This window comes from Mustelus asterias, chromosome 17 (assembly GCF_964213995.1).
Source record: "Mustelus asterias chromosome 17, sMusAst1.hap1.1, whole genome shotgun sequence".
Classification (NCBI taxonomy): domain Eukaryota; kingdom Metazoa; phylum Chordata; class Chondrichthyes; order Carcharhiniformes; family Triakidae; genus Mustelus; species Mustelus asterias.
In genome coordinates, this window is record NC_135817.1 from 10,968,173 (window position 1) to 11,112,351 (window position 144,179).

Here is a 144,179-nt window from a genome sequence, read left to right on the forward strand (position 1 = left end):
GCACAACATCACTTAGAGGGAAGTGTGTCATGTGATCCAGTCTTAGTTTCACTTTTGCTTTGAGCAGAGCACATAAGCACTGCTCTGATGTCTTCAAGTTTTATGCGTATGTATAACCGTGTGCCTTGTCTTATAAATTAAGCCACAACTTGTTTACACATCCTTTATGAGTAATTGGTTCCTTGTGTCTTATACAATATATAGGTGTTGGCATATGTTGTGGGAAATTCTTTTAGGTGGTCTGATTAATTTAAAGACTGAATCTTTTCATTAAACATTTCATTTCACAAAGGCAAAAAAAAGTTTATTCAGTACAATGAAATTCTTCAATTAAACTAGTTTTTATTAAAACATTGACATGTTAGAATCAAAAACATTACAAATTAACAATATTCAGACAAATATACAATTAGGACAAGACAAATCTCATTTTGGCCAAAATGGGAGATTAATGGATTCACCTACACAGCTAATACGCTCGCAGGCTTTCACAAAAGATCCCAGATTTCATGCCAAAGAGCAGAATTGGTTCTCGTTATCAGATTAATCAGCCCAGCATTTAATTAAAAGCAATTTCACTCATTCGCTGTTCTGTCAATCTAACAATGGCATGTCCTTTAATCAATCATATTTTGACACCTTCAAATATTGATCTGTCATTTGTCGGTCCGTTTTACGGAAGTTCTCTCCCAAAAATGGCTTCTTATGATTCAGTATTTCTCGAACCAATTTAAACCGGTTCTATTGAAGGCACCTTTATCTATTGGACTTATTCCCCCAGCTTAGATATGCATTGGTAATTTACTTTGTTGCATTATTTGTGCCTGACTTGTGCTGATATCTTTCATGAATACATCTTTCATTTTAATGGCACGTTAAAAACATTTCTTAGAGACATTCTTAAGATGTTGCTTACATATTTTGTATTATTCTCAAACCACATATTAAACATTAGCTGCTAATTATCCTCATGTTGGGTATTTAGAGTTAATCAGAATTTTCAACTACAGTATATATGTATAGGTATATTGATATATTGGCCCAAGGTATTATATTATTATAAAAACACATTCCCCATGGAAATGCCTTGATAAATCAGAGTCAATCTACTTGGTTTGAATTTAAACAAAAACTTGGCGGTTAACTCTCCCCTGGTGCATGCTCCATGGCAATGCCTGCACCAATCAAAGTGCACTTGCCAATCAATCAATGCCATCTTCCCATGCAGTATTAACTGTTGTTCCCCTTTGAAATTTGGCATTCATGTGTCTGTCCTTTAAAGTGCAAGATGACAAGCTTTGATAGCATGTCTCATTTTAGGCTATACTCAACTTGTGTGCTACCAAGTTATTATAATAAAAAGAATAATAAAATCATTAATAACCCCTCACTGGCCACTGATTAGTTGAACTTATTTGATATTTGATAATACCTATGCTGGTGTAATCTATCTAATCAATCAGTGTTCAATCTCTTCATCCCTATTCATTGAACCGTTCAGGAAAATGGGATTTTTTGGAAGATAGACAAGAATATTTTTCTATAAATAAAAGCAAAATACAGTGGATACTGGAAATCTGTACTGAAAACAAAACCTATTTGAAAATCTCAGCAGGTCTGGTAACATCTGTGGAGCAAGAAACAGAGTCAATGTTTTGCGTTCGATATGACTCTTCTGTAGAACTAAAGAGAAGCAGAAATGTGAGGACTTTTAAGCTGTTAAGAAAAGGTTTATTTGGAATCACAAGCTTTCAGCCGCTAGTCCTTCATCCTTCAGCTGACGAAGGAGCAACGCTCCAAAAGCTCGTGATTCCAAATAAACCTGTTGGACTTTAACCTGGTACTGACAGACTTCTTACTGTGCCCACCCCAGTCCAACACTGGTATCTCCATGTTAATAAAACGGGAAAGGTCAGGTGGAACAAAACGTGAAGGTCAGGGATAGGCTAGAGGGCAGGGGAGTCAACTCAGAATTCAACATAGAATTCAACAACTTCAGACTATGAACTCTGACCTTAATTGTGTGTTTTTTTCCCCCAGTGCCAGCCTGCATGTGGTTCTCATACTTAGCTTTTAGACAGCCCTGACCTTTATTCTGCTATTAAAACATTCTGCTATTTTGCTTTCAGACAGCCCTGACCTTTATTCTGCTATTAAAACATTCTGCTATTTTGCTTTCAGACAGCCCTGACCTTTATTCTGCTATTAAAACATTCTGCTATTTTGCTTTCAGACAGTGCTGACATTTATTCTGTAATTAACAAATTCTACCATTTTAATTTCAGGCAGTGCTGACCTATGTTCTGCTAGTAACACATTCTGCTATTTTACTTTCAGACAGCGCTGACCTCTAGTCTGTGATTAAAAGATACTGCTATCTTGCTTTCAGGCAATGTTGATCTATATACTGCATTATCATATTCTGCTATTTTACTTTCAGGCAGTGCTGACATTTATCCTGCTTCAATACATTTTGCTGTATTGCTTTCAGACAACACTGACATTCATTCTGCTGTTAATATTATTATTGTTATTTATCAGTGTCACAAATAGGCTTACATTAAAACTGCAATGAGGGCTGTCTGAAAGTATAATAGCAGAATGTGTTAATAGCAGAATAAATGTCAGAGTTGAGGAGGAACTTCTTCTTCCAGAGGGTAGTGAATCTTTGGAATTCTCTGCCCAATGAAGCAGTAGAGGCTACCTCGTTAAATGTGTTTAAGTCACAGATAGATAGATTTTTAACCATTAAGGGAATTAAGGGTTATGGGGAGCGGGTGGGTAAGTGGAACTGAACCCACTATCAGATCAGCCATGATCTTATTGAATGGCGGAGCAGGCTTGAGGGGCCAGATGGCCTACTCCTGCTCCTATTTCTTATGTTCTTATGTTACTGTGAAAATCCCCTAATCACCACACTCTAGTGCCTGTTCAGTTACACTGAGAGAGAGTTTAGCATGGCTAATGCACCAAATTGGCATGTCTTTTGGACTGTGAAAGGAAACTGGAGCACCTGGAGAAAACCTACACAGACACGGGGAGAATGTGTAGACTCTGCACAGCCAGTGACCCAAGTCTGAAATTGAACCCAAGTTCCTGGCACTGTGAGGCAGCTGTGCTAACCACCGTGCCACGTTGCACCATATACCCACTTTGAATCAGGGCTCTGTTCCATTACCGCTACCATACACCCCTCGCTGCTTTTTGTTATATTATATCTTTGTAATTTAATCACCTCTTCTCTCTAATCTATCCTCAACATTTCTTTTTTGTTCAAGTTGACTCTTCCTCTTTTTTCCAATAGAATATTCTTCTTGTTGCATTCATACAATGACACATGAATAATATACAAAAAGTGAAAAGAGAAAATCTGTGTCGTTTCTTAACTGGTGGTACGATCAGTCAGGATGACAATATTCCCCATTAACCACAGTGACAATATTCCCAATTAACCACAGTGACTATATTCCCCATTAACCACAGTGACAATATGCCCCATTAACCACAGTGACTATATTCCCCATTAACCACAGTGACTATATTCCCAATTAACCACAGTGACTATATTCCCCATTAACCACAGTCACAATGGTCCCCATTAACCACAGTGACAATATTCCCATTAACCACGGTGATAATATTTTCCATTAATCATGGTGAAAATATTCCCCATTAACCACAGGGTCAACGATCTCCATTAACCACAGGGTCAATGATCTCCATTAACCACAGGGTCAATGATCTCCATTAACCACAGGGTCAATGATCTCCATTAACCCCTTGTAATAGCACGGATTCGTGAAGGGCAAGTCGTGCCTCACAAATTTGATTGAATTTTTTGAGGAGGTAACTAAGTGTGTTGATGAAGGTAGGGCAGTTGATGTCATATACATGGATTTTAGTAAGGCGTTTGATAAGGTCCCCCATGGTCGGCTTATGATGAAAGTGAGGAGGTGTGGGATAGAGGGAAAGTTGGCCGATTGGATAGGTAACTGGCTGTCTGATCGAAGACAGAGGGTGGTGGTGGATGGAAAATTTTCGGACTGGAGGCAGGTTGCTAGCGGAGTGCCGCAGGGATCGGTGCTTGGTCCTCTGCTCTTTGTGATTTTTATTAATGACTTAGAGGAGGGGGCTGAAGGGTGGATCAGTAAATTTGCTGATGACACCAAGATTGGTGGAGTAGTGGATGAGGTGGAGGGCTGTTGTAGGCTGCAAAGAGACATAGATAGGATGCAAAGCTGGGCTGAAAAATGGCAAATGGAGTTTAACCCTGATAAATGTGAGGTGATTCATTTTGGTAGGACAAATTTAAATGTGGATTACAGGGTCAAAGGTAGGGTTCTGAAGACTGTGGAGGAACAGAGAGATCTTGGGGTCCATATCCACAGATCTCTAAAGGTTGCCACTCAAGTGGATAGAGCTGTGAAGAAGGCCTATAGTGTGTTAGCTTTTATTAACAGGGGGTTGGAGTTTAAGAGCCGTGGGGTTATGCTGCAACTGTACAGGACCTTGGTGAGACCACATTTGGAATATTGTGTGCAGTTCTGGTCACCTCACTATAAGAAGGATGTGGAAGTGCTGGAAAGAGTGCAAAGGAGATTTACCAGGATGCTGCCTGGTTTGGAGGGTAGGTCTTATGAGGAAAGGTTGAGGGAGCTAGGGCTGTTCTCTCTGGAGCGGAGGAGGCTGAGGGGAGACTTAATAGAGGTTTATAAAATGATGAAGGGGATAGATAGAGTGAACGTTCAAAGACTATTTCCTCGGGTGGATGGAGCTATTACAAGGGGGCATAACTATAGAGTTCGTGGTGGGAGATATAGGAAGGATATCAGAGGTAGGTTCTTTACGCAGAGAGTGGTTGGGGTGTGGAATAGACTGCCTGCAGTGATAGTGGAGTCAGACACTTCAGGAACATTTAAGCGGTTATTGGATAGGCACATGGAGCACACCAGGATGATAGGGAGTGGGATAGCTTGATCTTGGTTTCAGATAAAGCTCGGCACAACATCGTGGGCCGATGGGCCTGTTCTGTGCTGTACTGTTCTATGTTCTAACCACAGTGACAATATTCCCCATTAACCACGGTGGCAATGATCCCCATTAACTGCCGTGTCAATGGTCCTCACTAATCGCAGTGGCAATATTCCCCATTAACCACGGTGGCAATGGTTCCAATTTACCACAGTGGCAATGATTTCCATTTACCACAGTGGCAATGGTCCCCATTAACTGCCGTGTCAATGGTCCTCACTAATCGCAGTGGCAATATTCCCCATTAACCACGGTGGCAATGGTTCCAATTTACCACAGTGGCAATGATTTCCATTTACCGCAGTGGCAATGGTCTCCATTAGCCACCATGCCAATGGTCCCCTTTAACCGCAGTGGCAATATTCCTCAAATAACCACGGTGGCAATGGTTCCCCATTAACCACAGTGGCAATGATCTCCATTTACCACAGTGGCAATGATCTCCATTTACCACAGTGGCAATGGTCCCCATTAACCGCAGTGGCAATATTCCCCATTAACCATGGTGGCAATGGTCCCCTTTAACCATGGTGGCACATTTCCCATCAACCATTTTTGTAAATCTCCCACATGTGTTGCCTTCACTGAGTTGTAGATGCACATCTGATGAAAATGTGGGTAGAGTTCAGGATTGATTGGCACCCAGTACTTGTTGAACAGTATCAAAACCTCACATCATAGCCGTTGGAAATCTGCCAGTAAGTCAGAAGATTCTGGAGAGGAAGAGGGGACATTGACAAATTTTAATGAAATTTGTAACCTCATTGCGACCTCTTCCTCCCTGTTCACATACGTAATTATAATAAACCTCTTTGAGAAGTTGGTTTGACTGTGACTTTATTCACTAGAGTTTAGAAAGCTGAGAGAAATCTAATTGAAATGTATAAAATTCTAACAGGGCTGGACAGATTAGATACAAGGAGGATGTTTATCCTTGTTGGGGAATCTAGAACCAAAGGACACAGTCTCAGGGTATGGGGTAGATCATTTAGGGCTGAGAGGAGGAAAAGTTTCTTCACTCAAAGCCTGATAAACCTGTGGAATTCTCTATCACAGATACTGGGCGGCACGGTGGCACAGTGGTTAGCACAGCTGCCTCGCAGCGCAAGGGACCCGCGTTCGATTCTGGCCTCGACTGCGCAGAGTATGCACATTCTCCCCATGTCTGCGTGGGTTTCCTCCAGGTGCTCCAGTTTCCTCCCACACTCCAAAGATGCGCCGGTTAGGTGGATTGGCCATGCTAAATTGCCCCTTAGGTTAGATGGATTAGCCATAGGAAAGGTGTGGGGTTATGGGGAGAGGGCCTGGGTAAGGTACTCTGTGAACAAGTCATTGCAGACTCGATAGGCTGAATGGCCTCTTTCTATACTGTAGGGATTCTATGATTCTGTGATCATATTGAATGGTGGAACAAGCTCGAATGGCCTACTCCAGCTCCTAGTTTCTGTGAATAGAAAATCAATATTAAACTTCCTACTTTTTAATTGAAAACGCACAATGCAGAATCTCTTCGAAACAATGAAATGTCGTTTGCTATATTTAAAGAATGGGATATGATTTCAAACATGCCTTTATACTTCCGAAGCCTCTCTATAATACATTCCTCAAAAGGGCCAGTTTTATTTCAGGCTTGCAGACTTTTTTTTCACCTACATCAACTGAACAAAGGTTTCAGTTCAACATATCAAGTGCAGGATCTTTTTATGCTAAAGTCCTGTCAAGGTTCAGATCACTGACATTAACTCCATGGATGCTGCCTGACCTGCTGAGATTTTTCCAACTATTTTTGCTCTTATTGTCTTGTCATCTTCCCTGGATACGGGGAGACACCAGAAGGTTGGGAACTGGCAAATGTGGCACCCTTATCTCAGAAAAGGGTGTGCAGACATTCTCATTAACAACAGGGTGGGTAAGTTTTAGAGTCAGTACACAGGGGAAAATTAGCAGACACTTAGAGAGGTTTGTGTTAGTTAAGGGGGGCCAGTAGGGATAGACAGGAAAAAACAGTTCAAGATGTTCAAATTACAGTAAACATCAGTCATACAGGCACCAGTAATCCAGGAATATTATTTTAAGGTGTCAAGGCCAGTTTCGGCAAGTTTTACTGGAACCCTGCATTTCCACGTTTTGCTGGCTTTTCCTCCTGGGATCTGGGAAAGATTGGATTGCTCTACAGAGAGCCAGAATTGATTCGACAGGCCGAATGGCCTCCTTCTGTTCAATAACTTCTCTCTGACTCTACGGCATTGCTGCATTCAGAAATGATTTAATTCCACTAAATCAGTATTACACACTCAGATTTTAATTTTCTTCCTGGTGTATGTTGGCGAATTAATTGTGTGGATTATACCAATTGAATCACCAACGATAAGTGTAATTAATCAGGGCATAGTCCAGAGTTCTGTTGGTGCTCATCACTTCTGTGGTCATCTCAGTGAGGGGTGCGAGTTTTATCAAGGAATTCATAACTCGTAAGTTGGATTGCAAAGGCCTGCATGATGAGATGGGAAGAGTTTGTCTTTCACCTCCATGGGTAACTCCCAAGCATTTCACCACCAATGGATTATCTTTTGAAACGTGGCCTCTGTCACTATGTATGCGAGTGTGGCTGTGACAGTACGTGCAGCAAGATTCCACAAACACCCGGGTTTGATTCTGGCCTTGGGTCACTGTCTGTGCGGAGTTTGCACATTCTCCCCTGCGTGGGCTTCCTCCGGGTGTTCCGGTTTCCTCCCACAGTCCGAAGATGTGTGGATCAGGTGCATTGGTCAAGCTAATTTGCCCCGTAGTGTCCCAAGATGTGCAGGTTAGATGGATTAGCCAAGGTGTGGGTTTACAGGGTTAGGGCCGGGGGGGGTTAGGGCCTGGGTAAATTACCCTATCGGAGAGTCGGTGCAGACTCAATGGGCCGAATGGCCTCTTCTATGAAACAGGAATTGAGATCTGTTGTGGTGTTGCTGGTTAGGAAAGAAATGTTGACCCGAATCGAAACGAACTTTCCTGATCATTTCCCAGGTGTGGGTTTGCTGAACGAATTCTCCGACAATGTGTCATCTTTGATCAGTAATGTCAGCCCGAATTACACTTAAGATGCTGGTAGCGCGTTTCTCCGTGGCTTCCTGCTGTGTTTCCTTACTCTGAATATATCTGATGAAAATCTATTGGTGCAGAAACAAGGGAAATGACGAAAAGGTGACAGGCAAACACACATTCAAGTTAAAGGGCCTTTAAAGAGTAGGGCCTGAAGTGTTGGGCAATGTGTTAACTCATTCAAAACCCACCTGCTTAGAGCCAAAATCATGCCCATAACTATATTTCTCTCCCGATGAGTATTTACAGCGGTGTTTTTTTTTCGGCATTTGTTTTTTTGCTTTTTGGCAAGTTAAAGGGTATTTTTGGAGGTGGGTTATTGCGAAAGGACAGCGTAAACTGGTTTATTCACCATTGTGTTTAACAGCAAACTGCATCAAGGCCTGATGGGTGTCGCTTTATAAATTAGGTAAGAAGTCTCACAACACCACAAGATCGGAGGCTGAATGCCCGTGACCGCTGAAGTGTTCCCCAACAGGAAGAGAACACTCTTGCCTGGTGATTGTCGAGCGACAATCACCAGGCAAGAGTGTTCTCTTCCTGTTGGGGAACACTTCAGCGGTCACGGGCATTCGGCCTCTGGTCTTCGGGTAAGCGTTCTCCAAGGCGGCCTTCACGACACACGACAGCGCAGAGTCGCTGAGCAGAAACTGATAGCCAAGTTCTGCACACATGAGGACGGCCTCGACCGGGATCTTGGGTTCATGTCACACTATCTGTAACCCCCAAGACTTGCCTGGGCTTGCAAAATCTCACTAACTGTCCTGGCTGGAGACATTACACCCCTCTTTGACCTGCGCTTAACCCTCTCTCCACTCACATTGTCTGTACCTTTAAGACTTGATTACCTGTGAAGACTCGCATTCTAACCATTATTTTGTAAATCGACTTTGTGTCTTTATATACCCTGTTTGTGAACAGAACTCCCACTTACCTGACGAAGGAGCAGCGCTCCGAAAGTTAGTGGCTTGTGCTACCAAATAAACCTGTTGGACTTTAACCTGGTGTTGTGAGACTTCTTACTTTGTTTACCCCAGTCCAATGCCGGCATCTCCACATCATAGCTTTATAAATTACGCAGTGAGGTTTTTGACTAAAAAGGAAATGGCCAATGTCACAATGGTGGCAAAGATGAAACATCAAAGTGGGAGCAAATGTATATATTTGTACATGTTAACTTGCAAATGATAAGGTGTATGCTGTCACAGTTCACATAGAATCATTGAGTCCCTACAGCGCAGAAGGAGGCCATTCAGCCCATCGAGTCTGCACCGACCATAATCCCACCCAGGCCCTATCCTCATAACCCCACATATTAACACTCTAATCCCCCTGACAATAAGTGACAATTTAGCATGGCCAATCCACCTAACCTCCACATCTTTGGACTGTGGGAAGAAACCGGAGGAAACCCACGCAGACACGGGGAGAATGTGCAAACTCCACACAGGCCGTGACCCAAGGCCAGAATCGAACCCTGGTCTCTGGCGCTGTGGGGCAGCAGTGCTAACCGCTGTGCCACCATGCTGCCCCACGTACAGAATAATAATGAATCCTTAATCCCTGGGACGGTCTGTCTTGACTTCTGAATAAAACTCCTGGGATGGTTTGTTTTGTTTTTCGAATTAAACTAGCAGCGCAGCAAGATCAGCTGAAATGCTTTTATTTCCAAAGCAGAAGTGAAACCCCGTGATTTCACTTCTGCCCCGGTCACGGGAGGAATTGCATGCAGGGTTTCTGGATAAAAGAGAAGGTTGGATGTTGAAGAAATCACACAGCCCAGTGAGGCGGAAAGGCTGAGGTAAGGAGGCTTAAAGAATTGTTAGCTGTAGGATCCACTGGCATATCTTTGTGAGTGAGGTACATTTTTCTTTCGGTATTTTGGGAATAATTTTCTCCACTTTGCAAAGATGTCACGCTGCCTGCGAGGTGGGGTTGTGATCAACTATCAACTCCTTGAGGGGAAACATCATTATGAAGTCCAGGATGTCCTCCACTGCAAGGGCGCCCATTCCCTTTTCCGGTAAGTCATTCATTGAACCATTAGACAGAAGCGAATGACCAGGGAGAGTTTGCAATTTGTGAAATGAAAGATAGATTATATGCTTGATTAGGTCATTCATTGGGGTGGCACGGTAGCACAGTGGTTAGCACTGCTGCCCCACAGCGCCAGGGACCAGGGCTCACCATTTGCACGTTCTCCCCGTGTCTGCATGGGTTTCCTCTGGGTGCTCCGGTCTCCTCCCATAGTCCCAAGGGTTGGATGGATTAGCCATGCCCAATTGCCCCTTAAGTGTCCCAAGATGTTCAGGTTAGGTGGATTGGGCATGGGAAATTACCCCTTAATGTCCCAAGATTTGTGGGTTAGATGTATTAGTGGGGTAAATATGTAAGGTTATGGGGTTAGGGTGGGGGAGAGGACCTGGGGGGTAAGATACTCTGTCAGAGAGTGGGTGTAGACTCAATGGACCAAATGGACTCCTTCTGCACTGTAGGGAAACTATGATCATATGATTCCTAAAAGTGAAAAAATATATTCACGAGTGTGTTTGTGATTACTCTTTCCGAGACTTGCTTTGCTGTTACATAAATGCTTTAAATTTGACCTCAACCTTTTTTGTTAAAATATACATTCCTGAAGACTGAAATGTTTATCATATAACAGCAAAGTGCATTTGCTGGAACTGTTTCAATTCCAAATTATTTGAAGTGAAAATACATTTTCCAGTATCGAATGCCTGCTGAGCTCACCTGAACCAAAAGTGACCTCACTGGCACCAAGGTAGGTCAAAGAAAAAGGATTAATTTTGTTATGAATGAACAGAATAAGATGGCACGGCTGACAGAGTATCTTACCCAGGCCCTCTCCCTCACCCTGTTCCCATAACCTCACGTATTTACCCCCACTAATACATCTAACCTATAAATCTTGGGACACTAAGGAGTAATTTAGCATGGCCAATCCACCTAACCCGCACATCAAGGTTATGACTCAACATAAAATAGATTTGCTGCCCTGAGCTCTAAAATTGGCCTCTTTGGCAGACACCAATCTCTGTGTCCACAACATCCATAACCTTGGCAGCAGTCTGATGTAACGGCTGACAGGTTTCCTGGTTCTAGCTGTTACCGTGGATCGGAACCCAGCACAAACATGGTGAGTGGCACACCGTATAGAGTGATGGGCAGACTGTGCCCTCAGCATGGAAACCAGGGGGTACATTGGGTGCCTCAAGATGGCGGCCGAGGTAGAAAGCTGGATTGTTGAAGGCAAAGGGAGGTTGATTTCTGTTCAGTTAGCAAGAATATCGGCTTCAGGACAGAAAGGGCTGTACGTGAGACAAAGGTCATTTCTGCTTCAGAGGGGTACAGTTGGTGGTGCCTGTGCAAGCCAGAAATATGGAAATAGGATGTCCTGTCAATGACCTGCCAATGACCTGTCAATGACCCTGCATGTGACAACAATTGTCATCTGCTGCAGTCCCTGCATAACCTTCATCAAATTCTTTCATGAGATATGCCAGCCAGGCCAGTATTGATTGTCCATCCCTCATTGCCCTTGAGGAGGTGGTGGTGAACTGCCTTCTTGAACCGCTGCAGTCCCTGAGGTGTAGGTACACCCACAGTGCTGTTAGGGAGGGAGTTCCAGGATTTTGACCCAGTGACAGTGAAGAAACTATGATATATTTCCAAGTCAGGATGGTGAGTAGCTTGGAGGGGAGCCTCCAGTGGTGGTGTTCTCATGTGTCTGCTGCCCTTGTTCTTCTAGGAGGTAGCAGTCATGGGTTTCGAAGGTGCTGTCTAAGGAACCTTGGTGAGCTCCTGCAGTGCATCTTGTAGATGGTACACACTGCTGCTACTGTATATCTGTGGTGGAAGGATTGAATATTTGTGAAAGGGGTAGCAATCAAGCACGTTGCTGTGTCCTGGATGGTGTTAAGTTTCTTGAGTGTAGTTGGAACTGCACTCATCCAGGCAAGGGGGAATATTCCATCACACTCCTGACTTGTGCCTTGTAGGTAGTGGACAAGCCTTGGGGAGTCAGGAGGCGAGTTACTTGCCACAGGATTCCTAGCATCTGACTTGCTGGGCAACAGCCTCAAAGGATTCTTAAAACCAATTCCTTTAGAGTATCTTACAGTTCAGAATGAGGCCATTTGGCCCTTATGTCTGTGGGCAACTCCTTGAAAAAGCCTGTCCAATTAGTCCAGCTCCCCTGCCCTTTGCTGATGACATTGATCTGAGTGCATTATTACCAGCTCTCTTTCCATTGGTAGAGGAAAAAAGGAGCAAATGTTTCTATCAAACCCTTCAGAGTTTTGAACAATTCAATTAACTATTAGAGGGAGATGGTGGTGTAGTCGTAATGTCACTGGATTAGTAATCCAGACGCCCAGGATAATACTGTAGGGACATGGGTTCAAATCACACCACAGCAGCTGTTGGATTTTAAATTCAGTTAATATATGTGGAATATAAAACTAATTTCAGTAATGGTGACCATGGCAGCTATTATCGAATTGTTGTAAAAACCCATCTGGTTCCCTAATGTCCTTTAGGAAAGGAAATCTGCCGTCCTTACCATGTGCGGTCTGCCCTCCATGTGACTCCAGACGCACAGCAATGAGGTTGACTCTCACCTGCCCTCTGAAATGGCCGAGCAAGCCATTCAGTTCAAGGGTAATTAAGAATGGGCAATAAATGTTGGCCCAGCCAGCGACGCCCACATCCTGCGAAAGAATAGAAGTAATCTCTTCCCCTTTGCCTTCTCAGTTCTGAGGAGGACAATCTCAGCTTCACCATGGCCATGTCCAGATGGCAAAAATCCCTCATCCCCGGTACCATTCTAATAAATCTCCTCCACAACCTCTCCAAGGACTTGACATCCTTCCTGAAGTGTGGGGCCCAGAATTGGTGGGGTGATGGGAGGGGCTGTCACTACCATCATCAGCACCCTTTTAACACCGGGTGCAACCCCTTAAGGTTCGGTACCAGTACCAGTGCTAACCACTGTGCCACCGTACCACCTCAGAGAAACAACTCTCTGAAATAGTGACAATGTGGCAGGGAGAGGGATTGCCAATTATACTAACATGGACTGAGGCAGAAACAATGCAAATGGGAGAGGGATTAAAGGTGTACAGGGGAACTAACTTTTTGATCAGTCTGTTTCCAGCCGATAGAAAAGGAAGCAATGCTGGTTATAGTTCTCGGAAATGAGAGTGGAACAGGAGAGCATGTTTCAGCTAAGAAGCATTTGGGAAACAGTGATCACAATATCATTCGGGTTCGAACAGTATTGGAAAAGGACAAGGGGAAATCACAATTGGAAGGGAGTTAATTTCAGTGAAATGAAAGGGGCCTCCAGTCTTATTTGGATGGGAATAAAGTTAATTAGGTTTGCCAATGGGATAGGACAGTAATAGAGAAAGAGGAAGCACTTAAGTAGCTGGTAGTGCTCAAAGGAAAAAAAGTCACCCAGACTGGACAGGATGCATCATAGATAGCCAAGGGAAGTTAAGGGTGGCAATATCAGAAGCTCTAACCACAATCTTTCTAGTTCGCCTTGGGTATGGCAGCAATGTCCCCCAGTAGTTGATAATTGGAACAGTACACTTTTTGATAGTATTAATGACCTGGATATTTGAGTTTAATTTAGAAGTTTGCAAATGTGATGAGGAAGACAGTAATAGGTTTGAAGAGAGTGTAGACAGGCCGGTGAGTTAGCAGACACGCAGCTGATGAAATTTAACATCAAAGTGTGAAGTGATTCATTTGGTTAGGAAGAACAAGAAGAGGCAATAGAAACTTATCCTGAAGGGGGTGCGCGAACAGAGAGAGCCTGAAGTGGGTGTACATAAATCTCTGAAGATGGCAGATTAACAAGTTGATATAGATCGGATGGGATCCGGTGACTATAGAAATGGCAGCACGGGGCTGACCTTTCACCTTCTAACCCAGCTGCTCCCAGTGGGGGAGGCCAACAAACATGTCGGGAATCTGAACATTTCCGCAGTGCTTTGAAGACAAAGGCGGGAATTTTACCACCCTGCCCGCTACAGGAATCGGAGTGGGTCAGCAGAAGACCTTGGAAAGGTCCGTTGACCTCGAGCCAGGATTTTACGGTTTTGGGACGAGCAAGGCCTCACTGTCTTTTCACCTGATCTCCGGGTGTCTGGAGCAGATAAAGCCAGTGGGGAGGATAACATTCCTCATTGCTCTCTCTCAGCACCTATATTTAAAGAGAACCCGTGAGGGTCAGGTGTGAAGGACAATACAGAGGAGCCAACCTCTGCAGAAATGGCAGCTCACCCATGGAAAGGCATTATGACTTGGTGCCATTCCCCTGCCTTTTCCCCGTACGCCCGCACATTGCTTCTATTCAAATAATTATCTAATGTCCTCTTGAATGCCTTGATTGAACCTGCCTCCACCACACTTCCAGGCAGTGCATTCCAGACCCAAACCACTCACAGTGTGAAAAAGATTGTTTCTCACATCGCATTTGCTTCCTTTGCAAATCAGTTTAAATCTGAGTCCTCTCGTTCTTGATCCTTTTACGAGCAGGAACAGCTTCTCTCTATCTATATTCTGTCCAGCCTCCTCATGATTTTGAACATCTCCAGCAAATCTCCTCTTTGCCTTCTTCTCTCCAAGGAGAACAGTCCCAACCTCTCCAATCTATCCTCATAACTGAAGCTTCTCATCCCTGGAACCATACTTGTAAACCTCTTCTGCACTCTCTCCAATACATTTATATCCTTTCTATAGTGTGGTGTACAGAACTGTACACAATATTCCAGCTGAGGTCTAACTAATGCCTTGTGTAAGTTGGGCGGCATGGTGGCACAGTGGTTAGCACTGATGCCTCACAACACCAAGGACCTGGGTTCGAGTCCTGGCTTGGATCACTGTCTGTGCGGATCTGCACGTCCTCCCCGTGTCTGCGTTTCTTTCCTCTGGGTGCTCCAGTTTCCTCCCACAGATGTGCGGGTTAGGTGGATTGGCCATGCTAAATTGCCCCTCAGGGAGACTAGCTAGGGTAAATGCATGGGGTTATGGGGATAGGACCTGGGTGGGATTGTGGTCAGTGCAGATTCGATGGGCCGAATGGATCCTTCTATACAGTAGGATTCTGGTTTTTGTTGTTGTTGCTCTTGTACTCTGTGCTCCTAATAATAAAGCCCAGGATATTATAAGCTTTATTAACTGTTCTCTCCAGCTGTCCTGCCACCTTCAATGATTTATGCACATATACAGCCAGGTCCCTCTGCTGCTGCATATTTTAAAGAATTGTACCCCTTATCTTATATTGTCTCCCCATGTTCTTCCTGCTAAAATGCGTCACTTCTCTGCATTGAACATTGAAACCTATCAATTTATCCAAACTCTGGTCACAGTCTGAATATCTCTGTATGAACCTCGGAGTTAAATTCATGCTTCACGACACTAACATTAACATTTCCCGTGTTAACGGTGCTCTATAAATCGAGATCTCACTGTTCAATATTGATAACCTGAGCATTCACATTTAAAATAAGAGCAATGACTAGCGTGAAATTATCTTACTGCGGCAGTGAGCCGTGAACTGGGATGAGCATTGGAACACATTCAAGAATCACTTTCAAAAGGGAGCTGCACAACTACACAAAGAGGGAAAATGTGCATGGCGCTGTGATAGATCAGAGGTGTAAGATTAGGATCATAGAATCCCTGCAGTGCAGAAGGAGACCATTCGGCCCATCGAGTCTGCACTGTCTCGCCGACAGGACATCTTACCCAGGCCCTCTCCTTCTAACCCCACATATTTATCCTGCTAATCGCCCTAACCTGCACATCTTTAGACATTAAAAGGCAATTGAGTCTGGCCATTCCACCTAACCTGTACATCTTTGGACTGTGGGAGGAAACCGGAGCACCTGGATTGGATAGCTCTTATGAAGAGCTAGCACGGGTAGCATGGGCTGAATAGCCTCATTGTGAGCTGTATATTTTCTGATTCTAGTCAGTCTTTACCTTTCAAAGCATTTGTGATTTTAGTATTTGTAAAATTATAAAGTAAATGAACAAACAGTATAGGTTGTGACCTGAGGGATTTTCACAGTAACTTCATTGCAGTGCAGGAGTACAGAGGGGCACAGAGTACAAGAGCAAGAAGGTTATGCTGAACTTACACAAGGCACTAGTTAGACCTCAGCTGGAATATTGTGTACAGTTCTGTACACCTCACTATAGGAAGAATGTGAACGCATTGGAGAGAGTGCAGAAGGGGTTTACAGGAATGGTTCCAGGGATGAGAAGTTTCAGTTATGGGGATAGATTGGAGAGGTTGGGACTGTTCTCCTTGGAGAGAAGAAGGCAAAGAGGAGATTAGCTAGAGATGTTCAAAATCATGAGGGGGCTGGACAGTGTAAATAGGGAGAAGCTGTTCCTGCTCGTAAAAGGATCAAGAACAAGAGGACACAGATTTAAACTGATTTGCAAAAGAAGCAAATGTGATTGTGAGAAACAATCTTTTTCACACTGTGAGTGGTTTGGGTCTGGAATGCACTGCCTGGAAGTGTGGTGGAGGCGGGTTCAATCAAGGCATTCGAGAGGACATTAGATAATTATTTGAATAGAAGAAATGTGCGGGCGTACGGGGAAAAGGCAGGGGAATGGCACCAAGTCATAATACCTTTCCGTGGGTGAATACGGTGGCACAGCGGTTAGCACTGTTGCCTCACAGCAGGAACCCAGATTCAATTCCCGGCTTGGGTCACTGTCTGTATGGAGTTTGCACATTCTCCCTGTGTCTGCGTGGGTTTTCTCCGGATGCTCCGGTTTCCTCCCACAGTCCAAAGATGTGCGGGTTAGGTGGATTGGCCGTGCTAAAAATTGCCCCTTAGTGTCAGGGGGACTGGCTAGGGTAAGTGCACAGGGTTATGGGGATAGAGCCTGGGTGGGATTGTGGTCAGTGCAGGCTCGATGGACTGAATGGCCTCATTCTGCATTGTAGGATTCTATTTTTCTATGTTCAGTGTCAATCTAAGCCGACTTGTGACTAATAAATAGACTTTAACTTTAAATTTGTGGACCATGACTTGACCAAGTTCCAATTCTGTGGCCATATTTTAGGAGAGGGGACCAATTGCTGCAGTTAAATGAAGGAAATGCGTCGGACGTCCCACCTGAGGTCGTGGCTGACTTACTCAGAGCCAACTCCACAGTGCTGGTGAGTAATAGAGGGAGAGGGAACTCCATACACCACTGAGTTAGAGAGAGCGGGAACTCCACACAACTGGGGAGAGAGAGCGAGAAAGAGAGAACTCTACACAACTGGTGAATTAGAGAGAGAGAGAAAGAGAGAGAGATTCCATAGTGCTGGTGAGTAACAGAGAGAGGGAGAGGGAAAGAACTCCACACACTGAGGAGTTAGAGTGAGAGGTTGGAATTTTATTGCCCTGCCTACCACGGGAATCTGAGCTGGTGAGGGGCAGAGCATGGGAAGGTCCATTGACCCAAAGCGGGATTTTACAGTTTCGGGACAAACGAGACCATAAAATCCCGCCCAGAGGGAGGGAATTCCACACAAGTGGTGAATTAGTGGTATTTTTAAAGGATAGGCTTACAGACCACAAAAAAAAAAGGAGTTTTATTGGAAAGCTGTTTACTGTACAGGCTGTTAGGATAGACTGCACGTTTGCATGCACAAACAGCCAATGACAGCATCAGTATGTCATGTGATCGGACTCTTTGTCTAGGAACTAGGAACAAACATGAATACACAACACTTTCCTCCCCCTTTACAGCAGAGGTCCCTGCAATGAACCACAATACAACATTAACAACCAAAATTTACTACATGAACAATTAATAAACACAACAGTCAATAATTTTGATGTTTTGGAGGATGTTGATTCCAGTTCGGTTGTCGGTGAACCTCAGGTACCTGCTTTCTCGTGTTGACAGTAACATCTGGTGTATTTGATTGACTTTGGACATTGTTGTTTAAACTGGAGTTGATGTAGGATTCGGAGGTTGGCTCAATGTTGAAGTATCCTCAGCTGAGGCACTGTCTTCCACAGTTACGTCTGGTGTTGTCAGGTTCTCAGGACTGTCCAGGCCTTCACTTGGACAGCTTGTTGTGGACTCTTGGTGGACTCTGTCTCTGGCAAACTAGTTCTAGTTGCTAAAAGTTGATCAGTTCTCCACACCACATCATCCCAGGTTTGAGCGGTGTAGGAGACCGGTCCTGCCCGGGCTAATACGATGGCAAGTATCCACTTCTCACTGGCGGTAAGGCTCCTTGCCAATACTCCCTGACCTTTCTGAAAAACACAGCGTTTAGCCCTGTTCTCACATCGCAAAACCCGACCTTGCTGTTTCCTCGCAACAGTCTCTCTTGTCTTGGGCGGCTTCAGGAAATCAAACGCTGGGGGTAACTGACATTTTATCAGGAGTAATGCCGGGGAACTTTGTCTTGTCGAATGTGTTGTATTCCTGCATGTTATTAGGAATTGGTTGAGTCGTTTAGGCAATGATTCTTGCTCAAGAGTTACCTTCAATAAATGCTTCAGTGCCTAGAATCATGGAATCATACAATCATAGAATCCCCACAGTGCAGAAGGAGGCCATTCAGCCCATTGAGTCTGCACCGACAATAATCCCACTTAGGCCCTATCCCCGTAACCCTGTACATTTATATTACCTTATAATCCCTCTAATCTACGCATCCCGGGACACTAAGGGTCAATTTAGCATGGTCAGTGCACCTAATCTACACATCTTTGTACTGTGAGAGGAAACCAGTGCACCTGGAGGAAACCCACGCAGACTCGGGGAGAACGTGCAGACTCCACACAAACAGTCACCCAAGCCTGGAATCGAACCCAGGTCCCTGACGCAGTGAGGCAGCAGGGTTAACCACTGTGCCACCATGCCGCCTTGACAAACCTTTCAGCCCATTTGGGGCAGGATGATGAGGAGAGGATCGGATGTGTTGGATTCCGTTCTCCTTTAGGTAATTTGTGAATTTTTGCAGTGTGAATAGTGGCCCAGTGTTGCTATCAAGTGGACTTCAGGCCTTTTTGAGTGTGTGTCGACCACAATGAAACACATTTGTCCTTCGAATGGTCCGGCATAATCTAAATCAACTCTTTGCCACGTCCCTTCTGGCTATTCCCATGGGTGGAATGGTGCTACAGGCAGCAGGTTTTGAATGTTTGCACAAACCAAACACATACCTGCCCTTTCAATTTCACTATCGAGGCCTGGCCCCCAAAACAAGCTTCTGGCCATCTCCTTCGTGCTTACTATCCCACAATGACCTTCATGAAGTTAGTTTAGGACACATTTCCTTAACAATGGCAGAATCATGACCTTCATTCCCCAGAGGAGACAGCCAGACTGTATGGATTTCAGGTAACATATGGCTTCAACTCTGGGTTTTGTTCCCATGCTCTTGCCATGAAGATGATACCATGTCTATAACCTCTGGCAGTAGTGGATCATTTCCGATATACTTAACTTGTTCTGTGGTTACAGGATTTTTTTGATTTAATAAGACCATATGACATAGGAGCAGAATTAGGCCACTCGGCCCATCGAGTCTGCTCCGCCATTCAATCATGGCTGATATTTTTCTCATCCCCATTCTCCTGCCTTTTCCCCATAACCTCTGATCCCCTTATTAATCAAGAACCTATCTATCTCTGTCTTAAAGACACTCAATGACCTGGCCTCCACAGCCTTCAGCGGCAAAGAGTTCCACAGATTCACCACTCTCTGGCTGAAGAAATTCCTCCTCATCTCTGTTTTAAAGGATCGTCCCTTTAGCCTGAGGTTGTGCCCTCTGGTTCTAGTGGAAACTTCCTGACTAGTGGAAACATCCTCTCCACTTCTTTGAAATAGAAAATTTCCACTTCTTTGAAATAGAAAATATAACCACAATTCCAGGAGAGACAAAGGATGAGAGGGGACCTAATAGAGGTGTATAAGATGTTGAGAGGCATAGATCGGGTGGACTCTCAGAGGCTTTTTCCCAGGGTGGAAATGTCTGCTACGAGAGGACACAGGTTTAAGGTGCTGGGGGGTGGGTACAGGGGAGATGTTAGGGGTAAGTTTTTCACACAGAGGGTGGTGGGCGAGTGGAATCGGCTGCCGCCAGTGGTGGTGGAGGCGAACTCAATAGGGTCTTTTAAGAGACTCCTGGATGAGTACATGGAGCTTAATAGGATGGAGGGTTATAGGTAGGTCTAGAAGGTAGGGATGTGTTCGGCACAACTTGTGGGCCAAAGGGCCTGTTTGTGCTGTAGTTTTTCTATGTTTTTCTATGTTCTAAACTATTCATTGATGATTCATTAGATAAAGATCACACTGGTGAATCCATCAGCATTCCCATTGAGATTTGACTGATGATATTTTAGTGTATGTGCGTGCTGACAACAGCAATGCCCGTCTCTGCATTTAACTCACTGCTAGCGATGGAATATCGATGCACAGCCCAAGTATTGATGTCAATGATCAATGATCTGTCAGTCAAGCACATTTCCTTCCAGATAGATATTGGTAAAAACACTTAATCCTGAAAATGATGCCTGGAGCTTCCTTCTACATGACGGCTTTGAGGATCCCATTTTAACCAGTCTCTCTAATTCTGCCTCGACCTCAGGCCTGACTGTGACTCTAGGCCTTTTTCGTGCCCTTTTGTTATCCGATGGATTCTTTCCACTCTATTCAGTTTTCCAATTGAACTCTCGAACTCTCTCTTCTCCATTCTGACAATTACTAAGACTTATCTCTTTGCCCAAGTGTTAGGTATCTGTCCTAACATAATCCTTATTTGACTCAGTGCCAAATGTGTTTAACAATGCTCATCTGCAGCATCATTAAAGGTTTAACTACAGTTAAAGAAGTCACATAAATCCAAGTTATTTTTATGTTGAGTAATTTATTGTAGCGAATCATAAAAATAGAATCCTTACAGTGCAGAAGAAGGCCATTCGGCCCATCGGGTCTGCACCAACAACAATCCTACCCAGGCCCTATCCCCTTAACCCGATGTATTTACCCTGCTAGTCCCCCGGACACTAAGGGGCAATTTATCATAGCCAATCCACCTAACCCGCACATCTTTGGACTGTGGGAGGAAACCGGAGCACCCGAAGGAAATCCACGCAGACAAGGGGAGAATGTGCAAACTCTACACAGACAGTGACCCGAGGCTGGAATTGAACCCGGGTCCCTGGCACTGTGAGGCAGCAGTGCTAACCACTGTGCTGCCCATTGAATGATCTTTTCATCAAGACAAATGGATTCAATCCCAGTTTCCTGGCTTCTTCTAATGCACATGGAAATGGTTGTTAGGGAGTGTCCCTTCTTGCTAGTTTTCTGTCCCACAATTTTTCTATGTTCCATCTCAGAGCAGCACAGAATTACTATTAGTTTAAATACAAGCAAGATAAGATATAATCCCCATAGTCCCTGATGGTCATAGGCTTCTTCTTTTGAGGGAGGGAGCTGACTGGTGGTGATTTAACCTGAGGATCGCCACACTTCAGGTAAGGGGCAAGGTTGAGAAGGCGGGGCCTTCATGAATAATCTCAGCCGGTTCAGGAATTGAACCCACGCTGTTGGCATCACTAACCAGCTGTGGTAAACCACTGTTAGCTTATTACCTGTATATGTGACATGCCTGGACACATCCCTGGTGGCCCTACCCAAGACACCTCCCCCCCTGGTCCAGGTATAAAGGCGACTGCTCCCCACCCCGCTGCCTCAGTCTGGACCAGTTCATCGGCATGGGTGTGCTCCAAGTCTTTTGCTAATAAAAGCCTATTTGTTCTTGCATACAAACTAGTCTTTGCTTGATTGATGGTGCATCACCAGCTATCCAGCCAACTGAGCTAAACCAACTCCAAGTTTTATTCACTGCTTTAAAAATGTCTGCTCATGCTTCTAGCTCAAGCTTCCAGAGCTTTATGCAGTTTGTTTATTTTTTCCCTGAGTTCACAACTAGGCTGGTCTAATCAAGCACAGTGAGCATCAACAGCAAACAGATGCACATAATCAAAGACAGAATGAGTAAACACTGCACCCAGAACAATCTTTCTCGGACGCCATTACACTGAATGTAGCATAGACTGAATAGAGAATCGATACTTGCCCTCCGTGGCACTGGCACTCTATCACACGATGCTATCCGTCTCACTCTTTAAACTCTTATTACAAGCAACTAATATGTAACAATGACAACTTGTCTTTATATCACACCTTTAAAGTAATCAAATGTCCCAAGTCACTTTACACATGAACACTATGGATGAGATTTTATGGCCTTGCTTGTCCCAAAACTGTTCAATGGGGCTTCCCATTGTCCGCCCCTCGCCCGCTCTGATTCCCATGGTGGGAGGGGGCAGTAGAATTCGGGCGGATGAAACAAAATTTGACACTGAACCATTTAAAGTGCTATTGGGCAAATGGCCAGAAACCTACCCTAAGAGAGAGCCTGCAGGAGTATCTGAAAGGACTTGTGTAAGGTGTAGAAACTTGGGGAGAGAATTCCAGAGTTTAGGGCCCACACAACTGATGGCATGGCAACCAAACTGGAGCAATTAAAATCAGGGACACTCAAGAGGCCACAATTAGATAAGTACGGATTTCAGTGGGTTGTGGGATCAGAAGTGATTACAGAGATAGGCAGGGGATTGTGAGGCTGAGGGTGATTACAGAGATAGGGAGGGGATTGTGAGACTGAGGAAGATTACAGAGATAGGCAGGGGATTGTGAGGCTGAGGGTGATTACAGAGATAGGGAGGGGATTGTGAGACTGAGGGAGATTACAGAGATAGGGAGGGGATTGTGAGTCTGAGGGTGATTACAGAGATAGGGAGGGGATTGTGAGTCTGAGGGTGATTACAGAGATAGGGAGGGGATTGTGAGGCTGATTACAGAGATAGGGAGGGGATTGTGAGTCTGAGGGTGATTACAGAGATAGGGAGGGGATTGTGAGGCTGAGGAAGATTACAGAGATAGGGAGGGGATTGTGAGGCTGAGGCTGAGGGTGATTACAGAGATAGGGAGGGGATTGTGAGTCTGAGGGTGATTACAGAGATAGGGAGGGGATTGTGAGGCTGAGGAAGATTACAGAGATAGGGAGGGGATTGTGAGGCTGAGGGTGATTACAGAGATAGGGAGGGGATTGTGAGTCTGTGGGTGATTACAGAGATAGGGAGGGGATTGTGAGTCTGAGGGTGATTACAGAGATAGGGAGGGGATTGTGAGGCTGAGGGTGATTACAGAGATAGGGAGGGGATTGTGAGGCTGAGGAAGATTACAGAGATAGGCAGGGGATTGTGAGGCTGGAGGTGATTACAGAGATAGGGAGGGGATTGTGAGGCTGAGGGTGATTACAGAGATAGGGAGGGGATTGTGAGTCTGTGGGTGATTACAGAGATAGGGAGGGGATTGTGAGGCTGAGGAAGATTACAGAGATAGGGAGGGGATTGTGAGGCTGGAGGTGATTACAGAGATAGGGAGGGGATTGTGAGGCTGAGGAAGATTACAGAGATAGGAAGGGGATTTGGGGCTGAGGGGGATTACAGAGATAGGGAGGGGATTGTGAGTCTGAGGGTGATTACAGAGATAGGGAGGGGATTGTGAGACTGAGGGAGATTACAGAGATAGGAAGGGGATTGTGAGTCTGAGGGAGATTACAGAGATAGGGAGGGGATTGTGAGACTGAGGGAGATTACAGGGATGGGAGGGGATTGTGAAGCTGAGAGTGATTACAGAGATAGGGAGGGGATTGTGAGGATCTGGACAATGATTGGGTAATTGAGCTGCTTGTGGATTGAAACAGATTTCCTAACTCTTTCCTCCTCACAAGGAGCTGAGGAAGGTGGCTAGACTTTGATGAGATGGCTTCATGGCCGTATTTAAATAGACATTGCAATGGCCCAACACATCCTGTATTGCCATTATACCTTCAACAACTCATGTCATGAATTCAAAGCAAGGCTTCAGGGAATAGAATTGGGAAATGAAACTCGGGCAGTGGAGGTGGTGAGGGGGAGGAGGTGAGGGGGGAGGAGGTGAGGGGGAGGAGGTGAGGGGGGAGGAGGAGAGGAGGGGAGGGGGGAGGAGGGGAGGGGGAGGAGGGGAGGGGGGAGGAGGGGAGGGGGAGGAGGGGAGGAGGGGAGGGGAGGAGGTGAGGGAGAGGTGAGGGGAGGCAGTGAGGGGGAAGAAGTGAGAGAGAGCGTGGTGAGGGGAGAAAGTGAGGGGAGGAGGTGAGGGAGAGGGAGGTAAGGGGAGGAGGTGAGGGAGAGGGAGGTGAGGGGAGGAGGTGAGGGGAGGAGGTGAGGGGAGGAGGTGAGGGGAGAAGGTAAGGGGGAGGTGAGGGAGAGGGAGGTGAGGGAGAGGGAGGTGAGGGAGAGGGAGGTGAGGGAGAGGGAGATGAGGGGAAGAGCTGAGGGAGAGGGAGGTGAGGGGAGGAGGTGAGGGAGAGGGAGGTGAGGGGAGGAGGTGAGGGAGAGGGAGGTGAGGGGAGGAGGTGGGGGGAGGAGGTGGGGGAGGAGGTGAGGGAGAGGGAGGTGAGGGGAGGAGGTGAGGGGAGGAGGTGAGGGAGTGGGAGGTGGGGGGAGGAGGTGGGGGAGGAGGTGAGGGAGAGGGAGGTGAGGGGAGGAGGTGAGGGGAGGAGGTGGGGGGAGGAGGTGAGGCAGTGGGAGGTGGGGGGAGGATGTGGTGGGGGGGTGTGGTGAGTGGTGTGGGGGTTGGGGTGGAGGGTGTTGGTTTAGAGGGTGGCTAATTGCTCTCGATGGGGTCGATGAGAGAGAGAACGTGACTGTGATACAAGCTGCGCTGATTGGATTTGTTTTCAAATGTTATGCTTGAGGTGTGAGGGGTATTTACTTACGATGATTGGAAAAGAGGAGACACAGAGACACATGATGAAAGGCATCAGGATTAGCTGAACACACTGAGCCCTGGCAGGGTGCTGCGTGTGAGGAGTGAGTGGGTCAGTAACAGAGCAATTAGGGCTCTTCAGACACAAACTGCTGAGAGTGTGCTGGTTACTGAAGGTATCCAACAAGCAGAGGGAGAGACTGGAGAAAGGAGCAGGCATGATTTAGGCTACCTGCACATATTTAGTAAAAAAAATCTGGATTAAACAGTGATCTTTGTTTTGGTAAATACAGAAGCTTCATCGTCCCGAAGCCAGCGCTGATTGCCACGACCCAGAGGAGCTCAGTCAGGCTGTCTATCGGCCGTTTGACAAGCAAAAGATGAAGCTGCACTTCAGCCTGGAGATGGTGCAGACACACCAGGGCGCTGAGGGTTTGGACAGGCCAGCCACACCCAGCAGCAAGGGCACACCACAGCCAGAGGAAATCAGCAGGAAGGACCGGAAGTACGCCGGCCCAGGAACATTCAGCAAGCCTTCAAAAAGCCATGCCACCGCTCCCCATGCGCCAGGGGAAAATGGAACGGCCACATGTGGGTTCTTGGTGGCACTGAATCACGTTTCAGTCTCTGTTATACGAGGAAGAGGCCCCAACTGCCCCCCTGGAACAGTATGCAGTGTGTGTAAAAAGAAGGATTGCGATGTCCACACCATTAACGTGAGCTCAGAGCCCAAATCAGGGCTGTATCATTTGGAAGGTTAGTGACTTCTTCACAACACATCGGTTTTAGAGTTTGACTTTTGACAATGCCTGACGAAATTCACAATCATCAGTGGGACTGGGTGAACCGCTAAGATAAAAGCTAAAATACTGCAGAATCTGAAACCAAAATCAGAAAATGCTGGAAAATCTCAGCAGGTCTGACAGCATCCGTAGAGAGAGAATAGAGAGAACAGAGCTCTGACAAAGGCTCAACTAGACTCGAAACATTGGCTCTATTCTCTCCTGATAGATGCTGTCAGACCTGCTGAGATTTCCAGCATTCCCTGTGTTTGTGACTGGGTGTGCCATTGTGACTTGTGTTCCCATGCTAATTCATGACTGATTGAAAATCCACTGCAGATTTTAATAATTAATGTTGATAATTAATCATTCACAATAGTGAGAATACACTCTTTTTGATTTAAAACTGATTGATTTTGCAACACTGGAAAAGGTCAATTTTATTTATTTTTTCATGGGATGTTGGCTGGGCCAGCATTTCTCCCCTCTCCCTAATTGCCTAATTGCTAGGCTGTTTCAGAGGGGCAGTTAAGAATCAATCACGTTGCTGTGGGTCTGGAGTCACATGTAGGTCAGAGAGGGTAAAGATCACAGAATTGTTGCACGGCAGAATTCAGCACCATTCGCCCATCGTGTGGGCAACATCGCTCAGCTCCCCGAATGAGTGATTCACCTGGTGTCATTCTCCCCTGCCTTCTCCCCGTAACCCTGCACATTCTTCCTTTTCAGATAAAAATGTAATCCCCGTTTGAAAGCTTCCATTGAACCTGCCTCCAACACACTCTCAGGAAGCTCATTCCAGAGCTTAACCACTCGCTGTATCAATAAACCTTTTCCTTGTATCACTTTGCCTTCCTTTTCCAATTACTTTACATCAGTCCCCTCTCGTCCCTGATCCTTTCACAAGTGGGAACAGTTTCTCCCTGTCCATAGAGGGATGTACAATTTTCTTAAGGGTGGCAGAACTTCTTTCCCTAGTGAACCGGATGGGTTTCTACGCCAATCAATGATAGTTTCATGGTCACCGTGACTGAAACTAGCTTTCAATTCCAGGTTTTATTAATTGAATTTTAAATCCTGCCATGGCAGGATTTGAACCCATGTCTGACAGAACATCAGCCTGGGCCTTTGGATCATTAGTCTGGTGACATTGCCTCTTGGTAGCCGTCTCCATATCACTCATCAGTGCATCGCCCCAGTTAGAGTTCACCACCTCCACCCTCCAATTGGTTTTCTCACCGAATGCTTGGCCATGTCACAGAGAGTTCTGACTGAATGGAAAATGTAAAGAGGATGCAACTAGCAACTAGAACTTTAAGAAAGCCACCCACCAAGAAAATCCAAATGGGAATTCAAAAGAAAAGTGTCTATCTACCCAGATAGCGTTGGGAATGTGGAACTCGCTCCCACTGGGAGTGGTTGAGGTGAATCATATAGATACATTTAAGGGGTAACTGGACAAACATATGAGGGGTAAGGGAATCGAAGGTTAAGATGATAGATTAAGATGGGACGATACTCGATGGAGCATAAAACACTGACATGGAGTGGTTAGGCCTAAGACCTGTGTCTGTACTGTGCATCCTATGTAGCACTTTAGACAAATGATAGAAAGGTTGCCAGTATAAAATTTCAAACTGGATGTCTGCAAATCGCTGTGGAAATTTGTAAGTGTGAAAATGGGGGAAGTGTGGGACAGGCCTGGAACACTGCTGGTACATTTGAGAATGAGCTCAGGAACGGGCAAACTATGTCATTTAGCCGAATAGCTGGAATGGGACAGGCAGTGACCCCAATAAGTGGCTGATTTGAAAGCAGAAGGTGTAGGAAGCATTAGATGAGGGAGTAACGATTGTTGTTGAGAGGAGGGAGCTGTGACTACTGAACAAGGTCAGAACCAGCCAGCATCAATCACATCATGGGGAGTCGCAACAAGTTTACACCAGTCTGTTGCCAAATGGATGGAATTTACTGAAGTTCGCTAAAGTGGGATTCATAGTGAGAGGGGCCAGAGACGCATTCGATTCCACTGTGGGATGGCAAGGGGGCTGAGTGAGAGGGCACACAGGTTCCCAGACTGCACATGGACTGCCTCAGTATCTGAGGAGTCACAAACAGTGCTGAACATTGTGTAGTCATCAGAGGACATCCCCACTTCTGACCTTATGATGGAGGAGAGGTCACTGAAGCAGCTGAAGACGGTTGGGCCTCGGACACTCCCAGAGATGCCCTGGCTCTGAGATGATTGACCTCCAACCATCATAACCATTTCCTAGTCTCATGCCAGCTGCCAAGTTGCAATGAGGCCTATTTATTGAGCAGTAGCTGGAATCGTCAGTGACAATCAGCTCCTTAACCATCCTCTGGGCTACTGTTCCACAAGCAAGCTTCAACTTCTTAGCACGATTATGTCTTTGGCGAAACCGGTGTTTCAGCTCAGAGCTGCACCTCAGGCAACTTGGAGGCTCTTCAAAATATCCAATGATAAACAACGCAATATAAAATCCTCAGTCAGTCTACAAGTAATGGAGACAGGTGGTGTAGTGGGAGCGTCACTGGACTGGTAATCCAAAGGCCCAAACTAATGCTCTGGGGACATGAGTTCAAATCCCACCAGGCAGCTGGAATATAGATCTGGAATATAAAACCAGCCTCATGAAACCATTGCCGATTGGTGTAAAAACCCATCTGGTTCACTAATGTCCTTTAGGGAAGGAAATCTGCCGCCCTGACCCGGTCTGGCCTACATGTGACTCCAGACCCACAGCAATGTGTTGACTCCAAATTCCCCTCCGCAATGGCCGAACCTTCAGTTCAGGGGCAATTAGAGATGGGAAGCAAATGCTAGCCTTACCAAGATGAATACCATCACTGCTGAGGGGCACGGTGGCACAGTGGTTAGCACTGCTGCCTCACAGCGCCAGGGACCCGGATTCGATTCCTGGCTCGGGTCACTGTCTGTGTGGAGTTTGCATATTCTCCTCGTGTCTGCGTGGGTTTCCTCCGGGTGCTCCGGTTTCCTCCCACAGTCCAAAGATGTGCGGGTTAAGTGGATTGGCCATGCTAAATTGCCGCTTGGTGTCAGGAGGATCAGCTAGGGTTAATGTATGTGGGTTATGGGGATAGGGCCTGGGTGGGATTGTGGTTGGTGCAGACTCGATGGGCCGAATGGCTTCCTCCTGCACTGTAGCGATTCTATGATTCTATGAATGGAAAGGGCAAGTTACATTTACCAGCTGCCCTACCTCAGCATTACCATTCAGAGTTGCAGAGTTAGCATTGATTGAGTTAGTTAAACATGCACAGTGTCTGTGAAGAACAGTGACATTTTTATTGTAATGTGGTGATTCCTAAACATGAACCCAATTCTTTAGTTATTTTGGCCACAAAATATTCTGGACCTCTCACTAACAATGGCTGACTTGCTCCTTCCTCCAGAGGGGGTGCCTCCCAGTGATTGCTGTGGGATGATAATGAAAGTAATGAACAGCGATTGTCCATTCTTAATTCACAATGAGCGGGATCAGTATCTACGCCCTGGCAACGGATACCAGAGGATCGTTCTGAGTCACCAGGACCCGGAGTCTGGTGAGTGAGATGCGTGAATGGACATTGTCGGGTGCCGATCCTTCCTTCTCCAACATAGCCTCTGGACTCTTCCCAGATTTGATTTATTGCCTCACCTCCTACTCCATGTGATCCCCCACTCCCAGACGTGATCGAGAGAGAGGACAAGGTCCCTCCTCAGGGTGTGGTCTTGCTCTGCTGCCCCTGCACAGGTTCCCTGAGAGGAATGTGACCAATGCTGTCTCTGGCAGTAGCCTCCTGCTGTGGAGATGCCGGTATTGGACTGGGGTAAAAACACAGTAAGAAGTCTCACAACACCAGGTTAAAGTCCAACAGGTTTATTTGGTAGCAAACGCCACTAGCTTTCGGAGCGCTGCTCCTTCGTCAGGTGAGTGGGAAATCTCCCACTCACCTGACGAAGGAGCAGCGCTCCGAAAGCTAGTGGCGTTTGCTACCAAATAAACCTGTTGGACTTTAACCTGGTGTTGTGAGACTTCTTGCTATATCCTCCTGCACCACTGGATGGCGCAGTGTGCCAGGAAGCAATGTGGACAGAGAATCACTCTGTTCCCCTGGCTAGTGTCCTAGGAGTTTCTGTACACTCAGTATCAGTCCACCCTTAAACTCTCTGTAAGTTTATGGATTCAGGGGAGGCGTCAGGCACTCTGCCTGCCCTTGGGCTATTTGAAGTGGCAAATTAATGGTCTCTTACGGGCCTTACCCTGCATCGACCAGGAGTTTACCTGTGCTGGGGGAGGCCCATAACATGCAGGAATTAGCTGTACAGATTGCTTGGAGGGGGTAGGGGGAGGAGTGGGCGGTGGTCCTTTGAGGGCTTCTTAGCCTATCGGAGGCATCGCTCCCCCAGGGTATTCCCCCTCCTTTAAATCTTCCCCCGACGTCTTGAACCTCTCGCCCCTTCACCAGAGCCAGATTCACAGACCCCGGTGAGATACCTGACCCCAGGGCGGCATGGTGGCACAGTGGTTAGCACTGCTACCTCACAGCGCCAGTGACCCGGGTTCAATTCCAGCTTGGGGTCACTATCTGTGCAGAGTTTGCACGTTCTTCCCGTGTCTGTGTGGGTTTCCTCCGGGTGCTCCGGTTTCCTCCCACAATCCAAAGATGTGCGGGTTACGTGAATTGGCCATGCTAAAATTGCCCCTTGGTGCCCAAAGATGTGTAGGTTAGATGGATAGGCATTACAGAGATAGGTGAGATGATCTGTTGAAGAGTCGGTGCAGACTCAACGACCGAATTCCCTACAGTGTAGAAGGAGGCCATTCAGCCCATCGCCCTGCACCAACCACAATCCCACCGAGGCCCTTTCCCCCTAACTCCACATATTTACCCGTGACACTCAGGGTCACCTTAGCATGGCCAATCAACCTAACCCAAACATTTTTGCGATCTAGGACTTCCTGAGTTTCCTGGTGTGGTGGGACAATCTGTAGCCCCAAAGTGGGCATTGCCTCCACTAGTGTTGCTGGGACTACAGTGTTGCCAATCACCTGCCCGCCGTGCGGTCAAAGTAAGCAGGAACCCGGAGGGAAGGCCGTTTCTTCAATTTCACATCCCTCCTCCCCACACCTAAAAGGGCAGGAAGCATGAAACCCTGGCTCTGGTATGAGGGGATAATTGGAAGAAAGGTTGGGCCAATATCCATTGCAATTGAGAAGAATAAGAAGTGACCTGAGTGAATCAAATGCAGATGATGGGCCAAATGGCCTCCTTCTGCACTGGGGATTCTATGATATACAATTCTGAGGAGATTTCCCAGGATGGATACCTGGGAGGATGTTGCCCCTTGTAGTAGAGACAGGAACCAGTTTAAGTGCAAGGGGTCTACTGTTTAAGTTTAAAGTTTATTTATTAGTGTCATAAGTAGGCTTATATTAACACTGCAATGAAAATCCCCGAGTTGATACATTCTGGCACCTGTTTGGGTATACTGAGGGAGAATGTAGTATGGCCAATGAACCTAACCAGCCTTTGGACTGTGGGAGGAAACCAGGGCACCCAGAGGAAACCCACGCAGACACGGGAAGAACGTGCAAACTCCACACAGTCACCCAAGCCGGGAATTGAACCCGGGTCCCTGGTGCTGTGAGGCAGGAGTGCTAACCACTGTGCCACCATGCCGCCCTTTAAGTCACAGAGAAAGAGATTTTTTTTCCCTCAGGGGGTGTTTACTCTGGAATTCTCTTCCTCAGAAAGAAGTCAAGGCTGAATTTTAACTTACATTGGGGAGGGCAAGGTTTCGGACGGGAAGCCCAGCCTTGCCCCATTTGAGGCCCTTAAATGGTCAATTCAGGACCTTTTCCCACACAGCCTCGAGTTATAGGTTGGCGGAAGGATTAGCCTGGCCTGGGGGAAGGCCGAGAAAGGTGGTGGGTGGGAAGGGCTGGGGTATTGAATTGAATCAAGGCTGAGTTAGACAGATATATGATGGACAAGAGAGTCCCGTTATGGGAACGCACAGGAAAGTGGACCAGATCAGCCATGACCTTATTGAATCACAAAGTAGGTTCAAAAGGCTGAATGGCCTAATCCTTCTCCTAAATCCTATACCGGTGTAATGTCCTGTTATTTACTAAGGACAGAAGAGCGATCTTACAGATGAATTGGATCAGTGGACGTGGAGAGGATGTTTCCACTAGCGGGAAAAACGAGAACCAGAGGGCACAACCTCAGACTAAAGGGACGATCCTTTTAAACAGAGATGAGGAGGAATTTCTTCAGCCAGAGAATCTGTGGAACTCTTTGCCGCAGAAGGCTGTGGAGGCCAGGTCATTGAGTGTCTTTAAGACAGAGATAGATAGGTTCTTGATTAATAAGGGGATCAGGGGTTATGGGCAAAAGGCAGGAGAATGGGAATGAGAAAAATATCAGCCATGATGGCGGAGTAGACTCGATGGGCCGAGTGGCCTAATTCTGCTCCTATGTCTTATGGTCTTATAGTAGATCAAAGCAGGAATTGAAGGATTCATCGTGATCACTTGTGTTTCCTTCACAGCTCAGGTGACGATCTTTTATTACAAATCCAACAAGATTCCAAAACCATATCGTGGGATGCCTGTGGTGCTCAACTTTTCCAAAACAAACTATTTCCTTGTGTGTCACAGTGAAGGGAACAATGTGCTGCTCAGGATAGAGGTACGTGAGTGAACACTGTGCTTTATTCATGGCACGGGGAGAATCTAATCACCATGTTTAATAGTCTCCAAACCTCCAAACATACCATACCGACACAGAAGAAAAGACCATTAAAGCTGCCCCACACTGTCAGATAACTAGACACTTCCTCCCCGCAGACCGCAGCAGACCAACAATTCCAATGTTAATTCGTCCAAGAGTACCCACTGAGTCAAAGTACAGAGCCAGGGCTGTCATATCCCCATCACATTTAGCACTGCTGCCTCACAGCGCCAGGGACCCAGCATCAAGTCCAGCCTCAGGTGATGGTAGGCAAACAAGAAACCACATCAAGAGCATATTCTGTTACTGTAGCCTGTTAAAAGTTTTAATTGTTCTTGGATCAATAGACCGCCTGCTGAGCTAAAGCTATTGTAGCTTTTGAAACTCAGCCAAGTATCCATAATGGGCACAGCTGTCATAACCAAAGCTTCCAGCTACATTGCTGCAACTGAAGAACAGAATGGTGTCCCATTTCCATTTCAAAGCATTGTCTGTCAGTCACTAGAGGGGAGCAGGTGTAGAACTTTTTCAGCTTTCAAAAGCACGGTAATTATAACCGCCAGAGCTGTAAGTCAACAATCACAGCACAAAACATGACAGCAGAGGCTGACAAGACTCTTTTTTTAGCTTTTTAATGCATTATGCAACTTCTGACAATTGAGAAAGTATTGTAACACATGACAATTCCAATGCTAGTCAATATAAGGATCATCTTACCTCCGTAGGACAGATCCCTAGGATGAAAATGGTGTGTGAAAGGTCATACAATTTACCTTCAGGTTCTTGCAATGGGGGGAGTTGGGGGGAAGTGGAGGTGGGGGGGGAGAGGTTGGGGAAGGGCGTGGGAGTAACCTAAGAAGAGGCGAAACATGTATATCTTGCCCCCAAGGCTTTACCAAGCAGCTGAAAGAATGCACAAAATGGTGTGGGTTCAGGAAGGCAGAAGAAAATTGCTCTTCCAGCAAATAAAACACTAATGTCAATATTCGGCTACCAAACTTCCACGGCACAGTGTCGCTGCTGTGTCACAGAGCCAGGGACACAGGTTCAATTCTGGCCTCGGGTGACTGTCTGTGTGGAGTATGTACGTTCTCCCCGTGTCTGCGTGGGTTTCCTCTGGGTGTTGCTGTTTCCTCCCACAGTCTGAAGGACGTGCTGATTAGGTGCATTGGTCATGCTAAATTCTCCCTCAGTGTACCCAACAGGCGCCGGAGTGTGGCAACCAGGGGGTTTTCACAGTAACTTCATTGCAGTGTTAATGTAAGCCGACTTGTGACACTAAGACATCAACTTAAAAGAATTAAGAGCTGAAAATCCCACTCCAGTCCCTCCGCTTTTCAATTCAATGGCTCCAAAAATGGACCTGAGTGCTTTGTTTGCCTTCTTTATGGATTTGTTAACCTGTGTAATTTGTGTAACTTTTGTGTAACTTTTTGTGAATGTGTTCCCTCAGCTACTTTTATTCCTCCATGCCAATCAGGAATTTGAGATGGTGGGTGTGGGGTGGGGGGGGGGGGGGGGGGGGGGGGTGCGGTGGTAGGAAGGTGCAGCACAGATCCAGCAAGAAACCTGGCCAAGTTAAAAAGGGGAAAAATGTCTGAGAAATATTTGCACAGAGGAGGTTCATATTTACGTGTCTACTGATTAACTTTAACAGGACTAAAGAATTTGAGTAGATGAAGAGAAAGTGGCTCCTGTGGTAGGGAAGTCTGGAACGGGAGGAGGGGCTGGGGCTGGGGCGGGTGTTACAAGGTTTAAAATTAGACTTAGACCATTCAGGGGGTGATGGCAGGAAGCACTTCTACACACCAAGCATCGTGGAAATCTGAAAAACTCTCCCCTTGTGAAAATCACTGTTGTCACTGGCGATAAATGGAAAGTTTCGACTTTGAGTTAGACCCCTGTTTGGCGAGGGTGTTTAAAGGTTATGGAACTAAATTGGGTAGCTAGAGGTAAGATACAGATGAGCCGTGATTGAAATGAATAGTAGAACGGACTCAATGGACCAAATAGCCACCTCCTGTTCCTATGTTCCTAAATCGGAGACCTGGAAGCACAAATGTTTCGGAGTATGTGTACACAAATACGTTGCATTGCTTTACGAGCATGTGGATGTAACATTTAAATGTACAAATCACATGAAACAGGACCCCCCTCTTTGTCACAGATTATTTTATTATTTAAGTTTATGCTCATTTATTATGTTGAACATTTGAAGTCACGAGTTTGGCCTCATCTGGAGTATTGGGCCCAGACCTGGACACCATACTTTAGGAAAGATGTGAAGACATTGTAATGAGCGCAGAAAAGTTTCACGAGAATGATCGTAAGGATGAGAAACTTCAATTCGAGAGATAGATTGGAGAAATCAGAACTGTTTTCCTTAAAGTAGGCTGAGAGGAGATTTGATAGGGGTGTTCAAAATCACGAGGTCTCTGGACAGAGTAGATAGGGAGAACCTGTTCCTAATGATGGAAGCATCGAGAACTGGGGGCGCAGTCAACATCTTTTCCCAAAGGTTGGGGAGTCTAAAACTAGAGGGCATAGGTTTAAGGTGAGAGGGGAGAGATACAGAAGTGTCCAGAGGGGCAATTTTTTCACTCAAAGGGTGGTGAGTGTCTGGAATGAGTTGCCAGAGGCAGTAGTAGAGGCGGGTACAATTTCGTCTTTTAAAAAGCATTTAGACCGTTACATGGGTAAAATGGGCATAGAGAGGTATGGGCCAAATGTGGACAATTGGGATTAGCTTAGTGGTAAAACCTGGGAGGCATGGACAAATTGGGCCGAAGGGCCTGTTTCCATGCTGTAAACCTCTGTGACTTTATGACATTATTTAAAGTGATTGGCAAAGGAAGCAATGGAGATAGGAGGGAAAACCTTTTTCACACAGTGAGTGGTTAGGATCTGGAATGCACTGTCTGAGAGTGTGGTGGAGACAGATTCACACAGCGAGTGGTTAGGATCTGGAATGTGCTGTCTGAGAGTGTGGTGGAGATAGATTCACACAGCGAGTGGTTAGGATCTGGAATGCACTGTCTGAGAGTGTGGTGGAGACAGATTCACACAGCGAGTGGTTAGGATCTGGAATGTGCTGTCTGAGAGTGTGGTGGAGACAGATTCACACAGCGAGTGGTTAGGATCTGGAATGTGCTGTCTGAGAGTGTGGTGGAGATAGATTCACACAGCGAGTGGTTAGGATCTGGAATGTGGTGTCTGAGAGTGTGGTGGAGACAGATTCACACAGCGAGTGGTTAGGATCTGGAATGTGCTGTCTGAGAGTGTGGTGGAGATAGATTCACACAGCGAGTGGTTAGGATCTGGAATGTGCTGTCTGAGAGTGTGGTGGGGACAGATTCAATGAAGGCATCGGAGAGAGAATTGGATTATTATTTAATGTGCAGGTTTAAGGAGGGAAAGAGGAGAATGGCATGAGGTGAATTGCTCATTTGGAGAGCTGGTACATTCTCAGTGGGCCAAATGGCCTCTTCCTGCACCGTAACAATTCTGTGATTGATTGATTTTGTTACTGTTCATTGCTCCAACTTTATTTCAAACATATACTTATTAGAGTTTGGGTGCTATTTCAGAACATTTCCTTCCCAACTGGGTTATCACAATGCTTTGGTACCAGTCTATAGCCCATTGGCCATCTGATGGTTTGATTAATTAATAATTAGTCCAAAGGTATGCGGATTAGGTTGATTGGCCATGTTAAATTGACCCTAGTGTCATGGGGATTAGCAGGATAAATAAATGGGGCGACGGGAATAGGTCCTGGGTGGGATTGTGGTGGGTACAGGCTCGATGGACCGAATGGTCTCTTTCTGCACTGTAGAAGTTCTATGATTCTATGAATTAACTAAAGTTAGAGTGCTCAAGAGGCCAGAGTACTCTGAGGGTTTGTCGGCAGAAGGATATTGCAGAGATTGCAGAAGGGGGTGATGTCGCGATAGGATTTGATGCTCAGGATGAAGCTGACCAAATGGAGGTGTTGCTGGAGGAGGAGCCAGTGTAGACCAGTGAGGAAAGGGAACGTTCTGGGTGTGAATCGAGATGTGGTTGCTGAGGTTGACAGGGAGAGAGAGAGGGGCCAGCCACCGATGATAGCGACTGCTGTAATGAATGGGGTCAAAGGTTATGGGGAGAAAGCAGGATTAGGCTATTGAGTCGAACAATCAGCCATAGAATCATAGAATCCCTACAGTGCAGAAGGAGGCCGTTCGGCCCATCGAGCCTGCACCGACCACAATCCCACCCAAGCCCTATCTCCATAACCCCGTGTAATTACCCTGCTAGTCCCCCTGACACTAAGGGGCAATTTAGCATGGCCAATCCACTCAACCTGCTTATCTTTGGAGTGTGGGAGGAAACCGGAGCACCCGGAGGAAGCCCACACAGACACGGGGAGAATGTGCAAACTCCACACAGACAGTGACCCAAGCCGGGAATCGAACCCGGGTCCCTGGCGCTGGGAGGCGTGTGCCACCGTGCTGCCCCCATGATCATGGTGAATGGCGGAGCAGGCTTGAAGGGCCCCCTCCCACTCCTATTGTCTACGTTTCTATGTAACCTTCGCAATTCGCCGGACAGACTGACAGGGAGAATGTTTTCCACCCTCAGGAATGTAGCTCCGAGTCCTTGAAGAAGATCACCGAAGATAGTCCAAAATGGCGGTTCATCTTCTACATGAAGGAGCGGCAAGATGGGACACTGAGCTTCGAGTCCGCCCAGTACCCGGGATGGTTCATCAATAACCAATGGAATGAACAGATTGCGGGAATGAAAAGAACAGTGGGAGAAAGTTTAAATGCAGATTTTATTTTCATTCTGGTAAAACTCTGAGATTCAGCGTTGTGGGATTCAGATGAGAATGTAACTAAAGCATATGAATTATTTATGTTCTGTTGTACTCACATTTCTCCACAGAGATTTGTTTATAAATGATTCTTTTTCAACGTTCATTCCAGTTTACATTCCTGCTGCGTATTCCATATTTCCCACGGTCCGAAAGAGACAGAAATCAGCAGCAAGGTGACAGTAACTGGAAACTCGACCGCAAACACAAACAGGAAATGCTGGAAAATCTCAGCAGGTCTGACAGCATCTGTGGAGAGCCAACGTTTTCGAGTCAGGATCCAGACTCAACGCTGGCTCTGTTTTCTCTCTCCACAGATGCAGTCAGACCTGCTGAGATTTTCCAGCATTTTCTGTTTTTGTTTCACATTCCGGCATCCACCTTTACCTGTAAACTCGACTGTCCCTCAGGGAATCCCTCAGGATGGAGGGCGACTTGTTTCCACTCTGGTGAGATAGGTCCAATCTGTGATCTACAGCCTCTGCCACATGTGGGGTGGGGGTTGGGGTGGTGTTTGAAGGGTTGGGTAAGTGGGTTGATTGGAGGTTTGTGAGTTCCCCCTGTTGCCTCAATTCCACCTCTGCCTGTTCCCAATGAAGCAATTCGACATGTCCCTTCCTGGATGAGTCTTCTCCATTTTGATTGGTCACTAGCCATGGACTCTTGTGAATGGATGGGTGGGCTTGACCTCTTCAGGGACGCTTTGAGGACATCCCTAAAGCATTTCCACTGCCCCACTGGGTCTCTCCTGTCACAATCGGGTTCTGAGTGGAGCAGTTGCTTTGGGATTCTGGATCATGAGTGACATGGACTGCCCAGCAGATCCTCCAGGTTCTGGGGATTGGTGCCTTGATGCTGGGCAGGTTGCTTTGGGAGAGGATGCTGCTGTTGGATCATCTTTCTTGCCACAAGTTTTGGAGAAACTTGTGATGCTGGGATTTCTCTAGGAAATGGCGGCAAGGTGATGGCAATGGATAACCATGAACCATCACGTGACCAGACAATTCTCCTTAAAAGCAGCAACAGCACAGGATCTTCATTAACACCAGGATCACGGAGGAATCCGGTTAACACCAGGATCACTGGGGAATCCGGTTAACACCAGGATCACTGGGGAATCCGGTCAACACCAGGATCACTGGGGAATCCAGTTAACACCAGGATCACTGGGGAATCTGGCTAACACCAGGATCACTGGGGGATCCAGTTTACACCAGGATCACTGGGGAATCTGGCTAACACCAGGATCACTGGGGGATCCAGTTTACACCAGGATCACTGGGGATTCTGGCTAACACCAGGATCACTGGGGGATCCAGTTCACACCAGGATCACTGAGGGATCCGGTTAACACCAGGATCACTGGGGGATCCAAGTTAACACTAGCATCACTGGGGATCAGGTTAACACCAGGTTCTCCACTGAGATTGTAGCTATGAAACTTTCTGCTCCTGATCGCACCATGCTTTGCTGATTTGGGAATGGTCGTCACCATAATATTGCGTTTTGAGTTAAAATCGTAACTTTTGTCCAAGTCACAACAAGGGTCGATAGTTTAGATTGTTTCCTTAGTCTGCCTCGTCAGTACGTCACATAGGGTGACATAGGAATATGATCACAGAAATAGGCTATTCAGCCCATCCACTCCATGCTAGTGTTTTTCTTCCACTCGAGCCTCCTCCATCTTTCCTCATCTAAATCTATCATTGTAACCCTCACTTCTCCCTCATGTGTTTGTCTACTTTAACCTGAATTTCTCCTGAATTCCCTTTTGGATTCCTCAGTGACTATCTGATATTGACAGCCGCTAGTTATGCTCTTCCCCGTAGAACATAGAACAGCTACAACACAAACAGGCCCTTCGGCCCACAAGTTGCGCCGAACAATTTCCTTACCTTCTAGGCTCATCTATAACCCTCTATCTTACTAACCTCCATGAACCTATCCAAAAGTCTCTTAAAAGACTCAATCGAATCCACTTCCCCACCACTACCGGCAGCCGATTCCACGCACCCACCACCCTCTGAGCGAAAAACTTACCCCTAACATCTCCTTTATACCTACTCCCCTGCACCCTAAACCTGTGGCCTCTCGTGACAACCATTTCAGCCCTGGGTAAAAGCCTCTGAGAATCCACTCTATCAATACCTCTCAACATCTTATACACCTCTATCAGGTCACCTGTCATCCTTCGTCTCTCCAAGGAGAATAGACCTAGCTCTCTCAACCTATCCTCATAAGGCATACCACTTAATCTCGGCAACATCCTCGTAAATCTCCATGAGAGAAAGCATTCTCTCTGTGTCCACTCTGTCAAAACCTATCAAAATTGGTTCCTTTTGCGTCCAGGCCTTGATCTGCCAGCAAGGTGTCCAAAATATTAAGGGTTATCGTGACCTCTTCCACAGCTGGTGGTGACAACCCCCCACAGCCATTGAAACATACACAGATCATTAAAACATCAACAGGTTTAGAAAATAATCAGAAAGGAGAATGGGAAGGTACCATTTGATCTAAAGGAAAGGATTAGGGGAGGTACCTCAACTGTATCAAACCTCCATTGTGTTTATATTCTTGGGAGTTTAGAAGATTTCATTGAAGCCTGCCCAATTGTGAGGAGACTCGATGTGGTGGCTGTTGAGAGATTGTTTTCTCTAATTGGGGAATTGAAAAACACGGGGATACAGTCTCAGGATAAGGGGTCCAATCATGCAGGGCTGAGATGAGGAGAAATTACTTCACTCAAGATGTGCGGGGAAAGATTTTTATGATGTGGAGATGCCGGCGTTGGACTGGGGTAAACACAGTAAGAGTTTTAACAACACCAGGTTAAAGTCCAACAGGTTTATTTGGTAGCAAATGCCAATAGCTTTCGGAGCGCTGCTCCTTCGTCAGATGGAGTGGATATCTGCTCTCAAACAAGGCACAGAGACACAAAATCAAGTTACAGAATACTGATTAGAATGCGAATCTTTACAGCTATTCAAGTCTTAAAGATACAGACAATGTGAGTGGAGAGAGCATTAGGCACAGGTTAAAGAAATGTGTATTGTCTCCAGACAGGACAGCCAGTGAGATTCTGCAGGTCCAGGCAAGCTGTGGGGGTTACCGATAGTGTGACATGAACCCAATATCCCGGTTGAGGCCGTCCTCATGTGTGCGGAACTTGGCAATCAGTTTCTGCTCAGCGACTCTGCATTGTCGTGTGTCGTGAAGGCCACCTTGGAGAACGCTTACCCGAAGATCAGAGGCCGAATGCCCGTGACCGCTGAAGTGCTCCCCAACAGGAAGAGAACAGTCTTGCCTGGTGATTGTCGAGCGGTATTCATTCATCCGTTGTCACAGCATCTGCATGGTCTCCCCAATGTACCATGCCTCGGGACATCCTTTCCTGCAGCGTATCAGGTAGACAACGTTGGTCGAGTTGCAAGAGTAGGTACCGTGTACCTGGTAGATGGTGTTCTCACGTGAGATGATGGCATCCGTGTCGATGATCCGGCACGTCTTGCAGAGGTTGCTGTGGCAAGGTTGTGTGGTGTCGTGGTCACTGTTCTCCTGAAGGCTGGGTAGTTTGCTGCGGACAATGGTCTGTTTGAGGTTGTGCGGTTGTTTGAAGGCAAGAAGTGGGGGTGTGGGGATGGTCTTGGCGAGATGTTCGTCTTCATCAATGACACGTTGAAGGCTCCGGAGGAGATGCCGTAGCTTCTCCGCTCCGGGGAAGTACTGGACGACGAAGGGTACTCTGTCCACCGTGTCCCGTGTTTGTCTTCTGAGGAGGTCGGTGCGGTTTTTCACTGTGGCACATCAGAACTGTCGATCGATGAGTCGAGCGCCATATCCTGTTCTTATGAGGGCATCTTTCAGCGTCTGGAGGTGTCTGTTGCGATCCTCCTCATCCGAGCAGATCCTGTGTATACGGAGGGCTTGTCCGTAGGGGATGGCTTCTTTAATGTGTTTAGGGTGGAAGCTGGAGAAGTGGAGCCTCGTGAGGTTATCCGTGGGCTTGCGGTACAGTGAAGTGCTGAGGTGACCGTCCTTAATGGAGATGCGTGTGTCCAAGAATGCAACTGATTCCGGAGAGTAGTCCATGGTGAGTCTGATGGTGGGATGGAACTTGTTGATGTCATCATATAGTTGTTTCAGTGATTGTTCACCATGAGTCCAAAGGAAGAAAATGTCATCGATGTATCTAGTGTATAGCTTCGGTTGAAGGTCCTGTGCGGTGAAGAAGTCTTGTTCGAACCTGTGCATGAAGATGTTGGCATATTGAGGTGCGAATTTGGTCCCCATGGCTGTTCCGTGTGTCTGGATGAAGAACTGGTTGTTGAAGGTGAAGATATTGTGGTCCAGGATGAAGTGGATGAGTTGTAAAATTGCATCTGGAAACTGGCAGTTGTCAGCGTTGATGTAATTTTACAACTCATCCGCTTCATCCTGGACCACAATGTCTCCACCTTAGCTGTAAAGATTCGCATTCTACTCAGTATTCTGTAACTTGAGTTTGTGTCTCTGTGTGCCTTGTTTGTGAGCAGATCTCCACTCCACCTGATGAAGGAGCAGCGCTCCGAAAGCTAATGGCATTTGCTACCAAATAAACCTGTTGGACTTTAACCTGGTGTTAAAACTCTTACTGTGAAAGATTTTTACACAGAGGGTGCTGGGGGCCTGGAATGCACTGCCAAGTGAGGTGATTGAGGCAGACACGTTAGCGACATTTAAGACTTGTCTGGATAGACACATGAACAGACATGCAATAGAGGGATACAGGCGGTTGGTCTAGACAGGTCAATGTGATCAGCACAGGCTTGGCGGGCCGAAGGGCATGTTCCTGTGCTGTACTGTCCTTTGTGTCCTTGGGTGTCCTTGTGCATCAGTCGCTGAAGGTAAGCATGCAGGTACAGCAGGTGATAAGGCAAATGGCATGTTGGCCTTCATTGCGAGAGGTTTCGAGTACAGGAGCAGGGATGTGTCGTGGCAATTATACAGGGCCTTGGTGAGGCCACGCCTAGAGTATTGTGTGCAGTTTTGGTCTCCTTTTCTGAGGAAGGATGTTCTTGCTCTTGAGGGAGTGCAGCGAAGGTTTACCAGGCTGATTCCAGGGATGGCGGGACTGGTGTATGAGGAAAGATTGGCTAGATTAGGATTGTTTTGGCTGAAGTTCAGACGAATGAGGGGGGATCTCATAGAGACTTATAAAATTCTAAGAGGGCTAGACAGGGTAGATGCAGGGAGGATATTCCCGATGGTGGGGGAGTCCAGAACCAGGGGTCACAGTCTGAGGATTCAGGGAGGAAACATTTCTTCACCCAAAGAGTGGTGAGCCTGTTCAATTCATTACCACAGGAAGTAGTTGATGCCAAAATATTGAATGTATTCAAGAGGCGACTGGATATAGCACTTGGGGCGAATGGGGAAAAAGCAGGATTAGGCTATTGAGTTGCACAATCAGCCATGATCATAATGAATGGCGGAGCAGGCTCGAAGGGCCAAATGGCCTCCTCCTGCGCCCATCCTCATTTTTCTATTTTCTTTCAAAGGATTGTGAATCTCTGGAATTCTCTAGCCCAAAGGGTTGTGGATGTTCCATCGCTGTATACATATAAGGCTGGAATAGAGAGATGTTTGGTCTCAGGGAATTAAGGGACATGGGGAGCAGGTGGGAAAATGGAGTTCAAGCTCAAGATTAGCCAGGATCTTACTGAATGTCAGAGTGGTCTTCTTCTCCGATTTCTTCCATTCTTGGTTAGATTACCCCTGCCGTGTTGTGAGAATTCTGGGCAATCACATCTTAAAAAGGACATTGACCTTGGAAAAAGTGCAGCATACATTTACCCAGAAAGGTACCTAGACTCCAAAGATTAAGTGATGAGGAGAGATTACAGGTTGTATTTCCTGGAATTTAAAAGATTGCGGGATGATTTGATTGAAGTTTTCGAGATAGTAAGGGGAACTGTTAGGGTCGACACAGGAAGTACTGCTGCTGGTTAGAGAATCAGACCTTTCAGGAATAAAATCTAAGAAATGCTTCCACACACAAAGAACAGTAGAAATTTCAATCTCTCTTCCACAAATGGTCATTGATCAATTACTACATTTAAACCTGAGATTGCTGGGATTTTTTATTGAGAAGTAATGGGGCAAAGCCGGATTTATGGAGTTAGGTCACAGATTAGTCATGATCTCATTGAATGGTGGAATAGAATTGAAGGGCTGAATGGCCTCCACTTGTTCCTATATTCCTCTGTGGATATGGCTTCCCGCTGAGTCCTTCTCCCCCATCTCCTCCCTCTTTAAAACATCTGTCCTATTCTGCGTGGCCTCTTTATCATTATTTCAGTGGTGGTCAATGCCCAGAACAAGGCCAACCAGGCCAGTCATGTCTGGATGCAACTTCTTTCAGCACACACTGATAAATGAACAGAAAAGCACCTCATCGTTAGAAAACTATTTCCTGCAGATTGTTTATACCTTAGCCAAGCTCCAAAAATATTTACAATTGGACTGTCAGCCTGAAGAAATAATCCAGTGGCTAAGCCGTGGGTAGTTCATGGTCACATTTATGGCATTACCATCTCTGAATACCTCACTATCAACACCCTGGGGGTTACCATTGACTAGAAACTGAACTGGGCTAGTCATATAAATACCGTGGCTACAAGAGTAGATCAGAGGCTGCGAATTCTGCAGCAAGTAACTCGCCTCCTGACTCCCAAAAGCCTGTCTACCACCTACAAGGCACAAGTCTGGAGTGTGATGGAATACTCCCCACTTGCCTGATAAGTGCAGCTCCAACAACACTCAAGAAGCTCAACACCATCCACAAATGTTCAATCCCTCTGCCATTGGCGCACAGTGGCAGCTGTGTACCAAGCTGCACTGCAGGAACTCACCAAGGCTCCTTAGGCAGCACCCTCCAAACCCACAACCACTACCATCTAGAAGGACAAGGGCAGCAGATACCTGGGAACACCACCACCTGGAGGTTTCCCTTCAAGTCACCCGGCATTCAGACTTGGAAATATATCGCCGTTCCTTCACTGACGTTGGGTCAAAATCCTGGAACTCCCTCCCTAACAGCACTGTGGGTGTACCTACATCTCAGGGACTGCAGCGGTTCATGAAGGGGCTCACCACCACCTTCTCAAAGGGAAATTAGGGATGGACAATAAATACTGACCTAGCCAGCGATGCCCACATCCTGTAAATGATACAATAAAAAATCTCTTTCATTAGCGAGGGTGGTGGAGTGTGGATTGAGGGAGGGAGGGATCCCTACTTGCCGTTTAATTGTGATAGGAAATTGGCTGGAATGTGGCCGTGACAGATAACAGCATGGCTTGAAAATCAGCATTGCACCGACTGGTTTGTGGTTTCATCCCACTGCTTTCCATACTGCTACCGATAGCAAGGCCAACATGCTCACAAACCTCCTTATCTTGGTGGTGCCGTACTTCCCTTTATTGAGCTGTATGTGGGATTGCACGACACACAGGAAACACATGGGGCGAGATTTTCTGCCTGCCCTCGCCCCAACACCGGGAAATCCTGCCCGAGGTCAACGGACGTTTGCATAGTCCTGTCCCTCCCGCTACGATTCCCGTGGCAGGGGCGGGAAAATTCCGCCCATGGTGTACATTCCAATTTAGCCTCAACAACCTGCAAAAACCACGAGACAATGGAGTGGGTGTCCACACACAGAGTGAAAAATGAACCAAGCTAAACCAACGAATGGGGTCCTGTTACATCTTTATTTGTCGGGAACATTTTTGTAGAACATGGCTAAATGCAGAGTCCACATTGTAAATAAATTGCGATGAACGCTCTGTGGTATTCCATGGTTGGGAAGATGCCTTGACCCTTGTTTCAACTCCAGCATTGACCATTTTAAGGATCTTTTGCTGGTGTCACCTCACTAATCCTTACTGCATTAAAGAGAATGGGGGAGTTGTGTGTACATCGGTATCGGCACTTTATGGGTACGACATGATCCCAATTTCCAGTCAGCAGTGTGGAGAATCATAGAATCATCGTATCCCTACTGTGCAGAGGGAGGCCATTCGGCCCAACGAGTCTGCACAGACCACAATCCCACCCAGGCCCTATCCCCGTAACGCTACTTATTTACCCTATTAACCTCCTGGCACTTAGGGGCAATTTAGCATGGCCAATCAACCTAACCTGCACATCTTTGGAGAGAGTCCCTTATCCAATAATGGATTAGCTTCAGTGTCTGTAGGAGAAGGAACTGATCCTGATACAAATATGGCCTTTGAAACAGGCTGAGGAGAGCAATGAGTTACCCTGTGTGTCTGGAGCTGGCCTCATATTCATTCCCAGTGACTCAGCCATAACATATAGTTCTCTTTCAGGGATTGCGCTTCCCCAGGCTTAGGCTCAATATGACAAGATTTCCAGGTGACATTTAGTGCATCTCATCTTGCCACCTCTGTCAGGATAAATAGACAGCAGTTGAACATACAGCACAAATTAGGCATATGGGAAAGCTATCCACAGCAACACCTAAAGCTGTCTGATTAGGATCTTGATGCGCTGGAGCACAAAATACTGTCTCAGTCTCTCAAGGTGAATACTTATTCTAAAGGGAATTTGTGACTAATGCTCTCAACCAAACACTGAGGAATTTACACTGCTTCTGAAGCGACCATAGCAAAAGTTGCTTGTTCCTAGATTTCCCAGGACCCTGTTTCATAGAGGCACTGTTCTCTATGCTGAGATCTGATGGGTAAGGCCAGCTGGATGCATAAAGTCCAGATTAAACAGACCTTTGCAAAATTTCATCTAATTGGGTCAGAAATAACATATTAAAGTGTGATAATTAAGCATGACTAACTCGGTATCCTTTCCATGACCTCAGTTAGCTGAGGGTTAAGTCTGGGAGTAAGAGCAAAATGGTTCACATCTCGGTGTTCAATGGTTCTTCCACAGTGAAAGCTTCGTTCTTTATCCCTTTATCAGTTGCAATCTCCTCATTATCTGTCCCAGATGTTTCACTGGTTTTGTGAAGTTCGTTGTTATCTCCCTCTGTCGCTTGTGCCTGTGCCCTCCTGTTATTGTGGAATAAATAATAACATTACTTTCTATTTCAGAATGAACAAGTACATAACGCCAAACATTGACTTTACCAATTATGAATTTGACAATTTGCCAATAGCAGATCAATAATGCAGTATTTAACAATATACTGTTTCAGAGTAAATTTTGCATAAATTCGATAATCAGGCAGTTGCCTTCTCTTTAATATGTTTTTAAATTCATTCATGAGATGTGGGCGTCGCTGGCTGGCCAGCATTTATTGCCCATCCCGAGTTGTCCAAGGGCAATTGAGAGTCAACCACTTTGCTGTGGCTCTGTAGTCACATGTAGGCCAGATCAGGTAAAGATGGCAGACTTCCTTCCCTTAAAGGACATGAGCGAACCAGGTGGGTTTTTATGACAATCGACAATGGTTTCATGGTCATCAGTCGATTCTTAATCCCAGATATTTTTGTTGAATTCAAATTCTACCATCTGCCGTGGCGGGATTCGAACCCGGGTCCCCAGAACATTAGCTGAGTTTCTGGATTAATCGTCTAGTGATAATACCACTAGGCCATCACCTCTTTCACATTTCCCTCTCTGTTTAGCTCTGAAGATATCTTATCAACTCGATATGTGTCGCTAGGTAACTTACAGTGACAGCACAGTTCCCCAGCAGGAATGGAAAATGAATTCTCCCTCCCAGCAACGCACGCATGGATAATGCATGGCTGTAAAGTGACTTGCATTGATTTTATGCACCTTGAATTACGTTGCTATTCCCCACTGACTCTATTTTGCTGGGAAACCCACCCTGCTTTGCTGCAGCTTCAGTCTTGAGCTTTGTTAGCTGCAGTTCATAAGACTCTTTGTACAAATAGACCGTTAAATAAACTGTTGCTGCTGTAAGTCCCAGCTCCCCCCACCCCCGCACTCATTGTCTCAGCGTTACCACCCTGCTTACTCCACTTTTTTTCACTGAGGCATCTTCTTCGTTATTACTCACAATTACTTTTCTTGCTCTGCCGAAGGGAAGGAAGATGGAAAGTTCTTACCTGAATCCCCAGGCAGCTGGTTCCTGCTGCTCAGTGCTCACTCTTTGGCCTGAAAGCCCCCTATGGGGGGCACGGTAGCACAGTGGTTAGCACTGCTGCTTCACAGCACCAGGGTCCCAGGTTCAATTCCCGGCCTCAGGTCACTGTCTGTGTGGGGTTTGCACATTCTCCCCGTATCTGCGTGGGTTTCCTCCGGGTGCTCCGGTTTGCTTCCAAAGATGTGCGGGTTAGGTTGATTGGCCATGCTAAATTGCCCCTAGTGCCAGGGGGGTTAGCAGGGTAAATGTGTGGGGTTACGGGAATAGGGCCTGGGTGGTGTTGTGGTCAGTATGGGCCAAATGACCTTTTACACTGTAGGGATTCTATCTCTAATCTCCTCCAGCCCCACAACCCTCGGATATCCATGTTCCTCTACTTCCGTCCTCTTCAGGAACTCCCGATTTTAACTATTCACCACTGGCAGCCATGCCTTCAGCCGCTTGGGCCCTAAACTTTGAAATCCCCTCCCTAAAACTCTTCACCTCTCCAATGGGAATCAGTGGAAAAACTCTCCACTGGTTGGAGCCATACCCGGCACAAAGGAAGATGGTTGTGGTGATTGGAGGCCAATCATCTCAGCTCCAGGACATCACTGCAGGAGTCCCTCAGGGTGGTGTCCGAGATCCAACCATCTTCAGCTGTTTCATCAATGACTTTCGCTCCATCAAAAGGTCAGAGTGTGATTGTTCACTGATGATTGCACTATGTTCAGCACCATGTGTGACTCCTCAGATACTGAAGCAGTCCATGTCCAAATGCAGAAAGACCTGGATAATATCCAGGCTTGGGCTGACAAGTGGCAAGTAACATTTATGCCACACAGATGCCGGGTAATGACCATCTCCAAAAAGAGAGAGGATCTGACAATCACCCCTTGACAATCAATGGCTTCCCTCCCCGATCACCCATTGTCTGCAGAGTTTCCCCCTTCCCTCCCCGATCACCACTCCATCAGAGTTCATTCCCCCCTTCCCTCCCACCCCTGTCAAGCTTTCACAGAGCTCTGAGCCTTGTTCTGTAATTAACACAATCAGCTATCTTACCACTATCAGCCCCTTCTTTAGTCTTTAACACTACCATTAACACTCGCTTGGTCTTGTGACCAGGACAACTCTGTCATATCTCTCCTGAGTTAACACCTATTCCTGACCTTGTATTTTCCTCCACATGCCCCCCCCCCCCCCCACCCCACCTCCCCTGGGCCTAAACAGTATGTAATCGATCACATTTCTCCCTCTGTTTAGCTCTGAAGAAGTCACATTGACTCGAAATGTTAACTCAGTTCCTCTCTCTACAGATGCTGCCAGGCGTGCTGGGTTTTTCCAGTATTTTCTGGTTTTATTTGAGATTTCCAGCATCCGCAGTATTTTGCTTCTATTTCACTGGGAATGTGCGAAGCAGGTTCTGAAAGAGCCTGCAATCCGTTCCACATCATCTGCTGGGAGACTAATTTAATCAACTTCTCCGTACAGCATCCATCTCTTCCGTAAATCAGCCAGTTTCAAACAAGCTGTAGGTAAACCCACACAGCTTTTGCTCACCACCTGTGCAAATAAATATGTTTCGCTATCTGCCCAACGCAGCAAATATCAGAAATATTTCTTGTTTAAATTCCCAATTCCCTTATTTGACTCAATGAGCTTCCCTCTGCAAAGTCTCTTTTCAATGTTGAAGTCATTTAGAACACCCATATGGCCCTCATCATTCTTCCCTTCAGAACTAGCGATCAGTGTAACCTTTCCTCTGCATTGCTTCAAAGAGTTTTATGTGATTAATGTTCTCCACAGTTTTATTAATTCCAGAAATCCTTACTGATGCCCAGATTCTTTACTGGTCCCCACAGTCTTTACCGAATCATAAAATAATAGAATCCCTGCAGGATAGAAGGAAGCTATTCACCCTATCGAATCTACACCAATGCTCCGACAGAGCATCTTTCCAAGATCCATCCTTCTATCCCTGTAACCGCATGCATTTACCCCATTAATCCCCCTAACCTACACATCTTTGGACACTACGGAACAATTTAGCATGGCCAATCCTCCTAATGTACACATCTTTGGACATTAAGGGACAGTTTAGCATGGCCAATCCTCCTAATGTACACATCTTTGGACATTAAGGGACAGTTTAGCATGGCCAATCCTCCTAACCGACACATGTTTGGACACTAAGGGGCAATTTAGCACGGCCAATCCACCTAACCTGCACATCTTTGGATTATGGGAGGAAACTGGAGTACCTGGAGGAAACCCACGAAGACACGGGGAGAAAGTGCACAGACAGTTACCCAAGGTCAGAATCGAACCTGGGTCCTTGGCGCTGCACTGTGCCACTGTGCTGCCCAGATTCCTGACCCTCAGATCCTTTACTGATGCCCACAATCATTTTTACTAACACTCGATTTCATCCACTTACCGTCTTTGAGCTCTTATTCCGCCAACAATCAGGATGGTTAGTCCGATGCAAACCAGACCGATGATAACTCCAAACACAACCAGCCAGACAGTCACTGCGGGTTTACTCCTCGGTGCCAGAGTGGGCAGGACACCAACAAACTCTAGTGTCTCATCGGTCAACAGGAATGCTTTGTTGAAACGGTCTCTGTTCTTCCTGTGTCAGGAAACAACATTGCGTTAGGTTGGTGCCTGGGAATCTCAAACAAGGTGTTCGGAAATTTCTCATCGTCATGGTTATCAGATGTGAGGGAGATAATTCAATGTTAGCTGGCAATACCGCAAGCCGATCAAATTCTAAAGGCTGTGTAATCAGTTGCTCTTGCTGCTAGTTTAACAGAGGCATTATCCCTTTTAACTTGAAACGGTGAGGATTTGATGTGGACATGTTGAGCATTGTCCGAAAATATCACCAATTTCCAACTCGATTGTTAAACCGGACACAGAAATAACTTTTACATTTTTTTCCCATTTTCTATGTTTCTTTGGCTGACATCTCCAACAAGAGAGAATCTAACAATCTCCATCTGACATTACCATCGCTGAATTCCCCATTGTCAACAACCTGGGGGTTATCATTGACCACGGCACGGTAGCACAGTGGTTAGCACTGCTGCTTCACAGCTCCAGGGTCCCGGGTTCAATTCCCGGCTCGGGTCACTGTCTGTGTGGAGTTTGCACATTCTCCTCGTGTCTGCGTGGGTTTCCTCCGGGTGTTCCGGTTTCCTCCCACAGTCCAAAGATGTGCGGGTTAGGTTGATTGGCCAGGTTAAAAATTGCCCCTTAGAGTCCTGAGATGTGTAGGTTAGAGGGATTAGCGGGTAAATATGTGGGGATAGGGCCTGGGTGGGATTGTGGTCGGTGCAGACTCGATGGGCCGAATGGTCTCCTTCTGCACTGTAGGGTTTCTATATTCTATATTCTACCAGAAACTGAACTGGTCTAGCCATATAAATACTGGGCTACCAGAGAAGGTCAGAGACTGGGAATCCTGCGGCAAGTAACTCACCCCCTGACTCTGTAGAATTTACTACCACAGAAAGTAGTTGAGGCCAAAATGTTGTTTGATATCAAAAAGAAATTAGATATAGCTCTTTGGGGCTAAAGGGATCAAGGGATATGGGAGGGAAGGCGAGATCAGGATATTGAATTTGTTAATCAGCCATGATCATAATGAATGGCGGAGCAGGCTCGAAGGGCCGAATGGCCTACTTCTGCTTCTATGTTTCTAAGAATGAGATAACATGAATTCTCTTCCAATAGCAGGCTCTAGACCATGGACTGACCTTCATGAGGTCGTACATTCTGTGTATGTTTCCAAGTATGTTTGCCTGGATGAGTGCAGCTCCGACAACACTCAAGAATGTTGACACCATCCTTGACAAAGCAGCCCATATAATTGGCACCACATCTACCACCAAAAACACCCACTCCCTCCACCACCAACACACAATGGCAGCTGTGTGTACCATCTACACTGCAGCAACTCACCAAGGCTCCTTCAACAGCACCTCCCAAACCCCTGACCTTCACCACCGAAAAGGATAAGGGCAGCAGACACCTGGGAACACACCATCTCCAAATCACACACTATCCTGACTTGGAAATATATCGCCGCTCCTTCCCTGTCACTGGGTCAAAATCCTGAAACTCCTTCCCTAACTACACCACACGGACTGCAGCAGTTCAAGAGCAGTAAGTAGTTTCGCAACACCAGGTTAAAGGCCAACAGGTTTATTTAGTAGTACGAGCTTTCGGAGCGTTGCCTCTTCATCCTGGTGTTGTGAGACTACTTACTGTGCCTACCCCAGTCCAACTCCAGCAACTCCACATCATGGTTCAAGAAGGCAGCTCACCACCACCTTCTGAAGGGCAATGAGAGATGGACAACAAATGCCGCTCTCGCCAGCGAGTTCAATTCTTTGAACAAACAAAAGACATTAATTATAAATAAGGAAGCTTGCAGTGAACACAGTGCTCAGTATCTGCTTGGCAGGACGGGTTTGAGAGGGAGTGTGTCTCCCACTTTGCTGGAGTGTTGAGTGATGAGGCGAGAGTGGAGAAGCTGGGAGAATATAGAGTGGAGAACCAATCAAACTGTGGAGGAGGAACCGGAAAATCTACCCACTCGCTTGGTGAGATGTTCATCCTTGAAAGAACAAAACTTGAGGCTGAGAGAACTCTTTTTGCTAGATGGGGCTGGTAAGGAATACTTCACAGAAAATAGAATGCAAAAAAATCTAACATCATTTTGAAAAGTTTCGTGGAAAAAAGCAAAATTCTAAAGAATGCACGGGAAGAGGAGTGGAATCAGACTCAACTGATTGCTCTTTCAGAAGTGGGTAGGTACACCATGGCTTCACTCAGTTCCTTTTTGTGTCTAAGACTCTAAAGGTGGGATTTTCTATCCCTGACACTGGGCTGCCTGCGCCAATGTCCACCAGTGACAATGCCCGCCAGTGACGATGCCCCCCAGCGATGATGCCCACCAATGACGATGCCCCCCAATGATGATGCCCCCCAACAACGATGCCCCCCAACGACAATGCCCCCCAGCGACAATGCCCGAGCGATAATACCCCCCAGCGACAATGCCCGAGCGATAATACCCCCGAGCGACAATGCCCCCCAGCGACAATGTCCCCAAGCGACGATGCCCCCCAGCGACGATGCCCCCCAGTGACAATGCCCCCCAGCGACGATGCCCCCCAGTGACGATGCCCCCCAGTGACGATGCCCCCAGTGAAAATTCCCCCCCAGCGACAATGCCCCTCCAGCGACAATGCCCCCAGCTGACGATACCTCCCAGTGACGATGCCCTCAAGTGATGATACCCTCCAGTGACGATGCCCCCCCAGTGACGTTTCCCCCCCCAGTAGCGATGCCCCCCCAGTGGCGATACCCCCCCAGTGGCGATGCCGCTCAGTGGCGATGCCCCCCAGCGACAATGCCCCCCAGCGACAATGCCCCCCAGCGACAATGCCCCCCAGTGACGATGCCCTCAAGTGATGATACCCTCCAGTGACGATGCCCCCCAGTGACGTTTCCCCCCCCCCAGTAGCAATGCCCCCCCAGTGGCGATGCCCCCCCCAGTGGCGATGCCCCCCCCAGTGGCGATGCCCCCCCAGTGGCGATGCCCCCCAGTGGCGATGCCGCTCAGTGGCGATGTCCCCCAGCGACAATGCCCCCCAGCGACAATGCCCCCCAGCGACAATGCCCCCCAGCGACGATGCCCCCCAGCGACGATGCCCCCCAGCGACGATGCCCCCCAGCGACGATGCCCCCCAGCGACGATGCCCCCCAGCAATGATGCCCCCCAGCAACCATGCCCCCCAGCGACGATGCCCCCCAGCAATGATGACCCCCAGCAACCATGCCCCCCAGCGACGATGCCCCCCAGGAACGATGCCCCCAGTGATCAGGTGGAAAATCCCACCCATGATTCTAAACTGCAATCCAAGAACATGGTAAGCTCAGTTCCAGAGGGATACTTCGACCAGAGAGCTATGAGATTGGCATCTACCAATCAGGCAATCGGGTCCACCACATCATTGCACCCCCATGGGAAAAGTGACAGGAAGTTGTAGCTTATACACGGACTCCATTTTTCCTTGTATATGCGGAGGTCCAATAATGTTCAACTTGTATACCATTGTGGCAAATGCAACTCAGCAACCTATTTCCATCATCAATTCACATTCGCATGCGGTGCCCAGGGACATGGCCAACCACAATCCAGATGTGAAGTTGTTAGCTCTGAACCCCTCAATTCCAGTGAGTTCCAGATGTTACCTGATGGCTCGTTCCACTTCTGCCTTTGGAATAATATTGGAGGTGTTCACTGGCTTCACCACAAGGAAGTAAAAAGAGATCCTTTTGGTTTCCTTGAATATATGAACGTTGTCCGCTCTGTGTGGAAGACAATAATGCAGCTGATTAATATTAAGGCACTCCAGCCCAAGTAGACTTCTGTTAACATTTGCACAAAGTTTGCTTTTTACCTGAAAGATTCAGTGTCATCAATCTCAATCATTCCCACGTGTTTACGCAGCTAGAGGTACACATTGTTAGGACTAAGAAACAATTTCATACAATCCCTACAGTGCAGAAGGAAGCCATTTGGCCTATCGAGTCTGCACCGACTCTCCGACAATAATTCCACCCAGGGCCTATCCCTGTAACCCCATGTATTTAATCCCCCTAGCCTACACATCTTTGGACACTAAGGGGCAATTTACCTTGGCCAATCCACCGAACCTGCACATCTTTGGACTGTGGGAGGAAACCCACAAAGACACAGGGAGAATGTGCAGACTCCACACAGACAATGACCCGAGGCCGGAATTGAACCCAGGTCCCACTTGCTGCGAGGCAGCAGTGCTAACCATTGTGCCACCATACTTGTTGGAACATTCCGTACCCTGCAACAGGGAACACCTCTGGATTCAAACTCCCAAAGCCATCACGTGGTGTTAGCTGCGCTCTATCAGTTCCACGTCCATCCCAGAGTAAGAAGGTCGTGGAGTCAAGCCAAAATGTGCACAAAATGAGCATGACCATTCCATCTGCACTGTCACAGTGAGGCAGTGATCTGGGACCTCATTCCTGACGATGTAAAAGACCCTGTGTCCCTTCAGGAAGAGGAGACTATTCTTCTCAAAGATAGGACACCAAGACACTTGTCCAGATTATAGACAACAGGAGAGATCTTCTCATGGTGAATCTCTGGGGGAAGGTATACAGGAGCTAGGACAGGGGAGCCAGATTCCACACTCACTCGAGGATGGGATCACATACTTGCACTGCTGCAGAGGAGTTAGAAGTTGACTTTGAGGTGCAGACTAAAGAAGGCGGCTTGGGAATTTCCCAAGTAAACATATCAAGCTGTAAAAAAAAGCTGGATAAAAACAAATTACTGCGGATGCTGGAATCTGAAACCAAAAGAAAAAACGCTGGAAAATCTCAGCAGGTCTGGCAGCATCTGTAAGGAGAGAAAAGAGCTGACGTTTCAAGTCCAGGTGACCCTTTGTCAAGTCATGTCATGCTGTAATTTCACTCTCTTGCCAGTGGTGGTGCTGCAGCGCCCCAGTTGTGCACCATTCAACTCCTCGGCCTGCAGTGCTTCAGCCAACCCTACACTGTCACTTCTCAAACTGCCCGCGTTTCGGAGGGTTCTGGGGAGCAGGGAATAGGAAACTTCCTGCTCACTTCCCACATAGTCAGTGCGCGGGTCTTACATGGGGGTCCCGAAGTGCATCTTGGGTCATATGTCCAGTCACTGATAATCCAGAGACCAGAAGATCTAGGCCCTTGACACGAAAGTGCAAAACGTAACAATGGGAAGTAAAATTATTGAAACAAAGAATACAGAGAAATGTAATCCTTTTATAGACGGGTGCAATACACCAACCGCATACCACTTGCAGTTGGGAAAGGTGATAGTCCTTTTAGGTATATCCCACTTTGGCAGTTGAATGGATTGTCAGCTCATTCTATTGTCAGGTTTATTCAAACCTAAACCTATTTTAACCGATTGTTAAGACCCACACTTACCATGGCAACCATCACACAGAAGAGCTTATATTTCACTTGAACCTCTGAGGCTGAGGGGGTGACCTAATAGAAGTTTACAAAATTATGAGAGGCATGGATTGAATGGGTAGTCAGTCTTTTTCCCAGGGTGGAAATGTCAATTACTGGGGGACATAGGTTTAAGGTAAAAGGGGGAAAATTGAAAGGAGATGTGAGAGGCAAGTTTTTTTTACACAGAGGGTGGTAAGTGCCTGGAACGCGCTGTTAGAGGAGGTGGTAGAAACAGATTAAGGCAGGGAATAGAGGGATACAGACCGCATAGAAGGAAAAGGTCTTTAGTTTAGAAAGGCGTTGTGTGTCGGTGCAGGCTTGGTGGGCCGAAAGGCCTGTTCCTAGAAATCATAGAAACCCTACAGTGCAGAAGGAGGCCATTCGGCCCATCGAGTCTGCACCGACCACAATCCCACCCAGGCCCCACCCCCACATATTTACCCGCTAATCCCTCTAACCTACGCATCTCAGGACTCTAAGGGGCAATTTTTAACCTGGCCAATCAACCTAACCCGCACATCTTTGGACTGTGGGAGGAAACCGGAGCACCCGGAGGAAACCCACGCAGACACGAGGAGAATGTGCAAACTCCACACAGACAGTGACCCAAGCCGGGAAGCGAACCCAGGTCCCTGGAGCTGTGAAGCAGCAGTGCTAACCACTGTGCTACCGTGCCGCCCCTGTGCTGTACTGTTCTTTGTTCCATTCCATGTACATCTTGGCAAAGTCTACAGTGCATCTAAGAGTAATGTAAAGAAACAAAATAACTCACACAAAGTTGATGAGCTGATTTTTCGATTCCTCCCAGTATTTCCTCATGGAGAAAGCGACTGTTGATTTAAAATAATATTTCTCACTTGCATCCCAGGTGTACTGAAGTCAAACAAAGTATCCACCAGGTTAGTATTCATCCTCACAGGAGATCTTTGCAAAACACACAAATCCCTATTGAACACTGATTTGTCACGTACAGCCCAATTACATGAAGTTTTTTTACACAACAAAGTTGCTGATCACCAATTTTATTACTTTTCACACCTTGGTGCCTGAATTGACATCTGTGCTAGCGCAATAATGCTGCCATAAAATCATAAACTGAACCAGTACAATGCAGTATTGTATGAGGGGAGAAATCTCCGGCCATTCACACTAGCGGGGTTTTCCAGACCCACTGCAGTGAACGGAGATTTGGCTGAGTGCCAAATTCTCCATCCTCGCTTGCAGCGGCAGCAGGATGTGAAAGGCTGGAAAATCCCGGCCCCTGTGTTCAGCAACAGGATTTCCCGTGCCCCCCCCCCCCCCCCCCCCCCCCACCCCCCGACGTGTTTTGCCATGATGTGGAGTTGCCGGCGTTGGATTGGAATGGGAGTAAGAAGTCTCACAACACCAGGTTAAAGTCCAACAGGATTATGTGGAATCACAAGCTTTCAGAGCGCTGCTCCTTCATCAGGTGAGAGAAGCGCTCCAAAAGCTCGTGATACCAAATAAACCTGTTGGAATTGAACCTGGTGATATGTTTTACAACAGTGGAGGCAGCCCGCCATTGTCGGTGGGAGCAGACAGTCCCGCTGGCAGGAAAACTGGAAAATACTACCCAGAGTTTGTGACCAGAATTATTTCTATTCACGCGTATTCAGCGGTAACAGTGCTGATTTTAGTCTTCAGATTAGAGATAAGAATGTAACAGACTATCACATGTACCATTGGGTGCCAGCTGTGGCTCAAATGCAGAGCACATCTGGGTCACTGCCATAGGCTGAAGCCCCATTGAGCGAATGATCCAGGTTGATACGGCCGGTGCAGTACTGAGGGAGAGCTACACTGTCAGAGGTGCTGCCTTTCAGATGAGGGATTAACCCGTCTGCCCTCTGAGGTGGCCCAATTTGGAAAACAGCAGCTGAATTCTTTCTGGCAGCCAGCCTCAGTCACTCAGAAGACAGATTATCTGGCATTGTCACACTGCTGTTTGTGTGAGTTCACTTCGTCCACATTGATTGTCACCTTCCCTATGTGACAAAACCTGACCATTCTGTGAAAGTACATTCGCTGTGAAACATTGTGGCCGGGATTCTCTGGCCCCTCTGCGGCGTGTTTCTCGGGGGGGCAGCGGGAGGTGGCGTGCTGTTGGCCGGCAATGGGATCTTCCAGTCCCGCTGCTAACTACGGGATTTCCCATTGATTCTGCACCACGCCGCCGGGAAACACGCAGTGGGGGTGAACCGTCGACGGGGCCAGAAGATCTCACTGGCGTGAAGAGCCGGATGATTTTGGATTCCCTGTGGTCAAGAAAGCCACGACACAAACACATTTCTTGTGCATTATTCCATTGTTTCTAATCAATATTAATCATATAAATTCAAACACCCATTGTCAACTGGCAAATTCGGAAGATTTTAACGAAACTGGAAGGTTGGCTGTGATAGTGAAGAAACTAGCCCGTGGTCTACGAACAAATCTCCAAACAGGTGAAGCAGTATCAGGTGAAGATTGGTACAGACTGGTGTAAAACATAGCGAGGTGGTGGTGTTGTGGTATTGTCACTGGATGAGTAATCCAGAGAGCCAGGGATATGCCCTGAGGACCTGGGTTCGAATCCCACCACAGCAGATGGCGAGCTTTGAATTCAATTTTTTTTAAAATGTGGAATTAAAATTCTAACGATGAGCATGAAATCATTTTTGTAAAAATCCATCTGGAAGGAAATCTGCCATCCTTACCTGGTCTGGCCTACATATGGTTGACTCTAAAACGCCAATTGAAGATAGGTAATAAATACACAATGTTAGAGCTTTAACAGAGGAACTAAAAAGGGAGGAAAACATCCTGGGTGAGATTTTCCATGCATCCACACATCGGATTTTGGGCGGTGGGAATGGCCCACCATTGGCCGGGCAGTGGGATGTTCTGGTCCCGCTATAGAATCATAGAATCCCTACTGTGCAGAAGAAGGCCATTCGGCCCTTCGAGTCTGCACTGACCACAATCCCACCCAGGCCCTATCCCCGTAACCCCTGACACTAAGGGGCAATTTATCATGGCCAATCAACCAGCAGGAATGGCCAGAAAATATCAGGCCTGATTTCCCATCAGAATGGCAGGTGAGTGGCACTTGCCCAGGAAAGGCAGTCGGAGGTAGCTGAATATCATGATGGCAGCTCTACGATGGTGCGAAGAGGAACTTGTCTGAGGCAAAGATATTGAGAAAGCTCACACATTTTGGACAAGTGAAGCGAACAGAAGGGAAGTGTTTCGGAAAAGAGGCAATGCAAGGAAAAACATGTAGAAGGAAGACCCAAGTTGGCATGAATGAATAATATCAGAACATGGACTGGCCTCTCTTAGCGACAGGCAGTGAGGGCAATGATTTGATTTGATTTATTGTCACATGTATTAGTATGCAGTGAAAAATATTGTTTCTTGTGTGCCAATGCATTCTGTCCATAGAGTACCTAGGGGAGAAGGAAAGGAGAGAGTGCAGGATGTAGTGTTACAGTCATAGTTAGGATGGAGAGAAAGTTCAATTTAATATAAGGTAGGTCCATTCAAAGGTTTTGATGGCAGCAGGGAAGAAGCGGTTGGTACATGACCTCAGACTTTTGTATCTTTTTCCCAACAGAAGAAGGTGGAAGAGAAAATGTCCAGGGTAGAAATCAGTGGAGAAAGATTGTTCACAGTGCGGCTAACCCATGGAATGAAGATAGATGAAAGATCGACAATACTCAGAAGATCATCCCAGTTTCACATGTGAGGAAGTTATTCCTTGCCTCATACCTAAAATGGGTTTTCACTGAATCTCAATCTGTATTCGCTTGTTTTAATACCTTGACTTGCCTTGGGGTTGTGCTCTACATTTACCCCATTCTAAAATGCCTTTTACAATGCCAAAGAATCGCAGTTTTCCAGTCTTCACTTTACCATCTATGGTAGTGTTATGAAGCGGAGGTTGATCCCCCCTCTGAGAACTAACACTTAACCATGCAAACAGGAGTACCTCGCCTCATAATCTGTTAAAGTGAAATAGTACAATCTGCGCTTCAGCAACTTTTAGTGGTTAAATCAAAATAACTCCCTGACACTTTCTCTAAAGTCAACAAGTAACAATTTATTTATCTATCTAACAGTGAACAAGTTAACTAAACTATTAACAAACAGAATAAAACACGATTCTAATGGAATGCTGTTCAGATAAATACAATTCCCACTTATTAACAGAAAAATCCAATTTTAGTCACTCTCCAAATTACAACCAGGTTTGTCGTCTTCCAGAATATTCTGTCTTCTTTCTTCTTTGCTATCTAGATGAGGCTTTGAGCTAAAAGCTATGAGCTGTGGCAGTTGCTATCTCTGCTTTTTGTCCCACTGCCTGTTCTTTTACACCTGTGATGACATATCCACATCCCCTACAATATGATTGGTTCTCAGGTTACCAAAACATCAATTTCAAATCTAATAGGCTGCTGGTAACTAAGTGCCTGATTCAAATTTGATTGGCTAAATTCAAAACATCCAAATGGCTGAAGTCTGTTACCAAGACAATCCTGTTGTTTGGCCTTTGATGCAATGTTTCAGTCTGTGTACTGCATATGCAACTGCATTTTTTGTTTACTTTCTGAGCAAAAAACCCCCATCATTTTTAAAAAAGACCATGCAATAGTTTCACCTCTTAGCATTTTATAATTGTTTTATAATTTTACAAACACCAAATTCTAACATTCTACTCAGCTTCACAACAGTAGTGAGGCCTAGATTTTCTCCCAGACCTAACAAATGCTAATCTTTTCCTTCTGAGGAAAGTAAATTAATAAATAAGATTATTCTTTCCTTTTCTCTTGCCCCTCTGAATTCCCACCACCCATTTTGAAAGTGGAAGCAAACTTTAATTTTGGCTTAAAACCCTAATGATAGGTGGGGTTTTTTCAGGGAATCAGAAAAAAGTTCAAGTTTATTTATTGGTCACAAGTAGGCTTAGATTAACACTGCAATGAAGTTACAGTGAAATTCCCCTAGTTGCCCACACTCTGGTGCCTGTTCGGGTCAATGCACCTAACCAGCACGTCTTTCAGACTGTGGGAGGAAACCAGAGCAACCGGAGGAAACCCACACAGACACGGGGAGAACGTGCAAACTCCACATTGACAGTGACCCAAGCCGGGAATCGAACCCAGGTCCCTGCCGCCGTGAGGCAGCAGTGTTAACCACTGTGCTACCGTGCCGCCCAAGTCTGGATATTAAAGAAATATCCATCCCACGATATCACCATAGCAACATGTGATCCAGGTTATGCAGCATGGTATGAAATATGTCATTTCTATGTGGCATATAACACACAGATTGACTCCTAGATGAGTAAACTCAGCCAGAATGCTGCAAGGGTTAATTCCGATATGATTTTGTGCTGACTAAAACTAAGATTTTAATGAGCAGTGACAAAATAAACCTGCATCTGCTACTACACTATAATAGAGGCTCACAAAGCAATAAAACTTGGCAGCAAAACGCCCAGCAGATAAGACCGAGTCAACAGCATCCAGTAAATAAGAGCAATGTTCCTCTAGCTATAATTACCTCTGACCCATTATCGAAACAGGTAAAGCAAAACTGCTTTCACACGACAGCGTGTTTATTGAGTAGTCAGTGATTCGGTCTTGTAATCACCCTGAGTCACTGTACGACAGAGTGACGGAACAAGGTACGAGTAACTGGGGTGGTGTCAAGATGAAGAGAGACTTTTCTCCCGAGAGAGGGCGGGATAAGGGAGGGAGAGAATTTTTAGCTTCTCTTCATTGCTTAGAGTTCAGGATTAGCAGATTGGATTATTCTTTCTCCCACTGTTTCTTAGTAAGTGCTTTTTGACAAACTCTTAAAAGCAAAACTGCAGACAAGGAGCATTCAATGAATTTTAAAATCACAGTTCACCACCCTGTCTCCCCACTGTTTGCCCTGTTCATTCACCCACTGTTATACCCACTGCTTAACCTGTTCATTCACCCACTGTTATACCCACTGCTTAACCTGTTCATTCACCCACTGTTATACCCCCTGCTTAACCCGTTCATTCACCCACTGTTATACCCACTGCTTAACCTGTTCATTCACCCACTGTTATACCCACTGCTTAACCTGTTCATTCACCCACTGTTATACCCCCTGCTTAACCTGTTCATTCACCCACTGTTATACCCACTACTTAACCTGTTCATTCACCCACTGTTATACTCACTGTTTACCCTGTTCATTCACCCACTGTTATACCCACTGCTTAACCTGTTCATTCACCCACTGTTATACCCCCTGCTTAACCTGTTCATTCACCCACTGTTATACCCACTGCTTAACCTGTTCATTCACCCACTGTTATACCCACTGCTTAACCTGTTCATTCACCCACTGTTATACCCACTGCTTAACCTGTTCATTCACCCACTGTTATACCCACTGCTTAACCTGTTCATTCACCCACTGTTATACCCACTGATTACCCTGTTCATTCACCCACTGTTTTACTCACTGCTTACCCTGTTCATTCACCCACTGTTATACCCACTGCTTAACCTGTTCATTCACCCACTGTTATACCCACTGCTTAACCTGTTCATTCACCCACTGTTATACTCACTGTTTACCCTGTTCATTCACCCACTGTTATACTCACTGTTTACCCTGTTCATTCACCCACTGTTATACCCACTGCTTAACCTGTTCATTCACCCACTGTTATACCCACTGCTTAACCTGTTCATTCACCCACTGTTATACCCACTGATTACCCTGTTCATTCACCCACTGTTATACCCACTGATTACCCTGTTCATTCACCCACTGTTATACCCACTGCTTAACCTGTTCATTCACCCACTGTTATACTCACCGTTTACCCTGTTCATTCACCCACTGTTATACCCACTGCTTAACCTGTTCATTCACCCACTGTTATACTCACTGATTACCCTGTTCATTCACCCACTGTTATACCCACTGATTACCCTGTTCATTCACCCACTGTTATACCCCCTGTTTACCCTGTTCATTCACCCACTGTTATACTCACTGTTTACCCTGTTCATTCACCCACTGTTATACCCACTGATTACCCTGTTCATTCACCCACTGTTATACTCACTGTTTACCCTGTTCATTCACCCACTGTTATACTCACTGATTACCCTGTTCATTCACCCACTGTTATACCCACTGTTTACCCTGTTCATTCACCCACTGTTATACCCACTGCTTAACCTGTTCATTCACCCACTGTTATATCCACTGCTTAACCTGTTCATTCACCCACTGTTATACTCACTGTTTACCCTGTTCATTCACCCACTGTTATACCCACTGCTTAACCTGTTTATTCACCCACTGCTATACCCACTGCTTAACCTGTTCATTCACCCACTGTTATACCCACTGCTTAACCTGTTCATTCACCCACTATTATACCCACTGCTTAACCTGTTCATTCACCCACTGTTATACCCACTGCTTAACCTGTTCATTCACCCACTGTTATACCCACTGCTTAACCTGTTCATTCACAACCTGTTATACCCACTGCTTAACCTGTTCATTCACCCACTGTTGTACCCACTGCTTAACCTGTTCATTCACCCACTGTTATACCCACTGCTTAACCTGTTCATTCACCCACTGTTATACCCACTGCTGAACCTGTTCATTCACCCACTGTTGTACCCACTGCTTAACCTGTTCATTCACCCACTGTTATACCCACTGATTACCCTGTTCATTCACCCACTGTTATACTCACTGTTTACCCTGTTCATTCACCCACTGTTATACTCACTGCTTACCCTGTTCATTCACCCACTGTTATACCCACTGCTTAACCTGTTCATTCACCCACTGTTGTACCCACTGCTTAACCTGTTCATTCACCCACTGTTATACCCACTGCTTAACCTGTTCATTCACCCACTGTTATACCCACTGCTTAACCTGTTCATTCACCCACTGTTGTACCCATTGCTTAACCTGTTCATTCACCCACTGTTATACTCACTGATTACCCTGTTCATTCACCCACTGTTATACCCCCTGCTTAACCTGTTCATTCACCCACTGTTATACTCACTGTTTACCCTGTTCATTCACCCACTGTTATACCCACTGCTTAACCTGTTCATTCACCCACTGTTATACCCACTGCTTAACCTGTTCATTCACCCACTGTTGTACCCACTGCTTAACCTGTTCATTCACCCACTGTTATACCCACTGATTACCCTGTTCATTCACCCACTGTTATACCCCCTGCTTAACCTGTTCATTCACCCACTGTTATACTCACTGTTTACCCTGTTCATTCACCCACTGTTATACCCACTGCTTAACCTGTTCATTCACCCACTGTTATACCCACTGCTTAACCTGTTCATTCACCCACTGTTGTACCCACTGCTTAACCTGTTCATTCACCCACTGTTATACCCACTGATTACCCTGTTCATTCACCCACTGTTATACTCACTGTTTACCCTGTTCATTCACCCACTGTTATACTCACTGCTTACCCTGTTCATTCACCCACTGTTATACCCACTGCTTAACCTGTTCATTCACCCACTGTTGTACCCACTGCTTAACCTGTTCATTCACCCACTGTTATACCCACTGCTTAACCTGTTCATTCACCCACTGTTGTACCCACTGCTTAACCTGTTCATTCACCCACTGTTATACCCACTGATTACCCTGTTCATTCACCCACTGTTATACTCACTGTTTACCCTGTTCATTCACCCACTGTTATACTCACTGATTACCCTGTTCATTCACCCACTGTTATACCCCCTGCTTAACCTGTTCATTCACCCACTGTTATACTCACTGTTTACCCTGTTCATTCACCCACTGTTATACCCACTGCTTAACCTGTTCATTCACCCACTGTTATACCCACTGCTTAACCTGTTCATTCACCCACTGTTGTACCCACTGCTTAACCTGTTCATTCACCCACTGTTATACCCACTGATTACCCTGTTCATTCACCCACTGTTATACCCCCTGCTTAACCTGTTCATTCACCCACTGTTATACTCACTGTTTACCCTGTTCATTCACCCACTGTTATACCCACTGCTTAACCTGTTCATTCACCCACTGTTATACCCACTGCTTAACCTGTTCATTCACCCACTGTTGTACCCACTGCTTAACCTGTTCATTCACCCACTGTTATACCCACTGATTACCCTGTTCATTCACCCACTGTTATACTCACTGTTTACCCTGTTCATTCACCCACTGTTATACCCCCTGCTTAACCTGTTCATTCACCCACTGTTATGCCCACTGCTTAACCTGTTCATTCACCCACTGTTGTACCCACTGCTTAACCTGTTCATTCACCCACTGTTATACCCACTGCTTAACCTGTTCATTCACCCACTGTTGTACCCACTGCTTAACCTGTTCATTCACCCACTGTTATACCCACTGATTACCCTGTTCATTCACCCACTGTTATACTCACTGTTTACCCTGTTCATTCACCCACTATTATACCCACTGTTTACCCTGTTCATTCACCCACTGTTATACCCACTGCTTAACCTGTTCATTCACCCACTGTTATATCCACTGATTACCCTGTTCATTCACCCACTGTTATACTCACTGTTTACCCTGTTCATTCACCCACTGTTATACTCACTGCTTAACCTGTTCATTCACCCACTGTTATACTCACTGTTTACCCTGTTCATTCACCCACTGTTATACTCACTGTTTACCCTGTTCATTCACCCACTGTTATACTCACTGATTACCCTGTTCATTCACCCACTGTTATACTCACTGATTACCCTGTTCATTCACCCACTGTTATACTCACTGATTACCCTGTTCATTCACCCACTGTTATACTCACTGATTACCCTGTTCATTCACCCACTGTTATACTCACTGATTACCCTGTTCATTCACCCACTGTTATACTCACTGATTACCCTGTTCATTCACCCACTGTTATACTCACTGATTACCCTGTTCATTCACCCACTGTTATACCCCCTGTTTACCATGCTGGTTCATCCACTGCACTCTGTAGTTTACCAAAATTTTCACATTTTAGTCTACAAATATAATTTCATTGCTTTTGTGAAATGAGAATGGCAGGAGAACATCTGAACCTTACTGATCATTATCGTCTAGTCAGTTTAACTAACCATTCAGCAGGGCCAGTGACTGTACTACACAGGAATATAACTAAACACTGAAGTTCACAGAGTGTCACTGAATGTTTAGAGTGTAAATTAAAAATGATAGGACTCTGTATAGTTACAATGGGTGGGATTTTCCAGCCACGATCGCCCTGAAACCGGAAAATCTCAGTCAACGGGTCTTTCCTGGTCCACACCTTGCCCGCTACGATTCCTGTGGTGGGCGGAATGGGCAAATTCACCCAATATATATAATGATCATAATACGATAAAACTTCATCATCTGTTTGAGGGTGGGAAATGCAGGTCTAAATGGTCTGTGTGAGTTTCCTCCCACAGTCCAAAGAGGTGCGGGTTAGGTGGATTGGCCATGCTAAATTGCCCCTTAGTGTCAGGGGGATTAGCAGGGTAAATAGTTGGGGTTATGGGGATAGGGCCTGGGTGGGACTGTTGTCGGTGCAGGCTCGATGGGCTGAATGGCCTCCTTCTGCACTGCAGGGATTCTATGATATCTATGAAATCTAGTGTCCTAAACTTAAATAAAGGCAATTACAAAGGTATCAGACAAAGTTAGCTAAAGCGGACTGGGACGATAGATTACAAGGCAAACCTGTAGAAATTCAACGGCAGACATTTAAGGAGACACTTCAGAACTCTCAACAAAGATATATTCCATTGAGAAAGCAGGAATCAATGAGAAGGATTCACTGTCCTTGACTAACTAAGGAAGTGAAGCATGTTATTTTTAAGTTTATTTGTTTGCGTCACAAGCAGGCTTACATTAACACTGCAATGAAGTTACTGTGAAAATCCCCGAGTCGCCACTCTCCGGCGCTTGTTCAAGTACACTGAGGGAGAATTTAGCACGGCCAATGCAGTTAACCAACATGCCTTTCGGACTGTGGGAGGAAACTGGAGGAAAGCCACGCAGACAGGGGGAGAACATGCAAATTCCGCACAGACAGTGACCCAAGCCAGGAATTGAACCCGGGTCCCTGGTGCTGTGAGGCAGCAGTGCTAACCACTGCACCACCGTGCCGCCTATATGGTATCAAATTGAGAGAAAAGATGTATAACTCTGCAAAATGGTAGGCGAGGAGGTGAGGAATATTTTAGAAACAAACACAAGACAACTATAGGCCAGTTAGCTTAACTTCTGTCATGTTAAGAGTCCATTATAACAGATGCAATAGCAGGGCATTTATAAATGCATAAAGTAATCAGTCAGCATGGCTTCATGAAGGGGAAATCATGCCCGACAAATTTATTAGAATTTTTTAAGGTGTTAATGAGCAGGATAGGTAAAGGGGAACCAGTGGATGTAATATACTTGGATTTCCAAAAAGAGTTTGATAAGGTACTGCACAAAAGTCTACCTAATAAGGTAAAAGCCTAAGGTGTTGTGAGTATTATATTGGCATGGATAGAGGATTGGCTAACTGATGTAAGACAGAGAGCTGGGATAAGAGGGACATTTTCAGGATGGCAACCTGTATCGAGTGAAGTGCCACAGGAATCAGTCCTAGTGCCATTATTTATAATATATATTAATGACTTGGACGAGGGAAGCGAATATGCTATTGCCAATCTTATAGATGACAGAATAATAGACGGGAATGCAAGTGATGAGGATGACACAAAGAGGCTACAGATGGATTTAGATAGATTAGGTGAGTGAGCAAAATCTTGGCAGATGGAATATAATGCAGGTAAATGTGAAGTTATGCATTTTGGTAGGAAGAATAAAGGAGCTGAATATTATCTAAATGAAGAAAGAATGCAGAAAGCCGCAGCATAGAGGATTTGCAAGTCCAGCAGGTAATCAGGAAGGCAAATGGAATGCTGGCCTTTATTTCAAAGGGAACAGATTACAAAAAAATAGGGAAATCTTGCTAAAACCATACAAGGCACTAATTAGACCACACCTGGAATACCTTGAACAGTTTTGGTCCCTCATTTATGGAAAGATATACTGGCATTGGAGGCAGTTCAGGGAAGGTTCACTAGGTTGATCCTGGGTGGGGAGGATTTTCTTATGAGGAGAGGTTAAGTAGGTTGGGCCTCTACTTATTGGAGTTTAGAAGAATGATAAGCGACCTTATTGAGACATATAGAATTCTCAGGGGGCTTAACAGAGTAGATGCTGAAAGGTTGTTTCTCCTTGTGGGAAAGTCTAGATCCAGAGGGCATAATCTCAGAGTGAGGAGGGCCCATTTAAGACAGAGCTGAGGAGGAATTTCTTCTCTCAGAGGGTAGTGAATCTGTGAAATTCTTTACCACAGAGAGCTGTGGAGGTTGGGTCGTTCAGTATGTTCAAGGCTGAGATAGACAGATATTTAATCAGTAAGGGAATAAGGGTTATGGGGATAAGGCAGGAAAGTGGAACTAAGATTAATTAGCCATGATCTCTTTGAATGATGTAGCAGACGCAATGGCCCAAATGGCCAACCTCTGCTCCTACATCTTATGGACCAAAACATAATAGAGGAAAAAATTAGTGATGGAGAGAAAATTAGCAAGAAACATAAAACCAGACAGAAAAATCTTCTCCAATCTTACAAAAAGGAAAGGAATAGCTTAAGTGGGTGTTGTTTCATATGGGATGAGATTGGGGAAGTAATAATGGGAAATAAACACATGTAGAGACTTTGAACAGGTAGTTTGTATCTTGCCTTCACAGTAGAAGACACAAAGAATCTCAAGAAAAATATAAAACCAATTAGTAAAAGATGGGAAGGAATGTTAAATAATCACAATCGCTAGAGAAAAGATAATTGAAAAAATAATGGGATTAAAGGCTGATGAGCCCCTTGAGCCTGAATCCCAGGGTGCTTAAAGAGTTGACTGCAGAAATAGTGAATGTATTGGTTGCAATCTTCCAAAATTCCCTAGATAATGGAAAGATCCCAGTGGTTTAGACACCCTCAATTATAACAGCTGTTAGCCTAACATCTGTCATTGGGAAAATGCTAGAATCCACCACTGAGGAAGTAGTATCAGCACATTTAGAAAATCATAATACAACCAGGCAGAGTCAACATGGTTTTGTGAAAGGGAAATCATGTTTGACAAATTTATTAGAGTTCATTGAGGAAGGTTGGATAAAGGAGAACCAGTAGATGTAGAATATATGGATTTCCAAAAAGCGTTCATTAAGGCACCACATAAAAAGGTTACGGCACAAGATAAGAGCTCGTGATGTTAGGGGTAATACATTAACACATAGTGAATTGGCTAAATAACAGGAAATAGAGTGCCGGAATAAATTAGTAATTTACAGGCTTGCAAACTGTAATTAGTGGTGTGTCACAGGGATCAATGCTGGGGCCTCAACTATTTACAATCTATATTAATGACTTAGATGAAAGGACCAACTATATTGCAGCCATATTTGCTGATGATGCAAAGATACGCAGGAAAGCTAGTTGTGAGGAGGAGTCTGCAATTGGATTTGGACAGGTTAAGTGAACAAGCAAAAATTTGACTGATGGAGTACAACTTGGGAAAATGTGAGATTGTCCAGTCTGTTTGGAAGAATAGAACATCAGAATATTATTAAAATGGAGAGAGGCTGCAGAATGCTACGGTACAGAGGGTGTCCTTACACAGGAATCACAAAAAATTAGCATGCAAGCACAACAAGTAATCAGGGAAGCAAATGGAGTGTTGGCCTTTATTGCAAAGGGGATGGAATATAAAATATATTCAGCCTTGGATCTTCAGGTAAGCGTTCTCCAAGGCGGCCTTCACGACACACGACAGCGCAGAGTCGCTGAGCAGAAACTGATAGCCAAGTTTCGCACACATGAGGACGGCCTAAACCGGGATGTTGGATTTATGTCACATTATCAGTAACCCCCACAGCTTGACTCCTGGACTTGCACAATTTCACAAGCTGTACTGTCTGGAGACAATACACATCTCTTTAACCTGTGTTGAATGCTCCCTCCACCCACATTGTCTGTGCATTTAAGACCTGGCTGGCTGTAGAGATTTGCATTCTAATCAGTATTCTGTAATTTGATTTCTGTGTCTGTGCCCTGTTTGAGAACAGAGACCACTCCATCTGACGAAGGAGCAGCAAGCTCCGAAAGCTTATGGTATTTGCTACCAAATAAACCTGTTGGACTTTAACCTGGTGTTGTGAGACTTCTTACATGGAATATAAAAGCAGGGAAGTCTTGCTACATTTGTACAGGGCACACTAGTTAGACAGTACCTAGAGTACTGTGTACAAATTTGGTGTCCTTACTTAAGAAGGGATATTCTCACATTGGAGGCAGCTCAGACAGGGTTCACTAAGCTGATTCCTGGGATGAAGGAGTTGTCTTATGAGGAGAGGTTGAGCAGGTTGGGCCTGTACTTAATGGAGTTTAGAAGAATGAGAGGGGATCTCATTGAAACACAAAATGTCCTGAAGGGCCTTGACAGGGGGATGCTGAGAACATGTTTACTCTGGAGTAATCTCGATCTACAGGATACAATTAGATCAGCCATGATCTTACAGAAAGGTGGAGGAAGCTGAAGGGGCTGAATGGTCTACACCATTACTCCAGGTTACTACTCCAGGTTAGTCATGGCACAAATCAATTCCTGTCTGCCAGATTGCCTGGATCCACTACAGTTTGCCTATCGCTGCAACAGCTCCACAGCAGACGCCATCTCCCTGGCCCAACACTCAATCCTGGTGCACATAGATAACAAAGACACTTATGTCAGACTCCTATTCATAGACTACAGCTCAGCCTTTAACACCATTATTCCTATGAGACTCATCTCCAAACTCCATGGCCTGGGACTTGGCACCTCCCTCTGTGACTGGATCCTGAACTTCCTAACCCACAGACCACAATCAGTAAGGATAGGCAACAACACCTCCTCCACGATCATCCTCGACACCGGTGCCCCACAAGGCTGTGTTCTCAGCCCCTTACTATTCTCCTTATACACCTTTGACTGTGTGGCCAAATTCCCCTCCAACTCGATTCTCAAGTTTGCTGATGACACCACCGCTGTGGGTCGGATCTCAAACAATGACGAGACAGAGTACAGGAAAGAGATAGAGAATCTGGTGAACTGGTGCGACAACAATAATCTCTCCCTCGATGTCAACAAAACAAAGGAGATAGTCATCAACGTCAGAAAGCGTTGTGGAGGGCATGTCTCTGTCTACATCAATGAGGATGAAGTAGAAATGGTCGAGAGTTTCAAGTTTTTAGGTGTCCAGATCACCAACAACCTGTCCTGGTCCCTCCATGCAGACGTTATAGTTAAGAAAGCCTCTACTTTCTCAAGAGACTAAGGAAATTTGGCATGTCAGCTACAACTCTCACCAACATCTACAGATGCACCATAGAAATCATTCTTGCTGCTTGTATCACAGCTTGGTATGGCTCCTGCTCTGTCCAAGACAGCAAGAAACTACAAAAGGTTGTGAACGAAGCCCAGTCCATCACTCAAACCAGCCTCCCATCCATTGACACTGTCTACATTTTCTACTGCCTCGGCAAAGCAGCCAGCATAATAAAGAACCCCATGCACCCTGGACATACTTTCTTCCACCTTTTCTCGTTGGGAAAAAGATATAAAAGTCTGAGATCATGTATTAACCAACTCAAGAACAGCTTCTTCCCTGCTGCCATCAGAATTTTGAATGGACCTACCTTGCACTAAGTTGATCTTTCTCTACGCCCTAGCTATAACTGTAACACTACATTTCACACTCTCTCTTTTCCTTCTCTATGAACGGTATGCTTTGTCTGTATAGCGTGCAAGAAACAATATTTTTCACTGTATGCTAATACATGTGACAATAATAAATCAAATCAAATCAAATTAAATCCCGTTCCCAATTCTCACGATCTTTTGATAAGAAAATTAATCTTACGGCATTTTTTCCAAGGGCAGTGTTCAAACTAATCCGCACTTTAATTGCATCTTTTATATCTGAAAATAGAAAGATGGAAGAAAATGTGAACCAGTTTGATTGAGAATCTAAAACAAGAGCATGAATGATGATGGTAAAAGTCTGAAATATATGATTCTATATGTGGTTATATTTAAATATATAGAATGCTGAACTCTTCTTTGCCTCTGTGTCCACTTCAAGGTCAGGAATCGCCCTCTGGCACCTTTGACCTATCTTCAGTATTCGCTGCATCTGGCCTCTTAGCCCCTATCAATCTTTTCATTGGGAGCTGCTGGTGTGACATTGATCCTCACTCATTCGGAACATATTCTCCATTTTCTCAAGTCCAACACCAACATTCACATTAAGGCTGGAGTTTTCCGGCTGTCCACGCCGGCAGGATCTTCCGGTCCCGTCGATGGTGCACCCACCGCCACAGGTTAGCCGGGGGTTGTGGGGTGCAATGAGTGGGAAATCCCATTGACAGCAGTGGGACCAGAACATCCCACAGCCGGAGAATGGCACACCACTTCCCGCCACGAGAAACATGCCGCAGGGTGGCCAGAGAATGCATCCCCCATAAACTGCTGGCAAAGTATGGGGACGGGATAGGGGTGAGGGATGGGGGGTGGTGGAGGGCCTTGTTGTTTGGCAACCCAATCTCCACCTAGCTGACTCAATGCCAACTCTTGCTGGTTCTTCTTCCTACCCTCACTGGCTCATGGCCAGCACTGTACATCAAGCCAAGACAGTCAGTGACTTCATTTCCTTGATGGCCTACAACCCCAATCCCAAATCATCTGATTCTATCTCCTTCCCAACATCCACAAACAGCACTAGCCCAAGTAGACCCATTATTTTAACCTGTTCATGCCCCATGGAATTTATTTCTTCCTATCTCCAGCTTAGATATATTTTCCTTTCCCCTTTGTTGCGAATATGTAGTTGATAGTTGATGTTAACATTTAGAGATAGTTTTTAATCCTGGGAAGATTAAAGTAAGGTCATTAAAATGCTGGGCTTTAGAACATCTCAGGAAATGGCAGTTAAAAGGGTGACTTGTGTTCCTTCGAAGGAATAGAAAAGATGAAGCTATAGAACAGCAGGGTTAGGCTTAACTAAGGAGCTGGGGACATGACATCTACAATATTTGCAAGAAGCACATTCTCAGAGTTGTTTTCGTTTAGTGGGGTTGAAGCTAAATTAGTTTAAACGCATTCGTGAACCCTGGAAGGCTGTAAAATCCATTTACTTCAGATTAAAGAAGACACTGTAAATGCGGGATAATTAACATGAAGATCTGCTCAAGGACATCCCAGAGCAGGCTATGTCATCCCGGTGATGGGTGGAGGCTCTCTGGTTTCAATTTATCTGGATGGTTGCTGGGAGGTTTCGCTTCAGTTTGGACCTAGTGTGGTTTGCAGCTCATTGAGAAGATAGTTAAAGTAAATGATAGCTAGCCTAGACCTGCACTGGAAGCAGAGGAAAAAACTCACTTTATTATTCACCATGTGGAATATGGGTGAGCCCTAACCTCAGTTTGAATACTGTGAGTGAGCTGGGAGGTTGCCTCGTGTGAAATTAATTGAAGTATGTACAGTGGGCCTCATCGAGTCTTGTGCAAAGAAATCAATCAATTAAGATTAGCTTGGAAGCAACTTGTACAAGAAACTGCAGCATCCACATGTAGGAGCGGGTACATGAAAGTTCTACCTTTGAGAATAGCTGAAGATGAGCAGATTTAAAGATAGTTTCCAGAGGATTATGGCATAATCATGGCTGTTCCTTACAGAAGTAAATAATAGTGAGTAAGAAGAACAAAGAACAGTACAGCACAGTAACGGGCCCTTCCACCCTCCAAGCCTGCGCCGATCATGATGCCGGCCTAAATTAAAACCATATGCACTTACGGAGTCCGTATCCTTCCATTCCCATCCTATTCATGTATTTGAAAAAACTAACATTTGTGTTTTCTTGAGAAAAGTTGTGAAAGCTTGGTGGTATTGTTCTTCTGGTTAAAAGAAGGCATTTTGGTTTCTCTGTAACTGTGGATGGTCCCTGACAGGGTCATAAACCTTATTGAGTCTCTCCTAACCTACATCTGTGACATTCCACCACTGTAACAGTTCCCAGTTTCCTGGACAGTAACAGTTCGCAGTCCACCACCTGCCGTGGCAGGATTCAAACCCAGGTCCCCCAGAACATTAGCTGAGTTTCTGGATTAATAGTCTAACAATAGTACCACGAGGCTATCATCTCCCCATCGCACATCGTCCTTCATGGCATTTAATAAGTATAAAATCACCAGTCAAACATGTGAAGGGATTGCTGGATTATCCGGCCCTTTACTTACATGGGCTCCAGTTGGTGTCCCAACCGACCTTTCGGCCGTTCTTTGCATTATTTTCCTTCAGCCAGGCATACAAGGGACTGAAATATGTCAGTAGAGGTAAAGCGTTCATTCGAGTTTCTCCAGTTACTTGCTCGAGTGCTCTGGTCCAGGATTGAGACTTCCCGAGTTTAAGCATATCACTGCATGAGAGAGAAACAGGTAGGAACAGGTAAGTGCCTATGGAGATGCTTCTTCATTCCTTCTATCTATCTATAACAAAAGGACAGAGTGGCTCCTGTGTCCAGATTGCATTAAATCTGACAATCGATGTACTGGATGTGGTAAGGAATAAAAATTATCACACAACTGATTATGCATTATGGAGATAACAACAGCAACTCACATTTATATAAAACTTTTAACTCCAAATCAAACACAGCCAACATTGAGCCAATCAAGTGCTGGGTGACTCACTGCCCAATCAGGGTTAGAGTTTAATCAGGGTGCTAAGTAGGAGGGTGTCAGTCCCATAGGAGCACCTTGATCTCTGAGTCACACCTTTGTGGATTCAAGCCCTTCTCATAGTCCAGAGGGCAGAGTTCAGGGACTGGCAGCGCCAGGGCATTACCCAGAGACAGCTGCATTGTTGAGAGTGCCGTTTTCGGGTAAGACGTCAAACTGGACCCAGTGTGCCCCCCTCAGGTGCTTGTACAGATCCCGTGGCACTATATGGTGAAGAGGAGAAGGGCAAACTCTTCCTGGGCAATATTTATCACTAAATCAACGATCGCAGGATCAGATGATCTGCTCATGACCAGCCGGTGGCGCACCTCTGAGGTGGAGTCACTGGCATGATGTAGGAAACGTGGCAGACAATTTGCACACAGCAAGATCCCACAAACCGCAATGCGATAAATGACTGGACGATCCCACTCTGTGACAACGAGTGAGCAGTAAACATTGTTAATCAAACAAATGAAGTTGAAGTGTATACAGGCGGGAGTGACACTCACTCACATGTGTGGAAAGACACTCCTCCCACAGCTGGAGAATGCTGCAGGGTCCCAGGAAGGTTATTTTAATTCAATCCGATACATTTCTGTTCAGGTTTTTCATAGTTGTCACAGAGCCCCTTTAAGGAGCTGTTAAGTAGCTCATTTGTTTATTTGATTCTTACTCTGGAGAGTATAAAGGGACACTCTTCCCACAGTTGCTGGGCAGTGCAGGGGTTGGAGTGCAGCCCCCAAAAAGAACAGGTGGGATTTTCCGACCACATGCGCTGCAAGATGCAAATTCCCCACCCAAAGTCAACGGAACCTTTCAATGACCCGCCGAACGTTCTGTCTCACCCATTATGATTATGATTCCCGTGGTGAGCAGGGGAGGACCAGAAAATCTCGCCCAACATTTTCATTTAACTCTGCTCAGTTTCCTTTTAGTTACATTGCAATGCCATGGCGGTGGGTTCATAGAGTTAGGAATTACATGTGTCTGTGATATATCGTTTCAAACTGAGTAAAAAGCTGACGCCTAGGCCAGGAAATTTCAGATGACGGAGTTTCCCTTTCCGCCTTGTGAGGAACTACAAAAGGTCGTGAATGTAGCCCAATCCATCACGCAAACCAGCCTCCCATCCATTGACTCTGTCTACACTTCCTGCTGCCTCGGCAAAGCAGCCAGCATAACTAAGGACCCCACACACCCCGGACATTCTCTCTTCCACCTTCTTCCTTCGGGAAAAAGATACAAAAGTCTGAGGTCACGTACCAACCGATTCAAGAACAGCTTCTTCCCTGCTGCTGTCAGACTTTTGAATGGACTTATCTTGCACTAAGTTGATCTTTCTGTACATCCAAGCTATGACTGTAACACTACATTCTGCACGCTCTCATTTCTTTCTCTATGAACGGTATGCTTTGTCTGTTTTGCATGCGAGAAACAATACTTTTCACCGTATGCTAATACGTGTGACAATAATAAATCAAATCAAGGAGGAGCCATCAGCAAATGCATCCCTGTCCATAGTGGGTGGTTAGATTGTTGGTGGAGAGACGGGGGACACAGGAGGGAGCTCCCGTGGGGGTCAGACAGTTTTGAGGGGGTGGGTGGGGACCTGAGGTTAAAAGGAGGCTGCTGATGGAGGCCCGAAGTCTCAGGTTAGCCAGGAAGCGGTCCTTAAATGTTAATTAATTGGCCGTGGGTGAGCAGAGCAACCGAGGCCTCGTCTGACCCAGGGTGAGATTGTGAGGAGATCCTGGTGGGCAGGAGCCTGAAGGGAAGGCTGTCTGAAAAATGTTACAGTCGCTCTCCCCCACCTCTAAATCCACTGGGAGGAGATGGGGGAGATGGGGGGTTTGGGGGGGATGGGGTGGGGTGGGGGGGCGAGTGTGAAGTTCTGTTCCTGGTCTTTTCCTTCACCAACTGGCTTTTTGAAGTTTAACAAACATTGGCCAGGAAACTCACCTGGGTCTTCTTCAAAACAGTGTCTTACAGCATCTTTTATATCTATATGAGAGGCAGATGGGACATCAGCTTAATGCCTCATTCGGAAACAAAAGCACCTCCAATTATGCAGCAGTCCCTTAGCACTGCAGCAGGAGCGTTAATCTTGATTTTTGTACCCAAGCCCTGAAGTTGGGCATGAACACAAAATTTTGTGACCCAGAGGTGAACACACTTTTTAAAATGATTCTTTCAGTGGCATAGGGGGGTCGCTAGCCAGGCCAGCATTTATTGCCCATACCAATGGTTCAACACCATTCACTACTCCTCAGATACTGAAGCAAATCCGTGTCCAAATTCAGCAAGACTTGGACAACATTGAGGTTTTGACTGATAAGTGGCAAAAAAACATTTATGCCACACAAATGTCAGACAATGACCATCTCCAACAAGAGAAAGAATCTAACCAACTACCTTTAACATTTAATGACATTCTAGTCACTGAATCCTGTGGTGAACCATCGTTGGTTCCCACCAGGTAGTGCTGAGCCAGGGTCTGGCCAGTACTATGAGTCTGTATATATGTTACTGTTGGGGTTAGGGTTGGGCTGTTCTACATGTTACTGTTGGGGTTAGGGTTGGGCTGTTCTACCTGTAATATAGTTATTATGGTACATCCCAGTCGGGCTCCGCCTCCTGGGAGAGGTATAAAGGTCACTGCTCTGTCTGGGACCCTTTAGTCTGGGATCGTGTATTATATATGGTAGCTCTATTGTAGTAGTCAATAAAAGCCTTTATTTCCTTGAGCATCTCTAGCCTCGTGAGTTATATCGCACATCAAATCCCACACTATCTGGGGGTTACCATTGACCAGAAACTGAACTGGGCTAGCCATATAAATACTGTGGCTACAGGAGCAGGTCAGAGGCTGTGAATTCTGTGGAGAGGAAATCCCTACTTGACTCTCCAAAGTCTGTCCGCCATCGACAAGGCACAAGTCAGCAGTGTGATGGAATACTCCCCAATTGCCTGGAACACAAAGCCTTGAATATACAATGGACCTTTATTAACACTGTGAGCAAATAGTTGGACTAAGGTGCAAAGCATGCACTGTTACCATGTCTGTTTGCTTTAAGAAGTAACTCAGAGAGACTACTGGGAATTTCCTGTGAATTGAGTGCACTTACGTTAGATCCACACGAGGATGCAAGGGATTGAAACTTGCCTGAGTGCCTTGCCTGCTACCGTGGAGTTGGTGATGGCACATTTGTGCAGTTCACCGCGATGGCCAGCCTTTTCACACAGCGCTTTATGGAACTGGAACTGGTAGAATGTCCTTGTGTAGTACCTGAAGAGAATGGCGAGGTAAGCTTTTATTTTAAACGGTAGCTAAATAGCACAGTAACTAACACACACCATTTCTACTCTCTACAGCAGCTGTAGATCGCACAGTCGAAACAATCCAATCGACACATTCATAACCCAACATGAATCAGAATTTCTCAGTTGTTATATTTGATCAGAATGACCCATCACAAGGACAAAATCTTCTTCAATATTCCAAGAGGACTATTCCCCAGGAAGCTGGTCTATCATTACTTTGACTAACTGAGTAAGGCCATTGGGAAGAGGCTATCACTTTATGGTGATATAACGACATTAATCACTCATTAGGGACTGAGTAAAGGTTGTGGGTTCATTTATTTAGACGTGAGGACATATATACATGGATAGAAAGCTGAACAACATCAGCATTCCTACTGGGGACGTGGTGACCTAGTGATTTTATACTAAACTAGTAATCCAAAGACCCAGGGTAATGGTCTGAGGACCTGTGTTTGAATCCCACCATGACAGATGTTTAAAATTTAATTCAATAAAAATCTGGAATATAAAGTCTAATGATGACCATGAAACTGTTGTTGTAAAAGCCCATCTGGTTCACTAACGTCCTTCAGGGAAGGAAATCTGCTGTCCTTACCCCATCTGACCTACATGTGACTCCAGACCCATAAGGGTGACTCTTCAAAGCCCTCAGGGATGGGCAATAAATGCTGGTCCATCCAGTGATGCCCACATCACATGAACGAATAATAAAAAACTGAGCTGTGTGTGTTGTTCATGAGCCAAAATGAAACCATGGCTCGATGACATGACACACTTGCTTCCTAATGAAGGCATGCTGCTACCGCTTAAAGATATATTATAACAGAGGCGAGGGAGGTAGAGAGCAGTTTTTACCTCAGATCCGCTAGGCTTTAGAAGCAGTCAAGCTATATGTTTGCATTTGTTGCCTTATTAAACTGACCAGAGGAAGTTAAAAATATCAAATCAGCCGGAGTGCAGCTGGAATCCTCCAATATCGTTTGTGGCTGTGATTCTCTGGTGACATTGAGAGTTAATAGAGTTTTGGCTGGAATGCCAAATTTTCCATTTTTGCCATGGATTAGACAGAATCCCAGAGAGTCACAGGATCCCTCAGTGCAAAAGGTGCCTGTTCGGCTACACTGAGGGGCAATTTAGCATGACCAATCCACCTAACCCGCACGTCTTTCAGACTGTGGGTGCAAACCGGAGCACCCGGAGGAAACCCACGCAGACACGGGTAGAACGTGCAGACTCCACACAGACAGTGACCCAAGTTGGGAATTGAACCCGGGTCCCTGGCGCTGTGAGGCAGCAGTTCTAACCACTACTAACCAGTGCTACCGTGCTGCCCAAAAAGTATTTGTGAAAAAGTGAATTTTAATAGTCACATCTACATTGGTGCAGACAAGCAATGATGAGAAAATTGGACACAATATAGCTAAGCATACTTTGGACTGACATTACTGTAAATGTTGCCAACACCAGGAAAACCTGGATTTAACACTGTTGTACAAGTACTGAATATTGGTACATGTACCTTATGAAGGAATAGTCATTGGAAACATGGTACAGAGCAGCTGGGTCACAGTAGGTTTCATCGTGTGGAAGAGGTTCGACAACTCCGACAATCTCCCGTCTAAGGAAAAGTACAAATAATGACAGTTCCCATTGAAAGAGCTTTCCAGTTTGTCCCACTCCCTTGCTTTTTTCCCCATATCCTTGCAATTCTCCCCCTTCAAGTATTTATCCTAGTTTTTTGGAAGCTGTTATTGAATCTTCCACCACCCCTTAGGGCCAGATCGTAGCAACTTGTATGAAACATTACAATTCTGCTCACCTTTATGTTTTTTTGGCTAATTCACTTAAATGGCTGTCCTTTGGTTAACCACCTTCCTGTCAGTAAAGCAATTCTCTTTATTTCCTCTGTCAAAACTCCTCATGATCTGGAACAGTTCTATTAAATTTCCCCGTAACCTCTTGCACTCTAAGGGGAACAATCCCAACTTCTCCAGTCTCTCCATGGAACTGAAGAGCCTTGTCCCTTGTGCCGTTCAAATAAATCTCCCCCCGCACCCTCTCCAATGCCTTGGCATCCTTCCTAATAGTGTGATGACCACAATTTGACACCATACCCCTAGCTGGGAGCTTTATATCGGTTCAGTATTGATGCGCGATATAACTCACGAGGCTAGAGATGCTCAAGGAAATAAAGGCTTATTTACTATTACAAAATAAAGGCTTTTATTTACTATTACAATGAAGCTACCATATATAGTACACGATCCCAGACTGAGGGGTCCCAGACAGAGCAGTGACCTTTATACCTCTCCCAGGAGGCGGAGCCCGACTGGGATGTACCATAATAACTATAATACAGGTAGAACAGCCCAACCCTAACCCCAACAGTAACAAGTAGAACAACCCAACCCTAACCCCAACAGCAACATATATACAGACTCATAGTACTGGCCAGACCCTGGCTCAGTACTACCTGGTGGGAACCAACGATGGTTCACCACAAGTATAATTTGCCTTGCTTGCCCAGAGTGCCGTAGACTTTTTTGATGACATCTCCACTTGTCTTGCCATCTTTGAAGATTTATGTACATACTATACACCTCTTTCTGCTCCTACACCTCCTTTTAAAATTGCACAATTTAGTTCAGGAACTTAAGAAGGAACATAGGACTAGGAGCGGGCCATTTACTCTCTCCATCGGTTTTGCCACTCAGTGAGATCATGGCAAATCTATAAACATACTTCATTGTCCTGTCTTTTCCCCCCCGATCCCTTCATACATTTGGATAACAAAAATCTATCAGTCTCAGATTTAAATTAATAATTGATCCGGCATCAATTACCACTTGTGGAAACCAACCCGAGCCTGTCCAATCTCTCCTCATAGCTGCAATTTTCAAGCCCTGGCAACATTCTTGCAAATCCATTTTTTCAATGAGAAGGTTAATCAGGCTGCTGGAGCAGGGCGTTGAATTGGACGCATACTTACTTCATTTCCCAATACTTTTTCATCCACTGATCTTTGGGTATTTCTCCACGGAACATTTTCCAGCGCCATTCTTCCATCATGAATGTGAAAGGTAAAGTTCCAACAATTGTCAGTGCTTGCTTCAACAGGAAGTTGATGTCAGTCTCTAGGGTAGGAGGAATCGCACTGTTATATCACCCTGCTAATTGTTAGTGCTACCCACCAACACTAATGGGAGATGGTGGCATAGTGATAATATCACTGGACTAAAAAGGCAAAAACATGATGGGTTCAAATCGTACCATGGCAGCTGGTAGAATTTAAATTCAATTAATAAACCTAGAATTAAAGAGGAGTCTCAGTTTTGATGACTATAAAACTATCTTTAATTGTTATAAAAACCCATTTGGTTCATTATTGTCCTTTAGGGAAGGGAATTTGCTGTCCTTACCCAGTCTGGCCTACATGTGACTCCAGAGCCACAGCAATGTGGTTGACTCTTAACTGCCTTCAGAAATGGCGAAGCGAGTTATTTGGTTGAGGGGCAATTAAGGATGGGCAACAAATGCTGGCCTTGCCAGTGACACCCACATGAAAGAATAAGAAAAACTTATTCTTTGCTATTACTTAATGCGACTGATGTGAACAATGAGATTCAGTAAATTAGCCTCATTTGGTGACTGGTTTTGCTCCAATTATAATTACAAGGGTTTAACACTCTCATTATAAAGAGGATTTGACTGTCTCAAAACAAGCATGGAAATTGCTTGCAAATCCAAACAAACTATTCGAAAACATACCTCCCATTATTCCAAGTAGGCCAGTCGATACGTGAGGCGATGGTAAGATTACAGAGGTCAATGTTCCATGAGGTCTTCCCCTGAAGACAATGAATCCTCGTGGGTATGGTTCCTCAGATTCTACAAGCGGATATCTGAAGTGGGATGTTTTGGTGTTGACAGAACACTCGCCTGTCCTTACCTGGCAGGGGAACTTTGCAGTCGGACTCACTACATGGCAATGCGATTGGTGTCACTATCCTTGGAGGTCCTGGTGATCGCAAATGGAAATATAATTCCTCTTGCATCTTCCAGGAATGAAAAGTTTGACATATGAGGTGTGTTTGAGGACTCTGGGTCGGTACTCAATGAAGTTTAGAAAGATGAGGGGGGGAGATATCATTGAAACTTACAGAATACTGAAAGGCCTGGATAGAGTGGACCTGGGGAAGATGCTTCCATTAGTAGGGGAGACTAAGACCCGAGGACACAGACTGAGATGTCTTCAGAGGGTGATGAATCTAAGGAATTCGTTTCACAGAAGGCTGTGGAAGCCAGGTCATTGAGTGTATTTAAGACAGAGATAATTAAGATAGGTTCTTGATTGGTAAAGGGATCAAAGGTTATGGGGAAAGGGGGGTTGAGAAACTTATCAGCCATGATTGAATGGTGGAGCAGACTCATAGATCATAGAACCTACAATGCAGAAGGAGGTCATTTGGCCCATCGACCCTGCACTGACCACAATCCCACCAGATCCTGTCCTATCCCGTAACCCCACATTTCTACCCTTCTAATCCCCCTGACATTAAGGGTCAATTTAGCATGGCCAATCAACCTAACCTGCACATATTTGGACTGTGGGAGGAACCCGGAAGAAACACACGCAGACAAGGGGAGAACGTGCAAACTCCACATAGACAGTCACCCAAGGCCGGAATTGAACCCGGGTCCCTAGTGCTGTGAGGCAGTAGTGTTAACCACTGTGCCACCGTGCTGCCCGATGGACTGAATGGCCTAATTCTGCTCCTATATCTTATGGTCTTAGGAACATTGAAGCCACTTGCAAAGCTCAGCTCTAGTGTTATTCAGCAAGATCAAAGATTCAATCTGGCATATTTTTGATGTGTGTGACTTTGACTTTGAGTGGTTGAAACATTATGATCCACTTCACGCGATCACCCAAAATTTCCCCAGAGTGCACAGTTCGAGGGGAGGTTGGGGCAGTCAAATCAATCTCATCACCCCTTTGTTGGGCAGGGGAGGAATCCCCTCCTACTCACTGTGCACAAATTCCATCTGCAAAGTGGACGGATGTGAGGGCCTTCTGGAGTGAGTGTCCCATTGGGAGGGCACAGCCTAGGTTTATACATCAAGCAGAGATGGACACGGAAAAGCTCCGATCTGGTCCGCGGCTGGGATTCCCTGGTGCTGCTGCAGTGAGTGGACTTTTGGCTGGATCGCCAAATTCTCCATTCTTGCTGGCAGCGGGATGGGCACAGACGAGATGGGAGAATCCCACCCGGAGTAACAGAGAGTAATGGGAGGATTGTTGGAGCAGTATGAGGACTTTTGGAATAATGGTGGGTAAATGGAGTCTCAATCTGTCAGAGAAATGGAGGGCCAGTAAAGTAATAGTGGGCCGTTAGAGACATTGCACATTAGAAACAATAATAATGGGGAAGTATTTTCTGAAGGTTATTCACTTCACACCTTATATTACTGAAATAATAATTCATTAATAAGTTTTCCTAAATAGTTTACTATAATATTATCACCACATTCCAATATATTTATTCATAATCTTAATAACAATTTACCTTCTCGACCTACCCTCCCTTTTCCACATAATCTCCCTCCTATCCCCTTCCTTAGAATCTCAGCTTTACATTAATATAATTTCCAACATGTTCATAATTTTAAATACGATTTCTATTTATTTAAAACTGTTCAATTCCTCTCCGAGCTTGCCAGATCAAGCTAAGACTCACATTAGAAGAGATCTTAAAAATTTAGAACACTCAGAAGGTCCTGTGCTCGATGTAAGAGAAAGATCGATGGTGTGTGAAACCAGGGATAAAGGCTTCATGATAAGTCACTTCATTTACCCAGGGGGTGGCAGGGTGGCACCGTGGTTAGCACTGCTGCCTCACAGTGCTAGGGACCTGGGTTCGATTTCTGGCTTGGGTCACTGTCTGTGTGGAGTCTGCATGGTTTTCCTCTGGGTGCTTCAGTTTCCTCCCACGATCCGAAAGACGTGCTGGTTAGGTGCATTGGCCATGGTAAATCCGCCCTCAGTGTACCTGAACAGGTGCCGGAGTGTATCGACTAGGGGATTTTCACAGCAAGTTCATTAAAGTGTTAATGTAAGCCTAATTATGACTAATATAAAACTTTACCCATGATCTGGTACAATGACAGTGCGTAGCAATTGAATCCCTCACTTTGTGTTGTTTTCTGCTTCAAATTTTACTAATAATTGCTATGAAGGGGACACAGCGGTAGTGGACATTCACAAGATTGATCATACGCTGCAGGAAAAGATGTCCCGAGGCATGGTACATCGGTGACACCATGCAGATGCTACAACAATGGATGAATGAACACCGCTCGACAATCACCAAGCAGGAGTGTTCTCTTCCTGTTGGGGAACACTTCAGCAGTCACGGGCATTCAGCCTCTGATCTTTGGGTAAGCGTTCTCCAAGGCGGCCTTCACGACACACGACAGCGCAGAGTCGCCGAGCAGAAACTGATAGCCAAGTTCCGCACACATGAAGACGGCCTCAACCGGGATCTTGGGGTCCTGGGCTTGCAAAATCTCACTAACTGTCCTGGCTTGAGACAAATCATACCTCTTTAACCTGTGCTTAACCCTCTCTCCACTCGCACTGTCTGTACCTGTAAAGACTTGATTACCTGTAAAGACTCACATTCCAACCATTATCTTGCAATTGTGTCGGTGACTCTATGTGCCATGTTTGTGAACCCAACTCTCCACTCACCTGTTAAAGGAGCAGCACTCTGAAAGATCGTGATTCCAAATAAATCTGTTGGACTTTAACTTGGTGTTGTGAGACTTCTTACTGTGTACACCCTTATCCAATGCCAGCATCTCCACATCAAATATAGAGTGACATTAATCATTACGAATACTCTCCCCGCACTAATGCTTACTTTAACTATGACAATAGCATGGCTGGAAGTCTGGTCAAATAACTAGACGTTAAGTACCTACCATTTTTTTCAATAAAAGAGGCTGGAAGAAGACCCAGTGACTTCAGATACTCGGGGGTAGCTGCTGAGAGTGACATGATTTCCCCGACACCCTCATGGAAGCCTTCATTTGCCCCACCTCGTAACAAGTAGGGTTGGTGTGCGTACTCCATGTCGTACTGTATATGGCCCATTTCATGGTGGACAGTTAAGAAGTCTTCCATCGTCACTTTAGTGCACATTTTAATCCTGGAGTTAAAAAAACATATATTTCTTCTGTAGCGCAAGTTGAATTTATCTCCTTTTCATTGTCATGGAATCTCCTCCAAAATGCAGATTTTGGTCTCAACCTTTTTCTTAATCACAGTCCTTTCTTCATTAGGTTGTAAATGGATCATTTTTGGTCATGGTTGATTGATAATCGGTTATTTCACAGAAAAAGCCAGAGCTCACTTTCATATCCAAGGTAGAAAGGAACTCATCCCAGTGATGTAAGCAAATTGAGTGACTGAATTGAAACATACAGGGCCCCACAGTCTCAAAGGACACTGTAAGAATTCCTGTTCACCATTTGGGTAAATAACAACTGCAATGTTTATTTAAATATCACTATAACACACAGGCTTACAGCCTCATGGCTCTCTGTCTGCTTCCAGGATCAAATTGGCCATGCAAGCCCCTGCTTGATAGGGTGATCCCTCACCCTGATTGGTTACCTGGGTCGTGTGACCCCCGCCCCAAGTTTGACCCTAGTCCCTGATTGGCTACCCGGGTCACATGATGCTCTCTGCAGCTCAACCTTTAAAGGCACATGTTTAAGGTAGAAACTGTCCCTACTCATGAAAGGATCGAGGCTACAGAGTTAAAGAAATTAGTAAAACAAGCAATAGCGCTATGAGGAAAAACGTTTTCATGTTAGGGTCTAGAATGTTCTGTCTGAAAATTTGGTGGAGGCGGAAGCATTCAAAGGGTTATCTGAAAAAGGAGAATATGCAGGGTTACAAGGGGAGGGCAGGTGAATGGAACTAGGTGAGTTTCTCATTTGGAGAGCTGGTACAGACACAATGGGCCAAATGGCCTCCATCTACACTGTAATAATTCCATGCTTCTGAATGTTGCAGGATGTAGAGACATGATGCCAAGTGTGGGTTTCTTCACTGTAATCTCTCATTTCAGCTGGATAACTAGTGCTGAAGGGATAAAAATCAACCTTGCAGGAGAGGCCCAGGATTTGGAGCAGTGCAGAGACCTTGGGGCTGGAGGAGGTTTCAGGTGAACAGAAAGACATTTGCCAGAATTTTCCGGCCATTCACGTCGGCAGGATTCTCTGGTCCCGCTGCAGGGAATGGAGGTCTGGTTGAGCACCAAATTTTCCGTCCTTGTTTTTTCAGCGCTGGCAGGATGTGAACAGCCAGAACATTCCGGCAATGCCATTGAAGGCCTTTGAAAAGAAAGACGAACGTGTTGAAAATGAGGGAATGCCAGGCTGGGACCCAGCGAGCACAGGGCTGATGTATAAATGGGACATGATGTGAGTCGGGGAATGGGCAGCGGATTTTGGGATGACCTCCAGAGGGTGGAACATGATTGGGTAGCAAGGTGAGTACTGGGATAGTTGTGTCTTGAGGCAGATAAAGCACGGATGAAGATTTTTTCAGAAGATGGGCTGTGGCAGGGCAGAGATGAGCAAATGTTACAGAGGCAAAGGTCGGCAGTCTTGGTGGCATAGAGGTTACAGGTTCAAACATAACATTAAGGTTGTGATGTGTTTTATTCAAGCTGAGGCAGTGACTAGGTTGGAGGTTGTAGGGGGGGAATCAAAGACAATTGCTCTTCCCAATATTTATCCCACTTAAGTAGAAATTTATACTTCATACCCTACAAACAGGAGGGGAAATATTTATTTTGATGGATTATACAATGCAAAGTGAAGAAATTTAATGGAAAGTTATTAAATATTTTGCATGTTAATATTTAAAAAAAGCTGAAGAGCTCAGTATTTTTTCCAGTTCCCAGCAGTTGTTAATAGTTTGTAAATTATATTGTTAAGACAGACAGGAGAAGGATGTTGTTTAACTAAGTATATTGAGTACATATAAATCGGGTTCCTGGGATGCATCATCAGCCCTGGAAATGACATTTTAGTTTAGTCAGGCTTCCTTTGAAGTTATGATTGTTTTGTTATAATGCCCCACCGGGGGCTATCACCCCTCTTTAAGTTAATTATTTTATTGATTAATTTTCTGTTCAGAACAGCATATAAAATGTTGGAGTACATCACCAGCCCAGCAATAATAGTTTGGTTTGATTACCTCAGTTTCCTTTGAAAGTTTCATTTCTGTGACAGTGTCCTGTCATGTGCTGTCACCCCCATTCATTTATTTTATTGATCTACCATTTTATTTTAAAACTGCATTTAAAATGGGGACATCTGGGACACTGTGTGCGTGTGTGCACGTGTGTGTGTGCACGTGTGTGTATGTGCACATGTGTGTGTGCGCACGCGCGTGTGTGCGTGTGTGCACACGCGTGTGTATGTGTGTGTGCATGTGTGTGTGTGTGTGCGTGTGTGTACGCATGTATGTGTGCGTGCATGCGTGCGTGTGTGGAGAGCTGTGAGACTGAACAAGGTCACTACATTCTCTCAATAAAGTAAAACACTGGGCGGAATTTTCCCATCCTGCCCGTCACAGGAATTTTCCCATCCTGCCCGTCACAGGAATCAGAGAGAGGTGGACCATGCACAGGTCCATTGACCTCGGGCAGGAATCTCCTGCCTTGGAGCGAGCACAGCTGGAAAATCCTGCCCTGTGTGTCTGTTTTGTCTTCATCGCCTGGCTTGGATTCCATTAACGGCCGTTCTATATAAGCTGTACCTGAAGTCCACTCCATTGCCCATGTCCCACGCTGTTGGATGGCAGACAACCTTTCGACCATCAGCGGGTTTCTCGATCATGGAATTATTCCAGAAATGATCATTCATCGGTTTAAGGCCCAAAGATTGAAAGAATGCATCTGCCTTCTGGAACATTTTCTTCGGATTCCACCTCTGAAATGACAAGGAGAGAAGTCACACATTAGCAATAAGACAGTAAGGAATCTGCCTCTGCTCCACACTCAAACAATCGTGGGATTTAGAGAAACCTTAACATGAAAGAGAACAAGATAATAGAATAATTCTACATCGATACCTTGTATTGGCAAAATTAATTTTTTTTAAATGTTCTGCCTATCATACAATGAATAATGCGGTCAACAAATGTCCATGCCAGTGTTCTGCTGGGCAATGAATCCCCAAAGATTAGCAGATTGTATCAAGCAGCATGTTCCTACAGCTGCTCACAACAGGCAATGTACTGACCTTACAAAACCAACCTCAAAACACAGTGTCCAACATTAGGTGTGATTCCACAATTGGACAGCATTTGCTAAATAATCCTGAGTGTGCTAAGAATTACTCACAACCAATTTAAGACTATCAGTGGGGCTCGCAGTGCAATGCATGCTAGAAGCTACATATATTAATACACAGGGCCCTGTCCTCTGCAGACAGAAAGAACAAGTACACATATTGCGCTTGTTTCATCTAAACAAAATAGGCGACAACCATTCTTTGGTTCATTCACAACGGCCTGGACCAGTCAGAGCCAACCTGGTTTGAATTTAAACAGAGCTTGTCAGTGAACTGTCAGTCATCTGTTAACTGGTACTTTCTCCATGGCAACACCTCTACCAATCAGATTCCACATGCTAACCAATCAGCACTCTTTTCTCACACCCCAATCACTCTCTGCGTAAAGAACCTACCTCTGATATCCTTCCTGTATCTCCCACCACGAACCCTATAGTTATGCCCCCTTGTAATAGCTCCATCCACCCGAGGAAATAGTCTTTGAACGTTCACTCTATCTATCCCCTTCATCATTTTATAAACCTCTATTAAGTCTCCCCTCAGCCTCCTCCGCTCCAGAGAGAACAGCCCTAGCTCCCTCAACCTTTCCTCATAAGACCTACCCTCCAAACCAGGCAGCATCCTGGTAAATCTCCTCTGCACTCTTTCCAGCGCTTCCACATCCTTCTTATAGTGAGGTGACCAGAACTGCACACAATATTCCAAATGTGGTCTCACCAAGGTCCTGTACAGTTGCAGCATAACCCCACGGCTCTTAAACTCCAACCCCCTGTTAATAAAAGCTAACACACTATAGGCCTTCTTCACAGCTCTATCCACTTGAGTGGCAACCTTTAGAGATCTGTGGATATGGACCCCAAGATCTCTCTGTTCCTCCACAGTCTTCAGAACCCTACCTTTGACCCTGTAATCCACATTTAAATTCGTCCTACCAAAATGAATCACCTCACATTTATCAGGGTTAAACTCCTTTTGCCATTTTTCAGCCCAGCTTTGCATCCTATCTATGTCTCTTTGCAGCCTACAACAGCCCTCCACCTCATCCACTACTCCACCAATCTTGGTGTCATCAGCAAATTTACTGATCCACCCTTCAGCCCCCTCCTCTAAGTCATTAATAAAAATCATAAAGAGCAGAGGACCAAGCACTGATCCCTGTGGCACTCCGCTAGCAACCTGCCTCCAATCCGAAAATTTTCCATCCACCACCACCCTCTGTCTTCGATCAGACAGAGGGACTGAACCATGTGACATCTGTGGCACATACAGTATATCAGGGATGATTGGCCGGTCAGTCTGCCCCAGCATAGAGGACTTCTCGCTAAATACTTGAGACCAGATAACCCTGCCAGCCACCGTAAGCAGGGTAGCCCTATTGGAGAAGCAGTGGGAACCTCATCATGGCTTTCTCTGTCTGTTGGTGCATAGTCTCGGCTGGTTAAACTCTAACAGCATCATCTGTACCCCACCAACACCATGGTAAATGTGTAACTTCACCCTCTGGCTATGTGAACACACAAACATATTAAATTTGGTACTTTTTTCTTCCAACCAGTCCAATTGAAGTAATTGTATTTGATATAGTTTAATTAAATGTTGTGACATGCTTAGTTGGAGTGGGTTAGATTAGTTGGCAAGACAGTTCGCGTGTGGGTCAGAATAAAGCTAATAGCATTGAATTCAACCTCCATTCAGACTGAGGTAGGCCTCGGGCCTAGTTCCTCACAATGTTCTGTTGTACCATCACAGCGTAAGTCATGGTTCAACGACATCAAATTGGAGAATTTATTTCAAAGAGTAACAACACCCTTAGTATAGGAGGGGCTATGTCTATTTTAATTCTTTGATGGGGAGGTGGGCAGACACTGGCTGACCCAGCATTTATCACCCATCTCCAATTGCCCTGGAGAAGGAGGTGGAGGCTTGGCAGTCAACATACCTGTTTGACCATTTCGGATGTCACATCGATGTCTTCTTCTGATGGATATGGAATTGACCAAGGATACAGATTTCCCCAAAATCTTCCCCACATGTCACCTGGAGATGAATGAGAATTGAGATTGGAATGTCCCTCAGGTACCAGTGCATTAAACTGTCCACTGCATATTATGGCTGATAAATGGCTGATGCCATTTAGCATCAGCAGCAATGTGGCACTCCCTCAGCGCTACGCTCAAGCCACTGGAGTTGGGCTCAAGCCAAAAGCCTTTGGACTCAGAGGCCAGCACACAACCATAGAGCAAGGGTCCACACTCCAACAGCTGGACATTTTGTTGTATCTGCATCTGCCAAGCACTTTACACATCAAACTACAGCAACTCTGCTATCGAGGTCCACCCTGATTATCAGGCAGCTATTGTGGTCCTTTGCCCTTTGGGAAATAAAGCAGTGTGTTGATGTTGAATGAGTGGAGAATGAGAGAACAGCCCATGCTGACCACTGCAGCACAGATATCCCAGAGCAACACAATCCCAGTGATGCAATTCACTGGCAAGTTTGCTTGCTGCTATTCTCTCTCTCTCCAGTGTCTCTCTGACAGACAGTGTGACATTGATTCTTCATGACTTGTTAATGTTCCTTTTTTCTGACTTACTAATATCATGATGTGGAGATGCCGGCGTTGGACTGGGGTAAACACAGTAGGAAGTCTAACAACACCAGGTTAAAGTCCAACAGGTTTATTTGGTAACAAAAGCCACACAAGCTTTCGGAACAGGCTGTCCCTTCATCCCTTCGTCCCTGACGAAGGGACAGCCTGTTCCGAAAGCTAGTGGCTTTTGCTACCAAATAAATCTGTTGGACTTTAACCTGGTGTTGTTAGACTTCCTACTGTGTTTACTAATATCAACCAGGCAATGCTTGATTCTACCTGGGAATAAATAAGATTGGGAAATGAAGACTTTTGCTCCAATATTGTTCCAGCTTTTATTGTTGTTGCTGTTTTTCAGTTAATATCCTGGGGCTTTCACACTCTGGGGCATCCTGGGCAAATACCAATCAGCACAAACACAAGGAGGACACGTCCCAATTATTTAAAAAAAATGCCCTTTCTAATTTAAAAAGGGCAGCTGTCAATGTAAATGGTCGTTTGCAAGTTGAAACAGTCTGTAGTGCTCACATGTGGCTAAAGATCTCATGTTCACTATTGGACACCTCATGGTTTGTCTGAATGTGTGCAGGCAGTTCAGCAGACAAACCCCTCCCCCCCCCCCCATGCCACCACCTCCCACCACCCTGCCCCCTGCCCCCCATTTGATCTTAGACATCCTGTACAAAGAATCAGGCCAGAGCTGCGAACAGATGGACCAAAAAATACCCTGAGACACCCTGCTCAACGTAAATCCAGCAGTGTGCAAGGAAAAGTGCTGTAATATGCTTGGAAGCGATCGGAGCATGACATCACTAGAAAGGAAGTGTGTCATGCCATCCAGTTTTAGTTTCACTTCCACTTTCAGCAGAACACACACGCACAGTTCTGCAACTCACATGTCTTCAAACTTTCTATCTGTGTGTATCTGTTCACATGTGACTAGCATTAACAGATGAACCCACAGCATGTTTACCCAATCCCTCATGAGTGAGTGGTGCCTTTCTATCATAATAAAAATGCAACAATCAGAAGCTGAGGATCTGTCTCTTCACATAGTGGTATTCAGTTAGTGTCTGAATTTCACATTGACTCTGTCTGCACCATCTCATATGGACTGGCCATGGGGTGGATACAGACAGTGGAGATAATCGAACAGACCGTTCTGTATAACGTTGTTTTAAATCTAATAATTTCTTGCCAATCTTGGATTACTAGCAATTCTAACCCGAATTCGGACAGTGTCCTCACACAGGGGTCTGTGGTAGGGTTGTAAATGGGTGAAGTATATACAAGAACATCGGTTATTCTGCCAAACGCTACTGATACAGGAAGCAGGAACTTGCCAGAGTGTGGAGAGCACCTTGGAACAAGCTTACCCAATAAATGAGCGGGGAGACATCCTGTCGGGCTGATACGTTCTGCTCCAAAGGTATCTCTGAGTTTTGCTCTCACATACGCATGGAGTTCCTTGTAAAGCGGCATTATCTAATGGTGCCATGGGAACACATTATTGGTAATGTTAGATTAATCAATTACCAGAAGGCTCACGCAGTAAAATATATAACATGATTCAGCATTGCATCAATACTTTCAATCCAGACCGTGGTTAGTTTGGAAACCAACATGACACACCCGCAGAACTCCTGTAACATTCCCATTCTCTGATAGAGTATTGGCGACCATATGGACACGTGATGCAGGGGTTGATTTTCCCACCCCTTGGTCAATTGGCACCCTTGGGTGGCTAAGTAGGGACCACCTAAGGACCCATTACAAAACCATGGGTCTGGAGGTGTTGGGGATGGGGGGGTGTGCCCATACTGCGTGGGCACACTGCCAGGAATACCCTGGTGGGTGAGCTTCCTGTGGGCTGGGGAGATGTGACCTCCATGGCGCACAAAATAAATCCACCATGTCTTCATTATTTGGACTTTATTTGGCCCTTAATGAGGGCCCTGATCAGCTACACACTCCATGCAGGTGGATAGACCTACAAACTTCTGCTGAGATGTTGGGGGTTGGGAAAGCAGGAAATGTCTCCCCCCTCCCCGCCATCGCCGGTTACAATTTTCTGTTTAAAGTAAGACAAAAAGCTGGTGAACCTGGCATCACCCAGAAACAAAGACCTTCTTCCAGAATCCAGCCAGATTTCCGCTCCGCCGGGATAACCATAGTATTCACTTGTTCAATTGTTCCGTGTCTGATACGGGCGGGACTTTCCTCCCCCTCTGTGGTGTGTTTTGGGCAGGAGATGGAGCCACTCACTGGCAGGAGGTGGTGCCATTCGCTGGCGAGAGATGGAGCCACTCACTGGCAGGAGGTGGAGCCACTCGCTGGTGGGAGGTGGAGCCACTCACTGGTGGGAGGTGGAGCCACTCACTGGTGGGAGGTGGAGCCACTCACTGGTGAGAGGTGGAGCCACTCGCTGGTGGGAGGTGGAGCCACTCACTGGTGGGAGGTGGAGCCACTCGCTGGTGGGAGGTGGAGCCACTCACTGGTGGGAGGTGGAGCCACTCGCTGGTGGGAGGTGGAGCCACTCACTGGTGGGAGGTGGAGCCACTCGCTGGTGGGAGGTGGAGCCACTCGCTGGTGGGAGGTGGAGCCACTCACTGGTGGGAGGTGGAGCCACTCGCTGGCGGGAGGTGGAGCCATTCGCTGGCGAGAAGTGGAGCCACTCACTGGTGAGAGGTGGAGCCACTCGCTGGTGGGAGGTGGAGCCACTCGCTGGTGGGAGGTGGAGCCACTCGCTGGTGGGAGGTGGAGCCACTCGCTGGCGAGAGATGGAGCCACTCACTGGTGGGAGATGGAACCACTCGCTGGCGGGAGATGGAGCCACTGGGAGGTGGTTGTCACTCACTGGCGGGAGGTGGTGCCACTCACTGGCGGGAGGCGGAGCTACTCGCTGACGGGAGGTGGTGCCACTGGGAGGTGGTGTCACTCACTGGCGGGAGGTGGTGCCACTCACTGGTGGTGGGATCTTATGGTGCCCGCTGTTGTCAATGGGGATTCCTGTTGAACACCTTCTTGGCACCAGGAAACCCGTGGCGGGAGTGCGCCATTGGTGGGACTGTAAGATCCCGCCGGCATGAATGGCAGCAAGATTTCAGCTTGTATGTGTCTTTTGACTCTTCCCTGTTCTGGGTGTTGTTTGTAAAGCCAGGGCGTGCTTAGCGGGAGCGGGAAATAAAAACAATAAGCTAGAAACTGGTGCAGTAAACATTTGTAAACACAGTTCCATTCACATATAGTAACTGGTGTGTCATCTCTGCATCTCTCCCAGGCCTAAAACACAAAGCTTCCACATACTCAATACAGTCAGTATATTTGTTTGTTTAGAGATGTTTGTAGCTTCAGTGAACGCTGGTGTCAGGTGAATCAAAGCTTTTCAGAATCACACGCGTGAATAAGTATTGGCAGAGAAAGTGTTAAAGATAAGTAATGGATTTAACCTCGTGAAGCAGACTTTCCACATCCCTCAGAAGATCTTCTCGACTGTACGCATATTTCCCAACATCATCAGCTTCATAATTTCCCCTCCAGTAATCACCATAATCATTATAGCCTTCGGAGCAAACAAACCAGCCAATGTTAAATCTCGGATTCCTCACACAAATGCCTAAAGACTCAAATAAGTGTTTGTCTCTGTTACCATTCATTTTTGCTGCCTTGTTCTTCAACTCTGTATATCCTTCATAGAGTGGCCGCAGCTTTTTGCCCACATTTACTCGCCAGCCTTCCCAGGCCCAGAGTCGCTCGTTGTAGTCCTTGCTATCCGCCATTATCACGGTCAACCCTGAATAAAAGCAACAGCGATGCAGAGTCTTGTAAAGGCATCAAAGGACAGGCGAGCTGACAAATTATTCTTCACAATCAAAACCATGCTCCAGTCTACGATCATTAGTAGCTTCTGGAGACGGATCATTGACGATTGTCTTAGAATCACTGGATCATCGAATCAGAGAATCCCTACAGTGCAGATGAGGCCATTTGAGTTCGCACCTACTCCCTGACAGACTATCTTACCCAGGCCCTCACCCCCCCACCCAAACCCCGTAACCCCACACATTTCCCATGGCATGTCCGCCTAACCTACACATCTTGGGACACTAAGGGGCAATTTAGCATGGCCAATCCACCTAACCTGCATATCTTTGGACTGTGGGAGGAAACCAGAGCACCCGGAGGAAACCCACGCAGACACAGGGGGAACGTGCAGACTGTGCGCAGACAGTGACCCAAGTCGGGAATCGAACCTGGGTCCATGGCGCTGTGAGGCAGCAGTGCTAACTACTGTGCCACCGTGCCGCCCCTTCCTAAAGTCTGGTGTCCAGACTGGCAGCAATACCCCTGATCCAGCTGAACCAGTGTTTTATAGAGTTTAACATAATTTACTCACTTTAGTACAATATTCCTCAATTGCCAAAGACCAGGATGTGCTATACTTTATGAACCACTCCCTCAGCCAGCCCTTCTATGATTTGTCCAGATACAGGCAGGTCACTCTATTCCTGACAGCCGCTTTAGAATTGTACTGTTTATTTTATATTGCCCCTTCTCATTCCCCCTACCAAAATGAATCAGTTCACACTCTTCCGCATTATCTATGACTTGTCCACCCGATCCTCCAGCCTGTCTATGTCCTTTTGAAGTTTAACACTATCCTCACAGTTCACAAGACCCCCAAGTTTTGCGCGAATTGCAAATATTGAAATTGTTCCCTGTACAACCAAGACGGGGACATTTATACAAATAAAAACAGAGGTTACCGACCATGGGGAACCCCACTACAAAACTTCCACTCAGAGTCTGACAAACTATTATTCACCACCACTCTGTATCCTATCACCCAACCCACTTTATATCCAATCATGCTCCCTTATGTAGTGATGCTGAGGGCCCATATTCTGCTGTTATGTAATGACTATCAAGCCAGCATGATTTAATGTCAACACATGTGCCTCTGAAGGTTTTGCAGTCAAATCATTCTACAAATCACCGACTGTGACTAAGCACTTAATCCAGAGTGACACTGCAACGGGAGAACACTGAACTGTCAGAGGGTCAGTACTGAGGGAGTGCTGCACTGTCAGAGGGTCAGTACTGAGAGAGTGTCACACTGTCAGAGGGTCAGTGCTGAGGGAGAGCTGCACTGTCAGAGGGTCAGCACTGAGGGAGAGCTGCACTATCAGAGGGTCAGCATTGAGGGAGTGCTGCACTGTCAGAGGGTCAGCACTGAGGGAGTGCTGCACTGTCAGAGGGTCAGTACTGAGGGAGTGCTGCACTGTCAGAGGGTCAGTGCTGAGGGAGTGCTGCACTGTCAGAGGGTCAGTACTGAGGGAGTGCGGCACTGTCAGAGAGTCAGTACTGAGGGAGTGCTGCACTGTCAGAGGGTCAGTACTGAGGGAGTGCTGCACTGTCAGAGAGTCAGTACTGAGGGAGTGCTGCACTGTCAGAAGGTCAGTACTGAGGGAGTGCGGCACTGTCAGAGGGTCAGTACTGAGGGAGTGCTGCACTGTCAGAGAGTCAGTACTGAGGGAGTGCTGCACTGTCAGAGGGTCAGTACTGAGGGAGTGCTGCACTGTCAGAGAGTCAGTACTGAGGGAGTGCTGCACTGTCAGAAGGTCAGTACTGAGGGAGTGCTGCACTGTCAGAGAGTCAGTACTGAGGGAGCGCTGCACTGTCAGAGGGTCAGTACTGAGGGAGCGCTGCACTGTCAGAGGGTCAGTACTGAGGGAGTGCTGCACTGTCAGAGGGTGAGTACTGAGGGAGTGCTGCACTGTCAGAGAGTCAGCACTGAGGGAGTGTCAGTGTGTGTGTGTGTGTCAGTGAATGTGTGCCAATGTGTCAGTGTGTGTCAGTGAGTGCTTGTTGTGAGTGTGTGTGAGTGTGTATGTGAGTGTGTGTGTATCAGTGAGTGCATGTGTGTGTGTCAGTGAGTGTGTGTGTACATGAGTGTGTGTGTCAGTGAGTGTGTGTGTACATGAGTGTGTCAGTGAGTGTGTGTCAGTGAGTGTGTGTCAGTGAGTGCGTGTGTGTCAGTGAGTGCGGGTCAGTGAGGGTTTGTATGTGTGTCAGTGGGTGTGTGTATGTCAGTGTGTTTGCGTGTATGTGTGTGTTTCAGTGAGTGTGTGCTAGTGTGTGAGTGTCAGTGAGTGCATGACGTGAGTCTGTGTGTGTGTGTGTCTATGTCAGTGAGTGTGTGTGTCAGTGTGTGAGTGTCTGTGTCAGTGTGCATGTGTGACTGTTTGTGTGTGTGTGTCAGTGAGTGTGTGTGCACGCGTATGTTGTGTGTGTGCACGTATGTCTATGTGTCAGTGTGCCCTTGGTGGGCAGTCGAGTGTCACAGGAGTCGGGGTGGGTGTGGTTTAAAAGTGGATAAGTGTGAGTCCATTAGTAACAAACTAGGTATAGCTGCTTCCATGGGTGTGTGTGTGTCAGTGAGTGTGTGTGTGTCAGTGAGTGTGTGTGTGTGTCAGTGAGTGTGTGTGTGTCAGTGAGTGTGTGTGTGTGTGAGTGTGTGTGTGTGTGTGTGTGTGTCAGTGAGTGTGTGTGTGTCAGTGAGTGTGTGTGTGTGTGTGTGTGTGTCAGTGAGTGTGTGTGTGTCAGTGAGTGTGTGTGTGTGTGTGTCAGTGAGTGTGTGTGTGTCAGTGAGTGTGTGTGTGTCAGTGAGTGTGCGTGTGTGTGTGTCATTGAGTGTGTGTGTGTGTGTGTGCCAGTGTGTATGTGTGTGTGCGTGTGTCAGTGAGTGTGTGTGTTTGTGTGTGCGTGTGTGTGTCAGTGAGTGTGTGTGTGTGTGCGTGTGTGTGTCAGTGAGTGTGTGTGTGTGTGTGTGCGTGTGTGTGTCAGTGAGTGTGTGTGTGTGTGTGCGTGTGTGTGTCAGTGAGTGTGTGTGTGTCAGTGAGTGTGTGTGTGTCAGTGAGTGTGCGTGTGTGTGTGTCATTGAGTGTGTGTGTGTGTGTGTGCCAGTGTGTATGTGTGTGTGCGTGTGTCAGTGAGTGTGTGTGTTTGTGTGTGCGTGTGTGTGTCAGTGAGTGTGTGTGTGTGTGTGCGTGTGTGTGTCAGTGAGTGTGTGTGTGCGTGTGTGTGTCAGTGAGTGCGGGTCAGTGAGGGTTTGTATGTGTGTCAGTGGGTGTGTGTATGTCAGTGTGTTTGCGTGTATGTGTGTGTTTCAGTGAGTGTGTGCTAGTGTGTGAGTGTCAGTGAGTGCATGACGTGAGTCTGTGTGTGTGTGTGTCTATGTCAGTGAGTGTGTGTGTCAGTGTGTGAGTGTCTGTGTCAGTGTGCATGTGTGACTGTTTGTGTGTGTGTGTCAGTGAGTGTGTGTGCACGCGTATGTTGTGTGTGTGCACGTATGTCTATGTGTCAGTGTGCCCTTGGTGGGCAGTCGAGTGTCACAGGAGTCGGGGTGGGTGTGGTTTAAAAGTGGATAAGTGTGAGTCCATTAGTAACAAACTAGGTATAGCTGCTTCCATGTGTGTGTGTGTGTCAGTGAGTGTGTGTGTGTGTGTCAGTGAGTGTGTGTGTGTCAGTGAGTGTGTGTGTGTGAGTGTGTGTGTGTGTGTGTGTGTCAGTGAGTGTGTGTGTGTCAGTGAGTGTGTGTGTGTCAGTGAGTGTGTGTGTGTGTCAGTGAGTGTGTGTGTGTCAGTGAGTGTGTGTGTGTGTGTGTGTGTGTGTGTCAGTGAGTGTGTGTGTGTCAGTGAGTGTGTGTGTGTGTGTGTCAGTGAGTGTGTGTGTGTCAGTGAGTGTGTGTGTGTCAGTGAGTGTGCGTGTGTGTGTGTCATTGAGTGTGTGTGTGTGTGTGTGTGCCAGTGTGTATGTGTGTGTGCGTGTGTCAGTGAGTGTGTGTGTTTGTGTGTGCGTGTGAGTGTGTGTGTGTGTGTGCGTGTGTGTGTCAGTGAGTGTGTGTGTGTGTGTGTGCGTGTGTGTGTCAGTGAGTGTGTGTGTTTGTGTGTGTCAGTGAGTGTGTGTGTGTGAGTGATATGTGAGCAGTGTATCTGGGAGTGTAGTGAGAAGTGAGCTTTGTATGCGGTACCTGGCTCCAGTTCCATACAGTGCGAGGGTTCCGCTGGATCGCAGACTATCCCAGTGCTGTAGATAGAGACCATTTCATTCTGAATTTGGTTCAGCTGTAATCAGAGCAATGAGAAGACAATGAGTATTCTCCCATTCCCCAGGGACATGCCAGATTAACCAGAAAGCTGCCGTTTCCTCAGGCACTCCCTCCTCCAAATAAGCTCGACATTATCCCCACTCCCAGCCCTGGTGGGCAGTCAAGTGTCGCAGGAGTCGGGGTGGGTGTGGTTTAAAAGTGGACAAGTGTGGGTCCATTAGCAACACATTATGTATAGCTGCTTCCATTTCGTGGCATGGGGTGTCTCAGCATGGAGAGGCAGACACGTTAGAAACGCAGGGCGGTCACAGGGTGAGTCACAGTGTGGCTTCCCCAGGGTCAGGAAACCCATCAGTGAGAGGGAGCCGGGGGCAAGAGGCTCAGAAAGACCTTTCTCCGCGGTCCGTGTGGGCTGGGAGGAACAGCTTTCAACTTCATCCTTATCCATTCTGTCCCCAAACACCCCGAACCTGTTCCGCACCCATCCCAGCACCCACCCCACACCCAGCACCCTCCGCCCATCCAGCCCCCAACCCAGCACCCACACAAACCCAGCACCCTCCGCCCACCCAGCACCCTCCGCCCACCCAGCATCCTCCGCCCACCCAGCACCCTCCGCCCATCCCGCCCCCAACCCAGCACCCACCCCACACCCAGCACCCTCCGCCCATCCAGCCCCCAACCCAGCACCCACCCCCCCACCCAGCACCCTCCGCCCACCCAGCACCCTCCGCCCGCCCAGCACCCTCCGCCCATCCCGCCCCCAACCCAGTACCCACACAAACCCAGCACCCTCCGCCCACCCAGCACCCTCCGCCCATCCCGCCCCCAACCCAGCACCCACACAAACCCAGCACCCGCTGCCCACCCAGCACGCACCACCCACCGAGCACCCACCGAGCACTCACCGTCCACCCAGCACCCACACACACCCAGCACCCACCGAGCACCCGCTACCTATCCCAACACCCACACAGACCCAGCACCCACCCACCACCCACACACACCCCACTCCCACCCCACACCCATCACCACCGAGCACCCACCGCCCACCCAGCACCACTGCCCACCCAGCACCCACACACACACCCAGCACCCACCCAGCACCCATCGCACACCCACCCCATACCCACCACCCACCCAGCACCCACACACATGCAGCACCCACCCAGCACCCACTCCCCATTCAGCACCCACCTAGCACCCACACATGCCCAGCACCCACTGCCCACCCAGCACCCACTCAGCACCCACACACACCCAGCACCCTCCCAGCATCCACTGCCCATCCAGCACCCTCACACACGTAGGACCCACTGCCCACCCAGCACCCACCCTCCACCCCCCCCACCCAGCACCCATTGCCCACCCAGCACCCACTGCCCACGCAGCACCAACCCAGCCCCACTGCCCACCCAACACCCACCCCACACCCAGCACCCTCTCCCCACCCAGCACCCTCTCCCCAACCAGCACCCACTCGCCAGCCAGCATCCACTCGCCACCCAGCACCCACTACCCACCCAGCACCCTCTCCACACCCAGCACCAACTCCCCACCCAGCACCATCTCCCCACCCAGCACCCAACCCCCCCACCCAGCACCCTCTCCCCACCCAGCACCCGTCCCCCACCCAGCACCCACTGCCCACCCAGCACCCACTACCATGTATTGAATTGATAAATGGTCTTGCTGTCGATGTTACTTGACCAGGGAAAGGGATCAGTGTTTAATCTTTATTGTAACTATTTGACCTCTTAAGCAGCATCTAAAAGGAGATTGTGCTTTTATCTGAAGTAGTTGAAGGTGATTTAAAGTTTGGTGCTCGGCCATATCTCTGAGTATTTCCACTAATCCTGAAACTGGTTCAAAGTTCCCTGTGGCAGATCAGTGAGTCAATATTTGGCTTGTCACTTACACGTCTCGATTCCTGAGGGGATAAAACCCCAGATCCTTTGTCCTGAAGCATCTGAAGCTGCAGTTTGATTTTTTTGTCCTTTATCTTAGCGATGTTGAACTTGCTGGATTGCTCCGAGATATTTTGGTAATAGGCAGACCATTCGCCACCCACTCGGTTCTAGTTAAACAGAACGCAGAGACACCTGTATCAGATACCGGGCCAGTGAGAGACATGCAGGTTCAATCAGATTCACACTCCGCAACGACACTCTCTGGGTGCATTCCATTAGCCCCCTCGCTTATGGTTCAAAGTTTATTTATTATTGTCACAAGAGGCTTACATTAACACGACAATTAAGCTACTGTGAAAATCTCCTTGTCGCCACACTCCGCCGCCAGTTCGGGTACACTGAGGGAGAATTTAGCAAGGCCAATGCATCTAACCAGCACGTCTTTCAGACTGTGGGAGGAAACTGGAGCACCTGGCGGAGACCCATGCAGGCACGGGGAGAACATGCAGACTCTGCACAGACAGTGACCCAAGGCCGGAATCAAATCCGGGTCCCTGGCGCTGTGAGGCAGCAGTGCTAACCACTGTGCCACCGTGCCACCCATAGGGTCATGTGGAGAGCTGGTACTGCTGGACAACAACACGCTGCATTTATGTGGAATTAAGGTGGAAGAGAGAATGTCCGGGGCGTGTGAGGTCCTTAATTATGCTGGCTGCTTTGTCGAGGAAAGTCAATGTATGGGGAGCTGGTTTGCATGATGGACTGGGCTACGTTCACAAACCTTTGTAGTTTGTGTGCGGTGCAGAGCTCGAGGGGATTACAGTGACAGGGAGGGATGAGGCCATGGAGGGACTTAATATGAGGGATGAGAGTTTTGAAAATGGAGGCGTGGCTGGGTTAAGAACTGATGTAAGTCAGCCAGCACAGGGGGTGATGGATGAATGGAGCTTGCTACAGGTTAGGAAATTGGCAGCAAAGCTCTAAGTGCATTCAGCTTTACAAAGAGTGGGAGACTGGCCAGGAGTGATTTGAAATAGTCAAATCCCACAGTAAGAAAGGAAAGCATGAGGTTCTCAGCAGCAGACAAGCTGAGACAGGATCAGGGTTGGCAAGGTCACAGAGGTGGATGTAGGCTGTCTGGGTGATAGAACTAACATGGGGTCAACTTCGGGTCAAATAGAATGAGGATTTGCAAACTGTCAAGTTCGACGTCAGACAGTGGCCAGGCAGAAGGATGAAATCAGCGATAATAAAAAGAAAGTGCTGGAAAAACTTAGCAGTGTCTGTGGACGGAGCAATAGAGCAAATGTTTCAAGTCCAGTGTGACACCTCTTCAGAACTGAAGAAAAGTAGAAAGGTGGTTGGTTTGATACTGTTGATAAGGGGAGAGGGAGGGTCAGGTGGAGCAAAAAGGAAGGACGGTCAGACATAGGCTAGAGGGCAGTGGGAAATTAAATGACAAGATATCATGGAACAAAAGGCCAAGAAAGTGGCAATGGTAGTGGCAAATGGACAAAGCATTGGTCCAGAGCAGGTGTTAATAGCAGGTATTAACTATCGTAGGCAAAATAGGAGAATAAAGTTCAGTGCTGCCTGAAAGCAAAATAGCAGAATGTATTAATAGCAGAATAAAGGTCAGCACCGCCTGAAAGTAAAATAGCAGAATGTGCTAATGGCAGAATAAAGGTCAGCACTATCTGAAAGTAAAATAGCAGAATGTGTTAATGGCAGAATAAAGGTCAGCACTGGCTGAAAGTAAAATAGCAGAATGTGTTAATAGCAGAATAAAAAGTCACTGCTGTCTGAAAGCAAAACATGAGAACAAGATACAGGCTGGCACTGGGAGAAAAATACAAAACGGAAGACAGCATTCATGGGCTGAAGTTGTTGAACTCAATATTCAGCTCAGAAGGCAGTAAAGTGCCCAGTCGGAGGGAATCAGTGGCTAGGAAATCGAAGTCAATGCATTCACTCATCCCAATATTTAGAAGGAAATTTCTCCTCATCCAGTATTGGAAGTTGCTTCAACATCTGATAACTTAGCAACCATGGAGGTGTCGAGCAAGGTAGTGGGGAGGTAGGGCTGAGCGTCTGTGCGATAATGTACAACCTGAAACAGTGGCTGTATCTTGTGGACATCATATGATTTCACCTCAGGAAGTGGGCAGGAAAATTGCCTCTTGGATTTGTATGTTTTAAGATGCAGGAAACCTTATTTCCAGCGTTTTCTACCAGCACATGACTGAAAACGTTATGGTGAGCAAAGTATAATCCTGACGTGCAGTGTCTGAATGATAGCACAGAACGCATAAGAACATAAGAACATAAGAGCTAGGAGCAGGAGTAGGCCATTTGGCCTCTCGAGCGTGCTCCGCCGTTCAATAAGATCATGGCTTGATCTTTCTGTGGACTCAGCTCACTCACCATAACCCTTAAATCCTTTTCTGTTCAAAAATGTATCTATCCTTGCCTTAAAACATGTGACATGCGTGATGAATATTTACTTCATGAGTCATGTTAATATTTTAGAGGTCGTGTTCTGTTCTGGCAAGTTTGTTGTGTTGAAGGCAAGATAACTAAAATGCTGGCCATTAGAGATTGTCAGAATGCCTAAAAGAAAATGGCAGTTCAGAGAGTTACCTATGTTTGCTTAATGGAGTCAGAATAGAAGAGATGGAGCCATAAAATAGCAGGCAGGCTAACATACCTGGAGAAATAGAGACATATGTTTACCCTGCTTGCAAGAAGTTCAGTCCAGAGAGATGTTTTGTTTAGCAAGTTAGAGCTATATTAGATCAAAAGCATTCAGTGGATCTCGAAAGGCTATGTCATCATGGAGTTGGGTATATTTTAAGAAGGTTCTTTGGTTTCAATTTAGCTGCGTGTTTGCTGGGAAAGGGGGTTAGTTGCAGTTTGGACCTTGTGAGGTTTGCAGCTCACAAAGAAGACCTGAGAACTATTTGGTGCTGTTGGAGCTTAGGAGATGTCCTGGGGAACTGAGAAGGTGGTGGAAGGTTGCTGGTTCTGTACTTGGAGAGGGATGGGGCTCAGAAGTATCCTAGGGAGCCCTTTATACCTCAGTGAATCCAGGATTATAGTTTGGAGAAACCCAAATCTAGCCACCTGTGATTGAGCTAGAATTATGCCAGTAATTAGAGGTATGAGAGCAGCTTTGTGAATCCCATGGAACGCAGTCTCAGAAGAGATCGAACCATCGGGAAGTGAGCAGCCATTGAAGCAGTTCAAGTCAGAGTGACTTTTGAGGAGGAGTTTTAATAAGTTATTGTGACTCACAATGGTCATCTTTGCTGAGAAATCTGAGGGTTTAGTCGTGGTTGCATCTGTCATTTAATGTGCAGTGTGAGGTGTTCCACTACAGTTAGCCTGTTAATTCACATTTACCTCATATTACCTTAATTCTGAAGGTTGGAGTATAAAATAGATATTGTAAATGATTTTATTTTTCTGACTTTGTACAGTAAAGTTGATTTTGTTTGTTTAAAACAATGGAATCTTGTGACTTTATTATTCTAGTGAGTAGCTGGGATTTCAAATGATGCCTACGTTAAACCGTATCTTACTGATCGCTACCAGATCGTCAAACATGGGGCATTTGACTGGATGGTTTGATAGCCTCTATTAACATGTCATTTTTTAACATATTAATCTAGATAGAGACAGGAAGCTCTCAACTCTGATAGAATGGTTGATAAATGTTCTGAAATGTGTGGTATTGAATCATCTGGGCCAGGAGTTAAGAAGTTTAAAATGTGTTTTATGATGGTCAATTCAACTCAGGGGGGAGCTTAACCAGGGATATGGCAACCCTCAACCCCTCCAGATAATAGACTTCCATAGAATCCCTACAGTGCAGGAGGAGGACATTCGGCCCATTGAGCCTGCACCAACCACAATCCCACCCAGGCTCTATCCCCACGTAACCCCACATGTTTACCCTGCTAATCCACCTACACAGAGGGTTAATTTAACATGGTCAATCAATCTAACTCACACATCCTGTGACTGCATGGGTTTCCTCCGGGTGCTCCGGTTTCCTCCCACAGTCCAAAGATGTGCGGATTAGGTGGATTGGCCAGGTTAAATTGTCCCTTAGTGTCAGGGGGACTAGCTAAATGCAAGGGGTTACGGGGATAAGGCCTGGGTGGGATTGTGGTCGGTGCAGACTCACTGGGCTGAATGGCCTCCTTCTGCGCTGTAAGATTCTATGATTCTACATCTTTGGACTGCGGGAGGAAACCGGAGCGCCCGGAGGAAACCCACGCAGGCACGGGAAGAACGTGCAGACTCCGCACAGACAGTGACCCGAGGCTGGAATTGAACCTGGCTTCCTGGTGCTATGGGGCAGCAGTGCTAACCACTGTGCCACCGTGAAACCATAAGGGCCATGCTCAGGATATTATCCAGAGGTCCATGCTAAAGCCCAAATAATCCTCGTCATTTTAGTTGCTGCACAGATGGATTTGGCTAAAGCAGAACAGAATTTAATTTATAAATGTGAATTGCTGGATTCTGAGGAACTAAGTTGACAGGGGGAGGGGGTAGATTATTGATCATCTTTTGTTGCTACATAGGCTCTTGGAGTTTGCTCCTCCGTTTAGTTAGATCATGGTTGGTACATACCTAAACCCCAGTTATCTGCCATGTTTCCATATTCCTCAATAATACAAGACAAATGTCACCCTTGGCATTTCCACATGACCCCCCCAACAGCACCCCCCCACCCCCCAACCCCCACCCCCCACCCCCCAAGCCTCCACAGCTTTTTTGAGGAGTGAGAGAGAGAGAAAGTGGCAGATTTCCACTGCTCTGTATGGGGGAATTTATTCCTTAATTTCACCCGAGTGATCTGACTCTATGATTTAGACAATGCCCTCAGTCCTGTATTCCCCCAAGCAGCTGAACTAATTCCTCCCAATCTACCCAACCTATTCCCCTGAATATTTAATCAAATCACCTTTTATCTTACTAAATAATTTCCTAATTTTGCAGTTGGAATCCCGGTGTCATTCTGTGTGCCCTCCAGAACTGCTCACAGCCCTCTTGCTCCTGCTCTGACAGAGGTTCTGTATATGATTTCTATTAGTATTCGAGTCCTCTGGATGTAAAGAGCAGCTATTTTTAAAATGATTTTTCTGAACCTTCTCATGACATTTTAATGACCTATGACCCTGGGACACTCAAATCTCCTCAATCACCTGCAAAGTTTCTGGATTTTTCGCCCTTTAGAAAGCACCTGTTCTCTTCTTTTAGCTCCAAAATGATTGACTTCATTTATCTTTCATTTTTCCATGGGCTGTGGGTGTCGCTGGCTCGGCCAGGACTTATTGCCCATCCCTTATTGCCCCTTGAGAGAAAACCTGACCTGGACACAAGGCCCTGAAATACCATAAGACCATAAACACCAGGGACCTGGGTTCGATTCCTAGCCTGGTTTACCTTCTGTGTGGAGTCTGCACGCTCTCCCCGTGTCTGCATGGGTTTCCTCCGGGTGCTCCAGTTTCCTCCAACCGTTCAAAAGATATGCTGGGTTCGGTGCATTGGCCGTGCTAAATTCTCCCTCAGTGTGCCCGAACAGACGCAGGAGTGTGGCGACTCGGGGATTTTCACAGTAACTTCATTGCAGTGATAATGTAAGCCTACTTGTGACACTAATAAATAAACTTTAAACTTTAAATATAGGAGCTGAATTAGGCCATTTGGCCCATCAAGTCTGCTCCGCCATTCAATCATGGCTGATAAGTTTCTCAACCCCTTTGTCCCACTTTTTCCCCATATTGCTTAATCCCTTTACCAATCAAGAACCTCCCTATCTCTGTCTTAAATATACTCAATGACCTGGCCTCCACAGCCCTCTGTGGCAATGAATAGTTGCAGCCAGTCCCCACAGCACAGGGAGTGGAGAGAGAATGGGGATGTGGTACTGCTCTCACTGTGGATTGGACACATCCATGTTTCAAGATGGCGTCGGAGCGTGGCGACTCTTTGCAAGCTGTGTGTGGTATGATTTGTATTGGTAACACGCAAAACATACTTTTCACTGTGTGGTGAACCATCGTTGGTTCCCACCAGGTAGTGCTGAGCCAGGGTCTGGCCAGTACTATGAGTCTGTATATATGTTACTGTTGGGGTTAGGGTTGGGCTGTTCTACATGTTACTGTTGGGGTTAGGGTTGGGCTGTTCTACCTGTAATATAGTTCTTATGGTACATCCCAGTCGGGCTCCGCCTCCTGGGAGAGGTATAAAGGTCACTGCTCTGTCTGGGACCCTTTAGTCTGGGATCGTGCATTATATATGGTAGCTCTATTGTTGTAGTCAATAAAAGCCTTTATTTCCCCGAGTACCTCTAGCCTCGTGAGTTATATCGCGCATCACACTGTATCTCGGGACACGTGACAGTAATAAATCCATTTACAGAAAGTGGTGGTGAGCTGCCTTTTTGAATTGCTGCAGTCCGTGTGGTGTAGGTACACCCACAGTGCTGTTAGGGAAGGCTTTTCGAGGTCAACTGAGGAAGGACATGCTGTTGTTGTTTCCAGTACCTAGGGTGACCGGGTGGTCCTTCCGATTTTATTCCTTTTTGACGTTTCAGCCGTGGTTTGGTAAAACGGAGTGCTTTGCCAGGCCACTGAGAGCACAGTGAAGAGTCAGCCACACTTACCGACATTGAGGTTCATTGTTAAAAGTTAAAGTTCATTTATTAGTCACAAGTAGGCTTACATTAACACTGCAATGAAGTTACTGTGAAAATCCCCCAGTCGCCACACTTCAGCACCTGTTCGGGTACACTGAGGGAGAATTTAGCATGGCCAATGCACCTAACCCAGCACGTCTCTTGGACTGTGGGAGGAAATCAGAGCACCCGGAGGAAACCCATGCAGACACGGGGAGAATGTGCAAACTCCACACAGACAGTGACCCAAGGCTGAAATTGAACCCGGGTCCCTGGTGCTGTGAGGCAGCAGTGCTAACCATTGTGCCACCATGCCGCTCCACAGTTTGGTCACAGTTGGTCATAGTTTCTCTCATTCACTCAATCTATTAATAGCTTTTTGCAATTTTGTGCTATCATCTACACTGCTCACACCATCTGTCTTTGTGTCATCAGCAAACACCAATATGTGACTTTCTGTTCCATTATCTAAGTCATTATTGAATACAGTGGAGCTCCAACACAATCTATACTCAAACTCAAACTCAGGGCGACACGGTAGCATAGTGGTTAGCACTGCTGCTTCACAGCTCCAAGGACCTGTGTTCGATTCCCGGCTTGGGTCACTGTCTGTGCGGAGTTTGCACAGTCTCCCCGTGTCTGCATGGGTTTCCTCCGAGTGCTCCGGTTTCCTCCCACAGTCCAAAGATGTGCGGGTTAGGTTGATTGGCCATGATAAATTGCCCCTTAGTGTCCCGGGATGCGTAGGTTAGAGGGATTAGCGGGGAAATATGAGGATTCGAGGGATTAGCAGGTAAATATGTAGGGATACGGGGATAGGGTCTGGGTGAGATTGTTGTTGGTGCAGACTCGATGGGCCGAATGGCCTCTTTCTGCACTGTAGGGTTTCTATGGAATACAAGCCTAACCTATGAAATCTGTCTTCAAAAGCCCTTAACCCCAGTATCATTCAGCAAGTGTTCCATTACATAGTATACAGGGCACAGAAACAGGCCATTCGGCCTAACCACTAATGCTTCACTCCAGCCTCCTCCCATGTTTCCTCATCTAAATCTAGGACTATAAGCCTCAATTCCCTTTATCCTTATATGCTTCCCCTTAAATATATCCATCCCATTCAGTTCATCCATTCCCTGTGGTAGTGTGTTCCACACTCTGGGTAAAGAGTTTCTCCTGAATTCCCTATTGGATTTCTCAGTGACTATCTAATATTGACGGCCTCTAGTTCTCCTGTTCCCCACAAGAGGAAACATTTTCTCTGTATCCACTATGTCAAAACCTTTCAGAATTTAAAAACACCTCTATTAAGCCACCCCCTCAGCCTACTTCATTCAAGAGAAGCGGCATGGTGGCACAGTAATTAGCACTGCGGCCTCACAGCGCCAAGGACCTGGGTTCAATTCCCGGCTTGGGTCACTGTCTGTGTGGAATTTGCACATTCTCCCGTGTCTGCGTGGGTTTCCTCCGGGTGCTCCGGTTTCCTCCCACAAACCAAAGATGTGCGGGATAGGTGGATTGGCCGTGCTAAATTGCCACTTAGTGCCAGGGGGACTAGCTAGGGTCAATGCATGGGGTTATGGGGCTAGAATGGCCTCCTTCTGCACTGTAGGATTCGATGATATGATCCTATGAAAAGTGACCCGGCCTGTCAATACGTTCCTGATGTGTATAGCCACATATTTCTGATAAACTTCCTCTGCACCCTCTCCAATGATCTATATCCTGTTTATAATACGATTACCAGAACTTTACACAGAACTCTAAATGTGGTCTTACCAAGATTCAATCCAGGTTTAACATAACTTCCCTTTTCGAATCTATCTCTTTAGAAATAAAGCCCAGTGCTTTGTCTGGTCTGTTTACTTTTCATGGAATCCTACAGTGCAGAAAGAGATCATTCGAGTCTGCACCAACCACAATCCCACCCAGGCCCTATCCACATATCCCTACATATTTACCCACCAACCCCTCTAATCTATGCATCCCGGAACACTAAGGGGCAATTTAGAATGGCCAATCAACCTAACCCGCACATCTTTGGACTGTGGGAGGAAACCGGAGCACCCGGAGGAAACCCACGCAGACACAGGGAGAATGTGCAAACTCCACACAGACAGTGACCCGAGCCGGGAATCGAACCCAAGTCTCTAGAGCTGTGAAGCAGTAGTGCTAACCCCACTGTGCTACCATGCCACAACATTGCAACATTTCTAAAAACAAAATCCGGAACCGTGGTGCAACTTTTAGTGATTGGTGTATTTGTGCTCTGAGATCCCTCTGTTCCCCTCATTCATCTTTACTGGCAGCTTCCTGATTCTTCCTATCAAAATGTCCCAACTCCCATTTATCGGGAGTGAACTTCATTTACCAATTATTTGCTCGTTCTGCGAGTTTATTAATGTCATCCTGTAAGTTATTGCAGTCCTCCTCAGTATTGACTATCCCCGCCACCCCAACGTCGTGTCATCCACAAATTTAGAAACTGTATTTTGATTCCAAAGTCCAACTCGTGAATATAAGGCGGCACGGTAGCAAAGTCGTTTTGACAAAGGGTAATTTGGACTCGAAACGTCAGCTCTTTTCTCTCCTTACAGATGCTGCCAGACCTGCTGAGATTTTCCAGCATTCTCTCTCAGATTCCAGCAGCTGCAGTAATTTACTTTTATCCCTGTCCTCTCTGATGGCAAGGTGTGAATGGTCGGAGAACTCCGGCCTCCATCTCTCTTTTTAAACATAGGAATTACATTGACTATCCTCCAGCCTTTAGGCGGTGACCAAATTCTAAAAAAACTGTGTAGCAATGTTTCTGCCACCTGAGGTGTCGTTGCCCTCCAATCTTGCCATGTTTATTCCCGATTGCTATTGATTGCGGAAATGTATTGCAACATTCATTTAAAGGACATTTTATGATGCATTTCACCACACCATAAAGATTTGACTTTGCTGAGTACGGTTCAATGTTTTGCTGACTGCAGCTTCTTCCCCTCTGGCAGAGAGGATGCTGGGACAGTGGTCATGTCTGCCTCGCAGTCCAACAGCTATGGGACTTCCAACTGTTCTCACCGAGAGTGCAATTAATATGGGGGGTGGGTTGCGGGGGAGGTTCTTGGGAGGAATTACCATTGTTCTGTCAGAGTAACAACTAGCCACTGAGGGTCAAAGTTTACCTCCATGTGTTTGCAAAGCTAGCAAAGTAGTATGGGGAGTGCTTGATGTTAAAGATGGTGGAATTGTAAATATGGAGCTGGTGCAAAGGGAAATGATAGCTTAATGAAACAGGTAACAGTACTGAATGCTCAGGCAAAGATGCATAGAGGTACACAGACATTACAGCTCAGGTACAGATCTTTCAGCTGGTGGGGCCGGACACCCTGTCAGTGTCTTTAGAATAGAGATGGCGAATATATTACAGTGAAGCAGATACACAGCAATCCATTATCAGAAAACTGCACTTTTACCTTTTGCATCTGCCGCATTGACTTCAATGAATAAATCTGACGTTCCTGAGGGTTACTCAAGTCCCCAAACTAAGGTGGCATGGTGGCACAGTGGTTAACACTGCTGCCTCACAGCACCAGGGACCCGGGTTCGATTCCGGCCTCGGGTGACCGTCTGTGCAGAGTTTGCACATTCTCCCCATGTCTGCGTAGGTTTCCTCCAGGTGCTCCGGTTTCCTCCCACACTCAAAAGACATGCAGGTTAGGTGGATTGGCCATGCTAAATTGCCCCTTAGTGTCCCAAGATGTGTAGGTTAGCTGGATTAGCCATGGCAAATGCATAAGATTACAGGGATAGGGCGGAGGAGAGTGCCTGGGTAAGATACTCTCAGAGAGTCTGTGCAGACTCAATGGGCCGAATGGCCTCCTCTGCACTGTAGGGATTCTATGATTGTATGAAATAAGGCCACAGTTGTCACCGTACTCACCATTTCCAGGGCATTTTCGTTGGTGATGTTGGTGTTATACTTCCATGATGCCAGTGAGGACTTGTAGACCAGCTTGACGGCCTCTTTGCTAAAATTGTTCAAAAAGTTTTGGGCTTCTTGGTCTGGCGTCAGGGAGAATGCAGCTGTCGTCAGGCCCAGGACACACAGCCCGTACACAAACATTCTTCTCCCCACTCGGAGAGTCCTCAACTGAAGCTTATCTTTCCTAGAACGCTTGTTTAAATCAGCTCCTATCGCAGTGGCCTTTGAACAAGAAATTAAGTCAAAGAAGATAATCACTTTGGATATGCCCTCGGAAGGTAAATGGTAACTATGCGCTGAAGTGATAAGTTGAATGGTATTAACTCTTTATTCAATGAAGCACATTTTCACGTGCAAGGTCTGAAAGTAACCATTAATTCGGGAATATTTTGCAAACATTCAATTCACTAAATCATAAAATGGTATGTCCTTGCAAGATCACGGAAGGTGGACTTCATTGGCCAAGCCTAGCATTTATTGCCCATTCCTAATTACTCTTGTGAAGGTGGTGGTGAGCTGCCTTCTTGAACCGCTGCAGCCCGTGTGGTGCAGGTACACCCACACTGCTGTTAAGGTGGGAGCTCCAGCTCCCAGAGGGAAAAAAACAGTTCAGACTATTATTCTGATTTCCCCGTTTTACTGTTTTTTTTCCTTCTGGAAGGATTTTGACCCAGCGACTGTGAAGGAACGGAGATATATTTCCAAGTCAGAATGGTGAATCATAGATCATAGAATCCCTACAGTGCAGGAGGAGGCCATTTGGCCCATCGAGTCTGCACTGGCCACAATCTCATCCAGGCTTTATCCCCAGAACCCCATGCATTTACGCTAGCTAGTGCCCCTGAGGCTGAGGGGCAATTTAGCATGGCTAATCCACCTAACACGCACATCTTTGGCTGTGGGAGGAAACCGGAGCACCCGGAGGAAACCCACGCGGACACAGGGAGAACGTGCAAACTCCACACAGACAGTGACCCAAGGCCGGGAATCTGAGTCCCTGGCACTGTGAGGCAGCCGTGCTAACCACTGTGCCACCGTGCTGCCCATGAGTGGCTTTGAGGGGAACCTCCAGATGGTGGTGTTCCCAGATGTCTGCTATCCTTGTCCTGTCAAAGCATGGGTTTGGAAGGTGTTGTCTAAGAAGAAGGTGAATTGCTGCAGTGTGTCGGTTTTGGGGGACTGAATGTTTAAGGTACACACTGCTGCCACTGTGCGTTGGTGAGGGAGGGAGTACTGAGGGAGGTGGTGGATGTGGTGCCAATCAAATGGCCTGCTTTGTCAGGGATGGTGTCGAGCTTCTTGAGTGTTGCTGGAGCTGCACCCATCCAGACAAGTGGAGAGTACTCCATCACACCCCTGACTTTTTCACATCCATGCCCGCTTGTTCTGACTGTCACAGTATGGAATGATAGTGCAGTGGGTGAGACATGAGCAAGCAGATTTTTAAAATTCATTTATGGGACATGGGCGTCGCTGGCCAGCATTTATTGCCCATTCCTAGTTGCCCGAGGGCAGTTGAGAGTCAACCACATTGCTGTGGCTCTGGAGTCACATGGAGGCCGGACCAGGTAAGGATGGCAGATTTCCTTCCCTAAAGGACATTAGTGAACCTGATGGGTTCCTAAAACTCTCTGATTTGCTACCTCACTTACCTCATTTAAGATGTTCCTTAAAACCCACCTGTTTGACTTTTCCTTATCAAGCCTCTGTGGAAAGGTATCTTAGGATGTTTGACAGCACCAAAGAGACCTTCTGGCCCATCGTGCTTATGCTGGCCCTTTGAAAGAGCTATCCAACTAGTCCAACTTCCCCCACCCCGTCCTTTCCCAGAACCCTGCACGTTTCTCTCATTCAGGGTCATAAGAATGTAAGAAATAGGGGCAGGAGTAGGCCATTCAGCCCCTCGAGCCTCCTCCAGCATTCAATAAGATCATCCAATCTCAACTCCATTTTCCCACTCCATCCTTTGGATCCCTGAACTGAAGAAGACAGGGAAACAACATGGGGAAGTGTTGCATCCTTTTTTTTATTGATTCGTGGGACATGGGCATCGCTGGCTGGCTGGCACTTATTGCCCATCCCTCATCGCCCTTGAACTGAGTGGCAGTGGAGAGTCAACCGCATTGCTATGACCCTGGAATCACACGTAGGTCAAACCGTGTAAGGAAGGCAGATTTCCTTCCCTCAATGACATTAGTGAATCAGATGGGTTTTTCCAATAATTGACAATGGTTTCATGGTCATCAGTAGATTCTTAATTCCAGACATTTTTTATTGAATTCAAAATCCACCATCTGCCGTGGCTGGATTCGAACCCGGGTCCCCAGAACGTTAGCTGAGTCTCTGGATTAATAGTCTAATGATCATACCACTCAGCCATTCCCTCCTTGTGATTGATGGAGGGACTGGATTGCGAAGAGTGATTGAGTAAATTAAACATGTTTTCACTGGGAAAGAGAGGATGGGGGTGGTATGATTGCTGCTTTTGGGAATTGTAAAGGAACTGGATAACTGAGAGCTTAACAAGATCCTTCACATTGTTTAGCACAGCAGAGCAGGAGAGGTAAGCTGCAACTGAAAGGGTCAAATTCTAAACCAACTGAAGAAATATTATTTCACCATGTAAATGGTTAATCCATGCAATGGGTTTTCCTGGGGAGAGGGTGAAGGCAGACAGAATGGATTCATTCACATCTAAATAAGATTATAGTCAGGATTATGGGCATCACGGTGGCACAGTGGTGAGCACTGCTGCCTCTCAGTGCCAGGGACCCTGGTTCACTTCCAGCCTCAGGTCACTGTCTGTGTGGAGTTTGCACATTCTCCCCGTATCTGCGTGGGTTTCCTCTGGGTGCTCCGGTTTCCTCCCATAGTCCAAAGATGTGCAGGTTAGGTTGATTGGCCGTGCTAAATTGACCCTCAGAGTCAGGGGTTTAACAGGGTAAGTATGTGGGGTTATGGGGGATAGGGCCTGGGTGGGATTGTGGTTGGTGCAGACCCGATGGGCCCAATGGCCTCCTCCTGCACTGTAGGGATTCTATGATTCTATGAAACAGTCATCCACCTTCATTAGAAGCTTGGCCCTGTGAGGTCCCATCTGACCTGGGAAAATGGCACCCATGATGGCCCTTCCATCCTAAAGTGATGCTGCCCCTCCTGTACACAATGTGACTGTCTGAGAATCCCTCGTCTAATCCTCGCCTCGAACTTATGCACAGTGTTGCTGTTGGAGATGGTGCCTGCGACTGTGCTACTGACTGACACATACATCCTCCTTCACTCCCCTCCTCCAGCGAGCCGGGGGGGTGGGGGAGGGGGTAGTCTTGTTCCTGGTATCGTGTTGCGGTAAAGATGGAAGGGTTAGGGTGCAGTAAGCGTGGCCACTAATGGAGGACGCATGCGTGTGAAGGAGGAAATTTTCCAGAAAACCATATTTGTATCATCAAACATATTTACATATTGGACTAATTGGCACCACTCATAACGGGCCAACAATGCAGAGGGGCAGCCCCGGATGGATATTCGATCGGGTCCCCCCCTGCACAGCTGAGAGACTCACGAATTTCAGAAACTACGGAAGATCCCTAATCTGCCTAGCAACAGCGCGCAGCTGCATTTTAAACTGGCCAAGGACGATCAAGATCCCTATGAAACGAGACATAGAGTGGGTTATCAAAACCAAGCTATCACTGAAATATTACCAATTCGGCCAAGGCAGACATAAAAATCTGATAAACTAAGAGATAAGGATAAAAGGTTAAGAATGAAATACTCCAGACACCCAACAGGACAGGATGACATTAACACTCAATCTCACAAGCAGGAAACACAGACACGGAACAATAGGATCAATTCAGATAAGAGGACACATAGAGATGATAATGGGAAACGCATTTAGACACCGGGGCAGGACCAAGTAATCCCATTAACACGAACACACACCATACAAATGCTAATCGATGAAACTTCCTAGGGACTTTTGAAACTGACAGACCACTTTATACATTGTGTAAAAAAGCATACATTGTGTAAAAAAGCATAATCAAATGTTCCCGCGCGAATTTGGATCCCTATAAAGATCCAGAGCTGATGTGATTTAATTGAGATCAACGTGGCCAAGCCACTGTTTCTGAGCTGGCTACGGGGGTCTCCCTGGGATCCCAGTAATTGTACAATAAAGACACGCTTTGAACCTTGATTTGCGACTCAACTTCTATTCTGCACTGGTAAGGGATATTTCCCTACAACAAAATGGCGTAGTCACGGCAGGATTTGATATCTGACTTCTGACTGATGGCCACAGTTTGAAAGTCGGGATCAAATTTAAACGAATCTGATACAAATCCAGAGCAGTCAAAGGCGAGTGCAGGTCTCCGTTCAAAGTGAGGTACCTTTAAGGGTTAGGGTTTGTCTGTTTTAAGTATTGTTGTCTTGTAGAACTGTATAATCTTGCCTAAGTTTTTAAATTGAAACAGAAGTCCGCACTAAAGAGGTACAGGTCAGAACGACCGCGTGGAAGAAGGTAAGTAACTTTTAACTTTAATAGGAGTAAAGGACCAGAGGTAAAGATAACAGGTTTTGGGCTATTTGATAACAGGAATTAAGACTAATATAAAGATAAGTACCGCATGCAGAACTAATTGGTGTAACTAACCCAGGATTGTAAATGAAACCGCTGTCTGTGCCAAGGCAATAGGACAAGGGAGTGCTTGACTCAAGGTGCCCTACCCTAAACTGGACGTTAAGAGGAGAAATCTCCCACGCTAAGGTTGGGTTTTGAAGCGGGCGCTAAGAGGCACAGGCACTCAGGGTGCAAGGCACGGACAGTGTAAATCGGGTAACAACACTGACTCTGAAGGGACGAACAACCTCAGAGTCGATACAGTTACTAACTATAACAGGGGCTTTGATAACAGAATACATGTGTGTAAGTGTTGAGGAAAAGGGGACCCGATCCATCCTGACCAAGAGACACGACGACGGAGGATCCATTAGGGACCCGGGCGGAGTTTGATAACCTTGTTCGTCTGTAGGGAACACCACAGCCCATAGCAGGATACCCGGTTTTGGGGTAACGGATCAACCCTGCTAGTGGGGGTGGTGGCCGAGCGGGAGGCGTTGTACTTAGAGGGGCTGGGAACAGGGGCGGACAAACCCACTAAACAACCAGCACACATCCCAATAAGACAACACAAAATAGTCCAAGCGTGAGGTGTCAGGAATAGTTGGGGGAGCCCAGGGGAAAGAGACCCACTGGAACCTCACTACGAGGCCCTACAGCAATACAGACGGTGCTGGGGCAGTATCAGTGACAGGAGATAAGGGAGAGAGTTGAGGCACTTTTACTGTAGCAGCCAGCATACGGGGGTTGCAGGACTGCTAGACAGAAAAATGGCAGACCACGTTGTTAAGGGAGAAACTGCAGTAGCTCTCATTTTGAAGTATCTGTTAGCCAGAGAAGCGATTGTTGCAAAGATGAAACGGAACGGGTGGAACGCATCACAAACTTTAGAAGATCAAAGAAAGTGGGTAGACGGAGTTAAACGGGACAAAACAAAAGTAATGGGAGTAATATTAGTGACCCAGTTAGCTGGACTAATTGAGGAAGTAAATGCCTCAATGGAGGAGAGACACAAAGAGACAGAACAAATTAAAGTATTACAGGAGAGAGTGAGGGAATTAGAACACAGAAGACACACTGCGGAGATAACGCAGAGATCAGAGGAAACGGACCCTCGGCGCCCATACGAGTCAGTGCAGAAACATACAGCCACTCCAGCATCAGAAGAAAACGTAGAAAATTATAATCTAGCGCCAGTCACGAGAGGAGGGACGTTAGCACAACCAAAGGCAACCTATAAGCCTTTTACGCCAGGGGAAAGGCAGCAGATGGATAGGAGAGATCTTAGTTTTTGTATTTCAGTGTGTTTGTGAGATCTGGTAGCTTGTCGAATGTAGGTGGTTGTTGTTGTAATTAGATTGAGAGCAGGGAGCTCTTTGTTCCTGTGGAATGTTTGCTACAGGCAGTGGGTGCAGTGTATTGCACCTTGGTTTAGCCTCAGGGGGCTGGGAGAGTGTTAAAACTGTTAAAGATTAAAGTGATAGGATTTCTTGAATTTACTTCTGCTTTGAGTTAATTACAGTTTGGAAGAAAGAAGAATAAAAGCGATTGTCTTAATCAATGTTCTGTATTCTCTTTGAATGTTTTACACTCATCCCAGTCTGAAATGATAAGTTTGAATGAAAAAGGATGTACTGTGGAATGACTTTTGGAAGCTTCCATGTGTATGTGTGTGTGTGTTTAAACAAAGTGGTTGCGTGGATGCTTTGTTGTTGTTTGTTTTAATGTTAAGAAAGGATTTAAACCTTGGAAGGAAGCATGTGCTCTTTCCTTTGTCTTGAAGTAGAAATTATAAGAGTTAGTTGAGGAGTTAAGAGAAGAAAATAAGTTATTTTGTGGAAAGGTAGAAAAGCAGGAACAAAAGACTGAGGTCTATGAATTAGTTTAAAGTATATCAAGTCAGTGAAATACAGTATTAATCGCAGAATATCGCGATTTGCGAACGTCAGATAGTTTAGTATTCTGAACTAGTTAAAATTATGTACTGCCGTCGGAATTTCATGAGCCATCAAGGTTCAAGGTTTGCCAAATATAAAAGCACTGCAAAGCTTAAAACCTAGCCAGTTAAGAAACCAAAATGTTCCTAATCAAATAACTGGTATGTATTGTACCTGCTTTGATTTTAATTCGGCGCCTGTTACTTTTCCTAGAGTGCGGGGGTTTCGATCTGGAGCTCAGTTTAAAAAAAAGAAACGGCTTAAATTAAAAGGGTTTGGATATCACGGGTACGATGTGTAAAGTGGTATGATACAACTGCCGCTTGATTATTTTTATTATACAGTATAGCACTGCCATATAGACACAAGAATAACATCAAATCATGAAAAGCCTTAACCAACTTTGTATGATATATTCATATACTATATTGGGCATTGATAAAGACATAATTATTTTGTGAAGTACTGTGGTGTAGCGCTTGCACGCAAACAAATGATCAAATTAGAGATAGTGTAAGAGTACTCATATAAAGATCGGAACTGTATGGCATGTGATTTTAATGGGGAAAGCGATGTCTTTTGATAAGACTACATACAAATGAATGGATGTATCCGACAATACATCCGAGACCTTAGCACCCAATTGAAGGGGATGCGCCGGTCCGTAATTTCTAATCAGGCACAGGTCGATGCAGAGGGGGACTCAGAAATATTACCAGAAGTCCCAAAAGCCGGGAGCCGGGTATTAACAAAAGTGCTTCCTGCAAAACCAGGATTTGCCCCAAGATGGCACGGACCTTACGAGGTCATTGTTAGCGGAGATACCTGTGCCTGTATAGATATAAGGGGACAGGGGGTCTGGAAACACTGGACCCAATTAAAACTATATGAGGACAAATGAACTAAAAAATACCGTTTTGCTCATTCAACTTCCACAGGAACCAGGACCAGATCTACTATCAAGACGTCGGAACCAACTACTTTTAATTTAATTGCCTGTTTATTTTCTGTATATACTGTAATTGTAAAATACTGTTGAAAAAAAAAAGAGCGATATGGGAACAGGGACATATCTGATAATAACCCTGACCATTGTAAATACACTCCAACACATGGGGGTTAGGGGAGCAGAACCACCAATCATGGAAGGAAACCTATTCCTGAAAACACACATCCAGATCTATGGGAATAGGACCGCTTGTTACCCCTCAGCGCGATCAGTAAACTCCCTATTCATCGCAACACCAGGGTGGCTCCCACAAGAGTTATTCACTATTGACACATCGGGGGCACCCTGCAAAGAACATATTGGGTACTTTAAGTAAGGGATACAAGGAAGGTGTGTAGAGCTCACTGAGCCGGGAATTCTAAGGGGGATGGGACCCCAACCGGAGGAGACACATGGGAACTACCCACAATGTTTTAAGGGAGAGGGATGGGGGTGCGTGCATGCCTTTGTCCCTAAAAATGATTCGTGAGCTGAGGCACATTGTGCTCTCCAGGAGTGCCGGGTCCGGGAAGGACACTTCACTTGTGACTGCAAGCAACAAAAATGCATTGCAGTCACCGCGGGTAGGCAGCTTATGTGTGGCAAGTGCAACAGCACCCACGTAAGCTCAGCCTCAGGGACATATCCATTTGATTCTCACCAAGAGGTACAATCAAGTGGACAGTCCAGGGGGAGGGAAGGTTCCACAAGATGGGGCCATGTGGTCAAACGACCCCGGGGTAATGCATGTTATCGGGTTAAAGACGGGTACGTGTTTTATTTAAAAATGTATATATGACGGCCACAGACAGGCCTCCAAGGTTCTTTTCCGTAGGGACAATCAGACCTCTCACGGTTCCATGCCCAAGCGAAGGGCATGTCCAGAAACGCATAGTGACCAGGGCCATCAGCGCAGAATTTTGCTCCGACTGGCAGGCCCCTGTCACACTAGGGTCTTCTTTAGGATATGGATTTCTGGGGACACTATCCCTGGGAGGCGCCGCAGGGGTGATCAGTGCCAGTAATAGGAACTTCTTCATATGTGGACTGACCATTTTAGGAAACAACACCCTACAAGCATTAGGCGCAATTGACCAAGAACTCGCAGAACTCAGACTATACACACAACAAACGAGATATGCGGTGGACTATCAGCTAGCCAGACAAGGGGGGGTATGCACCATCATCAAGGAAAAATGCATCACATACGTACACGACGAGACACTAAACATAACAGCAGCCATGTCCGGGATACAAAAGCAATTGGATAACTTTAAACAGGGGTTAACGGGGACTGATGGGTGGTTAGGATGGCTGTTTAACACAGTTTGGGGAGCATATATTATGAAGGGATTAATCCTAGTGGTAGCCATCCTGTTCACACTCTGCCTTGGCCTAACCTGTATTAAAGTGATATGTGCAAATATTACATCAAGAATGCTACCCACTGCCAGTATCCAGATGCAAGAACTTAACAACGACACAGAAGAAGAGGAACAACGGCAAGGACAACAGCTGTACAAATCACTGTTCCTCTGAAGGTCGTCCATGGGGGGTCAGCCATGAATGGCACCCCCTGGACGAGAGGAGGGACTGAAGGAGGAAATTTTCCAGAAAACCATATTTGTATCATCAAACATATTTACTTATTGGACTAATTGGCACCACTCATAACGGGCCAACAATGCAGAGGGGCACCCCCGGATGGATATTCGATCGGGTCCCCCCCTGCACAGCTGAGAGACTCACGAATTTCAGAAACTACAGAAGATCCCTAATCTGCCTAGCAACAGCGCGCAGCTGCATTTTAAACTGGCCAAGGACGATCAAGATCCCTATGAAACGAGACATAGAGTGGGTTATCAAAACCAAGCTATCACTGAAATATTACCAATTCGGCCAAGGCAGACATAAAAATCTGATAAACTAAGAGATAAGGATAAAAGGTTAAGAATGAAATACTCCAGACACCCAACAGGACAGGATGACATTAACACTCAATCTCACAAGCAGGAAACACAGACACGGAACAATAGGATCAATTCAAATAAGAGGACACATAGAGATGATAATGGGAAACGCATTTAGACACCGGGGCAGGACCAAGTAATCCCATTAACACGAACACACACCATACAAATGCTAATCGATGAAACTTCCTAGGGACTTTTGAAACTGACAGACCACTTTATACATTGTGTAAAAAAGCATACATTGTGTAAAAAAGCATAATCAAATGTTCCCGCGCGAATTTGGATCCCTATAAAGATCCAGAGCTGATGTGATTTAATTGAGATCAACGTGGCCAAGCCACTGTTTCTGAGCTGGCTACGGGGGTCTCCCTGGGATCCCAGTAATTGTACAATAAAGACACGCTTTGAACCTTGATTTGCGACTCAACTTCTATTCTGCACTGGTAAGGGATATTTCCCTACAACACGTGAGATTGTCCAGAGCTTGGCAGTGAGGGTTAGGCATCAGAAGCCAGAATGGCCACATACCTCTGGGCAAGATGCCTCCTGCTCTTGTTATGATGTCTCTCACTTTCCTCCTGATCACAGCCATCATCACCTCCTCAAGGAGAGTGAGGTCTTGCAGGGGGTACATTCCATCCCCCAGTCATATCCTGCTGCTGCCTGTTATGTGTTATCTTGTCCTGAAAGAGAAACTATGAATGTACTGACATGTACATTTGTGTGTGCGTGTGCATGTGTTTATATATGTATGTGTGTCTGTGTGTGTGTCTGTGTGTGTGTGTGTATGTTGTCTCTGTACTCAGTGTGCGTATGTGAGTGTGTATGTGTATGTGACAGTGTGTGCATCAGTGCCTGTGTGTCTGAGTGTGTGTGTACTTGTGCATGTGCCTCTGTATGTCAGTATATGTGTGCCTGTGTTGTCTGTGTGCGTGTGTGTGTGTGTACTCATATATGTGTGTGCATGTGTCAGTGTATGTCAGTGTATATGTGCCTGTGTTGTCTGTGTGTGTGCGTCAGTGTCTGAGTGTGTGTATGTATGTATATGTGTGTGTCTGTGTGTGTGTGTATGTGTGTGTGCGTCAGTGTCTGAGTGTGTGTATGTATGTATATGTGTGTGTGTGTATGTCTGTGTGTGTGCGTCAGTGTCTGAGTGTGTGTATGTATGTATATGTGTGTGTGTGTGTGTATGTGTGTGTGCGTCAGTGTCTGAGTGTGTGTATGTATGTATATGTGTGTGTGTGTATGTCTGTGTGTGTGCGTCAGTGTCTGAGTGTGTGTATGTATGTATATGTGTGTGTGTGTATGTCTGTGTGTGTGCGTCAGTGTCTGAGTGTGTGTATGTATGTATATGTGTGTGTGTGTGTGTATGTGTGTGTGCGTCAGTGTCTGAGTGTGTGTATGTATGTATATGTGTGTGTGTGTATGTCTGTGTGTGTGCGTCAGTGTCTGAGTGTGTGTATGTATGTATATGTGTGTATGTGTATGTCTGTGTGTGTGCGTCAGTGTCTGAGTGTGTGTATGTATGTATATGTGTGTGTGTATGTCTGTGTGTGTGCGTCAGTGTCTGAGTGTGTGTATGTATGTATATGTGTGTGTGTGTGTGTATGTGTGTGTGCGTCAGTGTCTGAGTGTGTGTATGTATGTATATGTGTGTGTATGTCTGTGTGTGTGCGTCAGTGTCTGAGTGTGTGTATGTATGTATATGTGTGTATGTGTATGTCTGTGTGTGTGCGTCAGTGTCTGAGTGTGTGTATGTATGTATATGTGTGTGTGTGTATGTCTGTGTGTGTGCGTCAGTGTCTGAGTGTGTGTATGTATGTATATGTGTGTGTATGTCTGTTTGTGTGTGCGTCAGTGTCTGAGTGTGTGTGTGCATGTGTGTGTGTGTCTGTGTGTGCGTCAGTGTCTGAGTGTGTGTATGTGTATGTCTGTGTGTGTGCGTCAGTATCTGAGTGTGTGTATGTGTGTCTGTGTGTGTGCGTCTGTGTGTGTGCGTCTGTGTGTGTGTGTATGTCTGTTTGTGTGTGCGTCAGTGTCTGTGTGTGTGTGTGTGCATCAGTGTCTGAGTGTGTGTGTGTGTGTGTGCATCAGTGTCTGAATGTGTGTATGTGTGTGTGTGTGTCTGTGTGTGTGCGTCAGTGTCTGAGTGTGTGTATGTGTGTGTGTGTGCGTCAGTGTCTGAGTGTGTGTATGTGTGTGTGTGTGTCAGTGTCTGAGTGTGTGTATGTGTGTGTGTGTGTGTGTGTGTGTGTGCGTCAGTGTCTGAGTGTGTGTATGTGTGTGTCAGTGTCTGAGTGTATGTATGTGTATGTGTGTGTGTGTGTGCGTCAGTGTCTGAGTGTATGTGTGTGTGTGTGTGTGTGTGTGTGTGTGTGTGCGTCAGTGTCTGAGTGTGTGTGTGTGTGTGTGTGTGCGTCAGTGTCTGAGTGTGTGTGTATGTGTGTGTGTGTGTGTGTGTGTGTGTGTGTCTGTGTGTGTTGCGAAGTTGGGAGAGTAATTGTAGATTGGTGTTGGTAAAATTGTAAAATGCTGGGGAAAGCATTGCATGGTCCCTTTAAAAAGTGGTGCATTTTCTGTGCTTAGAGTAAAAAAACGCAAATACACAGAGAGCCCAAAATGAAGCATTTGTATCGGAAGGCCAAGCAGCAGGGTTACCAAGGCAACAGGCTTTCAGGCTTTTTGAATTTTGTTTTAATTCAGCCAATGAATTTGAATCGAGCACTTAGATACCAAGAAGCTATTAAATTTAAATCCGATGGTTTTGGCAACCTCGGAGCAATCCTATTGTGGGGATATTGATATGTCATCACAGGTATACGAGGAAGGGGGCAGTGCGACAGAGGGGGAGAACATCTGTCACCCGCCACAGCTCTTAGCTTTTGGCTCAAAGCTTCATCTCAACAGCAAAGAAGAAAGAAGAATCAACAGACAAAGCCCAGAATATTCTGGAAGACATAAAACCTGGTTGTAATTTAGAATGATTAAAATTTTATTTCTTAAGTTAATAAGTGGGAATTGTATTTATCTAAACAGCATTCCTTTAGAATCATGTTTTATTCGGTTTGTTAATAGTTTAGTAAACTTGTTCACTGTTAGTTAGATAAATAAAGTGTTACCTGTTGATTTTAGAGAGCGTCTCAGGGAGTTATTTTGATTTAACCACAGAAGTTGCTGAAGAGCAGATCGTACTACTTCACACTCACTTTAACAGATTATGAGGCGAGGTACTCCGCTTTGAGTGGTTAGGTGTTCGTTCTCAGAGGGGGGATCCCTCTCCGCTTCATAACAGATTGGGGGCTCGGGTCCAGGATTTGAACAGTCTTTGATCTTTAAATAAACCTTAAGTTAGAAGTGGAAAATCTGTTTAATTTTGGTGGCTTGTTGTCGGTTAAATCAAAGTGGGGAAATGGTTCTTAGCATTGCTAAAGAGGTTCTGGGGTCGAAGATGCTTCCCACATTTATCAAGAAAGTTTAGAAAGACAGAAAAAGATGACGCTTGTAGATTTAGCAAACAGACTAAAATTGGGCTGAACCAGGGATAACAGGAAAGCTGAAATTATAACGGAGATAGCCAAGCATTTAGGTATATCAGAGAAACAGTCAAGTGCAGTGGAGTTAGAAAAAATAAATTGCAAATGAGACAGTTGGAATTAGAAAGTGAACTTAAAAGGCTGGAGTTAGAAAGAAAGAGGGAAAGAGAGAGAGAGAGGAAGGCGAAAGAGAGAGGAAGGCCCGAGCAGAAGAGAAAGAAAGGGAAAGATTGTTCGAATTGGAAAAGATGAAGTTGGAACTTGAAGCAAAAAGACTTCAAATGACAGAAGTAAAAGTGCAAGATAGAAGTGATGGTGAGCAAATTTATTGTAGCCAACTGTCTGGTCGGGATATATACAAATATGTCCAAACATTACCAAAATTTGATGAAAAAGACGTAGAAGCCTTTTTCATTTCCTTTGAGAAATTGGCTACACAGATGAATTGGCCAGAGAAGGTATGGGGAATGTTAATTCAGACAACATTGGTATGTAGGGTTACTGAGGTGTTTGCAGCGTTGTCAAAGGAAGTATCAGGAAAATATGAAGAAGTAAAGAAGGCTGTTTTGAGTGCCTACGAATTGGAACCAGAAGCATAAAGTCATAGAGTCATAGAGGTTTACAGCATGGAAACAGGCCCTTCGGCCCAACTTGTCCATGCCGCCCTTATTTAAAACCCCTAAGCTAATCCCAATTGCCTGCATTTGGCCCTTCGTATATACCCATCCCTCTATACCCATCGTACCCATGTAACTATCTAAATGCTTTTTAAAAGATAAAATTGTACCCGCCTCCACTACTACATCTGGCAGCTTGTTCCAGACACTCACCACCCTCTGTGTGAAAAAATTGCCCCTCTGGACACTTTTGTATCTCTCCCCTCTCACCTTAAACCTATGCCCTCTAGTTTTAGACTCCCCTACCTTTGGGAAAAGATATTGACTATTTACCTTGTCTATGCCCCTCATTATTTTATAGACCTCTATAAGGTCACCCCTAAGCCTCCTACGCTCCAGAGAAAAAAGTCCCAGTCTATTCAGCCTCTCCTTATAACTCAATCCATCAAGTCCCTGTAGCATCCTAGTAAATCTTTTCTGCACTCTTTCCAGTTTAATAATATCCTTTCTATAATAGGGAGACCAGAACTGTACACAGTATTCCAAGTGTGGCCTTACCAATGTCTTGTACAACGTCAACAAGACATCCCAACTCCTGTATTCAATGTTCTGACCGATGAAACCAAGCATGCCGAATGCCTTCTTCACCACTCTGTCCATCTGTGACTCCACTTTCAAGGAGCTATGAACATGTACCCCTAGATCTCTTTGTTCTGTAACTCTCCCCAATGCCCTACCATTAACTGAGTAAGTCCTGCCCTGGTTCAATCTACCAAAATGCATCACCTCGCATTTGTCTAAATTAAACTTCATCTGCCATTCGTCAGCCCACTGGCCCAATTGATCAAGATCCCGTTGCAATTGGAGATAACTTTCTTCACTGTCCACTATACCACTAATCTTGGTGTCGTCTGCAAACTTACTAACTATACCCCCTATATTCTCATCTAAATCATTAATATAAATGACAAATAACAGTGGGCCCAACACCGATCCCTGAGGCACACCGCTGGTCACAGGCCTCCAGTTTGAAAAACAACTCTCTACAACCAATTTTGTATCCATTTAGATACCTCACCCTGGATCCCGTGAGATTTAACTTTATGCAACAACCTACCATGCGGTACCTTGTCAAAGGCCTTGCTAAAGTCCATGTAGACAACATCAACTGCACTGCCCTCATCTACCTTCTTGGTTACCCCTTCAAAAAACTCAATCAAATTTGTGAGACATGATTTTCCACTCACAAAGCCATGCTGACTGTCTCTAATCAGTCCTTGCATCTCTAAATGCCTGTAGATCCTGTCTCTCAAAATACCTTCCAACAATTTACCCACCACAGATGTGAGGCTCACTGGCCTGTAGTTCCCAGGCTTTTCCCTGCAGCCCTTTTTAAACAAAGGCACACCATTTGCCACTCTCCAATCTTCAGGCACCTCACCCGTGACTATCGATGATTCAAATATCTCGGCTAGGGGACCTGCAATTTCCTCCCTAGCCTCCCACAACGTCCTGGGATATACTTCAGCAGGTCCCGGGGATTTATCTACCTTGATGCGCTTTAAGACTTCCAGCACCTTCTTCTCTGTAATACGTACACTCCTCAAGACATCACTATTTATTTCCCCAAGTCCCCTAACATCCATGCTTTTCTCAACAGTAAATACTGATGAGAAATATTCATTTAGGATCTCACCCATCTCTTGTGGATCCGCACATGGATGACCTTGTTGATCCTTAAGGGGCCCTACACTCTCCGTTGTTACTCTTTTGCCCTTTATGTATTTGTAGAAGCTCTTTGGATTCTCCTTTGCCTTATCTGCCAAAACAATTTTGTGTCCCCTTTTTGCCCTCCTACACTCCCTAAACTCTTCAAGAGATTCAGTTGATCCCAGCTGCCTATGCATGTCATGTGCCTCTTTCTTCTTCTTGACCAGGGCCTCAATATCCCGAGTCATCCAGGGTTCCCGACTTCTGCCAGCCTTGCCCTTCACTCTAAGAGGAATGTGTTTACCCTGAAACCTGGTTAACACACTTTTGAAAGCATGTCACTTACCAGATGTCCCTTTGCCTTCCCACAGACTCCCCAATTAACTTTTGAAAGTTCCTGCTTGATACCATCAAAATTGGCCTTGCCCCAATTTAGAATTTTAACTTTTGGGACAGACCTATCATTCTCCATAGCTATCTTAAAACTAATAGAATTATGGTCACTGGTCCCAAAGTGATCACTCACTAAACTTCTGTCACCTGCCCTTCCTTATTTCCCAAGAGGAGGTCAAGTTTTGCCCCCTCTCTAGTCGGACCATCCACATGCTGAATGAGAAATTCCTCCTGAATACACTCAACAAATTTCTCTCCATCCAACCCTCTAATACTATGGCTGTCCCAGTCAATGTTGGGAAAATTAAAATCTCTGACTATTACCACCCTATTTTTCTTGGAGCTATCTGTAATCTCCTTACATATTTGCTCCTTAATTTCCCGCCGACTATTTGGGGGCCTATAGTACAACCCTATCAAAGTGATTTCCCCCTTCTTATTTCTCAGTTCTACCCATATAGACTCAGTGGCCGAACCCTCGGATATATCCCCTCTCAGTACGGCCGTGATGCTTTCCCTAATCAAAAGTGCAACTCCCCCTCCTCTCTTACCTCCTGTTCTATCTTTCCTATAGCATCTGTACCCTGGAACATTGAGCTGCCAGTCCTGTCCCTCCCTTAGCCATGTTCCAGTAATTGCTATAATATCCCAGTCCCACGTACCCATCCATGCTCTGAGTTCATTTGCCTTGCCCGTCAGGCCTCTTGCATTCAAATAAATGCAGTTTAATCTGGATGTGAGGACTTGACAGGGTGGATGCTGAAAATATATTTTCCCCTGTGGACGAGACTAGAATTCGGGGCCACAGTTTAAACATAAGGGATCTCCCATTTAAGAGTTTAATTTCTTTCAGAGGGCCATGAGTCTCTGGAACTCTCTTCCCCAGAGAGCGGTGGAGACAGGGTTGATGAGGCAGAGGTAGATAAATTGTTGACTAGTCAGGGGAGTCAAAGGTTATCAGGTGTAGCGGGGGGGAAATTGGATTTGAGGCCACAAACAGGTCTGCCCTGATCTTATTGAATGGGAGAGCAGGCCCAAGGGGCCGAGTGGCCTACCCCCGCTCTTAGTTTGTACATAAGCCGTGCATGTTCTTTGATGACCACACCTTACCCTGACCTGATCTTTACTGTTATACTTTGTCTTCAGGGCCATGTTATTGGTACCAGATTCAAACCCCCAGACCTTTCCCCCACTCCTTTATTGCTATAACACCCCATCAACAGCCCAGTTTCTCCTGTCTGTTGGGGCAGTGGTTGCACTCTGGTTCAGGTCAGGGTTGTCCAAGCAAGACAGATCCTTCCTATCCCAGCAATACTGTCAAAGACCCATCAAATGGAACCCTCTTTCCCACCCTCACACATTCAGTCACACAGTCATCCTCCTAATCAATCTGTCCCTATGCCAGCCCAAGTAGCCCATAATTCGGGAGGCGGAGGTGGAAGTTGATAGGAGTTATAGAGAAATAGTAACTCCTAGAAATGAGGCTTGGGTCAATGCCAGGAGGAGGGGTAAGAAGCAATCGGGAAGACAATCCCCTGGGGCGGTTCCCCTCCATAATAGGTTTTCGGTGCTGGAGGCTACAGTTGAGGAGGAATCAACTGAGCATAGAGAGCAGATCTCTGGGGGTGAGCCGAGTGAGAAAGCTCAGGTGGTTAGGGGCTGTAAAAGACTGGGCCTTGTGATTGGGGACTCCACAATTAAGGGGACAGATAGGAGGGTCGGAACTAAAGGTAGGGACTCAGGGTTGGTGTGTTGCCTACCAGGGGCTGGGGTCCGGGATGTGTCTGACAGGGTATTCAGGACTCTTAGGGGGGAGGGAGATAAACCACAAGTTATTGTACATGTGGGGACACACGACATAGGGAGGATAGGGGAAGGGGATATTAGGCAGGGATTTATGGAGTTGGGGTGGAAACTAAAGGCCAAGACTGACAGAGTGGTTATCTCTGGACTCTTGCCTGTACCACGGGATAGTTTAGAGAGGAATAGGGAGAGGGAAGGTTTGAATTCATGGCTGAGGGGATGGTGCAGGAGGGAGGGGTTCAGGTACTTAAGCAATTGGGGCTCGTACTGGGGAAGGTGTGACCTCTATGAGAAGGATGGTCTACACCTTAATCAGAAGGGGACCAATATCCTGGGGGGTAAATTTGCTAAGGCCATGCAGGGAGGTTTAAACTGATTCGGGGGGGGGGAGGGATCCTGAGTAGTGGGGCTGAAAGTGAGGGATGCATGGATGGGGACTGCAATGCACGGCATTGCAGAGGTGGGGTGGAGCAGGGTTTGAAATGTGTATACTTCAATGCCAGGAGTATTCGCAATAAAGTGGGTGAACTTGCAGCGTGGATCAGTACCTGGGACTTCGATGTTGTGGCTATTTCAGAGACATGGATAGAGCAGGGGCAGGAATGGATGCTGCAGGTCCCGGGGTTCAAATGTTTTAGTCGAAGTAGGGAAGGAGGTAGAAGAGGGGGAGGGGTAGCATTATTGGTCAGAGATTGTATCACAGTGTCAGAGAGGAGGTTTGATGAGGACTTATCTGTTGAGGTAGTATGGGCGGAGATTAGAAATAGGAGAGGAGAGGTCACCCTGTTGGGAGTCTTTTATAGACCTCCTAAAAGTTCTAGAGAGGTTGAGGAAAGGATTGCGGAGGAAAGGATTGCGGAGTCAATCCTGCTTAGGAGTGATAGTAATAGGGCAATTGTTATGGGGGATTTTAACTTGACTAATATTGACTGGAATTGTTATAGCTCTAGCTCGTTAGAGGGGTCAGTTTTTGTTCAAAGCGTGCAGGAAGGTTTTTTGACTCAGTATGTAGACAGGCCAACTAGAGGTGAGGCTATATTGGATCTGGTGCTGGGAAATGAGCCAGACCAGGTGCTAGACTTGGAAGTTGGTGTGCATTTTGGTGATAGTGACCACAATTCGGTTACGTTCACCTTAGTGATGGAAAGGGATAGGCATGAACCTCGGGCCAGTGGTTTTAGCTGGGGGAAGGGTAATTATGAGGCTATTAGGAGAGAATTAGGAAACATAGGTTGGACTAGGAGATTACAGGGACTGGGAACGTCCGACATGTGGAGTTTTTTCAAGGAGCAGCTACTGCGAGTCTGTGATAGGTATGTCCCTGTCAGGCAAGGAGGAATTGGTAGGGCTAGGGAACCGTGGTGCACCAAAAAAGTTTCTTTGTTGGTTAAAAAGAAAAAGGAGGCTTATGTTCGGATGAGACGTGAGCACTCGGGTAGTGCACTAGAAAGCTTTAGATTGGCTAAGAGGGAGTTGAAGAGCGAGCTTAGAAGGGCTAAAAGGGGACATGAGAAGACTTTGGCGGATAGGGTTAAAGAGAATCCTAAGGCGTTCTATAGGTATGTCAAGAACAGAAGGTTGGTTAGGGCAAGTTTAGGGCCAGTTATAGATGGCAGAGGGAAGTTATGTGTGGAACCGGAGGAGATTGGTGAAGCATTGAACCAATATTTCTCTTCGGTGTTCACGCAAGGGGACATGAATATAGCTGAGGAGGACACTGGGTTGCAAGGGAGTAGAATAGACAGTATTACAGTTGATAAGGAGGATGTGCAGGATATTCTGGAGGGTCTGAAAATAGATAAATCCCCTGGTCCGGATGGGATTTATCCAAGGATTCTCTGGGAGGCAAGAGAAGTGATTGCAGAGCCTCTGGCTCTGATCTTCAGGTCGTCGTTGGCCTCTGGTATAGTACCAGAAGATTGGAGGTTAGCGAATGTTGTCCCATTGTTTAAGAAGGGGAACAGAGACTTCCCCGGGAATTATAGACCGGTGAGTCTCACTTCTGTTGTCGGCAAGATGTTGGAAAAAATTATAAGGGATAGGATTTATAGTTATTTGGAGAGTAATGAATTGATAGGTGATAGTCAGCATGGTTTTGTGGCAGGTAGGTCGTGCCTTACTAACCTTATTGAGTTTTTTGAGAAAGTGACCAAGGAGGTGGATGGGGGCAGGGCAGTGGACGTGGTATATATGGATTTTAGTAAGGCGTTTGATAAGGTTCACCATGGTAGGCTTCTGCAGAAAATGCAGATGTATGGGATTGGGGGTGATCTAGGAAATTGGATCAGGAATTGGCTAGCGGATAGGAAACAGAGGGTGGTGGTTGATAGTAAATATTCATCATGGAGTGCGGTTACAAGTGGTGTACCTCAGGGATCTGTTTTGGGGCCACTGCTGTTTGTAATATTTATTAATGATCTGGATGAGGGTATAGTTGGGTGGATTAGCAAATTTGCTGATGACACCAAAGTCGGTGGTGTGGTAGACAGTGAGGAAGGGTGTCGTAGTTTGCAGGAAGACTTAGACAGGTTGCAAAGTTGGGCCGAGAGGTGGCGGATGGAGTTTAATGCGGAGAAGTGTGAGGTAATTCACTTTGGTAGGAATAACAGATGTGTTGAGTATAGGGCTAACGGGAGGACTTTGAATAGTGTGGAGGAGCAGAGGGATCTAGGTATATGTGTGCATAGATCCCTGAAAGTTGGGAATCAAGTAGATAAGGTTGTTAAGAAGGCATATGGTGTCTTGGCGTTTATTGGTAGGGGGATTGAATTTAGGAGTCGTAGCGTTATGTTGCAACTGTACACAACTCTGGTGCGGCCGCACTTGGAGTACTGTGTGCAGTTCTGGTCCCCACATTACAGGAAGGATGTGGAGGCTTTGGAGAGGGTGCAGAGGAGGTTTACCAGGATGTTGCCTGGTATGGAGGGGAGATCCTATGAGGAGAGGCTGAGGGATTTGGGATTGTTTTCGCTGGAAAGGCGGCGGCTAAGAGGGGATCTTATTGAAACATATAAGATGATTAGAGGTTTAGATAGGGTGGATAGTGATAGCCTTTTTCCTCTGATGGAGAAATCCAGCACGAGGGGGCATGGCTTTAAATTGAGGGGGGGTAGTTATAGAACCGATGTCAGGGGTAGGTTCTTTACCCAGAGGGTGGTGAGGGATTGGAATGCCCTGCCAGCATCAGTAGTAAATGCGCCTAGTTTGGGGGCGTTTAAGAGATCCGTAGATAGGTTCATGGACGAAAAGAAATTGGTTTAGGTTGGAGGGTCACAGTGTTTTTTTTTAACTGGTCGGTGCAACATCGTGGGCCGAAGGGCCTGTTCTGCGCTGTAATGTTCTATGTTCTATGTTCTATGTCTCTCATAATCTTGTAGACTTCTATCAGGTCTTTGATCTTTGGGTCCTCACTGTCCACGGGGATGGTGCCAGAGGACTGGAGAGTGGCGAATGTTGTTCCCCTGTTTAAGAAAGGGAATAGAAATGACCCTGGTAATCATAGGCCGGTTAGTCTTACTTCGGTGGTTGGTAAGTTGATGGAAAAGGTCCTTAGGGATGGGATTTACGGCCATTTAGAAAGATGCGGATTAATCCGGGATAGTCAGCACAGATTCGTGAAGGGCAAGTCGTGCCTCAGAAATTTGATAGAATTTTTTGAGGAGGTAACTCAGTGTGTTGATGAAGGTAGGGCAGTTGATGTCATATACATGGATTTTAGTAAGGCGTTTGAAAAGGTCCCCCATGGTCGGCTTATGATGAAAGTAAGGAGGTGTGGGTTAGAGGGAAAGTTGGCCGATTGGATAGGTAACTGGCTATCTGATCAAAGTAAGAGTTTTAACAACACCAGGTTAAAGTCCAACAGGTTTATTTGGTAGCAAATGCCATTAGCTTTCGGAGCGCTGCTCCTTCGTCAGATGGAGTGGATATCTGCTCTCAAACAGGGCACAGAGACACAAAATCAAGTTACAGAATACCGATTAGAATACTGATTCTAATCGGTATTCTGTAACTTGATTTTGTGTCTCTGTGCCCTGTTTGAGAGCAGTTATCCACTCCATCTGACGGAGGAGCAGCGCTCCGAAAGCTAATGGCATTTGCTACCAGATAAACCTGTTGGACTTTAACCTGGTGTTGTTAAAACTCTAACTATATTTACCCCAGTCCAACGCCGGCATCTCCACACCATATCTGATCGAAGACAGAGGGTGGTGGTGGATGGAAAGTTTTCGGACTGGAGGCAGATTGCTAGCGGAGTGCCACAGGGATCAGTGCTTGGGGGCTGTAGGGTGGATCAGTAAATTTGCTGATGACACCAAGATTGGTGGAGTAGTGGATGAGGTGGAGGGCTGTTGTAGACTGCAAAGAGACATAGATAGGATGCAAAGCTGGGCTGAAAAATGGCAGATGGAGTTTAACCCTGATAAATGTGAGGTGATTCATTTTGGTAGGACTAATTTGAATGTGGATTACAGGGTCAAAGGTAGGGTTCTGAAGAGTGTGGAGGAACAGAGAGATCTTGGGGTCCATATCCACAGATCTCTGAAGGTTGCCACTCAAGTGGATAGAGCTGTGAAGAAGGCCTTATAGTGTGTTATCTTTTATTAACAGGGGGTTGGAGTTTAAGAGCCGTGGGGTTATGCTGCAACTGTACCTTGGTGAGACCACATTTGGAATATTGTGTGCAGTTCTGGTCACCTCACTATAAGAAGGATGTGGAAGCGCTGGAAAGAGTGCAGAGGAGATTTACCAGGATGCTGCCTGGTTTGGAGGGTGGGCCTTATGAGGAAAGGTTGAGGGAGCTAGGGCTGTTCTCTCTGGAGCGGAGGAGGCTGAGGGGAGACTTAATAGAGGTTTATAAAATGATGAAGGGGATAGATAGAGTGAACGTTCAAAGACTATTTCCTCGGGTGGATGGAGCTATTACAAGGGGGCATACCTATAGGGTTCATGGTGGGAGATATAGGAAGGATGTCCGAGGTAGGTTCTTTACTCAGCAAGTGGTTGGGGTGTGGAATGGACTGCCTGCAGTGATAGTGGAGTCAGACACTTTAGGAACATTTAAGCGGTTATTGGATAAACACATGGAACACACCAGGATGATAGGGAGTGGGATAGCTTGATCTTGGTTTCAGATAAAGCTTGGCACAACATCGTGGGCCGAAGGGCCTGTTCCGTGCTGTATTGTTCTATGTTCTATGTTCTATGTTCTATGTCTCCCCTCAACCTCCATCGCTCCAGTGAGAACAAACCAAGTTTCTCCAACCTCTCCTCATAGCTAATGCCCTCCATACCAGGCAACATCCTGATAAATCTTTTCTGTACCCTCTCCAAACCCTCCACATCCTTCTGGTAGTGTGCCGACCAGAATTGAACACTATATTCCAAGTGCGGCCTCACTAAGGTTCTATAAAGCTGCAACATGACTTGCCAATTTTTAAACTCAATACCCCGGCCGATGAAGGCAAGCATGCCGTATGCCTTCTTGACTACCTTCTCCACTTGCATTGCCACTTTCAGTGACCTGTGTACCTGTACACCCAGATCCCTTTGCCTATCAATTCTCTTAAGGGTTCTGCCATTTACTGTATATTTCCTATCTGTATTAGACCTTCAAAATGCATTACCTCACATTTGTCCGGATTAAACTCCATCTGCCATCTCTCCACCCAAGTCTCCAACTGATCTATATCCTGCTGTATCCACTGATGGTCCTCATCGCTATCCGCAAATCCACCAACCATTGTGTCGTCCGCAAACTTACTAATCAATCCAGTTACATTTTCCTCCAAATCATTTATATATCTTACAAACAGCAAAGGTCCCAGCACTGATCCCTGAGGAACGCCACATGTCACAGCCCTCCATTCAAAAATGCACCCCTCCACTGCTACCCTCTGTCTTCTTTGACCGAGTAAGAGTTTTAACAACACCAGGTTAAAGTCAAACAGGTTTATTTGGTAACAAATGCCATTAGCTTCCGGAGCGCTGCTCCTTCGTCAGATGGAGTGGAAATCTGCTCACAAACAAGGCACACAGAGACACAAACTCAAGTTACAGAATACTGATTAGAATGCGAATCTTTACAGCTCATCAAGTCTTAAAGATACAGACAATGTGAGTGGAGGGAGCATTAGGCACAGGTTAAAGAAATGTGTATTGTCTCCAGACAGGACAGCCAGTGAGATTCTGCAAGTCCAGGAGGCAAGCTGTGGGGGTTACTGATAGTGTGACATGAACCCAAGATCCCAGTTTAGGCCGTCCTCATGTGTGCGGAACTTGGCTATCAGTTTCTGCTCAGCGACTCTGCGCTGTCGTGTGTCGTGAAGACCGCCTTGCAGAACGCTTACCCGTGACCGCTGAAGTGCTCCCCCACAGGAAGAGAACAGACTTGCCTGGTGATTGTCGAGCGGTGTTCATTCATCCGTTGTCGTAGCGTCTGCATGGTTTCCCCAATGTACCATGCCTCGGGACATCCTTTCCTGCAGCGTATCAGGTAAACAACGTTGGCTGAGTTGCAAGAGTATGTACCGTGTACCCTGTAGATGGTGTTCTCACGTGAGATGATGGCATCTGTGTCGATGATCCGGCACGTCTTGCAGAGGTTGCTGTGGCAGGGTTGTGCGGTGTCATGGTCACTGTTCTCCTGAAGGCTGGGTAGTTTGCTGCGGACAATGGTCTGTTTGAGGTTGTGCGGTTGTTTGAAGGCAAGAAGTGGGAGTGTGAGGATGGCCTTGGCGAGATGTTCATCTTCATCAATGACATGTTGAAGGCTCCTTGCTTATTATGTTTACCCCAGTCCAACGCCGGCATCTCCACATCGTGACTTCTTTGACTGAGCCAGTTTTGTATCCACCTTGCCAGCTCACCTCTGATCCCATGCGACTTCACCTTCTGTCCCAGTCTGCCATGAGGGACCTTGTCAAAAGCCTTACTGAAGTCCATGTAGACAACATCCACTGCCCTACCCTCATCAAGCATCTTCGTCACTTCCCCGAAAAACTCGATCAAGTTCGTGAGACACGACTTCCCCTTCACAAAACCATGTTGCCTCTCACTAATACGTCCACTTGTTTCCAAGTAGGAATAAATCCTGTCTTGAAGAATCCGCTCCAATAATTTCCCTACCACTGATGTAAGGCTCACCGGCCTATAATTACCTGGCTTATTCTTGCTAGCCTTCTTAAACAAAGGAACAACATTGGCTATTCTCCAATCCTCTGGGACCTCCCCTGTCACTTACCCACAGATCCGACCAAAGAACACACCCGTCAACTCAACACTCTGATCAAAACCTTTGATCCGGACCTTCAGAGCACCTTCCGTGCTCTCATCCCACGTACTCCACGCGTTGGAGATCTCTACTGCCTCCCAAAGATACACAAGGCAAACACACCCGGCCGTCCCATCGTTTCAGACAATGGAACCCTGTGCGAGAACCTCTCCGGCTATGTCGAGGGCATCTTGAAACCCATTGTACAAAGAACCCCCAGCTTTTGTCGCGACACTACGGACTTCCTACAGAAACTCAACACACATGGAGCAGTTGAACCAGGAGCACTCCTCGTCACAATGGATGTCTCGGCACTCTACACCAGCATCCCCCACGATGATGGCATTGCTGCAACGGCCTCAGTACTCAATGCCATCAACTGCCAGTTTCCAGATGCAATTTTACAACTCATCCGCTTCATCCTGGACCACAATATCTTCACCTTCAACAACCAGTTCTTCATCCAGACACACGGAACAGCCATGGGGACAAAATTCGCACCTCAATATGCCAACATCTTCATGCACAGGTTCGAACAAGACTTCTTCACCGCACAGGACCTTCAACCGATGCTATACACTCGATACATCGATGACATTTTCTTCCTTTGGAGTCATGGTGAGCAATCACTGAAACAACTATATGATGACATCAACAAGTTCCATCCCACCATCAGACTCACCATGGACTACTCTCCAGAATTGGTTGCATTCTTGGACACACGCATCTCCATTAAGGACGGTCACCTCAGCACCTCGCCCATGGATAACCTCACGATGCTCCACTTCTCCAGCTTCCACCCTAAACATGTAAAAGAAGCCATCCCCTACGGACAAGCCCTCCGAATACACAGGATCTGCTCGGATGAGGAGGATCGCAACAGACACCTCCAGACGCTGAAAGATGCCCTCATAAGAACAGGATATGGCGCTCGACTCATCGATCAACAGTTCCGACGCGCCACAGCGAAAAACCGCACCGACCTCCTCAGAAGACAAACACGGGACACGGTGGACAGAGTACCCTTCGTCGTCCAGTACTTCCCCGGAGCGGAAAAGCTGCGGCATCTCCTCCGGAGCCTTCAACATGTCATTGATGAAGCCGAACATCTCGCCAAGTCCATCCCCACACCCCCACTTCTTGCCTTCAAACAACCGCACAACCTCAAACAGACCATTGTCCGCAGCAAACTACCCAGCCTTCAGGAGAACAGTGACCACGACACCACACAACCCTGCCACAGCAACCTCTGCAAGACGTGCCGGATCATCGACACGGATGCCATCATCTCACGTGAGAACACCATCTACCAGGTACACGGTACCTACTCTTGCAACTCAGCTAACGTTGTCTACCTGATACGCTGCAGGAAAGGATGTCCCGAGGCATGGTACATTGGGGAAACCATGCAGACACTACGACAACGGATGAAGGAACACCGCTCAACAATCACCAGGCAAAACTGTTCTCTTCCTGTGGGGGAGCACTTCAGCAGTCACGGGCATTCAGCCTTGGATCTTCAGGTAAGCATTCTCCAAGGCGGCCTTCACGACACACGACAGCGCAGAGTCGCTGAGCAGAAACTGATAGCCAAGTTCCGCACACATGAGGATGGCCGAAACAGGGATGTTGGATTTATGTCACATTATCAGTAACCCCCACAGCTTTCCCCCTGATCTTGCAGAATCTCACTAGCTGTTCTGTCTGGAGACAATACATATCTCTTTAACCTGTGTTGAATGCTCCCTCCACCCACATTATCTGTACCTTTAAGACCTGGCTGGCTGTAGAGATTTGCATTCTAATCAGTATTCTGTAACTTGATTTCTGTGTCTGTGCACTGTTGCAGAACAGATATCCACCCCATCTGACGAAGCAGCTGTGCTCCGAAAGCTTATGGTATTTGCTACCAAATAAACCTGTTGGACTTTAACCTGGTGTTGTGAGACCTCTTACTGTACCTCCCCTGTAGCCAGTGAGGATACAAAGATTTCTCTCAAGGCCCCAGCAATTTCCTCCCTTGCCTCTCTCAGTATTCTGGGGTATATCCCATCAGGCCCTGGGGATTTGTCTACCTTAATGTTTCTCAACAACCCCAATACCTCCTCCTTTTTGATCTCAACATGACTCAAACTACCCACACATCCTTTCCCAGACTCATCATCCACCAAGTCCTTCTCTTTGGTGAATACTGACGCAAAGTATTCATTTAATACCTCACCCATTTCTTCTGGCTCCACGCATAGATTCCCTCCCCTGTCCTTGAGTGGGCCAACCCTCTCCCTGGCTACCCTCTTGCTCTTTATATATGTATAAAAAGCCTTGGGATTCTCCTTAATCCTGCTGGCCAATGACTTTTCATTACCCCTTTTGGTCCTTCTTACTCCTTGCTTAGGTTTCTTTCTACTTTCCTTGTATTCCACACTTGCTTTGAGTGTTCCCAACCTCCCAGCCTTAACAGATGCTTCCTTTTTCTCTTTGACTAGGCTCACAATATCTCTCGTTATCCAAGGTTCCCAAAACTTGTCATACTTATCCTTCATCCTTACAGGAATGTGCCGGTCCTGAATCCCTATCAACTTACACTTGAAAGCCTCCCACATGCCAGATGTTGATTTGCCCTCATACATCTGCCCTCAATCTACATTCTTCAGTTCCTGCCTAATATTGTTGTAATTAGCCTTCCCCCAATTTAGGTAGGTGAGGTCGAGGCCCACTGAAGGCAATCAGACGGACCACAGCGACTGGGGGGAACAGGATCAATCGTTAGGGTAAGGGGGAACCTGGCAGCTGGAGCTGCATACCACTGGTGGGGAAGGGTATCACTCAATGGGCTACAAGATGGTGAATCAGGTGGGCTGATCCTGCACAGGGGCCAGCGGAGTACAGTGCAGGTCTCGCCGCATGGCAGAGTGTTCACAAACCGCTGGGGGTATCCCAGCTTTGGGGAACGGGACCCTGTTTAAAACACAGGCTGTTGGTCCCAAGACCAGAAAGGACAAAACTTTTCATAATGCTAAACTAAAACCAACCCCTCCCAACAGAGACTCTGATCATCTAATCGCCAGCTCCAGATTGGCCAGGGATACGGTGAGATCCACTGGTCTGACGTGATGAAGATGATCGGGCCCATCGAAGGGCAACTCCACATCGTAGAACAAGGCAGATCAGGAGATCCCATTGTTCCCCAACACCAGCTAGCCAAGGGATCAATCAATACAATTTTTGGTTTTGTTTTTGCCGTTTGGGTGGATCAGTCAGCAAAGGGTATAACTGAGGCAGCCACCAAAAAGAGAGCGTCAAACTGTGGTGTCAAGTGAAAGGAAGGAACAAGAGGCATACAGCCCGACAAGATCGGTATATCAGAGAAGCGTCTGGCTCTCCCTCTCTCTCTCCCTCCACTACCAGGATTGAAGGAAGTCACATAATCCAAGGAAAGGTAGAGCCTCGAGGACTTTGACCAGAAAGTATTTCACCTGTGGAACACTCCTCCCAACGCCATGTGGAGTGTAGCCGAGCATCTCCTGACCAAACCTCAGGTAACTTCGAGGGTTTAAGAACCTGGGCAAGGGAACCTAGTGGTGGGGGTGGGTTTAGTGCAGTGAAGTCCAAGGCGAAGTAATCTGTTTTGTTATTAGCCGCGTAAGAATGTTTAGCATCGGTTGTGCCATATTTACATTCGCTATTCATTAATAAACTTACTCTTATTGTTCAACACGTGAAATCTGTGTCAATGGCCTTATTCACTGTCCTTCACCAAGGTTTGGAAATGTGACCTGCGACCGTAAACCATTAGATCCCTACAGTGCAGAAGGAGGTCATTTGGCCCACTGAGTCTGCGCCGACTCTCCGAAGAACATCTTATCCAGGTCCACCCCAGCCTTCCCCCCTGCCCTATCCCCATAGCCCCATGTATTTCCCATGGCTCATCCACCTAACCTGCTCATCTTTGGACTGTGGGAGGAAACCTGAGCACACAGAGGAAACCCACGAGTGAGTTCGGTTGTGACCAGTAAAGGTTGAATTACCCTCTCATGTTCAAAAACACCCTATAGGGCCTTGGAAGAGGAATTTTCTGAGGTGTCCCACTGGGGTGTCGTGTATTCGGTTGATCTCACGCAACCAATACATAGACCACGAAAGACAGCATGTAGTTAAAGAATGAAAAGGAATTTTATTTGCTAATGCATGCAACAGGAGAGAGAAAACAGTCAATGAAGGTCAACTATCCTCTCTGGCTTAGCATTACAGGTGTAGAATTGATGTACTGTCCTGAACACTTCAATCCCCGCCCATCCCAAACTGAAGAGTCTGATTACAATATTTCACAGTATCACCTTAGCCAACAACATTCCACCTGTCAACAGCATTAGGAAATCATTAGCTCATTGCAACTAATGTTCCTACCCCATTACCTGGGAAACCTAACCCACGTACAGCCGATATATCCAAGGCCACAGCTAACATCTACAAATTTTAATTGGCGAAAGGAGCCATTCTTTTTCCCAAATCCAGCCTCTCTTATCAGCTTGAGAGACTGTACCAGCCTCGCTGCCCAGGAGTGAATATACTCCCATACATTCTCGACCTCTAATTAATCTCGCTCCTGCGTATCCCAGGCTGACAAGAAAATCTGCCTTTCTAAACTCCATTGTATGAAAAGAATTTGGCCTCTCTACTACTGTGATTCCCATCATGCCGAGCAGCTAGATTGCCCATTGGCCAAGTTTTACAAAACACATTAAGAATACAGTTTAATTTCATAATACATGGTTAAATTGTGGCTATACAGTTTATAATACCTTGGCATATATTGTTCTGGGCACACTGTGAATTCTCACTATATATAAGGCACTTTATAATTACCTTAACCTAGTCTACTTATTATAGTAAAACTAAAATGAAGGGCTTCTGTAATCTGAATTCAATTTATCCTTCTTCAGGCCTCAAAGGGCTAAGGGTGGGAAGGCTGTCGACCACCTACTTCTGGTAAAATCCCAGAGGGCAGGGCATGGTGGTGTGTGAGGGACACAGCACCATGTCATTCCTTAGCCACCCCCACCTCCCCATAACCTTCCCACTCCCACCTACCTCCCCCATCAAAACCCAGGCCATTGAATACCTGTACACCAGGTAGCAACAGACAAACCTGTGTGGTCCCAGTTGTGACCTGACTCCAGGGGTGTTTAGAGTTCCTCTTGTACCCATAGATACTGGCTTCATTTCAGCTATTGAAGAGATTTTTTAGAGAAAATGTTGCTGACGATACCTCTAATTATCCAAGGAGTGACCCATCGTTGGAATTGCTGTGCATTAGTGCACCACACACATTGTGGAAAAAGGAACATTGGACCTTCTTACTCAAGTCTCAGGGTATTGCATAAACATCTGGGAATTGAAGTTAATGTTTTCCCGATGTAGTCAAATGATTTAATTCCAGTCACGATGCACTTTATACAGTTGTCATTATATTGATGTTGGGGCAATGATGTATATCATTCAGTTGGCACTGCGGGCCATAGATAACATAGAGAAACTCCTCACACATACAAACTGTGAGACTCCCCAAACTTTCCTGTATCCAATGCTGCTGTGCATAGACTTTCCATTTCCATGGAGGGTTTTGAGAACTGTTTGTATTAGGGTGGCGGTCTTGTGGCACAGTGGGTAGCGTCCCTGCCTCTGAACCAGAAGCTCCAGGTTCAAGTCCCACCCCAGCATTTGATGGCCAGGGAAGGGGCGTTCATAATGTGGTCAAACAGGTTTGAATGTCAACCTGAAAATCCTTCCAAACATGCCAATGGCTGGCGATAAGATTGGGAGGGACTCCTGGTCAGCCACACTTGATGTGGAGTGGCACTCCTCAAGCTATAAGCCCTTGGTGACAGACTAGCAACCTGTTCCAGGAATAACTAGCTATGGAAAAGTCTGTCTTAAAACACCACTAGGTGCGGGAAGAGGATTGGATTGTGTTATCTCTCTCACCAGTGCAGAGGAGTTGTGTGCAAGATGTATAAGGGATCATGTTGTTGGGTTTAGCAGTCACTAAAGGATAAAAAGTGGGCAATACAATTTAAAAATGCTTTGTTCCAGTATGATGTGGAGATGCCGGCGTTGGACTGGGGTAAACACAGTAAGAAGTTTAACAACACCAGGTTAAGGTCCAACAGGTTTATTCATCTCACGTGAGAACACCATCCACCAGGTACACGGTACATACTCTTGCAACTCGGCCAACGTTGTCTACCTGATATGCTGCAAGAAAGAATGTCCCGAGGCATGGTACATTGGGGAAACTATGCAGACGCTGCGACAACGGATGAATGAACACCGCTCGACAATCACCAGGCAAGACTGTTCTCTTCCTGTTGGGGAGCACTTCAGCGGTCACGGGCATTCGGCCTCTGATATTCGGGTAAGCGTTCTCCAAGGCGGCCTTCGTGACACACGACAGCGCAGAGTCGCTGAGCAGAAACTGATAGCCAAGTTCCGCACACACGAGGACGGCCTCAACCGGGATATTGGGTTCATGTCACACTATTTGTAACTCCCACAGTTGCGTGGACCTGCAGAGTTTCACTGGCTGTCTTGTCTGGAGACAATACACATCTTTTTAGCCTGTCTTGATGCTCTCTCCACTCACATTGTTTTGTTTCTTAAAGACTTGATTAGTTGTAAGTATTCGCATTCCAACCATTATTCATGTAAATTGAGTTTGTGTCTTTATATGCTCTGTTTGTGAACAGAATTCCCACTCACCTGAAGAAGGGGCTTAGAGCTCCGAAAGCTTGTGTGGCTTTTGCTACCAAATAAACCTGTTGGACTTTAACCTGGTGTTGTTAAACTTCTTACTTTGTTCCAGTATGACAGCTGAATTTCCAATGATCTTTTCAGGTGGATGTATCTGACACCAAAGAAGGTATAGCAAAATGGGCAGCACAGTAGCACAGTGGTTAGCACTGCTGCTTCACAGCTCCAGGGACCTGGGTTCGATTCCCGGCTTGGGTCACTGTCTGTGTGGAGTTTGCACATTCTCCTCGTGTCTGCGTGGGTTTCCTCCGGGTGCTCCGGTTTCCTCCCACAGTCCAAAGATGTGCGGGTTAGGTTGATTGGCCAGGTTAAAAATTGCCCCTTAGAGTCCTGAGATGTGTAGATTAGAGGGATGAGCGGGTAAATATGTGGGGGTAGGGCCTGGGTGGGATTGTGGTCGGTGCAGCCTCGATGGGCCGAATGGCCTCCTTCTGCACTGTAGGGTTTCTATGATTTCTATGATAAACTGGCTAGCGATGAGTATCAGAGCTCTGTGCATCCAGTGTTCCTGTTTTAGCTCAAATAAACAACTCAAAGCTCAATGTCCACAGCTACCTATTAGGGACAGGTCACACCTATTCAGCAAAGTCTTTTATTTTGAGGATCCATTTCCTAAAAAGCTTCAGAAACTGTGGCTACATGCTGCGCCCATGATTCTATGCAATGAGAGTCAGTCTATTTCATACGATCCCTCCTCTCCCTTACTTGGAAGGAAGGAAGAAGCAGCAACAATGAGTATCCATGCCAACAGCTGAAGGTACTGCCTCTAGAGTGTCCATGGACTGATGAGTGCTCCTTAACATATATAAGTTGTGGAGTGCAGCTCTCTGATCTAGTTACCCTCCCAGAAGAAAGTTTTCAAACTTAAACCTACTCGTTCTCCCATTTGCAAACCTTTAGTGTACAAAGCCATACTTGGCTTCCCAGTCCATGTACAATAAAAGAATATAAATAAAACTGTTTGGATTCCAACAATCATTTATTACAACACAGCAACAATGTGAATGTCTTCACTTTACCATAGAAATACCTAGCTACAAGAGCAAGTCAGAGG

General features: G+C 46.2%; 1 protein-coding gene across 1 annotated transcript; it reads right to left on the minus strand.

Annotated features, from left to right (window-relative positions):
* Positions 1-45,137: 45,137 nt before the first annotated feature.
* On the minus strand, positions 45,138-111,634 carry ace2 (angiotensin I converting enzyme 2). The gene is made up of 18 exons (XM_078232268.1): positions 111,429-111,634; positions 100,821-100,979; positions 98,825-98,918; positions 94,442-94,585; positions 94,242-94,354; positions 92,169-92,277; positions 90,142-90,239; positions 87,667-87,839; positions 84,813-85,039; positions 80,818-80,962; positions 79,348-79,446; positions 77,668-77,790; positions 74,022-74,200; positions 71,648-71,706; positions 56,349-56,449; positions 53,786-53,902; positions 49,956-50,150; positions 45,138-46,472 (listed from the first exon to the last, which is right to left on the minus strand). The coding sequence occupies exons 1-18, from the start codon at positions 111,609-111,611 to the stop codon at positions 46,322-46,324; spliced, it is 2,469 nt and encodes an 822-aa protein (XP_078088394.1). The 5' UTR covers positions 111,612-111,634; the 3' UTR covers positions 45,138-46,321.
* Positions 111,635-144,179: the final 32,545 nt, after the last annotated feature.

What these genes read in the sequence shown, in the direction of transcription:
- ace2 (XM_078232268.1), bottom strand. Translation starts at nt 111,611, where the DNA reads ATGTTTGTGTACGGGCTGTGTGTCCTGGGCCTGACGACAGCTGCATTC. An exon ending in GGACACCAACTGGAGCCCAT is followed by an intron (nt 71,707 to 74,021) that starts GTAAGTAAAGGG and finishes TTCTATTTTCAG; the next exon opens with ATATAAAAGATGCAATTAAA. An exon ending in GGAATAAGAGCTCAAAGACG is followed by an intron (nt 46,473 to 49,955) that starts GTAAGTGGATGA and finishes CCACAATAACAG; the next exon opens with GAGGGCACAGGCACAAGCGA.